A 102,444-nucleotide genomic window follows, 5' to 3' on the forward strand; every position below is an offset into this window, starting at 1 on the left:
TCACATTAACATGCTGTGTCATCCATGTTAATGTACAATATGGATTAGTGCAGCTTTAAGAAAAGGTCTGTAATGGTAAGGATGTGTTGGGTCCAGTTTACACAGGTCACAGTCATATATACATATATATATATATATATATAAAGCTAATAAAAGTTGGTTTGAAAAGGTCCTGGATCTTTACATTCAGCCTCAGCCTTTGACACATCCGCAGCATTCTTTTAAATGGTCTCGAGAACTGGGTCAGTCGCCGAATGTGCCCTTATCAGCCCCAAACACTCAAGACGTTACAGGGGAGGGATGTTCACGCGAGCCTTAGTCATCGTGCGTCGCTGAAATGGGACGTTTTTTGGAGTCGCAGTCGCTTTTCTCGCCGCACGAGCCGATATTATCGCTCAGTGGACACAATGATGATTCATGTTCACGGCTACAGCGGTGGTGAACATAATATTACCTCAAAAACACATGACACTCCTCGTCTGGAGTCTGCAAACAACACAGTGGATGAATAGGGATTTGTTTATGTTTTAATAAACTCACTTGTCCCTTTGCAAAAAAAAAAAAAAGAGATGGGCTGCAAAGTGGGACCACATGAGAGGACAGAGACCCACATTTTAAAGGTCCCACATTGTGCTCATTTCCAGCTCTATGTTGTTATTCTGGGGCTCCACTAGAGCGGCTTTGCGTGAGTCACAGTTGAAAAAAAGTCCTTATGTATCTTCTCCTGGCCCTTTCTGCAGCCCCCCAGTCCCCCCCCCCCCCCCCCCCCTCTGTCTGAAACAAGCCGTTTGAGACAAACTGAACCACCTCCAAAAGCACCCAGAGCTGCTTTATAATCGAACAAGACATCTCGGACGTCTCACTTTCTACAATATGGGACCTTTGAGGCCTATTGGTGAGTAGGAAAGTAAATAAAGCTGAAAGTTGCAAAGTGCTTCACACAACCTGTTTTTACATCCAGTGCCAACGTTTCTTTTTCTGCAGCGTCTATGCATTCCAACCAAGGGTTCGAGTTAGGCAACTAAAACACTGTAAAGGCTAGCAAAACACTGCACCAGATGTTCTGCTGATAAAAAAAAAAAAAAGATCTCACTTGGTCTGATCCCAGTACATGCTGTCCCGGTCTCCATCTGTTGCTACGTGATTCATCCGGCTCCCAGGCCAGTCCCTGTTGTTGAACCTCCCCTGTCAGTGCCCCCCCCCCCCCCCCCCCCCCCCGCCATCCTCCCTGTCTCCCAGCAGTGTACTCAGCAGGCACACTGGGAAACAGCTGCATTTTTTGGGGGGGTAAAAATAAAGCAAGAAAGAAGGAAGTGTAGGGGGGGGGGGGGGGTCTCTGCATGTGGGAATAGCAGTTTTTTGTTTTTTTTTGTTTGTTTTTTTTAAAGTTGGTGTTTTGCCAAAGCCCCATCACGATGAGGTTATGTTTATCTGACAAAACTATTCTGGGACTTGCATTTTCCTGGTTTCCTGTGGTTCAGCGACGGCTCTTAAATTTAGAAACGAGTGGATGGTGCCACATGAAACGGAGGCCTTTTTTGCCCCCCCCCCCCTGCGTATAGGAACCTAATGGTTGATAGACGTAAACTCACCATTACAGAACAGAGAAGCTAAGTTCCTCCAGGGACCACAAACCAGGTTTTTTTCCCCCCCTATCAGTTCTGGGTTTATGGGGATGGGGAGGGGGCCACGGTGGTAACTACGAGGTGAAGTTATTCCTAAACAATCCACTTCCTGTCTGCAGGCCAGCCACCATTTGGTGCGTGAGTCCAGGGCATTGCAGTGTAATAGAGTGTACATGTTTGGTCTCAATTTTACTTCTACAGGCCAAATCACAAATTTGCCAAAGACAGCTTTACAATCTGTGCGGCATGGGACACCTTGGATTCGGATAAGGAACAGAGCAACAGAGGACCTGGTTCAACAGCCTTGCAGCAGCGTTCTGGACCATTTGGAGACCATTTGGAGACCATCCAGAGACCGCTGGACAAAGACGAAGCACGCGGACTGAATACACCCAGGTGGGTAACTCACGAGGGGCAGGTGAAACCGATCAGGTAAATCAGTCATAATGTCATAGCATCAGCTAGCAGTACCTGTGCTTGCCGGTGAAAAGTGGCACCTGTCCGTTACAATGCGGCAACATACCAATAATGAGCAGTGGCACATACCAGTAAGAACCACCGTGAACCAGAGGGAGGGGTAAGTGTGTCTCCTGAGAGGACAAGGCGTTCAAACTCAAACTGAACGCGGGACAATCACTTGCTTGCGCGGTAATGAGATCCCCGCTGGTGTATCTATGCCCCCGCAGCTCCATCTGTGACCCTTGCAAATATAGCCTGGCTAAGCCAAACACCTGCGCGCTGTCCGTCAGAAGCCCAGCAAGGCGCGGGGAGGGGGGGGGGGGGGCAGCAAGAGCACGCGCCACAGTGTTATTAAGGTCACAGAACATCATGCCGTCCCTACAGCCGTGAGAGCTTCCAGCACAGTCACATGTATGACCTTTGTGCAGACACCGTGCCGTATTATTGTGTTATACAAGTAACTTTTTTTTTTTTTATGTATGGACAAGTATCATCAAACGTTTTCAAATACTTTACTGAGGTCAGTTCTCTGTGGGTTCGTCACTTTTCACCATCAATGGACAGTCATTTGATCCATTGTTACCATAAAAACATGGATTAGTGCAGCTTTAAGTAGCTTTGTTTGCCTAACTTGAACCATTCCTTAACTATACTGTAGTTGTTCCACACGGATATCAATGGTTTGATCACTGATATCAATTACAAACAGTCATTGTCATTGGCCAGTTCCGTGCAAGCTAACCCTGATTGGCTGCTTGATTCGGACCTGGTCCAGTTTTTTTCAAAAGGCCAAACACAAAGGGGGACGGGTGCTCACAGACACACTTGGGGGTGTACTTTTTTTTTTTTTTAAGGAGCCCTTCAAATAGATATTATCAGCGACATGCAGCGGTCAAAATGAGTCATTTCAACCAAAATTATAATTCAATAATATTCCCTACTGTGGCTTTAAAGTTAGCCCAGCAGTAGCAGGAGGCTAACGGTCGTGCTGGTCAACTGGTGTTGACCTGTGTGACCTGATGAGCTTGGAGGTTTTTTTTTTTCTTTTTCTTTTTTGGCGGCCCAGAGGCAGTGCCGGGGGACAACAGCTGGCCCGAGGTATTTTGACACCGCGTTCGACCCAGCTCCGAGGATACTTGCGTGTCTGGTGACCGGCCGTCACAAGGCTGTGGACTGCTGACTGGAGGAAGAGGACAATAGCAGCCCTCGACGGTGACTCAGCCCCGAAAACACACACAACTAATATTGCGCCGTTTCTGTTTACTGATTATAACGACTTCAAAGCAACAAGACTGGAGTTTTTTCCCGGTTGTTGGTCAAGAAATAGCTCCAATGACGGCTCTTTGAAGGGAGCCGGGTCTTACGGCATACTTTACTGAAATGAAATGCAACCCTGCGTGCGGTTGTTGGTAACTTTTGGTTGATATTGCGCTCACATTGTACATTTTTCAAAATAAAAGCTGAGTTCTATCAAAATAACAGCGAACTGACTCATACAGAAACCTTGGGGCCGGCTATTGTTATTCCAGCATCGGAGGATTGGTTGGTTACTGAATGTCATACATGAGGCCAAGGCCAGTGAGTGTGTGTGTGTGAGTGTGTGTGTGTGTGTGTGTGTGTGTGTGTTGCCAGGGAGGGGCGAGGGCTGGCGGTGCAAGGCACAAGCCGAGATTCATGGTGGCTCCCTCCCATCGTCCTCTGTGCCTTGTACAAACACAACCATAGTAGGAGAACACACAGCGGGGGCCTCTGTTACGGAGCAGTCTGCGCCTTCAGTTGGACGTTCCCGAAGCTCAGAACCAGTGGAGAAGGGTGGAGAAGGGTGGAGAAGTGTCCTCGAGTGATGAAAGTGGTGAAAATGAAAAAAAAAAGAACTAAAATCTGAGGTTACATTAGCGTCTACTAGCGTAACACCACCGGCGGTGGAGTTACGGCGGTGGGTCATGATGTTATCTTTCGCGTTCTCTTCCAAGTGAGTTAATCGTCTGGGGGTTTGCTTGCTTGGGCACAAACCTGGTGCAATAAAGAATTGATGGCTATAGTGCTGCCTCTCAGTCTTCCCCACAGACCTGCACCGCAGCTGTACTTTAAGTCAGTTGCGACACCTAGTGGTCAGCCCTGTACCTGCTACCTGTTCATTTAAAAAAGGGTCCCATATGGGGCTCATTTCAGCTCTATGTTTTTATTCTGGGACTCCACTAGAGCAGCTTTGGGGATTAGCATCCCTGCACTGGGTGGGTGTGGGTGTACGTGGAGGAGATGACCTCCTGGGGGCGTGGCTGACTGTATAGTTGTGACATCACAACCTCAGGGAAGTCCCGACGGCTCGTGTCTGAATACGGGCTGTGTTGCGTTTCTCCGTGGACTGAGCGTTTTGATGCTTTCCCAGTATTTATACAGCACCCAGACCTGCTTTATGACCAAACAAGACATGGACGTCTCACTTTCTACAACATGGGACCTTTAAGCTACTTCAATCACAACATTTTAACATCAAAGACACAGTTGAAAAAGTGAAAGTTTAGCAAACTGTCAGGTTTGCATTACCAGTCAACATGCCACAAAACTACAATGTGCTCTGTGGATTATCCAGAGTAACCAGGACACATTCTATTCGAAGTGATTTCCCTCTTAGTAAGGCACAGTACGAAAATGATTGGGGTGGTGAGGGGGGCTGAACCTTATGTTTCACCTTTTCAGCCTGTTTTAGCTCATTTTAGCTCGCGTCCCATCACTTTGTGGGTTTACATTGTTCTGATTCTGTCTCAACACTCACATCAGCCTTGTTTCCAGCAGCAGTTAAACGAGGCATTCAATGCACATACAAATCCAGAACATCATTTGGAACATATTTGACTCCATCGAACGTGATAATATTGACTATTTGAACACTTAAGAGTTGTAAGCGAGACGTTGAGGGGTTGTGGACAGCTTGGTGTCCAGCTGTGAGGGTCAGGTGGGAGTTGAGGCTCTGGCTCTGTGGAGGTCTGCAACAGCGGGCCGGTCCGAGCAGGGACTCGGCTCTAATGGAGTGGAGGAGATGGTGCAGATGGACTGGGAGTACTGGGGCTCCTCCTCACAGTTGTCCTCGCTCAGTGTCAGTTCATTGAGACGGACACCTTCCAGCTCTGCATAGTGCGGACCACAGAAGAGCCTGATCACCGCACAGACCTGGGGAACCTGCTGGGCAGCATCCTTAAGGGTGATGATCGCCACCAGGCCCACCAGCAGGTAACCTGCGGAAAGAGGAGAACGGAGAATAGAGGCCTTTTCAGTTTCAAAACGAATGTCCAGTCTGTCAACACGCATGTTTGGAGTCACATTAAAAAGTCTTTCAAATTATTTAAATGAGGGGTTTTTTTTGGGCACAGCACCACCCACAAAGTACAGGGACACTCATCCACCCGCTCAGTCTGTCTGAGTTACTGGAGCGCTCTGCTCAGGAACTACTCTTCAAGTGTTTGGATGTGGTTCAGTTTGTCTAAAACGGCTTGTTTCAGACGGGGGGGGGGGGGGGACTGAGGTACATAAGGACTTTATTTGACTGTGAATCATGCAAAGCTGCTCTAGAGGAGCCCCAGAATAAAAATATAGAACTGGAAATGAGCACCATATATGTCTCAAGCCTGATTCTTACCCATCGTTCCACTTACATGTGGTGAGGAGGTTAAGGGTCTCCTTGGCCGTTGGGCCCCAGGTTCTCCCCAGGGCGTTTCCTCCTTGGCCGACGGTGCTCAGGGTGACAAAGCAGAAGAAAAGAGCGTCCAGGAGGCTCCAGTCGGGCTCCACCGCACAGACCAGGAGGGCGGGGAGGAGGAAAAGGAAAAAGAGGACGAGCGCCGAGAGGAGGCCGGCGTGCACCAGGGCGGCCCGGGTGTAGGGCAAACCCCAGCGAGCCTGCAGGTGGCGGACAGGAGCGTGGGTGACGACGGGGAGGAGGCGGTTGGAGAGGAGGGTGAGGAGGAACAGGGTGAGGGGGATCCCCAGGGTGCAGTAGAAGATACAGAAGAGCTTGGCCTCGTCGGACTTTGGGGTGTACGAGTCGGAACCTGGGGAAGAAGAGAAGGAGGAGGTCTGCAGGGAGGACGGTACCACTGAGGAGTTTTGACAAACACATGAAACCTTTTCAGCGACTTGTTCCGTTTGTTTTTGTCTGTTTCCAAAGTCAAGACGGATCGGTCGCACTCAGCTCAGTCCAGATTTGGTGCTTAAACGATTAGTAGCCCGCGAGGCTGTCGTGTCTGGTGGGATAAAGGGCGAAGCGGGATGTGGCCCATGCCGCACAAACACACACCCACTTCACGAGACATCAGTAACCAGAGCACATTCCGTCAATGCGTCACACCGCATCACAATCCATCACTTTTTTTCAAGACGACACGAGGCCAGGGGCCAGTTAATAAACAGACATTAATGAGCCTCACAGGCCTTTCTGCCAGAAAGCCTTTCTAGTTAGTTAAGTTTTCTGGTTAACGTTATGAAACGTTCGCAGTCTGGTTAGGTTTAGGAAAAGATCAGGGTTAGGGTTAAAATAGGGACAGGACATGAACCGCTGTCTCCTGGGTCAAAGTCCTGTCTTTCTGTCAGAAAGGCTTTCTGTCAGAAAGGCTTGAACGTAAACTTCTCCCACGTGGCCAGGTCAGCAGGTCAGGTGTACATGAACTATTTGAATCAAGTGTCACCCCTTCAGCGCACGGCACAGATCGCCGACAGGCCAATATGCAACTTCCCAAGTAACAGCCGAGGGACCTTATTGAACAAAGAAACTGGTTGAAATGATTTATCAAGCAAAAATACCAAAAATCTGCCTGATCCAGGTTCACCAATGAGGATTTGCTGCTTTATATGTTTGTAAGGTGAATATAAAGACGCAATTTGGAGAGGTCACCTTTTGTTTGCGATCAATAATGGAAATATTCACTGCAGCCCTATTTAAAATGTCTTGACTGCATCTTACCCACAGTGGTGAGGGTGACAATGACAAAGTAGAGCGACGCCGTGAAGTCGTAGTGCCTCTCCTCGGCATCAGACTTCAGGACGGCCACGTCGGCGCGGTGAGCGGCGAGCGCTCTCCCCAGCAGCTCGCTCAGCCCGCCCTCCGGCACGCAGGGGTTCTCCCGCAGGAAGGAGCGCCGCAGCTCCTCCACCTCGGCTCTCAGCTCCGCCTCCACCGGCTTCTCCGCGGCGGTGAACACCAGGCCTCCCAGCGCGACGAAGAGCAGGTAGCAGAGAAGCAGGCAGGCAAACGCATTCGCCCGGCAGAGCGCTCCCAGTGAGGACGCGAGCTGGGCCATCGTTGTTTCTCTGACAGACTGCAACCAGATCCCGAGAGCCAGCAAGGTTTTAAATATTTTAGAAAGGCAGGGCGGCTCACCGACGCACAGGCCCAGTCAGAGACACGAGACCAGTTGAAAACTACAACAGATCAGGTTTTTATTCAACGAAAACAGCAGCTCAGATGTCTCTTCTTTTTTTTTTTTTTTTGGACAAATCTATGGCAGGACTGCATCCTGGTCCATTCGCTCACACTCAAGACTCAAGCTTTGACACTCAAGACCATATCCTGTCCCTCCCGCGTGTGTGGGGCCCTGTTTATCCAGCTTCAGCAGAGACCACCAAATGATACAAGGGGGTTAAAAAGGTCAAAGTTGCTCGGCACTCGTTCACTGTAGAATTCACCCAAAGTGGTTGATCCTTCATTAATCTTTTAAATCATGTCGCAAAAATATTTGAATATTGTGATGGCCGACACCTTTGTGACTGTACCATGGATATATACACCATACAGAATGGGGGGCTTAATAGACAAATACAACGGGGGGGGGGGGGGGGGGGGCTACTGTTACGTCGGCAGCAATAATCCATATTTCCATAACAATGTAACAAATGACAATATGCAACCAATGTGACAGTTGTGAGCTCCCCTCGGCTTTACGGAGCTTGAGCTTTGATGTTACACAGCTTGTTTCTGCTGCCCCCAAGTGGCTAAAAGAAATATATCAATCAGTAATTTCAGGTTTACGAAAACAAGCAAATAAAGGAAACATGTTCACCACTTTGACATACAACATATAACATCAGATTCAGAAAGGAAAACAGAATTTAACAACACATACTTGACAAAGAAACTTAAGAGACTAATATGTCGACCACTTGTCACAGCTAAAAGAAATTCAGTTTTAACATCCCGATGGCACGTCACGGCGCATTACTGGCTACTAACAGCTAACATTAGCCTCTCACCAAGTGCCAGCGTGTTCAGCAATCTTAAATGGGATGTCAAAGTTGCGTCATTTTCCCAAAATAGAACCTCTAAATACCCACAAGATGTCAAAACTGCGTGGACTGTGTTTTAACTGTTGTGGCGCACACCGGCGTCACTTCATATTCAATTTGCATGAACTTACAGCATCTTTCTAATACGTCAAATACAACATTGAAACATGAAACATTCCAGGCGCAGTGTGTGAGTGTGTGTGTGTGTGTGTGTGTGAGATGGTGGAGTGGTGCCTGTGCATTGCTGTCCAGTGTCTTCTGTGATACTGTCGCTGGGGGGCGCCAAAAATGCATTCAAATACTACACATAGTGGCTTTAAATCAGCTCAAACTGACCATAGAGACTTTTGTTGGTCCATATGATGTTCTCCACCTTGATAACAAACTGAAAACTTGTGAATTTCAACTTTAGACCAAGTATTGGCAGCTTAAGCCAAAAAAATACGAATATGAAGTCTGTTACAGTCTGTTGTAGTCATTTCTGAGCCCCTCTTCTCTACAGAGGCAGATGAAGGGAGTAATGGGAGCACGACCATCGGCGCACAGGTTTGCCCACCCTGCCGATGACGGGCAGTTTGTGGGCGTAGGCACGTGGCGGGGCGGCAGAAAGGGGCGGAGTCGGGGCAAAAGTGGTCTGGAAGGGACGGCGGCCTTGGCACCGACGACCCATCTGCCGCCCGCCGATGAGGAAGGAGAACGCCGTCGGCCCCGTCTGAGGAGAGGTGAAGCGAGCTTTGGGGAAAACGTCCCGAGACAGACCCGCTGAGCGCTGGCCCGAGCGCGATGAGGAAGATCTGGAGCGCTGCACCGAGGAGGAGGAGGAGGAGGAAGAGGAGGAGCGGGCCAGGGACCTGAAGTAGGAAAGAAAGCCAGCAACATTCAGTACCGCATAACCCAACCCAATAGCTTAGTTTTCAAAAAGGGGTTTGATTTGTTTACCTTCCTGATCCGGTAGCCGCCAGGCTGGGCGGGGGCGGATCGGTGCGAGGACTCCCATCCTGCCTGGGGCTGATGTTGAGGTTGGCAGTCAGCTGTGGCATCTTTCGGGTGGTGTCGGGGTTGGAGGCCGGGCCAGGGGGCTCCTTCCTGGCATCGCCGGGCTGGGATGGGGCGCAGGGAGGGTAGCTGCCAAACCCAGGCCCCGTACTGAACCTGACAGCCAGGCTGTCTCCAAAGAAGGAGTAGAGCTCACAGTACATGGCAGGGAGAGAGACCGGGGTCCACTCCTCCCAGGGACAGCCGGCCCCGCCTGCCTGAAGGTGGCTGGCGATTCCCAGGGCGGCCTCCGACAGAGGCTCTGGAGGGGGGCTGAGGCCAGGGGAGCTCACCCTGTAACCCATAGCGCCCACCGCAGAGCCTGGCTGACCGCTGGAGCCTCCCTCGGCTGGCTGGGTCAGAGACAGAGCCTTCATCTTTAGCAGCCGCTCCACTGCCACCTGCAGGACAGATGGGAGAACTGAGCTCAACTGTTCAGCTCTTCATAACATGGCTACCACGTACCGGGCCTCTAATAAAGCATTTCAAAAATGAAGAAAGGTTGCAGGTTGCAATCAGGTTGATTGGTTTGGCACTAACACACTGGTGACCATGGGTCACAGGTACACATTGCTCTGTTTTAAGAGGTCACAAACCAAGAAGGTTGAGAACCACTTGCTCAGATACCAGAGGGCTGCAAGTCCTGTAAAACACAAACCCAATAAAACCCAAACTACACATGGTGCTCATGGTATATGTAGAAATGAGATCATGAACAAACTGGCCCAGGCTTATCATCCAGGCTGTATGAAGGCGTGTTGCCACCGCAGTACTGACCAGGATGGCTCCGTAGACCTTGTGTCCGTCTGCTTTGACCTGGGCATTGGAAACCGAGTAGTCGTCCAACACAGCCTGCAGGTTGGCCCAGTAGGCGGGAAGGTGTGGAAAGAGCACTCTCTCAACGGCCTGTCGACGACAACAGCAAGAGATTACTGCGGAGTCCTGAGAGGAGAGCGCTTGGACAGCCAGCACGCGGGAAGTGGACCCGTCAGTGGCGAAATGGGTTCTGGCCTTGTGAGTGGCAAGGGGGCCTCGACAGCGCCACCTAGTACATTTCAAAGAAGAAGCCCCCATATGTAACTCTCACCTAGATGTACAAAATTTGGTAGGCACGTGAAATATACCCAGACTCTTGGTACCAAGCCCTACAGGAAGTCAGCCATTTTGAATTTCGTTTTTTGACCTTCACAATGTTAAACTGACCTCCGTGATAAGACCTGAAGACATCTATGTGGCCAATATTGGGTCACACTCATAGCGCCACCTGCTGGTAAAAAAAAGAAATGTACACGTGCTATATTTTTCCGAACTCCTCTTTAAACCGAGGTGAACCAAGTCCAGCTCAAACTGGCATATCGTAAAAGACCTTCACGCTGCCAATAGTGTGGCTGCTTTCTCATACGTCGGTGGACCAATTTCGTGGGTCTTCAGACCGCAGTGGAAACGCAGACAACAACGGTCTGAAGGAACCTTTTAGTTCCTTGAAAAGTAGCACCTGGGACTAAACGTTTCGGGTACTTTGGGTGGAAACGCGCCTTTACAAAACACAGAGATTGCCATGGTTTACAGATGGAGGCAGTGATCACACCTTCCATCCCAGAGCGTGAAGTCCCACCACGGCTCCATAGTGGGAGCAGAGCGGTCTCACTGGGTCGGACAGAACCTTTTGGAGCGACAGCAGGATCTGATGGTAGAGACCGCTCACCAGGTCCCCATGAGTCCTAGAGCAAGAAAAAAAAAAGGAGAGTACATGTTGGACATTCATCAAGCGGACTGAAACACGATTCATGAATGTTAATGTTGTCCTCTGTTCAGCTTCCTTAACTGCCCCCGCCCCAAAAAAAAAAGTCCAACAGAGACCAGAAACTCAAGCTAGCTTTGGACCAAACACCTATTTGGTGATATGACGGAAACATTTTGGCCTTATGTTTGAAATTCAGGAATCAGCCAGTGAGCCTCATCCAGCCGCAACCAATCTTCAGATCTCTCGTTTTGTCCAACCAACAGTCGAAAACCCAAAGACGGCCCGTTTACTATCACGTGACAAAGACAAAGCAGCAAATCCTCACAGCTGAGATACTGGAACTTGGTCAAATCTGGGATTTATGCTTAAAAAAAAAATGACCAAAATAATAATTACCGATACATTTTCTGTTGATCAACTAACGTTCCAGGTCTAGTCTCAGCCACCTCAGACAGGATGCACTTAAACTTAAACCCTGACAAGGGTACATTTCACAGGTGAAACATGCTGAATCGTCGTCATCATTTGGCCTGAAAAGAGTCCAATTTAAAGATACTGCATGTGTTGTAAAATATGAGTCATCTGCTAGTTTAACACTAATGTCTTGGGTTTCATATTAATCATAATAAACCCTGCTTGCACAGGTACGGTACTAATGTGGTAATATGATGCCATATCATTTGAACCCCGTGAATGAACTGGGTCTAAGTGTTTGCTCACCAGAAGATGTGGCTGAGCAGCAGGGCTGCGTAGTCCCGGAGGGTCCAGTGGTCATTGAGCGGGTTGATGGAGGCGGCCAGCGGCTCCAGGATGCAGTACATGACACTGGAGACCAGGCTGCGCACGTATGAGCCCAGGTACAGGTAGGGGTTCTGGACCAGGCTCTTCACCATGTGGAGAAGCCTGTTGAGCTGCTCCAGGTCGTGGCTCACCGACTTCACCTGGACAGAAACGGCCACACGATCAAGTTTCCAGTTTGTTTGGTTTTGCTTGGTTTTGTTACAGATCGCCAAGCAGCATTTTAAATTTTAAGACAATAAAGAAGTCTAAGAAAAAACATTTTTAAAACGTTACTGTGAATCCTGAGAACACACATCTCAAAGCCAATAAATAGGACATTTTGTACAGTCACAGCTTGTTTGTTGGACAAACCGACCCCGCTGATGACATAGACGAAGTACGGCAGGAGGGCAGCGATCTTGGAGTTGGACTGAAGGTCCAGCAGAGCCACCTGCGACACACAGGGAGGAAACATTTCAGGGTGCAACACACCGTTTAGCCAACACGGAACCCCTGCCTGTGTCCCCGCAGCAGTCTACCTTCATGAGTTGGGGGTCCTCTCCCAGGATGGCCCGCGTGATCTGCTGGTAGTACTTCAACAGGTCGTCTGACAGAGACTGCACCGCTGTGGGAACTGTGGCGAGTCAACAAGTCAGGTCGGAAAAACACTGGCGCACTCAGTCAAGAGGCGGCGGTCAACGTTACAAAGACAGGCATCACTCGTTTAAAAATCTTTACGTCTTTCGGATACGATCAAGGCGCAACATGTCGGCACATCAGAGGGTTTGTAAGTTCAAATGTTCAATATCACAAGCGAGGGACGCCGCCATGTTAGCTCAGAGTGCAGAATTAGCTGTTAGCATGCAGTGATCTGGTCAGAGGCCTGGATTTTAATACGGTGGTGGATAGTTTTGCATGCATGCACGACTACTCGTGCAGCATGCTTTTGCAATATATATCTGATTATAAAAGTCCATGTTTTGTGTTGTACACAGCCTGCCAGTGACTCAGCTGTGTGAGGATATTACATCCTCCATTCCTTTGTCAATGTCGGGCAGTCAAAAGTTGGAAAAAGTCCTGCTTAATCATAATATGGCTGAGTCTTACCGGTCCCCTGAGGCTCCAGGTTGCCCTTCCCATCCAGGTAAGACACATTCACTGCCGGGGAAAGAAACGGGAGAAAGTGTTAGTAAAACACACCACCTGAGTCAGGACCTTTCACGGCCACAAGGATACTTCCGGCAGTGGTTTGTGACAAGTGCGGTCGGGTCGTACCTCGCACCATGGTCTCCGCGCAGCCCTTGGGAATGTTGGTGGCCAGAGCCAACTCCACCAGGTTGATGTCCCGATCCTCGACGAAGAAAAGCTCCCCTTCTTTCACTGAACGGAAGGGAAGAGCATCCTGGGCCCCGCAGCCACAAACAGCCTGGTGATCACACAGAGATAAAAAAAAAAAAAAGAAAAAAAGAAGCTGAGGGCGAAGTGACGACTGTAGCGTGTTCATGTCGTAGCAGATGGACCGGCGATGTGAGCGTTACCAGCATTCTCACCTCCACGTTGCTCCAGCGCAAAGCTCTGTTGAAGTCCTCCACTGTCAGCTTCCTCCTCTTGGCATGTCTCATGAACTGAGAACTGCTCTGCGCGGGTCCAAAACACACCATCAATACTGCATGTCTACAGAACTAACTGGCACTACAAACATATTGCATATCCATTCAGAAATAAATGTTGTGGCAGAGACTTGTGTGTAATGTAAACAGCCGGTGAGGCCTTTAAAAGTGATACTCCACCCAAAATATCTTCTATGAAACAACAGCTCGTCGCGTCTAAAAAGATTTCATGCTCCCGTCCACGGTACTGACCTGCGTGGCCTCCCTGAGCCGGTAACACACGTCCTCGGCCAGCAGAGCGGCCACATCGTCGCCGAGCTCCACGCCTGCGCTCTCGGCCATGAGTTTGACGGACTCCCGGGAAACCTCGGCGAAGCGGCGCTCCTCCCGGTCCGCCATGCTCACGGCGACCACTCAGAAACTGGCAAGGGGAAGGCACCTGACGTTAACACTTGCTACCTATAGCCGTCTATCAGGCTTTTTTTTTTTTAGGTTTTCTTAAAGAAGAGGACGGCGCGGAGGGCGACAGACATTTCTGAACTTCGGGGGCTCCGTACAACAACGCTCCTCCAGCCGGTGTCCTAAAGTTTAGGTTTAGAGGGTTTTGTTAAGATTGAGTCGTGCTTGGTGAATGAACTGTATCCCGAATTTACAAAAACGCATTCCCGATTCGTTGCAGGTCTTGACTTCGGGTCTGTCCGTTACGCATTAGTGACAATAAGCCAATCATTTTTCAATTACCTTATTTTCCAATGGGATTTGTTATACATGTCTCTCTGGGCCAGCGCGGACTTGCTCTCCAGCATGCTAACAAAATGACATCTGGGTTCCGTCTATCAGCTGGAACAAACAATTGTCTCAAAAAGTGACTACAGTGACAATTACTGCTTAAGTTATTGTAATGCAAACGACACTGTTTTGTGTATAAACGTCCGTTACTGTATAATGCAGATAAAAAATAAAATAAGAGTGTGAAGCAAACGAATAACGTTAACTTACTAGCCGAGTCTTACCGTTACCGGATGTGGCTAGCTAACTAGAGTCACATAAGATGCTAATAGCTAGCTGTCTAAGAGTTGCAGAGAAAATGCAACGCGAAATCTTTAACATTTTAACAAGAATGTACCTGCTTAGGTAGAACGGCGGAAGGCTGAGTATTATTAAGAGTCAGGAGGAAAGTTTACATCAGCGTAGCTATTCTCCACACCAGGCGCTCCATAAACAGTGGCAAGTTACAGAGGATAAGATTTCACATCCGTCAAACCCTTCAAAATAAGACAAGTATTATAATTACGCGCAACTTCCGGTTTAGTTCTGGCTAACTGACAGGGATGTGTTGACGTTTTCGCTTCACCTAAAAAGTATTTTATATCCTTCAGGAGAACTCCCGAGACAAAAGTTCACCTTTGGTCACAGACAACTGCAGATCGCTTATTTTTAACATTTAGAATCATAATGGAGGATAACAAACTGAATTTCTGCTTAAAACTTCACCTATTTTAGGTGAGTGTTTTATCCATAAAAGCAAATGTACCAAGACAACCCTTGTGTTTTTTTTAATGAAAGAACTAGCACTATACAGCAAAGAGATCAATGCCTTAGAGACCCCTGACCCATTTTATTTTGACGATGCGTCACTTGCCATGTAATTTCTACTTCAATAAAAAAACTTGACATTTATACTAGTGACGTGCCAGGTGAAGGTCAGCAATTGGTCAATTGAAGAGCAGCAGGAGACACCGATTGGTTAATTTAATACCAGACGGCCCTCTTGAATAAAAGAGACGTTAAGGGTCTACTTTAAACATAATGAAGTGCATTCAGTCACTTTTTACTACATTCATACTTTCGTTCATGTCTGTGTGACCTTGATGCACAAGCAAACCTTACAAGTTCCAAGTATTATGTGTAAAAACCCATTTATATGAAACCACGACAAAGGTTGGAGATTAAAATTAGTTTATTCACGCTGTGGTCAGACATTTCATTTTAGGAACTTCATTAATAAAGTATTTACAATAGTTAAAAGAATTAAATTACACTCATAGCTAGACCTATAGTGACTCAGGACACCACTGACCACTGGTCCAGAACTATTCCAGACTGTCTGATCTACAACTGAACAGTTCAAGGCCCGCTTGACCTGCTGACATAAGCTCTCAAGTCAAACAACCTCAATTTAAAAAATAATTAATGCCCCAGGTGTGTGGGTTAAAAAAAAAAGAAAAAAGAAAAATCATAACAGTACATTTAGTTGAGCTGTGGTGTTCAGTGCTGATGCTGGTTCCATCTATGACCACATCCAGTTAGAGTGCCCTGTTGTCCCAGATCTCCTGGGCCTTGCTGCTCTCCAGCTGCTGCAGGTGGAGGGCCAGCGGCAGCAGCAGGTCGCTTAGGTGCTGACTGGAGAAGGTGAAGGCGTTGTGGGCCGTGGCCTCCGCAGGCGGGGTGGCGAGAGGGGAGGATGACGGAGGAGATGATGAGGTTGAAGAGTTGGGCGAGGGGGAGGCGAAAGGTGAGGTGGGGGAAGGTAAACCTGAGCTGCCAGGGAACGGCGGAGGGCAGAGGGACCCTCCTTGGGTTTGGTCGGAGGCTTTGATCTTGCTGGGGAGGCCGTGCTGGAAGCGGCAGCGCGTGCCGTACAGGCAGAAACCGAAGGAGCTGAAGGTGCGGCACAGAGCTCCACGCGGCTTCCACTCCTTGCTCTGTGGTTGGAGCTGTGGGCTGGGAACGGGCGGGGTCTTCTCCTCGGCAACGTCCGGCGACTCCGGGCCGCTGCCGACGTCACCCTCCACGTGCAGGAAGTTGCAGCGGGTGCCAAAGGGACAAACGCCAAAGGAGCGGAAGGTGCGACAGGGGACATTCCTGCGGCGGCGCAGGGCGGGGCGCTGCTCGGTGGGGCTGTGGACGAACAGGCAGCGGCTGCCGTAGTAGCAGTAGCCGGTTGTATGGTAGCTGCGACACAGCTCCGTCTTGTACTTTGGGTGCCGGAAGGGAACATGGAGCTCATGGAGGCCGTGGGCGAACTGGCAGCGCTCGGCGTACTTGCAGAAGCCGGTAGTCGAGTAACTGGTGCAGAGCTCCGTCTTGTAGCGGGTGGAGCAGACCCAGGGGATGAGGGGCGGGGAGGAGGACTCTACCAGTGGGAGCAGGGCCTTAGCCAGGGATAGTCCTCCACCACCACCTCCACCATCTCCATCCGACTCCTCATTGGACAGCAGGTTGTCCACCAGCTCCTCATCTTGGTAGGAAGGCAGGAACAAGTCATCACTACTGGTCTGGAAAACAAAAAGGTTCAGAGTTCAGCTTTTACGCATCGAGTTGTAGAAGTTTCACTTCAGTCTTCCTGAAAAAGCATTTTCTGCCCATACGGAGTTCAATGGGTGTCTGGAACTATAGTCACATTTCAGCAGCTTCATTTTAGGAGACCACCATTTATTTATTTATTTTTTTTAAAGCATTCAGCTACACCTTCTTTGACCGTAATGGCCACCATTTTATTTGAGTGTTATATCTTGCTGGGGTTTCCCCATCCATTCTTTAAGATTCAGTTGAATTGCTAAATAAAAATTTAATTATAACATAAATTTACCTCTAATCTCTGCTGTGTAAAATTTGGTCTAGCCAGGAAAACCTGACATTTTGAAGTGGTTTTGGTCAGTCAGAAAACATCATAAATATTAAATATTAAAATCTAAAGTGACTGAAAAGGCAGCAAATGTCAGTGTTTAAGAGGGCATTTACAACAGTACCTTTGATGAAGTTAATTATTTTAAATAAGTTAATGCAACTTAATCACCATACCGAGTAGAGCTACCCATGTGATGTGATGTTACTTGTAACATTATTTCGCATACAGTGTAACAAACACTAGCTAAAAAGGGAAGTGCGCACTTATGTTCTAAAAACTAATTTAAAGAGAAAGAGTAGGGCTCACCTCAAACATGGCCGCAAACAGATGGAGGGTTGCTCGTAATGATTCGGGAGGTCAGCCCTGGCAGGGAACCGGTCTGAATAAGAGAACACGGCCGGTTGAGTTACTGTAAAAAAACAAAATAAAAATAAAAAAACTGTACAAAAACAGCCGTGAGTTTGTAGAATGGCGTGGACACACGCGCTGCTGCGGCTTCGTCACGGCGTCACGAGCACGGAGGGACTGCTCTCCGCTTGTCTTTTAAACCGGCTCGCGCTTCCCGCCTCCCAGTTTAAATGAGCATCAGGTGTGCTCGAGCGCAACGTCAGGAAGCGACCAATCACGTCCACGTGAGGGGAACGCGCTGCGCTAAAAAAAAAAAAAAAAAAATCTGCGTCACGGTACATCAGAGCCCATGTATTAGCATAATAGCAGTGTGTTTGTATTAAATAATGCTAAAACACAGGGTTGTACGTGTACTCAATGTATACGATGTAATAATATAGCTTTATTCGCGTCCTTTCATTGTGTTTATTTATTGACAGAATATATCCCTTGCTGTCCTTTACGGCGAGATGGCTAATTTGCTATCGGCTAGCGGATGCTTATCAAAGGGCTCAATCAACATCCTGGCGCATAAGCGAACACGCTGTTAGGAGGTCATTACGGATTTGTCCAAATCAACACCTCAGTCGGAAGCGGCTGAAACGACCCTTCTAATTAAAAGCCGTCTGATGAGAACGCAGCCGAGCAGAGACAGACAAAGGCTTCCTTTCCCTAAACTAATCTTTGTTTAAGCGTCGTTTTGAGCAGGCCCAGGGCAGGAGTCCTTCAATGGGCTTCCAGTGGGAACACGCCAGATTAACTCCAGGGACTCACTTAACAGAGTTTTTCTTTTTTTATTTATCTATTTTTTTTTTTTTTTTAGTTAATTTTTTTTTTTATTGTGTTGCAAATTTTAAATCACAGTGGATGTAATTAAGCTTTATTAAGACAGGCAAAATACATCTCTACACATTGATAAAGTACAAACATAAAACACAAAATAACTGATAAGTCACCACCTTTATTTATTTGTTTATTTGTTTGTTTGTTTATCTTGGCAAAGCAGTTCAAGCTAGCGTCAAGTTTAAAAGAGACTTGGACTCTAGCTTGCTCCCCTGAGGGTATTTATTTTTTTCCCCCCCAACAGCTTTAAAGCCACAACTAGAAGAGCACCCTCAATGTTTTTAGCTAACATTGAGATAATGTCAATTATCATCATTAACAATTATTATATAAATATAATTTACAGGATAATTTAGTCCATTTTGTCGTAAAACAAACAAAAAAATGGGTCTAAATATTATTGGAAGTCATATTAAGTTAATGTTGGAATATGTTGCACATTATTTACAAATGAATACTGTTTTACTGCTAAGATATGGTATCAAGCAAGGCCATTCTCAAAGCTTAATTCCACAAACATTTCAACTTCGCCTTGCGAAAACCTTCTCAAATGCCTCAAAACAAAAGCAGTTGTACAAGAACTTTGCCTAAATTATAAAGTAAAAAGTTAGCCTATAATTTGCAGCATTATCATTTATTTTAGGAAAGAACAGACAAGACAAAAGGATCTGACTAACTTTTGTTGCCGACTTTCCGTAATAGGCGGTTCTCGATACTCGGCGCAAAAGAAGCATTTCATTTGGCGCCAAAAGACGTACCGAAGTGGCGCACAGCTGGAGGGACACAGTTGAGAAAGAGCCCGTGACTGACCACGAAGAAAAAAAAAATCTTTATTTCTTTTCTTATCAAGATACATTAAAGGATACAGAGACATTGGAATAAAAAACACTTGAGAAAAAAGTTTCAATTGTAGCATGTTTGTCTCTCCATCATACAAAAATCAGCACCCTGTCCCTTTTGAATGTCGCCCCTGGTTCAAATGACCACCCCACCCACCCTATGAAGGAGAGCATTGTTTTCACATATACAGTAGCCTATTAGAGCCATCTCCACCATACTGGAGCAGAATTACACACTTTAAGATGTAAAAAAAGTTTAAAATATGCCAGTTTTCCACTTTTCTTTACACAGATTAGTATTTGCTACAAACTCGACACTTCAATTTCTTTTTGTTTTTGAGAAATATTACAAAGCCCACATTGGGACCAAAATTGCTTATAAAACCAGTGTAGCCCCTCGCTGCTGTGGGGGATTCACAGGCTGAGGGTTACAGAGGAATTATAATGATCCAATTAACAACTTACTTTTAGTACTCGCCCTTTCATAAATGGTACAAAGAGGGGGAACTAAAATAAACACAAGCAAAAGTTGAGACAGCGGAAGATTTCTTTCACATTGTTGTCATACCCAATCACAATCCATCTGCTCTGCAACGTCAGACGTTTACAGAAGAGGATTAAGGCCATCTGATAATAAGAAAAAAAAGAAAAAAAAGCGTTATGAATGAATCAATATTTGGAAGAAAACTACGACTTTAATCCCACTCTTTTTGCAATTTTTAACATTATTTTCAGAACTTTTTTTTTTATGTGTGTGGCCCCAATTGTCTTCCGTACATTTACATAATCGCTGCACATTATTAAACAGACTTTTATCAACCGACAAGTAACATAATTGCGTCAGTTTCATTCAAACCAACCAAACAGTACATTGTCAGAAATGCCGTGGCTTTAGTCTAACATTACTTCCGGGTTAAAAGCGTCCACTCACAATGGACGTCGACCTTTTTTCTTCTTCTTTTCTTTTCGCACATTATGGCTTCATTTTGGACTTTTGCAGACTCAAAACGTAGTACCTCAAAGCCAAATGTATTCTCTCGCCATGGCAAGTCACATAGTAACTTGTGCAAATCCATGGTAAGCACAATCATTTGAATTTCCTCAAACACTACATATGATCCGTCCCACGCTGTAAACCTGCTGACTCCTTTGAGCAACGATCCCGCCCCCACCCCCCCCCACCCCACCCCACCCTCTTGAATCCAGATTGCCTGATTTTAAACGTTTTGGGGGTGAGGTCAAGAGAACAGGAACCAGGGTACTTCTCTCTTCAAACCGGCTAAAAGTGGCTATAAAAAGCGTGGCAATCAACTGACGGGAGACGAAAGACAAATGTGGCTCGACTGCCAACAGCAGCCCTCGTACAGTTCCTTAAAAAAAAAAAAAAAAAAAAAAAAAAATTACTACTGTGACGTAGTAGAGGTGAAGGTGGAGACGGTACGGAGGGTTATTGATGACAAAACTATCAAGTGAGCACAAAACAGATTTAAGCAGTTACATCAGGATTAGTGCGTCGCATATCGGGATTCTGTGAACACTAAAAATCCAGATTTTGGTGCGCTCTCATACTTCCACCTGTTTGGGATCGATTCTGAAAGCGAGATATCAACAATTTAACCTCACACGCGTGGCTTTTATGAGCATATTTACTTCCAATCGACTTCCACATTTTGATGACTGATTACTCGTTTAAGTCATTTAAGTCAGAGTAAACAGAGTATCCGGGTTTTGGATTATTGGTCAAAACAAGCGACTTGAAAATGGAGAATTGCTAATTTTTTTTAAATCAATTAATTAAGAAGACAATTAGTTCCAGCCCCAAACCTGAAACGATAACTTAGAAAGCTTTGTTTAACAGCTGTGGCACTTTTTAAATTTTGTACGAGTGACACAACCCGCCAAAAACCAAAGCAATCAAGCTTTGACACCAGTGGGCAAACAAACCGTTTAAATCATAATGAATTAGTCGCGTTGATTGCGCTTGATTCCGTCCTCACTTCAGATTTGTTCTGTATTTGCACACCTGGGTCACCTCGCACTCTTTCACACTGCTCGAGTTGGGTTTTTTTTTTGCGCTCACTCAATAATATTTTTTTTTGTCACCGAAGGGCTTCCGTAAGACGGAGGACGTTGAGAGGCGCAGGTGGGATTAAAGCCTCTCGGGAAGGACTTGACCCTGTCATGGGGTTCCATTAACTCCCGTGACGGGCTTGTGTTTGGCTCCGGACTGAAGACAAGTTACAGACTCGGGAGAGAAAAGCAAAAATGGCGGTAGATGGATCATACACACACACACACACACACACACACACTGAGGGCAGCACACGAGCACCGTCAATGAGCTACAATTAACAGCCAGTCACACGTTTTCCCTGCTGGAATAGAGTAGAGGAGCGTATGCTGTCCCTCACAGTCTCCCATTTCCATCCTCTCCACCACCCCCCCCCCCACCCCCTAACCGCCCCAAATTCTCCTCACATACTGTGGGCGTCACCCCATCAATGAAGCAAATATTTACACAAAAATAGAGACGTGGAGGAAAAACAAAGTGTGCTTTATCACCATTGTTCCAGGATGAGGGAGATATCTTGATTTTAAATTACACATTTAAACACAGGCGGCATTGAAAAGGGGAGCAAAATAACTCAGGAATTCTGGAATAAAATACTACAAGGCCCAAAAGTGTTGTGTGAGCGTCAGTGTCTTGGTGTGTGTGTGTGTTTAATGAATGTGATGGAAATGTACAGTCATCTAAGTGCTTGTGTGTGTGTTTATGTGTGTGTGTGTGTGTGTGTGTGTGTGTGTGTGTTGGACACAACCTTTGGGAAGTAACAGAGGACTAAAGAAAAATGGCGCTGAAAAAGAGGGGAAATAAAAGACTACTGGTATGGCGTACTGTGCTGCCTGTTACGTGACGGCCTGAGCACAGACCCTCTCCAACTCCCACCTGACCCCCCACCCCCCATGTCCTGTTAAAAGACCCCCCACCCCCCACCCCACCCCGACCTCCGTCCATCCCCTTCAGTCCTCCAGGACGATGGGTTCGCTGGTGCTGGAGGGGAGCAGGGGCATGGCCAGGGAGCGCGGGGGCGGCGGCAGCTTGATCCGGACCAGGAGGTGAGGTTTCCTCGCTGCCCGGCGCATCTCTGACTGGGTCAGGTGTTTCCTCAGAGCCCTGGTTGAAAGAGAGCACCGGGGTGTCACTGTGATACATGTCTCTTCAGCCACTGTGACGGCTGTAACTTTGACGCTCGAGACCTCAGAGCGTCTTACAACCTGACAATAACAGAAGTCGACGTACGGCAGCTTGGATGTGCCAGAAAACAGAGAAGAAATATACAGAATAAAAAAATAATAATAATGATAACACAGAACAATACAGTATCGCATCCCAAGACCATCTCAGGTGATGCTGGTATGTAGCTGTTGTACAACATCAGCGCGTTTTGAACTTGAACTACGGCATTTAAAAATACACCCTTTTCTTTTTCTTTTTTTTTTTTCCTTCTTTACTTTTGTGTCAATTCCAATTCAAAACCCTTGATGACAATAGTGTGTTCAGTATCAAAGTTGTTTACGCACAAAGAGCTGAAATATGACACAAAGAAAATAAAACATACGAGTGCAAGCTGTATTTGAAGTAGTAATAGTGTGGCGTTTGTTGGCGCTTCCTGCGGCCCCTGCACCCGTAACAACTTGTCCCACGTGAACAGGGATTGGTGGTGCTGCATGATCCGGGCCGTGGAGGTCTGAGATAGGCCTACAGTCCGTCTGTTGGAACGGCTAAGACGGCGAAACCTACCTGGTGTCCTTTGTAGCCACAAACACCACGGGGTTGGGTGCCTCCCCCTGGCTGACCTTCTGCCGCTTGATGACCGACTGAGAGGTGGTCCTCATTCCTGAAGTATACGGCCTCCCGTTGGCTGGGTAGGGCACCCCTGTAGCCTGTGAGCCCAATGAAAAAAGCAAACAAACGGAATGAGCGTGGAGCAGCCTCAGGTCAGGGGCACGTGGGGGAAGATGCGCCGGTTTCTTTTTCGGCTGTCTGTGTAACGGCATCCAACGCGGATGAGGGCTCTTGGGGGTCACGACAAATCAAAAATAACTCACGCTGGGCTGTCTGGTGGCCTAGTGTTTAGGATGCATACCATGTAGCTGCAACATTTCTTTTTCTTGCATGTCATAACCCCCTTGCTCTTAAAAAGGTCCCATATCGTGCTCATTTCAGCTCTATATTTATATGATGGGACTCCACTAGAGCAGCTTTGCATGATTCACAGTTCGGAAAAAAGTCCTTAAAGGTGACCTGCTGACATCACAACCTTACAGGAAGTCCCAAAGACTCGTTTAAAAAGGCACAGTGTCCTTTCACAGCATCTATACAGCACCCGGACCTGCTTTATAATCAAACGAGACATGGACGTCTCACTTTCTACGATATGGGACCTTTAACACTGTAAGCTGTCCCAAAATAAAAAGACGTTTAGCAAGTACCATTTGTTTGAATTACACGGCTAAGTTGAGGAAAAGAATGGGAACCCTGATGGTAACTACCACGACGCATAGAACCAGCTGCTGCCAAACTCAACTCAGTGTTGTACTGCAGACTGATGCTGGATTTATGACACACAGACATCTCCGTGGACCGAAGCAGAGACGGGTGTTATGGGTAACCGTAGGCCACAGAGGCTTGCGAAGGAGCTGAGGCACGTACCTCCCAACACACTGAACACCGTGTGTGTGTGTGTGTGTGTGTGTGTGTGGGTGGAATACATACGCTGTCGAAGCCTCTCTTCCCCAGCAGGCTTTGGCCCACGCGGGGCTGGCTAGCCTGGTTCCTGTTGATGGGTGTTGGGGGTCCTCTGGATGCCTTCAGTTTCAGAGGAGCGGAGATGGCTGCAGAGACACAACAACAACAACAACTCCTCAACAACCGATCGTACCGGAGAGAGAGAGAGAGAGAGAGGACAGATGAGGCACGCGTAGCCGAGACATGACGGTCGCGTGACGTGGTCTCACCTAAATCCTTCACTATGGTGGCCAGTGACTGCCGAGGCACCAGCTTGCTCTTTGCGGGGGTTTTCGTGGCTTTGGGCAGCCGGATCATACCTGAAGGAGCAGACAAAAACCTTAACTTGTTAACAACATGCATTGCTCGGGAGTATCGTGGATGTGTGTGTGTGTGTGTGTGTGTGTGTGTGTGTGTGTGCGCGCACACGTACACTCGGCCTTGACGGCGTTGGCATTGATGGAGGCGTAGGGCCGCCGCGCCGCGCGCCGAGGCTGCAGGATGTCCTCGCACACCCGCCGGGCGATGCGCGTCAGCTTGGTGGTCTGCAGGATGAACGTCTGCCGGTTCTTGGCCAGCAGCTTGGCTCGGCCCTCGTTGCGGGTGAACGGCGACATGCCCTGGACCTCCTGGCGCGTCATGTGACCGCGGGGGCCTGACTCCTGGACGGAGGGGGAGGAGGGACACCATGAGGGGCCCGCGACTCAACCACGAGAACCCTTGCTGATTTCTGACTGATATGAAAGAGTTAAGGGGAGACTTACAGAGCCAGCTCTTGCAGCGCCCTCTAGCTGTGTGGGGGTCTTCAGGCCTCCATACTTCTTCCAGTAGATCCAGCAGGAGGCGCACAGCCTGCACTGCATGTTGGGAGGCCCCCAGGCGTACCACTGAGGAGACTGGGCCGCTGGGTTGGTGAGGGGGGAGTCAGTATTAAAAAAAAACAAAAGGGCATCTCAACAGGCTTTTACTACTTCTGGACTAAAGACATCACACCCAGTGATAGCCCCCCCCCCCCCCTTACAGTGTCTACTTACTGTGGCAGCTCTCGCAGCTGAGTCCTTTCTGATAGCCCGCTGCCCCGTTCATACCGGGCTTGCTGCCTGGCACCATGATCTGGTTAGGGTTGGGTTTAGTGCTGGTGAGGGGGAGGGGGAGGGGAGGAGAGCGCGGAGCGTTATTCTGACAGCAGTTCTGAGTCCAGGAGGGGACCGTGTGCAGCAGTTTACAGTTAATACTCACTAGGTGGGGATGTACACCTGCTTCAGCTTGCTGTCGGCCTCTGCTGCCTTTAGTCGTTTCTGACAAAAGGAGAACAGCGAGTGAGAACTGAGGCTCGTGAGGAGCCTGACAGAAACATTTATTCATAACTTACTGTCGACCCACCTGTTGGATGTAGCGGTCGGTAGTCTTCCACATGTAGTAGAACTGGACCACACTGGCTAGAGACTTCCAGGGCAGCTGGGGGAGAGGGAGAAAACGTCAGGACCGTTTAATTCAATTCCACGCCGCACTCAATTTCACAGCTACGTTTAAAATGTGTGCATCATCGATGTGCTTCTGCGTGTATACTGTGGGAGGCGGCAGAGGAGGGGGGGGGGGGCTTACGAAGTCCTGGCGGATGTCGTTGAAGTCTTTGCCGTATTTCTCCAGGGCCTCCTCAAAGAGCATGGCCTCGGAGGCGCTCCACTCCTCCATCTCGTCGCGGCAGAGCACCGGGCCCCCCTGAGGAACCAGGGTGGACATGGCTTTGGCCAGGTCGTAGTTGTTCTTCTGCAACGTGTCCATGGCGTGGAACTGAGAGCGGAGAGAGGGCAGATTGGAAAATTGAGAGGAAGGTACCACGAGTATCACGGGGGGGAGGGGGGGGCTATATTGTACGGTTACGCGGACACCAATATATCTGTCTTATAAATTATTCATATTTATTTATGACATAAAAACAAATAGTTTTCCTTTGGGAACGTCACTTATATGTTATTGCAACACTCAGAATGCTTACAATCGCAACATCATCGTATCGTGACTTCAGTATCGTGATATCATATCGGGTGGGGGGGGGGTCTCTGGTGATTCCCACCCCTAGTCATAATGGGGCCTTTCAGCGACACCAGGTTTCTTATAATCTGACCAACAGTTGGATGATGTGTGCTATTAGGTAAGATGAAACCTGTGCCAATAAAGACGGGGAAACTAAGTTTAATCACCTGATGCATCGCCATCTAATAATTGGATTATTATTACACCCATCGAGTGTGACGGGCTATGAGGCTCCCTCCCTTTATCCCCCCCCCATGGTGCCGATAGGAGCCTCCAAATGTGAGGGCACAGAATATATACAAATGTAGCCTGATATACCTGAAGATTTGGGGTTATTTTTTTATGATTGGTATGTGCTGCGATAGGCTGATGTGACAAAACTTTGGTAATATCAATATAGTATGCAACACACACACACACACTGTCAGTCGTCTCACCAGTGTGATGTCTCTAGAGGCTGCAGCTGCGCTCATGTGGAGGCTGGGCTGGCGGATGGAGCTGCTGCAGTCCAGGGCCCGAGCAAACGTCCCCACGGCTCTGAAACAAAACAGATGCTGGTTGCTAACACCGATCGGCCCGTTCCTACATTTCATGAGGAAAAATGCGAGTGCTGGAAATGTGTGTAGCGCTGGAGGTTCACCAAGCGGCCACTAGATGGCGCGTTTGGCTCATGGACCCGGCATGAGCGATTCCCTCCAAAAGCAAACTTACAATAGATAGCTTTAAAAAAAACAAAAACAAACTGTGCTGCACCACCAACCACTACAGTCGTATCATCATTCTGTGTACATTCCCTAAATTGAAATGAATATCAACTACACGATGATACTGCATCACTGATATTCTGCTGACCTCGCCCTGCTAACACTTTTACAATCTCATCCTCCTGCGAGCAACAGATGCTACATGTACCAACCATGAAATAATATTTATTATCCCACGAGAGATTGTCACACTTGTTGCCAATTCATGCATTTCCTCTAGGAAAGCTGTCCTGCTGGATGGCAGAGTTGGACGTTGTCATGGCAACAGGACCTAATGATGACGGTGGTGGTGATGGTGGTGCAACTGGGCGACAGATGGCGCGGGAACGTTACCTCGCCACCACCAGGAACTGGTCGATCTGAGGGTCTTTGAGGTGGTTGATGGGGTCCCACACCTTGGTCTCCAGCTTCTCCTGGACCCGGTTGTCTGATTCACCTGAGACGAAGAGGGACTGGCTTCAACATAGGAAGGCAAACGCTTCACTGTTCATTCTTCATTTCCACTTTATCACAGACAGAAACAACTCAGGTGGCGACTGAATTCAGGAAACATTTGTTTGCCTGGTGCAGTATCCCGCTTTTAGTGTGCTGCTCACCCTCAGCAAGCTTGTCAGGGATCTCTGCCTGGTACTTGGAGCCCACCCGGATCTCGCCCTGGTCCGCCAACAGGGTCTTCTGAACAGGGTCGAACACCAACGAGTAGAAGAAACAGTCCTGGACAGAACACACAGCGAAAGATTACAGCTGCCTGCATTCAGAGTGTCTTTCTGTTTGTGAAAAGGATCAGGTGTGTGTGTGTGTGTGTGTGGGGGGGGGTCTTACCTCTTTGTCCAGGTAGCCGGCCAAGACGTCCGTTTCATTGAGGAGGGTGACGTTACATTTCCCCCTGGGGAGGCAAGAGAGGAGCATTCAGAGACCAGGGAGTCGAACGTGTTCAGCCAGAGTAATAAACTACTATTATGTTCATTTGCATCACCTTGTGTAATATTTTCAGTGGGAGATGTATAAATATCTATGGTTCATTTGTTATTCTTAACACGTCTTACTTCCAACTTGATCATGAATATGGAAATAACAAAGTGAATAATGTGGACATCTGTTGCTGGGGCGGCTGCTTTGAGTTTTAAGACAGCGGTGGTGTTGGGATGAGAAGGTGACCGTCACCCTTTGATATCTTTGTCACATGCCTGCATGGTTAAGTCTAACATGTGGGAACAGGATGGGCAACCACTCTGATGGTCTGGGGCGGCCTGAGGACCATTTACTCGGCAGTTCGGTCCCCGCTGTGCGCGACAGGCGCCCGGGTCCAAACTAGGCCGCGGCTCCGTCGGTAGCTCCCGCGAGTGAACCACGTACCGTATGTGAGTAGCGGGTAGAGATTCAAACTGTCGAGACAGGAAGAGTTCTCTGTGTTTGAGCTGGTGTTTCTGTTGTTCGGACAGTGTCGGCTGCTTCGACTCCTCTTCAAATTCTCCTGCAGCACAAAAAAAAAAAAAAAAACACACAGCGGCATCAGCACTGACATCGCACACTGTCACAAACTGGGGGGGGGGGGGGGGGGGGCATACAGAGACCCATACAATCCTGCTGGCTGGATCTGCAACCTATGGGTCAGGACCACCACTACGCCCCCCCCCCCCCTCTCAAATAAAACATTTGCGGCTGCAGTTTGTGCATTGGCAGGAGGTTGGATGAAGATATCCGGGTTACCACACACACACACACACACACACACACACCTTTCATAGAGAGGCCCCCTGGTGGCCACAAGACGTACAACCTGCCACGGTGGACATTTCAGTTTCCGTTTTTTCTTTTTGTCCTCGCTTGAAATCAGTCTTGTAACGGGTCACAACCTTATTTTCCAGTGTGTGGACCGAATTGTTGTCAATTGTGGGCCTGTCTTCTACCGGGCGTTTGTTCGAAAATGCAAGGGGCTGCTTGCGTTGGCAGTTGCTTCGGGTACAAAATATAACCCACAGGGTGCGTTCTAAGTACTGGATCTGTGAATTTGGGTATTTCATTCACAAGAAAGAAAAACAACACCACACACATTCTTCTCTGGTTGTCGCGTCCATGAGCGTTTCTAAATAGACTTTCCAGAAAATGTACTATATCACAACACACATCAATATTGTTACATGTTATTATTATACAATGTCATACATAATGGATCTGGACTTGATTTGATTGGCAAGCGCCAGTAATGCAGCAACGTGGCCTTTTTTTGAGGGAGACCTCTGCATCACCAAACACGGCCTTCTGCCTCAGGCCGCTACGTTCACAGACTTCTAAGTGATGGCCGCGTACTGTTTTTGTCCTCCGAGTTAATTCCTTACTTGCCTTTATTGCTTTTTTATTGCAGCAGTTAATATATTTTGTTAATCCTCTTGCAAAGGGTTTCCGAAGGTCATCAAAACGTTCAGGTTAGAGAAAATTGGTCCCCGGCGCTCGACGGCGTGATCTCCATCTTGAATTGAGACTTCTGCAAGAAGTGAATGTAAACGGCGTGCTTGACAATGCACAGGCCCACAGACGGTTTATTCACGGACTTACTGTAAAACAATGTGACTGTTTCACATTACCAAACCCATGTGACATGTGGAACCCAATGTTTCCAGCCAGTGAGAGCTATGAAAAAAAAATGAAGCCATAGGCAGCTGTGTGTGTGTGTGTGTGTGTGTGTGTGTGTGTGTTCGGCCACTAGATTGCGCATTCCTAATTTCAGGCGGATGAGTAATTTGTTGCAAGCTGGAGGGGAGGGACTATATCGCTCCATCTCCGTGGACTCCGCCCCTGCACTCAGCCACAGGAAACCCTGTCAGTGAGGGCATGGGAGGGAGAGAGAGAGAGAGAGAGACAGTGTGCAAGAGGGACGGTACCTTAAGCCACACCCCTTTTCTGTTAACCTCTCAACCCCCCCCCTCCCTCCCCCCTTGTCCGGCTAGTCCCTGCCAGACAAAGTAGGAAACCCTGTGTACCAAACCTGAGGCGCCCATCCCCCCCTCCCACCCAACATGTATCCCCAACTCCCTACACACACACACACACACACACACACACACACACACACACACACACACACACACACACACACACACAATCACGCGCACACACACGCAAGAAGAAACCACATACACGCAGACACGTCAGGCACTTAAGCGCACACAGTAACACACTCCTACAGACACACACATTTCCTTCGCTCTGACAAAGACACAAGGCAAGTCAGAATTAACCCGTTGCGCGCTGTGGTCCTCGGGGACAGATCAAGGGCCTTTTGTTCCGCACAAAGAATTGATGTGTGTGTGTGTGTGTGTGTGTGTGTGTGTGTGTGTGTGTGTAGAAGGAGGAGGAAGAGGAGGGGAGCAGTGATGAGAAGAAGAAAAAAAGAAAAAAAAAAAGAAAAAAGAAGTGAGGTAGATAAAGCAAGGTTTAGTACAAATGAGCAGCAGCAGCAGAGAGAAGGCGCGGGTACACTTCTTCATCACTGTTACAGGAGCACAACGGGCCGGATCAAGCCAGACCTGGACAGGCTGGGCTCAGCTAGACTAGACTAACACACATCACCTTGTGCCTGACGGGGTTGGACAGACTTTGGACAAACTGTATTTACAAAACACTTAGCTTTTCCAAAAACACTCATCAGGGTGGAAAATCCAAAAACGCCGGCGTTGCTGAGTTAGTGTGGCCCAGATATGGTCGGGGCTGTGCAGCACTGAAGTTGAGAGCACAACTTTCTGTTGCATCAATGCCGTGTTGAGCGAGCAAGTTCATTCTCAGCGATGGTAACAAAAAAAAAAAAATCTTCCACATTCATTAAACATAATAACAACGCGTAACAACACTCACATGTCAGCTGTGATGCACAGTTTAGCGTTCGAAACAGGACAAAGACGAAGAGAGTCAGCCGCGTTCCTGTTGTTTCGGTGTTTATGTGATGTCTAGTGTGGATGTACTGCTCGTTGTCACATGTTGCTTTTAGAATTCCTCCCGGAGGCTGTGCGCAAACCACCGCCTGTATATAAAGATGGCCGACGCGTCTCTACCTCCTCCCACTGTATAAAAATAAAGCCAAACTCTCCCGGATGCGGCCCGCTGCACGTTCTAGGTACATGACATGAACAAGACTGTCCCAACGAAAGCTAAAATGACGGCTGCTGTGACTCTCCGGAGTTGTAAGTTCCTGCCTGGGAGAATTATAAAACTCTGTGCAGTGCTACGTCTGATAAAGATCGTTATTATTTATGATTGTCACAGCTGATCGGCTTCATCGGGACAGTGCGAGTGTGGTTTGATCGACAGCGCTGGCGATATAAAGCTAACAACCCCACAAGTGTCATCGCTTTTTGATTCAAATATTGCTCAACGCTGATTGGTGGACCGAAGTATGTGTGACATGAACCCACAGAGCCCTTCCCACTTCAACACCAGTGAGAAGAGATGTTAAATATGTTAAAAGCACGAATACAAAAAAAAAAAAGATGTGTCGGGTTAGACGGCTCTGTCTCTTTTAAAGAGTAAAAACCTTTACAAAGAGTGTGTCAAGGCTGCCAGCAGACACAACACATAATGAAATTACCATCATTGCTTCTTAGTCAAATCACAGACTTGTCCACACATGACAAGTGAACCGACACTTAGCGTCTGTGCTGAGCGCAATGGAAAAAAAAAAAAAAAACAGCATTAATGCATCCGTTTTTAAGTGTGTGTGTGTGTGTGTGTAGAGTCTTTGTCTGGAGCACTGCGGGCCCAGGAGGCGGGTGGGGGGGGTGGGGGTGGGGGGGCTGGTGCTGGTGTCGTGGTGTGGGGGTAATGACTGAATCTGATCAGGCTTCAGTAGTTTGCATGCCATTAGCGCCACCCCACTACCTCCGCGTTCCCCCACCCCACCCCACCTCCTTGGCTCTCTGATCACACACACTCATGGGCTGGATCAAGGTGTGGCTGGAGGGGGCAGGCACCACGTACTGAGACAATACGATTGAAAGATGTTGTTAGACGTCATTATCATTATGTCATGTTATTTTGTAATGAACTTAAGTCACGTTCTACAGACGCCTCTTTTTGTTGAAGAGTTCAAACAAAAAGAACCTTTGAACTTGTCCGTCTTATCTTCCTTATTTAAAGATTAAAAAAAAAACACAACAAAATCTCTTCATTTCCGCTGATGAAAAAAGGAGAAGAAAAATGACATTTGGACGGCTTTGGTCAATCATGTAATTAGGGCTGCAACTAACGATTTTCATCACCGATTAACCTGCAGGTTAGTCTATAAAATGTCAAAAGAAATTTGTGAAAAATGTTTATCGCAATCTCCCAGAGCCCAAAGTGACGCCCTTCAAAGGCTCTTCATTTTCGATCATAAACGTCAAAGTTTTGACACTTTTGCTTGTAAAAAACGGCCGATTTATTGATTATCAAAACAGTCGGCAACAAATTTGGTAAGATGTTGAACAACGCTGCGCTACTTTTTAACGTACATTAATGTAATTAGTTATTTAGTGTAACATTGTGTGTTGTGGGCATCTCACAACAAGGGGGTTGCATGGGGGGGGGGGTTTAGCCAAACTTAGGGTCGTCAGTCAGATCCACAGACTGCATATAAAGATGGATGACGTGACAGCTCCCCAAAAATGAAGCCAAAACATCTCAATCGCCCCCCCCCCGGTGGCTGGCTGCAGTATAGGTCATAAGCCCCGCCCCCCTCCATGTTAGCAGATGAGGCATGGGCCAAACGAAAAAAATAAAAAATAAAAATCAAAGCACATGCTGAGGTTTGTTCAAGAGTTCATTTTTCTGATGAGTTTAGTTTTAATTAGTTATTTGTTACCATAAAAACGGGGTGAAAGGTCATGATTGACAGCTGTGACTGACTGTGGTGTGCATGGGCGGGACCTCGATACTGTTGGTGGCTTTCTTTGACTAAGACGGGACTAAAATGTCCAGAGCTTTAATGGACTGCAAGTAGAAAGGATGTGGCTGACTAAATATGACCAAAACTAACATGGACTTTCGATCTCAGGACTAACACTAAGACTACATCTAAAAATAGCTGACACAAAGCCATGTGACCACACAGTGTGTTCACACTTAAGGCAGGCCGCATGTCTGTGTGGATTTCAGATCTAACAGTAGTTATAATCGCTTCACATGTAGCCTTCTTCAATACATATTGATTTACATAAAAATGTTATGACCGCAACTTAATACCCAACATGTTTGTAATAAACAAATAAACACAGCCGTCCCATTAACCATTCTTTTTCTAAACTAGCATTCAGCGCCGAGCCCTAGACAAAAGCCACGGTCTTGCTTTAACCCCTAGAAGTGGGCCTGGGTGCAATTTACAACATAAAAGCTGAAGAGGTGCTTCGAGGCTTTTATGCGGAGCACAATGAGGAAGCAGGTTCATTAAAGGCAGCGAGCCGTATCATACCTGCTCTCACACTGTAGGAGACAAAGAGGGGGAGCCGAGAGGAGGTTTGGTCGCTACTCACTTGCGTTGCTGTCGGCCAGGGTGTTGAGGTTGCCTGAGATGTCTCGCCTCCTGAACAGACACACCACCTTCGCCTCCACGTTCCCATTGGCTGTCTGTGGGGAGCAGAGTCAGAGGTTACAAGTCAGCGTTATAACCCCCTGTCCGAAATTGAAAAAAAAAAAAAAAAAAGACGACACCCGAGCTTTTGTAAGCCATGTTGTAACCACGTTGCCATGGTTTCACCTCACTGCTCACGCCGAGGGTCAATCAGAGGCACCGACCGAGAGTTCAGTATCGTCTGACTCGTGCTGTTCCCGATCCCGCTTTTGCTTTTCAGTTCGGATTCTTGGCATACAGAATTATTTGAGCGAGCCAAAACAAATTACAGGTAAAAAAAACAAAAAGCTGTAAATCAGGTTTGTTGCGCGTAAATGATAATTAATTAATTGATAATTAAAGTAGTCAGACGATCAGACAGTTTAAAGGTAGTTTGAAGGTTTTTCTTCTTAGCAACACTGCCATGTTACTAGATCTCAACTCTTAACTTGGTGAGTACGATAATATTACAGCTGATGATGGCCGAAAGAAGCCTCCGTCGCCACCGCCTTAAAATGATATCATGATTCAAAGGTATCTTGGTATTTTTTGAGATAGCCATCTTTATAGCAATATGCTAAAGAAACTTTTTTTTTTATACACACACACACACACACACACACACCTACTGACGTTAAAATACGAGGCTAACTTTAAACCAACTTCAACTCCATGCGGACCATATTGGGTGTCCAGCAGGTGTTATCAAACCACTTCCACAATACTGGAGTTGCTCTGTGTTTTGGGGAAAACCCCAATAGAGGTGCTGCAGGAATGAGTCCTAAAACCCGGACACGAGTTCGCGTTTTTACACTTCCAGTTCCCTCGTCTATAGCCTAACGTTCGCTTTTTACTTCTGGTCCATTTCTGCTTCAGAAATCATACAAGTGGTGTTCATTAGTGAAGATTATCATAAACTTTTGTTCCCCGCAGAGCTTATTTTCTGCAATAATCCAAAGTCCCATGGAAAAAAATCCCATTGGCTTTTAGTCGAGGTGAACCAGGGCGATGCTAACTTCCGGGGTTTGCCTACAAAAATGCGTCATCCCTGCTATTCCTCCACAGGTAATATCATGACATGACAATTTTTTCCCCATCACATCCTAAGATTTATGCTGGTATTATCGTGAAAGCTATGATAGTAGTACTTCAGGTCTGAAAGGTGCTGAGGGGGGGGGGGGTTTCATTCTCCCTGGATTGACTGTGATCATAAGAGGAGTGAAAGCAGCACACGCACACGCACACACACACACACACACACACACACACACACACACACACACACACACAGTGCTTCCCTGCACATTCCAGGCCGGAGCTGGAGAGCTGGCTGCTCGCGCTCTCTTACTATCCATTCATTGTGCTCAGCAGCCATTAGCACTCAGGACGATGCAGTCCTCCTGGTGCTCAGCACAAGCCCTTCAATGTAAGAGTGTTACATAAATGAGCTTAATCCTTTGACTGGGAAACAAGCCTGTGTCATTTGCTGCTGCTGCTGCTGCCGTTATATAAGTGGCTCCTGTACCAGTGTCCTGTCATTACAGTAGCAACGGTTTGTCAACAGTGCCTAAGAAAGACAGAGGGATATAGTGTGTGTGTGTGTGTGTGTGTGTGTGTGTGTGTGTTTCCAGCATGTTGACTTGAAGATTGAGGTGTCCTAACATATGATTTATGGAAAAAAAAAAAAAAAACACACCAGCCAGGTATATGAGCTGAGAAAGCACAGCCTGGTTAGGGTATATAGAACAATACAACCCTGCCAAGTATTACAGAAACAACGTAATGGAAACATATATGGCTGAAGGAAGAAAGAGAGAGAGAGACAACCGACCTTGTTGAGTTCTTCTATTCTGCGGATCAGGTAGGGGTTGCTGGAGGAGTTCTCAAAGTACACGTAATCTAGAAGAAAGAAAAAAAAAAAAACAGCAGAAAAATGATTATTACATGTCGTGATTACGGGGGAATAACGACCATACTTCAGAAAATAAATACTAATATTCTCCTATGATACATTTGACAGCAAGGCAGTCAGGTTGAACCGCCAACACATTTGTTATTGAGTCTCAGCAGCTCTGCACCAGTTCTGTGGCTGTAATGGCAGCGGTGAAAAGATTTTTTTTGTTTTTTTTGGCTAACCTGGCGGGGACGGGAACCTGTTCTCAACCCGACGTGCGGCTCTAATTGGAGGCCGGCCCGCACAGGCGCCGAAGACGCTGTTGAGGAGAGCCGGACCCTGCCGGCTCGGTAGGTGGACGGGTGGAACGTGAGCTCCGGGAGAGCTCTCTATCCTGGTCGCGGACTCGGCGTCGCGCGGTATGACCAACAGGTTTGGTATGCCTTAGTACCCGCCGGAACACGATTTTGAAAATAAGCCCATGTCACATGAGGCTGTAGACGCCAACCCAGCAGGAGGGACGCTCTGCAGTGCGCTAGGATTTTATAAAACATCTGATGTTTGGGTTCATGCTCGTCATTGTGGAGGATGAGCTGCGCCACCGTGTTTCTCTGCAGTGGTTTAAATGGCACCCGACTGGAGAATTAGCGCCACCAGCTTCACATAACAGGGGTGGTTGGAAACACGCATTCATTCGCATTTTCTGGGTTTGAATTTTGGGCTACAGTTGAACGTAAACCTGACTATTAACACACTGGTGGCATGTGTCACAAGTAAAAAAAAAAAAACACCAGCGTCCATTGTCTTCTGTGCCAGCCTGCAGACATCTTGACGCATCGGGAATGCCACTGTCCCACTTCCCCAGCAGCAAAGCGCATCATCACTGAAGTAGCAAGAAATGTTTGCTGCATTCTTTGTTACAACGGGAAAAAAAAAAAACATGTCCTGTACTCCATGGTTTGTTGATAATGGTTTTTCAGTAATGTTTTCCAAAGGTTTTTATTCAGCCACTCTGTTTATAGATTCAGATGACTATAAACCTAAAGATCACACTTTTACAGGTGTTCATATTGTCTGACGTGAGGTGGTGGGTGGCCCCCATCTACGAGCGGGCTGCAGAAGGTCAGCTATGGGGTTGCACGGCGTGGTAACACCTTCTGACGCACTGGTAACCGAGGGACATACAAATCGAGGTTAACATCTGTTAGGGAGCGAATGAAATACATCCTCAGCAGCAAATCCTCACATTTGGGGGGGGGGGGGGGGGGTGTACACAGAGATCATAGAGAAAAGTACTCGGACTATGCCCATAATGCCACAAAGCATCCGGCAGCCTAGTTGGATCAAATCTAGCAGCTTGAGCTGCGATTCTCTTGTATTAGCCGGTCAGGTTCGGGCTCTGGTGTGAATGAGGTGCAGTCGGCCACGCGTCCGAAACTTCTCCAAGTCATGCCAAAAAAAAACAAACAAACAAACAAAAAAAAAGGCCAAGAGCAGCGTGACGGTCAGACGAGCAAAACAGTCTGCAGTGCGAGAAACAGCTCCAAACACTGGCCCCAGTTCAGTCAAAAAGAAAACGGATCAAATTCGGGATAAAGCAGGTAGTGGCGGCTAAATGCCTTCCCTATGCCTTACGTTTACAATGGAGAGACATAAGAGACACTGTGACGCCTGCTGTGCTGAGGAGATAACGCAGTGCACCCATTCATTCGCATATTGATGACTATTGCAGGACAGGAACATTTAACACCAGGCGGTTTAAACCCACTTCTTAATTATAAACATTGTTGACCAAAATGTCAACTGGGGTTGAGTGATAAGGCAAAAAAAATAAATATATATATATATATATATATATATCTCACAAATTTAATAAATGTTCACTGAGAGAATGCATGGGTGCAAAGGTCAATCTCAGTATTAGATAATTGATTATATAATAACTGAAAACTGCATTTATGCTGAAATCCTTTTGTTTACCCGGCAATTTGACCACAATGCCCTTGCACGAATACAACTCCCTTCAAAACAGGCTCACATTCGCCGCGTAACGCTTTAATGTAACACTGCATTTGTAATTGTAATCTTATTTGGTGCACATTAGTCAGTGATTTATGCAAGCAGTTGACTCAACTGGTTCTTCATTTAAAAAAGGCGGTCAGTGTACTTTGTAAAACAGGTTGTAATTAATGGATTGTTTTTATTATTATTTTTTTTTTTATAAAATATGTTCAGATTTAATGATAATATGGGCTCACAATATCAGCTGTTGACAGCTTTAAGGGAGCCTTTAAACTCCGTATTGATCAAACCTGCCAGTCATTTATCATTCATCGCACCGCCGCGGCGCTGCCTTGTAGTGTTTGATGCAGTTCTGCGCAGCAGTGTGGCTTCACGTCAAGCTCCATCTGGTCCTCCCACGAGCAGGGACGGAGAGCCTCGGGAGGATATCAGTGGGTTTTGATGCATCACCACAAGCCGAGATGGAAGGATTCAGACTGGGATGAGGATTTCTTGCTCTACTTAGCGCAGTGATGGGGAGCCCGACCAGAGACGCATCACCTTCTTGTTCACAGTGCGGGAACACAACGGCGTCACATTACATAACACTGGCTGAAGCACCAAAAGGGGGTCTGCACGCTCATGTGCCTGACATGACTGATTCTGTCTCCAAAAAGACACAGTGATGCTGGAAGGACGGAATTATTATTTTATATCCCCAGCCCTCCGTCTCTTCTTCTGGCCCAGAGGGACAAATTAAAGAATAATCCTGTTCCACCAGAACAGAGGCCAGCTCAGTGTATCAATGAGAGAGAGTGGGGGCTGATGGATCAATGATCCAGGGCTTCAGAGGGTTCACACTGTGCACCCTTTAGGATGGGAGAAAAACAAAACAAAACAAAACCCACACACCTCAGCTAAACTTGACGTTCAGCATAATCACATCACCTGTGAAAAGGGATCCGCAGGTTTTATGTTAATGTAAGTATCAGTGGGTAGGGAAGGAAAAAAAAAAAAAAGCGATCTAAAAAAAGAAAGTGTCTGCTGAGGAGCTGCTGAGGCAGCCGTGAGTGTTTGTTGTGGATGTATGCGGTTGGAGTGGCGCAGTGTGCCGGGTGCTCGAGGGTGAATGAAGAGGAGGAAGCCCTTTGACTAATCTCTGGGGAAGATAATGATCTTACATGCAGGCTGAACACTGTGTGCTTCTGGAGGACTGGCGATACAGGCGCTCGCTCATACAGGGCTGCCCGCGCCAGCAGAAATCCTCGCTGAGCGCAAAACGAACGTGCTTCCTACATGCGAACTCATCCCGACAGGTTCAAGTGGAGCGGCGTTGCCAGTGATGCTTACATTATAAAATACATGCGTTTCTTTATTGTACACTGTAACACCTTATTTGCCACATCACACTGTATTCCTTGCTGTGGAAAAAAAAAAATCACACTGTGCACACATGATCCAACTTTGCCTGAGTGACCTGATGGCTCTGCATGGCCTCCAAACAACAGAATGGATCTCGTGCAAAGTTCCCCCAGGATGCCCCTTTGACTGTGCAAGACAGACACGAGCCCTTCATGGAATGAGGGACAGCTCTGAGCAGCAGGCCTCTAAATCTATTCTTGTAATGCGTGCACTGGACTGCAAAACCACATAAACCAAACCAAAATACACTTAAAACTAAGGAAGAATCCAACAGACCCTAATCCTGGGAAATCCTGTTGCGACACTAGGAAAGTTAAAAGGTGCAATGCCGAAGTTACCCATCTACATTAGCGTTTAATGTTGGCTTACCATGAACAGCCATGCAGAGACTCTGCATCACACTGCATCATTGTAAAACTTACAAATTACTGTTAAATTCTGGAAACAAATAACTCAACAAGACTAAAAACCACACCAAGCTGTCATGACCAACGTTCAGTACCTGCTAGTTTTCAAAACCCTGTTCTAAAAGACACCAGTCGGTCAGTTTTCACATGAAATATGTAGCCCTAAAACATGGTATGTGGGTCTGTAACTGAGGTAAGTAAATAATTCCACGTTCCAAATTATTATTGGATACATTATTGTCAACGTATACCGAGTTGTATGCTTGCAGCAGGGCACCATATTTGGTGGCCTCTAACGCCATCGCATACACTAATACTTGATCATCTACATATATTACTGCAGGAATTTCCATTACATCAGAGTTTATTTTTAGAACATGGTTTGGGGCATCTGACATTAGTTTGCATAATTGGTCGATGGCAAAAAATACAAAAAGAAAAAACAGCAAACAGTTTCCTCATGTGGCACAGGCCTGTTACTGTGACAGCACTGCTTGAATGAAGATAATTCCTCCATTAAGCCCGTAAATGTAGGCAACATTTCATCTTTCAGGATGCTCCGCTGATCTGCTGTGCAATTAATTGCAGGGATAAAAACTAACAATTACTTTCATTGATTGATTGATTAAATCTGCCGATTACTCTCTCCATCGACTGTTTGATCTATAAAGCATCAGAAAACTGTGAAAATGCCCATCACGATGCCATAAAATGTCATGTTCTGCCCAGCCCACAGTTCAAACCCCACAGACATTCAAATTCAAGAGACGCAAGACAAGAAGGGCAACAAATTCTCACATTTGAGAAGCTGGAACCATCAAATGTTTGGCTGTTTTGCCTAAAAAATTTAAATTAATCAAAACTAATTAATAAATAAATAATAATAAATAAACGTTTCAGTATAGCAACCATCAACAGGCATTTTCTTGCTGGTGATGAACCAAAACGTAGCTCTTTAGTAAATCTGCCACTAGTGTTGACACTTTGCAGGAGCTGACTTTGCTACTTTGACTCATCACTCAGCGCCTGTATGCACACAGATCACGTTTTCCTCAAAAAGACGGCCTATAATCCAAACTGCACAGGTCTTTCCGGGGCGCTTCATAGATTAGGAAATTAAAAGGACTGCTGAAGTAATTAACACAGATTGAGGTGTACGAGCTGTGCGCCTCCTCCAGCTACAGCTGCCCAGAAAGTACTTCTCTGCGTCCCTTACACAAACATAATTTCATGGGCCTCGTTCATCTTGAACTGGAAAGGCCACAAAGCAAAAAAACAGCCACACCGAAGGACACTTCCCGTTGTGGCAACAACAAACACAGACACACACACACACACACACTGGTTCGTGAAGCCACATAAGAGAAGGCGCTGACGTTACTTTACAGCAAAAGAAACCGTAACACGGCGGGGGGGGGGTTATTAGAATAGGGAGGGGTCAATGTGAACACAAATCAGTAACACAACACAGAATACCACCTGAAATGGCCTTTTTTTTATTCATTTATTTTTTTTAACCATCACAGGACAGTGAAATTATCCAACAAAACCCCGATTTAATAAAACAATTTCAGAGTTTAAGTTGTCCCATGCAGATCGAGCCATACATATATACATGCATTACACCTTGACTGAAGAACTGGGGAACAATTGATACTTCATAAAAGCCCAATAGCAACCCAGTCTAGCAGTCTGCCACGAACAGGGAGGATGTGCTCTTGCTGTCTGCTGTGGATATGAGAGTTCCAGACTCGTTCCAGCACCACACCAACCAGTGTACACACACTGACACGTGATGCACAAGGCAAAGAGCAATGCAACCTTATGGCGAACAGGTCCGCGTTGGAGTGTGGCATTATAACGCGGCAGGGTGGCGTTCAATCGGCATGACCCAAATATCCTGCCGACTCTTGTGTGACCTTACGCAGCGACGAGCCTCTGCCACGCCGTCTCACTGTCCATTCAGCCATCTCTGGCCGCCACAATAAAATAATAATAATAATAAAGAAAAACAGACTCAAAGAAGGCACACCAAGCCCTGACGTCGTAGTTAATGCTTAAGAGACAACGAACGTCAGCCACAAGCACTGATAAGACGAGGCGACAGGTTAACAGCCACAGAGAAGCACGGGTACACTTGACCATGTCGAAGGGTCGATGAAACTCGGAGGGGTTGTGGGGGGGGGTGCAGCTAGCCGTCCCTACCTGCGTTTCGCTTCTCTCCACAATAATGGTGACGTTTGGAAACCCGGTGTTAGCAAAAAAATCTTCCTTAATTTCACGGTTTTACACACACACAAACACTGAAAGTTAAATGTCCGCCATGCATCATGATTCTATTTAGCTGAGATGCTACGGTTTCCATACAGTGGCAAAGTAGAGGTACATAATGAAAGGAGAAGTCTCACTGAGTGTTACCTAACTTAGTTCAGCTTTATTAGGAATTACACCCTACCTAGCGTGTTTCTCTCGCCGGTGTACCGTAGTGTAGTTACGTTATCTAATGGTGAACAACATACGACGAGGGGTAGTTACTCTTAGTGCATTAACCACGTATCGGCTAGTAAGTTCTCTCAACAAGGAATCGCACCGGCTAACACATACCACACACGGTACGCAGCGCTAAGCTAACAAAACTTAGCAATCAAAGTTAGCCAGCACGGCTAATGCTATCCGCTGCATATGAAGTGATATGGCGGAGGTGATACTGAAATTAACCCGCCCCGCCGACAAAGCTAGCCGGCCAGCATTAGCAAGCTACCACATACGTTGCTAAGAATTGGTTGGATGCTGACCTCTCAACAGCTAGCTCGCTAAAGCTAACTAGCGTTGTGTTCCCTTGCAGGACGTTACCATATGTGCAGGCTCCACGTTAGAAAATGTGACAAATTACGGTTGCTTCGCTTACTCGCAAACTACTGAAGTACAATTCGGCAAACTCTAGCATCCGCCAGGCTGCATTTATTTCAAATTAAAAACCAACTTTTGGAACCGGTTCGCCCTGCTCGACAGCCACCCGCCGTGGTGTAACGTATTTTGGTGGAGGAAAATAGCCGGGATATCACGCCAATGTGTTGTAAAAGTTGATGCTTTCTATAAATGGATACCACTCGGTGTGTTATATCCACGCCGATTGCAGACGCGTTTCTGGGTATTTGCAACTGAGTAGAAACTAGCTGTGAAGTCAAAATTTTGGAGTTTTCTTTTTTAATTTGCCGATTGGCTAAGTCGCATTACATTGTTGGGTGTTTTAATAGGGTTGACGTTCTTCCATGCAAGAGTGGACTCACGTACGGACGCTAGGAAAAAAAAGCTAGCATTAGTTAGCGGCTAACCGAACAGACAGCTAGCGGCTAGCTAACCACCTTCTGTCGAAACGAACAATCACGTTGTGGGGGGTGTCTTAAAAATGTAAAACATTCCTTACCTCCCACTCGGTACATGTTGGCCGCCATTCTCTCGTAACCTTTATCAAAAGCAGTCCCAGGGTATTCCCTGCTTGGGTAGAAAAAGGTCGATGGGGATCTATATTATTCCTTCATTTATCGTAGACACCCCCGCCGCGAAACAAAGCCGGCTCCGGGCACAACAAGCCGAGCCGTGGCGGGCAAAAAGTTGAAAGTTTCCGTTAGTAATGTTCCGGAGGTTATCCCCAAAAAATTAAAGTCTTTGTTTTCGGTCCCTCGGACGACCTTCCTCTCCTCTTCCTCTCTCACTCACTCATTCACACACAGCTAGCCTGTCTCTTACTCCACTCTTCCTCCCATCCTCCGCTCCCAGCTTCATCCTCCTCTTCTTCACCTCCGCTCAGTTCAACACACACACACACACACACTCTCGCACGCAGAAAGCACACACTCACTGGCCCCCTTCGCTCGTGCGCAAATCGTCATCTTCGGAGATTGTCGACAATCTCCGGCATCTCACAATTAACTTTTTCTCTCGCCCTGGTTTCATAAACAACCTGTTTACAAGATGAAATAGGAACTCGCGCGCGCAGGGCTAGAGGTGTGTAACGTCACGTATTTTATCGTGGCCCAAAAGGGATTCTCGCGTGCTTTTCGGAGAGCAAGAGGTGGTGCGAAAAATAATTGGTAAAAGAAGAAATGAGGGTTTACGTGCAAATACAGTTTCCACATGTCACACGAGTGCACAGAGTAAAGAAAGCGAAGCGGCTGTCAGAACTAGACAAAGACGGAAATTGGGAATGTGGCACGCGCAGCAGAGGCAAAGAAAGCACGCCTCCTTCAAAATAAAATCCTAAAAAGTATTGTTGTACGCAATAGGTTGCAAGTACTAACGCGGGGTCACCGATTTCACAGGGACAGAGATGCGTGTGGAGCAAAGCGAGGCTATGCCCCCCCCCTCCCCCTAGCACTCCTTGTGACCTGGTAGTCTCAGGATGCTTGTCAGAGGTCTCCAGGATGGAAGCCTTTTACTGCCAAGAAAAAAAAAAGAAAATGAAATGTTTGGAATGACAAAAATAAACCTGCTCATTAGTTACGGAGTCAATGTTAGACAGAATCATGACTCAGTACATAAAAGATTTCGAAATGGTATGTCACGTTATGGTTGTAAGTAGTTATTTTAATCTGTCAAGAGTCAGAATCAAAAAAAATAACCCACATTATGACTTAGTATCGCATAACGTTTGCTTGAAGAGTCAAGATTTTTCCTATTAATATTTTTTTTTTTATGATATCAGAAAGGCATGTGGGCATTAATACGGCAGGATAGTGTAAAGATTTTGTGTGATAGTGCCATTTTGTTGGGTTGAATTATTATTATTTTTTTTGTTTCGTCATGTTTTGTCTATTTATTTTTTTTTTTTTTTGTGCAATTGCTTACAGACCATAACATAAAAAGACCACAACTTTAAATGTCCATCGTTTTGACTTGCTGTCTCATCATTAGGTCAAACTTTCGAGGTAAAACTAACATCTCGCGAGAAAAAGGCAACAATTTAGACAATATAAACAGGAAAAACTGAAGAAAATAGAAACTATTTTGTGTCACGGAAATGTTATTTCCGTTCCCTTCCCTTCCCCATAACTCAGCTCTCACCCATCACATTTATCTTGTGACTCCTTGGAGGGGCTACCTTAGGAAAGTAACTAAGTACATTTACTCAAGGGTTGCACTTATATACAATTTTGGGTAAATTTAGCACCATCTCAACCAGCTACACCCTTGAAAATGATGCTCTCATGTTAATGCATCAGTAATAATAATCCAATAGTAGAATATGTATTAAACTGTAACAGTGTCCATTCCACATTATGAGTAGTTTTACGTTTTGATACTTTACATATTTTATTCATAATACGTTTAATTTTTAGTTCATGACTTTTACTTTAAAGTATTTCTACATTGTGGTATTGCCACTTTACTGTAGTAAAGGATCCGAGTACTTCTTCAACCACTGCTGAAGGTCTGAAAGCGCTGACTTACTTACCTGTTATCTTCTCCTATGGCAATACATTCATCAGCAGAGTTTGCAAGTAGGTTTCATTAACTGAACTGAATTGGAAGACCAAGATCATACTGCACTTGTGGGGTTCAATCTGGGACGCTCTGGTCCGGGACGGGCAGTGTTGGGACGCTCGCGCACAATTCCTGGAGCGGCACTGCCCACTAGTGGCACTTAACACACAATACACTTTCCAGTCTTCAGTTATTTATTGGGAGCTTGACAGATACAACATCACAGTTTTCCCAATGTCCTCTTAAATATATACAACTGTACTAAAGTAATCATTTTCAAGTGCACTGATCTACTGTTAGAGAAATTAATTAGTCAGAGTTGATTTCATTGGAACAGGTTTGTCACAGTCTGCCTAACGCAAGCATGAAAACAGCTTCAATATTAGCTGAAATGTCAACCAAACTGCTAAAATATATAAAATGTGTAAAAACATTATGGAAAAAAAAAAGTCTTATAGGCCAGATGCGTACGCCACGACGCAGCACCTTGGTGAGACGGACGAAAACACAGGAATGTTCGCTGAAACCAAAGTCTTAGCCACCGCAGAAGTCGCGTCGTGTACCACCAAGCACGCGCGACCAACTTTGAATGGTCTCCTCGCCACGCATCGACAGAACGACAAAGCTTCTGTGTTCGGGGGAAGAATCACGCCGTCCAGTTTCACAAGGATTTACATGATTATGGAGGTTGTGTAAGTGTAAATGTAATATGAAACGTTCCTCCAGGAGAGAGATTCCTCTGCATGTCCTGCGCGAAAGCCACGCAGCGGCGGCGCCGCAGAGGTCCGGCCGAGCCCGTAACTGTTCAGCTGTCCAACGACTAACATGCCTCCCTGGCTGTGTATAAACAGACCCCCCCCCCCCTCCCCCCCGTCACAGTTAAGAACACGTCCGTCTTAGCCGGTGGCAGGTTCTGGGGAGCTGGTGGAGGTGGAGGTGGACGAGGCCGAGGCCGAGGCCAGCCTCTCCCTGCCGTCGCCCACCACCCCGCCTCCCATCACCCTCCACTGGAGGATGCAGGTGTCCTTCCCGCCCATCGAGAGGAGGTGGGAGTCGCTGTGGGTGAAGCAGACGTTGGTGACGTGGCTGCCGTGGCCCTCGTACCTGTGGCTCGGTGCCTGGAGAGGAAAGAAAGAGTCCACTTTGTTAACCCCAGTAGGGAAGGGGGGGGGGGGGGTTCAAAATAAACCATTGGGATGTATTGCATGATTTTTCTTAAATAATGGAGGTTGTGAATATAATGGGAGACGGTGCAGAAGACAGTTTGTCTGAGGTGTCTGTGATTAAAAAATGATAATTGACACAAATCTGAAAAGCCATTTTGCATGAACTTTTACGACGGTCCCTAACTTCAGTCTGTCTTAGGGGGATTTTTTTTTTTTATCCAGTTAGGGTTCACGTGTGTCAACCCAAAACAGGTGTTTCTTCTTTGTGTTACAAAAGCGGTTGAACAATATCTGCTCTGAATGTAAAGGTAAAGGTGTACCTCCAGAGTAAGTGTGATCTATATATATATATACGAGCGGTACCTTGGGTTTAGGGCAGGGGTACTGGAAGAGATGGACTTTGCAGAAGTCGTCGGCCACGGCCACCACCCTCTCACTGTGAGAGCGACACAGGGCGTTGATGTCTGTGCCGTCGGAGCCCTCCAGCCACACACCTGACAACAGCACAGGGACGCAGTCATCGGTCTGATCACAGCGACACATGGGGGGGGGTGGGTGGGGTGGGGGATGGAAATGTTCTGTTTCTCACCCATGACGTGGAAGCCCAGCACGCAGGTGTAAGAGGCCCATTCTCTGTCTTTACTCTCGAAGCGATTCCTCAACAGCTTGCACCCTGCTGCGATGTCCCCTGTCAAAAAACACATTCGTCTCCACAGTGAATGGAGATGTACAACAACAACAACAACAACAACAACCAAAAAAAAAAGAAAAAAAGAAGATACCTGTTCACTTACAGTAAAGGATCTCGTAGTCGCCTGAATTAGACATAATGTACTTTCCATCTTTGGACCAATCCAGGTGAGTTATGAAGCTGGAGTGGCCCTGATTGGACAGATGAGCAGAGGCGGTGTCACATGAGGCAATCAGTGTGGGAGGATAAGGCTGGAGTTACTCTGGATTGTTTCTTATAGTCAACTTATCTCACGCGCAGACAACGCCTCTGACTCCTCCAAGCCCATTGGCTCCTTACTGGAGCTCCGATTTGGTCTGTTTTTTGTTTTTTTGTTGTTGTTGTTGTTGTGTAAAGCTTCGGGCTAAATGTAATTTGTCCGCAATATAAATCAAATGCGGTGTTTGCATGTAATAGGAGGTTAGATTCATTCTGAGGGGTCCAAAGTATACATGTCACGAAGACCGGCGTTGAGTGTGGTCTGGTCTAGATGTGAATGTTGCTGAAATGTGTCATCCCGCATTCACCGTTTTGTATTTAAATTTTGAATTTTGAATTTGTTTACTTATTTATGTTTTTTTTTGTTTTTTTTAACTCATGTTATTCGTTTTTTTTTTCCCCCCGACAAAGGTGTGTGGGGAGGTAGGAGGGTGTATCGCCTTCTTCAGTTCTTATTGGACTGCTAAATGACATCCTTTGTGTCCGATTGTCCGCTTTAATATGAAAATATGAAAGGAAGCATTCAAAAAAAGTATCAAGAAGTGTCTCTCTTTCTTTTTCTGACTTTCTGTCAAACACCTGCATGCATGTCATGTGTAGCCAAATAGCCAGACGATGTCCAGTGGGAAGGCGCTGCATTAGCGTGGGGTCTTGGGTCGGTTTAAGGTCTCAAATTTGGCAGGACCAGACATAAATCTCTCATTTTTATTTTTTTTTTTTTAAAAGAAAGGCTCAGTAATTTCCTAAAACACCTAAAATACCACTGTATTTCTTCGCAAACGTTACCCAAACAGGAGGAAGTGGTGCGTTTGTAGGGGACTATTTTTAGCGGCGGATTAATCCACATTTGGCGCTCTTGTGTTTCTGTTGTTTTTGGACAACAGTGGAGCTCTGCGGCACAGAGGAAGAAGATACATCAGGCTTTGGACACACACAGACTTCAGTTTAGTAGATACATTCATAGTTGGTGGGATTCGCTGACTATAAGATAAAATATGGAATATCACCAGACTTTGTTCAAGAGGAAGAACCCAGTAGGCAGCATTAGCAGAGGCAAAAACACAAAAAATCCAAGGACCAAATGGGCACTTTTTAGACATGGATCTGATGTATGACTCACATTACATTTCCCGAAGCGGGTGTAACGCCGGCCGCTCTCGGTCACACTGTAGATGTAGATGAAGTTGTCGTGCGATCCGACGGCTAAAAAGCTGCCGTCTGACAACACAAGAGGACAGTCACACAGTTAAAAAAAAAACGAAAAACCTCCCGCCTTTTCCTGCAAAGCTTGCGCTCTCTACAGGCGGACAGTCTGAGAGGGGCGAGACAAGAGGACGCCGGCGTGGCGAAGCCTGACCTGGCGAGTATCTCATGACGGACAGCTGCTCGTTCCCGTCCGTGGACTCGGAGACCACCTCTCGGGTCTGCAGGTCGAGGGCCATCCACCTGTCAGTGTTGCAGGGGGGGAATGGGGGAGGCAGACAGGTAGAGGTCCGTCAGCGGCTGACTTCTTGCAATGAACTTTATTTATGCAGGGAGAGGTGCTCTTTATTGCTCCGTCTGTGACTCACATATATGTAACAGCACAGGCTGCATACTTTCTCCTCTGTAAATGTAAACTACATTTATTGCATTACATGAATAGCGCAACATTCTTGGGAAATACGCTCATTTCCTTATATAAATTCCTAATATATGTGCTTTTTAGCCTCTTTCAGCCCATTGGTTTGGTTGACAGGAGGCTGCTGTCAGCTCTGATGAAGCCGCTGCACACCACAAGTTAGCGGGCTAGCTGGCGGACATAGCGGAGCATTTAGCCGCTAAAGAGCCAGATTTTGGTTGTTTGAGCCCAAATAACATTTGAGGTTGTTGTGGGAGCCACTTCCGGTCTTGATGCTAAGCTAGGCTAACCACGTCCTGGCTCCGGCTCTGCACTGAAAACACCGACATGAGATTGATACGCGTCTGATCAGCTCACTCTTAGAAAAGAAAGTAATTCCCAAAATGTTGAACTATTCCTTTAAAATGTTATCATATACTGCATATATTGATTTTTTTATACTGAATTATTTTTTTTTTATGATTGTCTTACTCTTATTTTTTTGTGTAATGTTGGTGGGACTTTGTGCTGCGTTACCTTCCCGTGCTGAGGCCGACTGAAACCACTGATCCATTGGGGCAGAAGCCAGCACACAGCCCATAGTCCTGTCAGAGACACAACGGTGTGTGTGTGTGTTTGTGTGTGTGTCAGCACTGGAACGAGCATCAGCGTGTTTTATTCAAATGTGACGTCAGCGGAGAAATATCGCCGCTGTACATAATAACTCAAGGCAAGTCCTGGATCCGCGTTCGCCTACCTCCAGGGTGATGCACCAGTCCAGCTTGTGTTCCTCTGTGTTCCACAAACACACTTGCCTGTCGTGGCCACAGGTGAGGAAGATGTTCTGAGAGGGGTGCGTGGCCAGCCCCCACATCTCATCGACATGGCCCTGAGACACAAACACACGGTGAACCAACAAAACCAATTTTCATCATGTACCATCATATACAGTGTACACAGTAACCAACGCATGGGAGTCTTATTCTGAAAATATTACCCTTGGCTTTTATTATTATTATTATTATTATTATTATGGCAGCTTCAATCCAAGAGTATTCAATCCTAAAATACCTGCAGGTAATAAGCATCAAAAAAAACTTGACAATGCTAACTACATTATTGGCGTACCTGCACTATGGCCACAAATCCGTCTGAGAAGGTGCCTCTGAGGATGGCATTACGGGTCGTACCAACTAATAGCTCCTCCCCGTCCACATCTGCAATGGTACGGACTGCCCCGTATTTTTCTGGAATCTGGACATAAAAAACAAAAAAACAAAAAATAAAAATCACGTTAACCAACAAGCCTTTCCCCTCTTGATGGAATGTCACTTCACAGACCCCCCCCCCCCCCCCCCCCCCCCCCCCCCCCAACACACACACACACAGTTGTGGTTCACCTCACACTCTCTCTCAGGTGCCAGGTCAGCGCTCCAGCGGATGATCTTGCGGTCTTTCCCCCCTCCGCTGAGCAGAGCGCCGCCCTGCAGGGTGCACAGGGTGAACACACTGCCCTCGTGGGCTCTGGTCTGCCGCATGATCTGGAAGGTCTCTGCGGGGGAGACAAATGGTATCAGTGCGTATGGAGACACGCCAGGGCCAAAGCTTTTGTCAATTTGAACTAAATTCTAAATGAAAAGCTAAGAAAAACAAATTATAATGTCACTAACACACAATGTAAACATGAGCATGAAAACATCATTGTGATTCCGACCGCACTGACCTTTGGCTCCTTTACCGAGCGTTTTGACATCGGCAGCTGATTTTCCCCAAGTCAGGATGTTTCCCTCGGAGTCTCCGGTCAGAACGTCTCCCGTCAGACTGAACACGAAGCACTGGATGAACTTGGGCTTCTTGTATTTCTTAAAAGACAAAGGAGTTATTCAAATCTATGTTGGTGAGTCCACTTTAAATCAGATTGACACCCCACGTTGTTCCGTTTCTCTTTGGGACTTTCCATATCTCCATATAGGTCACTCTCAGTTTTCAGTTATTTTCATTTATGCTCCTTACTTCCCCTTTTTTGGCCCACACTGAGGAAGCTGCAAACTTACTACCCAGACAGTAAGGGAACTGACGTGAATAGAAAGATACAGAAAATTGGCAAAACATTTATTTATTTTTTTTTTTAAATAAACAGACGGCGTATGAACCCCAAGCGTGTCTTACTCCAAAGATGCCCTGTTTCTTGGTGAACTGTCCCGCGCTGAGCGTCCAGAAGTAGACGTGGGATTTACCGCAGGTGATGATGTTGGTGCTGTCGCTGGGGTTAAACTCCACAGCGAACACAGCCTCGTTGGTGCTCTAAAAAACAACACACACACGCAGACACGTAATTTGCACAATTGCGATGTTAAGCGACGAGTCAGAAAAAGCGCACTCCCCGATTTTGTCACGGTGCCCCCGAATTCCCTCACAACACTAGTGATTGATGTTTTTAAAGCGCACATTGTGGCGTTGTTTGAGTTGACATGGTTAGCAAAAAGTCGCACACCCAGCGGATGTGGAGCCACGTTAGCATTCATTTGGAATCGCGTTTGGGTTCAGCGGGTTCATCATATACAGAGCTTCCACACTGAAAACAGCTGCCTGCTGCTGCTGGAAACCAGCTGTCACGTCATCACTTTATTATTATTATTATTATTATTATTATTTCACACAATCATTTGAGTCCTTCTTCATACAAAATATTGATTGGTGTGGCTTTAAGAACGTCACGCTAATCAATATCTTTATATGAGCGCATTGTTTTGGTTTTCGCAGCCTGCAAACTCAGCCTCCTTCCCACCAGCAGCAGCAGCAGGCAGCAACGAAGCCCCGGTGAACCCGCTGGAAACCACCCGTTCAGGGCCAAGCGACACACGCGATGTTGTGCCCCCGCAGCTCGTACCGCTGCTAAGAAAAGTGAGAAGAGTTTGCGCAACTCTCTTCTAAAGAAACCAGAAACCCCAAAGAGAACGATGGAGAATTTCCTTCTTGTGATGTTTTTTTGTATTTGTTTTTGCCACCAGGCACAGGAACACTAAATGGAAACACCGTCCCGTGCATACAGCATGTACAGAAAGCACAGAAGCATCGTTTCTACACAAAAAGCTCCATTCATGGCTGTGCTGTCAAGGGGCATATGGACTATTCCACTGCTGTGGAGATGGCGGGGGGGGGGGGGGGGGGGGGGGGGGGGGTATAATTATCTTGTTCCTGTTGAACTCGCATGTTTATACAGTGTGGGTCAGTGTTAGCCTGTCCAGCACTGAACCGTGTACACTGGATGCTACGTTCAACAAAACAAAAAAAGTTCTTGCACACGGCCTTTACATACTTGACTTGAGATGATATATAAGTTACACACACACACACACACATACACACACAGCCAGACAAATTCACTGTATAAAATATTTACGCTGTTGCCATGACAGCCGTGCTGAAATTGCTCTCAGGGAAGTTGAGGCATTTTGGGATAAAAGCCCATAAAAGCATAGCAGAGACACCACCCCCCCCCCACCTTAATCTCTCCAAACAGACCTCCTTTATGAAAAGCATCTACACGTTGAGCATGATTCTCGTGCTTTAACTTCGGCTGAAGGATTTCATTGTTTCTGTGTGGGGTTACGAAACCCTGCAGCAGTCACTGATCGTTTTATAAATGTCACATGATGTAAATACCCGGTGGAGGGGGTGGACAGCTTCAGATACCGCAGGGGGGTCTGCGTCACAGAGGACTTATCACGGTCCTCTCACCTTGGTGAAGAAGGCCCGTCAGCGTTTCTGTCATTTCAGGTAGTTCTTATCGCGTTAGACGTTAGATTTTTCTGAAAAGTTTGGTTTTAACGATGCTATAAAAGCGGGGTGTGATGTCACGATTGACAGTGGTGTGCATGGGCGGGACCTCGATACCGCAGCCCCCCTCCCCCGCCACCATCACCACTGCGCAGACTCTGGCTCCAAATGACGTCACCGAGACGGCAGCGGCCCCATCCGGGAGAGTTTATTTTTGTACAGTGGGGAGGAAGTGGAGATGCGTCGGCCATCTTTATATACAGCCTATGGTTTAGCCTAGCTTAGCTCAAAGACTGAAAGCAGGGGGAAACTGCTAGCCTACCGCTGTCAAAATTCTCCAATACTTTTGTTAAAAACGATATCATTTAGCGCATTTAGCACCAGAGGAACTCCACAACAAGCTGCAAACACAACATCAAACATATTACCACCTTTATTTCAAACATGCTAGCCAGTAGTTGCCCATATACCATCATCAACTCCCCTAAAACGACACTTTAGATGTATTCATGCCCATATTATAGCAACGTTTAAAATATTACATGAACTATTATATTGTATCATCTTATTATTGCAACAGCAACAGTCTGTACTGTTACGTTTAGTCTGCTAAGATTAATGCAACGTAAAAACAAACAAAACACAACACGGGGGGGATGTTGACAGTATTTCAGCTTTGAATAAACAAATAATTTGTTGACTGTTTACCTTGACCTCTGCATGCTTGGTCCCCTTGCAGTCCCATACTGAAAGCATGTGCTCATTAGAGTCATCGATCACGCACATGAACGCTCCAGAATCCTGAAAGCAACATCAAAAATAAAGGCCAAAGGTCAAAAATGGCAAACTGGAAGTGACTGGAAGATAATTATTAAATGGAAAAACAATACTTCTGCTGAAAAGAGAAAGACTCTGTTGTGTGCTGATACGTTTTCGGGCTGTGGAAACACAAGCCGGTCTCAAATAAAGGCCTGGTCCTCGCTGCAGTTGGTGTTATTTTGCAATCAACTCACAGCAAAGGAAAAGGCAACTGATCCCACTCCCCTCTGGAAGTTTCCCAGGCCGATCTGCTGCAGGGTGACCAGGGTGGTGGAGTCCCAGATGTGAACACAAGGCTGCAGTGGCTAACACACACACACACACACACACACAAACTTTACTTACATGTATCCTCAACGCGTAGTTAAATCTACCACCACCTATTATTTTGAGCCAAAATTCGACAACTACTTCAAGATCTTTCTTTCTCAATTCAAATGGAGAAAAACACTGTATGTCTGCATGAGGGTTGGGGTCGTTAGGGTCAACCGTCACATCCGTCACCTTGCCGTCTTTATCCACCCCTGCTGTCTGTCCGGACGCCACTCGCACCTTGTCGGGATGGAGGGTGAGGCTGCGGGGAGAACACAAATGATTTCACTAAATAACCAGAAGAGGTTGTTTTTTTTTTGATTTTGAAACGAAACAATGACCACGAGGTTAAAAGTGCTGGAAGGGATTGCAGCCATTTTTTACAGACAGTAACTTAAATTGTAGGGGAGCTGAAGGGATTCAACAAATTAAAATCAACCTAAATAGATGAACTTAAATATACTCATTGTATTTAAAGCTGTGTTGCTTGATTTTCTTTTCAAATCCAATGTGCTGGAGTACTTGACCAAAAAAAGTAAAAAGTGTGTCACTGCCTAAATAAATATGGACTGGCCAAATTGCCTTTTTCGAAGCCATAGTAAGTTCCCCCATTATTCCAGGAATATACGTATTTGCTTTTATTTTTCTATATATATCAAAAAAAGGCACATCTATTCCAGTTCCCATGTGTTCACGCCAAAAACCACGGTACTGGCGAGGTGTTCAATTCCCTTGTCCTTCTGGCCGCCAAAAGCGAAGCCACATTTTATGTGCACTAGTAAAAATTGGCAGATCGAGAACACGCATGCTGTGTGAACATGAAATGCCTTTTAAAATACACTGCAGTTGGTCTGAGATCAGTTTAAAAAATAAATAAAAACGCCGACATAACTGGATCTAGCTCTGCCTCAGCTGTCAGCCAACCCCCCCCCCCCCAAAAAAAAAACCAAGTGTCACTACTTGGTCAGGTTGCTCATGTTCGTGGCTTCACGTTGAGAGCCTGGCAACTCCGTTTGGGATTGATCCGATGAGAAAGCAGGCACTGGATTTCCACATACTCCACTGGAGGCCCGTGCGAACGGTGTTTGGACTGAGGCCTAGCGCGATGCCAGACATCGAGCAGTAGGAAAGTCCCCAGACCTCCGAGACCTGATTTGAACCCGTTTTCTTTTTTTTCTTTTTTTTTAATCTTAGCTGTCAAAAAGACAAAAGACTGTCAAATCACACCTGCTATTTTAGCTGAGTGGTATTTTTGTACGGTTTTGTTGTCAAAGTGGTTTAGGGGCATGAGGTAACATGCCAGCGTGTTAATCGCCAAACCTCAAGTAGTCATATTGGGTTTAGCAGAAAATAACCCTCTTTTGTTGACACCACATGGTTAAAATGGATTTGAAAATGTTCTGACAGGTCTAATGGGTTTTATGTTTAAATATGGCTTTTAGTGCCTATTAATAGACAAGTTTGAACCAAAGATACTTTTTTTCTTTTCATTTTCACGCCCTTTATGTACAGGCTTACGGCATGGTCACCACAAGCTTAAGCTAGGCATGCCATATAATGTTAATACTAATAATTACTATACAGTTCATGTTCGAGGACAGACAGTTCTTATGAAAAAAAAAAAAAAAAGTTTTACACAAATGAAAATCTTTGTTCTTGATAATGATCATTTGCACGGAGCCAGTGAGTTAGCCGTGGGCCACACCTGAGCCCTGTTTACTGGCGCTAGCTTAGCATAAAGACCGGGGGAAACCGCTAGCCTAGCTCTGCCCAAAAACAAGTTTTACCTTGTTTGTTTAATCTGTACGCAAACCGAAACGTAAGTCATAAAACATTTTGTGGTTTAAGAAGAGCATTGCATGCATTTCTTGAAAATGATCAGCGTATCCATCCGCCCTCTCTTTCTATATAGTGAGGATTGCCAGATACAGTAGGCTAGCTCTTTTCCCCCCGTTTCCAGTCTTTAGGTTATGCTAGGCTAAACGCCTCAAGTCCAGCACTTCTCATCTCCACCCCTCCCCCCCCAAAAAAAATCTATGGGTGCAGATGACACACAAATTCTCTCCCACTGACCAGCGGACGCAATCCGTGTGTTTGCTGTAGTGGCGCTGCGTGCGGTTGTTGATGTGGTAAAGCACAACGACACAGGCGATGAAGTACACTGCCTCGCCCGTTGGAAGGAAGTACAGGTTGGCCCGGCAGTCCCGTCCCCGGTAACCATAGCTGGCAGGACAGGGTCAAGGTGACACTTGTGTTAAATCATTATTAGCGACTATTCTGCGCGTGAACATGTGAGTTTATATGAATTTTTCACCGACATGGAATAAATAATGACACATGGCACCCACAGCTTCACGGCTAGCGGTTGATCTGTGGTTGATGACTATTAGAGAGATGCTTTCCAATACAGATAGAGTGGTTCGCATCCAGGAAATGACCACAGCACTGATTCTCTGACTCTTAATGTAACGTAGCCCTCATAAATACGGACAAGTGGTGGAAGGATACACCCAGTCCAGCTCCAGTCTCTCAGCGGGCGGCTCCATCTTCAGGTCTTCATAGTTCTGGATGTTAGAGGGGATGTACATGGTTATCGGCCGGCCTCGGATGAACATTTTGATCGACTGTCCTGGAAGACAAACACAGCGGAGGACAAGTAATGTAGCGGTGACACAAGTGCTGTATCGTAAATGAGCAAACAGTGGCCAGACAGACAGAGTTAGCGACCAGCTGGTGAACATAGCGGAACATTTGGCAGCTAAGGAGCCAGATATTTTTCTTTCCCTATAAGAAAGTGAGTTGTGCTCTCGTTAGGATACATGATTGAATTACGTCGTCCAATAGTTGTGAAGATATTTCAACGTCAACCAAAACTGTCGCCTTATTGGTGGAGCTAGAGGACAAGTCAGGGGATCAACCCAAGTGTTTAAGATTCATGCTCTGGGGACCATGAGTGTCCGTACTGCATTTCGTGGCAATCCATCCGATATTTGTTGACCAACTGGCCTGCATCGCCATCCCAAGAGCCAACGCCACGAGCGTGGCTTAAAAAGTCATCGTAGCAACTATAACAACATTTAACGTTGGGCATTAGGGTCCAGTAACCTTTTTTAGCAATTTCCAGGACATGGGTCAAATGTGAAGTTTAGTTAAAACTGATCACAGTTTTTGCACGAACTGGTTATTTCGGCAACTTGGGGGCAGCAGAACAAGCTGGAAAAAACATTTGACACACATTCACTTGTCAGTCTAGTAGGCGCGCCTGGCTAAAACTAATGCAGTCTAATATAATAACAGTCTGTAATAAATCCTCCCTCAAAGTCCAATATTCACTCTCAGTGTGTTTATTATTCTGGTCGGCAGCCAACAGACTACGGCAGAAAACTGTGTGTGTGTGTGTGTGTGTGTGTGTGTGTGACTCGTGCAACGCTTAATGGGATGTTGCTGGAAGTGAGCAGCTAAAGATGCAACGTGACATAATAGCAGGTGTACCTTGGCCATAGGTTCCTCTTCTGGACCCGGGGGATCCTGCGTGAGAATGAAAGCATGAGGTTAGCCAGACAAATAAACACCGAGATCCTCTGAGCTTTAAGCCACAGCTGATTCCAGCCTCGGCTGACCTCACTTTGACTTTAGGAATCCCCCAAGGATCTATTCCCAGTTTATACGGGTTAGATCTATGAGCTTTGAGTTTCAAGCTGGGTTATATTTTCCTTTTCCGTTTCTTCTGGGGACTACAAACCCGACTGTTCCGTTCTTTTATGGAGACTGGAGGGTGGAGGCAAGGCTGAGCAGACTGGAGTATGAATGCTCAGTCTCGAGAGTCTTTAACTATCTGTCTGTCTGTCTGAGCATGATAATGGCTGTTAAAAAGGCCAGAGAGGCGCACCTTGAGAGGAGTCTCACCAAGGCAGGAACTTCATTGTAGCACGAGGAAAGGAAACAGGAAGGAATAAATCAAAGCCGAGCAGGAAAAGAAAAACTCATTCCTGTTGTAGGACCTGCCACTTTAGTTTGATCCAGTAAAAGGGTTACCAGATAAGGTAGAAATGAGGCTTCCCGGTAAAAAAAATACATTTTTTTTGATGAATGAATCCATGGAAGGAATGAAGGTTTAAAAAATGCAGTACCAACCGTCCAACGCAGGGCTGGGTATCACTTAAATCTTTCCTGCTAGTTTTAGTAGCGCCAAAACAATGCCGGAGTTTCAGTGCCGATACCGAAACAATACTTTTTTTCTATGCCGTACTTTGAGGAACAACAAAACACTCTTTTCATTTGAAGCAAACTTCTCAAATGTTAAATGCTTTTTAAGTGAAACAAAAAAAAAAAAAAAAAAAAACACCGTTTAGAGACATATTTGTAGAAATAGCGTCCAAAAGGCTGGAATCCCTGCATGGGCGAAAGATGAGCTGTTAACTTTAGTGAATTGCTACTGACTGGAGAATGTCATGCTGACTAGCCTATGAATGTTGATATAAGCCCCCCCCCCCCCCCTTTCGGGAGGGCAATCGGGACATATAACATTCGGGAGAGCCCATCATGCAGTTTGCATTCTATTCGTAAAGTAAGAGCTAGTCAGCCTAGCTTGCTAATGTTAGCACTGATGTGTTATTTCAACCCCTGCTGAGCAATTCCTGCACAAAGTGCTGCTTTCCCACATTATAGAAAGGGGAGGGGAGGGGGGTGGTAGCTAGCATTAGCTGTTTCTCTTTCATGGGTCCAGATTAGCGTAGCATGGGGGTGCTAAAATCTCAGATGGGGCTACTAAAGAACCAGAACCAAAGAACCAAAAATGTGACCAAACAACTACACAAGTCCACAAATACATTCAAAAATTTTATATTTCTTTGTTTCTAGCCATATTTGGCCCACATAAAGTACCGTCTAAAATTGAAATTGTGATCCAAATCAACTGTCTGATCAAAGAATGTGAGAGGTTTTTGATATTCTGTGCTACGGACCAAAACAGTACAGTTGAGTCTCCATAGACATTTGTCCTATGCCCCCCTCCACTGTCAGGAATCTTAAAAAAAAAAAGAGTCAAGCATAACCATTACTCAAACAAACAATGAGTTCATGATGATCCAGAACGAGAGGCAACGTGAAAGAGAGCAGGGGAAGGACATGAAAAATGTTTTTTTGGCTCTGCAGAGCCGGAACATCCATCATCCTGTCAGGCGAGCTGAAGTGGCACGGCAGCTCGGCTAACCACAGCGAATGTGATTCCAGGCGGTGCCGTGTTCAGTTTAAACGGGGGGGGGGGGGGGTGAACCTGTTCAAAGGCTAAGTTAAGTCATAAAGATAGCCTCTAAATGCAGACGGTAGCTTTCAGTTTGATGTCAAGCTGAAGGGAAGCAGTTTTATGTCGACAGTTAACGAGGCAGGTTTCCCCCGAGGGAGAAGTTTGAAATGTACGGGCTCCCTACAACTTCCTGTAATCACTTATTAGTTACTAATACACTTTATACCGTTATCACTGCAGTTGAAGACCATTCATACACGTGACACGGCCATTGGTAGCACAGATGTACTGAATTTTTCATACCGATGTGAATTCAATGTACTGTGCTTGTCATAATGCCTCAAAATGACCCATGAGCCCTCTTGCAAAGAAAAAGTTGAATTCACGAGCAATAAAATCACACCGTCGCTCAATTCAATCCACTCAGGGTCTTCACCGCTACAGCGTCACCTGGTCTGGTATGGACAGCTTACGGTGGCTAATGTTAGCTAATGTTAGCAAGCACGTTTGCGCTTCGATTCCACTTGTATGCACAGTTTTCTTTCAATTTGTAGGAAACGAAAACCACTCGACTACACCTGACATGCGCGCAATCGGTTTGAAAGAACTCTGACAAGACGCCCGTTTGTGAAGTACGTAATAAATGCGACGTTAGCGCTCATTCGAGGTGCCTCGGTGAGAAGCTAACGCATGACTTCCTGCTTCTGCGGGAAGTTGCCTTTTCTTTTTGAAGAACTTTACGTTTATTCACGCGTCAAAGCGGTTTGGTGTCGTGATCATTTGTTTGGCGCAGCTCGCTCGTTTTTTTCTCCGTTTAACGCTAACAAAGAGAACAACAATGCAAGCCACTGCCTGTCGCCACTTCTGTTAAGCCACAGCGGTTGCCAAGTCAAAGTTTTCCACCCACCAGCTTTGGCTTGTAGGATTCTTCTTTTGCTAAACTTTCAAACAATGTGAGAGAGTGAGAGAGTGTTGTGCCGTCTTGCAGGAATGAGGCCTAAAAACAGGGCTAACTGCAACCAGACTGGGTGGACATCATTAAACAGCTAAGCTAACCACAAGTGCGGTTGGTCGGGAAATGCATTCATTCTTGCACAAATGACTACATGTGTGAGCCAGTGAGAAAAAGAGTGCAGCTCAACTCAGGCCTTCGCCAAACACTTAAGTCAGGGCGGACGAAAAACGTGGGAAAAGCCCCCGATTTGTAACAAAATGACGGCGTTTCAAGACCCATGCACCGTGACTGTAGTCGCTCCTCTGAGGATTATACTTGTGCTGCGCAACAGACAGCATTCATTGGAAAAACAAACAAAAAAAGTGCACTGCACTCCTGATAACGCTGTCAATCAAAGGGCCCTGTTTTCGTGTCTGGCTAGGGACACGCTCTGGCACCACACCGAGGGAAAAACTGCCAAGTACAATTTTTGCATTATTAGGATGAAACAATATCGCAGTGACGCAAGAGTACTGTTCTAGTTATGGTAACCCTGAACCTAGAAACATAAGGAAGCCGGGTTATTCAGCTGTTTGTTGATGTGACAGGAACAGCAGTGTCTTTGTTCCCATCCATACCTGAGAAATCTCGGCTGTTTTTTCACTGAATTACCTGAACAGCTGCGGATGAACCTAGTTTTGCAGTCACCAGCAATGGAGGATGACGGTGACAATACAGTTCGCCACCGTCTACACAACAGCGCCACATAACAGGACGGGGCGAAGGCTTACCCAGGCCTTTGAAACCAGGATATGAAGTGAACGAGTAACTGGGATACTGCGAAAACCTAATCACAGCCGGGACAGTCGGGGACATAAAACACACTCATTATGATAAGTCCCATTACAACACAAGTTACTGCACAACCGGAGGCGTTGCAAGGTGGGTGCAAGATTCCAAACCCTGTACCGTGTGCACACTGTGCAGTACGTAGTTGTTGCCAGGTTTGACTGACGCCAAACAGCCCAATCGCCATAAAGGTATAAAGGGATTTTTATCCGTCCAATAAAAACATATGAAATAATAACTGAAGTCTTAAATGAGGAAGGATGGTATTTTGTTTAAAATAAGACACACAGGTTTGTCGCAAATGTGGATGGATGGATATATTTTCATGTGGCCTTGATTGTGCTTTACACAGACTTGAAACGCCTCAGCTTCATCAGGACTGTGTGGGTGTGGTTTAATCGGATTTAACCCGCCAACATTTTCATTCAAATGTTTTGCCAAATCCCGATCGGTGCGCCGACGTACGTGACGTTATCCCTTTCCAACGGAGCCCGGCCCCACTTCAGATCAGCGGGAAACAACCGCAACAGTTTGAACTTGGCAGGAGACGTGCGTTCATGTATGCCAACATTCGTACTGAGAGGCTGAAGGTTTTCAGGGCCTTTGAGCACTATATGTGGCGTTAAAACAAAAAGGTTCAATACCAAGTAGAAGAAAATGACAAGATGCTTGGTTTTCACCTTCAGGAAGCCTTTAAGTGAAGTGGAGAAAAACAGGGATGTCAATCTCAGTTTCAGGCTTAAAGACGAGACAGAGAAGTTTAAAAGATACATCACCTGCACTGGCGATCAGCTCCTTCGCCCGGCTGTGGAGACAAGAAAGCAACTGTGTGAGACAGATATACTGCACCGCTTCATATAAATTAGTGGCTTTTTTCCATCAGCCCCTCACTACAGAATCGCATACTGTGTTACTGCGAGGATTTCATGGGAATGGAATTTTATGACAATTCACAAGGGCCATAGATGTTCCAGCAAGTGTCTCTTTGATGAGATATGCGGGGCTGCGGCGGCGGCTGTAGGAAAAAGTGAGCTGCGTGACTGTGTGGTGACAGCTGTGAGTGATGGCAAGCGTGGCTCACTTCTCCAGGCTCGGGGAGCGGGTGAGGAGGTTGGCCGAGGACGCCGCCTTCTTGTCCAGACGTTTCCGCTGCCTCTCCGGGTTCCCCAGCTTCTCGCTGTTCCTCCGAACCCTGGGACACCGGGGGAGGACAGAAAGCAGATTCAGCTTCCAAGAGGAAACACTGTCAAAAATATCCATAAACTGCCAATGTGACTATATACACATGGACACGCAGAAACATGCATGTTTGTCTTACAGTACTTGGAATCTTTTATTGATTTCATTCCCAACCTTCCCAAAGGATAAATCTGGTTTAATACAACTTCGGGTCTTATTCGGGCCTGGACTCACCAAAGTAACTGACCTTTAGCTAAGCCGTGCCCTCATTAGTTACTGTTGCTACGCCTACGTCTGGGTCCAGGTTTCCAATGTAGCACATACGCAGTTTCCAATGACTTACCGCTGTGGTACTTTTAAAAAAAACAAAACAATGGTCCTTGATTTCAGGCAGACGTAGACAAAAGCAGCTTCTTATTTGCAGCTGGAGATTTGATCAGCCATAGCTAACTAGCTAATTACTCAAACTAAAACACTAAAGACTAAACAGGTCAAGGTCCAAGGCAAAAGTTAGCATCCTCACCAATTGATGATCCACGTAGAAACCATGTAAATAGAAGAGTAGCATTACAGGGTAGCCCTTGTACTATATTACACTATTCTAAGAAAACATAGCACTGCTCAGATGTGTACTCTAGAAATAGATTATGCTTGCTTAGATGGGCAACACAAAATGTTAGGTTTATTATTGTTAGTATTAGTATATAGTTAGTAAAGATAAGCTTAGGTTTCCGCTATAGGCTTGGCGTCAGGTGTGCTAACGTTTTTGGCTTACTTTAGAGCAGACAAGCACACAAGTAACATGAGCAGTCAGATGATCGGGTTGTAAAACAAGCCAACTAATCGCATTTCTTGCCCCCATCAAACTTTTCATCTTTGTTCCCGGATCTCAGCGACCCGCTCGACTCAACTTGTAATAAACTGGGATTACCCTGAAACCCCTGACCTAAACTTATATTCGTTCTTTTACAGGCCCTAAACCCAAAATCCCAATCCTAAACGGGCAGTTTGTAGAGGAGAAGGTCGGTGAAAATAACCTAATTTCAAAAGGCTGTGCTCATGCCGAGGGCGTCGAGCTGAACTCGACGAGAACAGATGACCGAGAACACACAGTTGTAAACCATAATTCATCTCTTAATGTTTTCGGAGGATTTCTTTTGCGACGCACGCCTGTTTCCTGGTGACATGCCATTTGTACCAGAACATCACCAGAGGAAGTGTTACGGGACTAAAAAAAAAACATTGCCGTCTATCATCTATCATTTGCCTCAGATCTAGGAAGTGAAACTCAGCTGGCAACCGCCCACTCCTCCCACATCTCCGTACTACTGATGTTAAAATGTGTAAAGTGTTGAATGTAGAGGCGTAGAAGGGTGAGCACGGGGTACAACTTTCCCCAGTACCTCAGGTTTCCATGGAGGGGCATAATCGAGCTGAGCTGAGGGGACTAGAGCTTATGTTACCCATCCCCGGCGAGACCCTTTTACCAGCCACAACAAGGAAGGAGCACAAAAGAACGCATGCATAAACAAGCGCATACACAAGTAAACAAAAGGCAATCAGTTGAGTTCACAGTGGAGAACAAATCACAGCATGCAAGAGATCGTTGATTTGTTTGAGGAAGACAATGTTAAAGGTCCGATTAAAGTTTTGAGTAGAACCGCACCGAAAGACAGTTTGTGTGTTTCTGCAAAACCCAGTTGTTCAGATCCTTAGTGGCAGTGTCAACCGCACATCTGTGTCATCTTAAAGAACCATCAACTTTAATACTTTGCGGCTATAGTGATGTCGTAACAGAGCTCCAGAGGTTCTTTTGATGGATATTAACTCTGATGCGTGCTGTTTGGACAGATACACCATTTCAAAACATTTTCTGTCAGGCTACATCTGCGCCGACTTGCAAACCCCCTGACCTTCCTTGATCAGTCGGAGTGTATACACACTGTCGTCCTAACCCTGCTCCTGCCCCTTCTTGTACATTGTGCCGTGTTCAATTGCCCTCGCATCACATTTTCCACTGGGCTCAAATCTCTGTGTGCCGTTAAGCTAATCTTGGATATGTCACTCAGTGTGGACGAGTGCCGCTATTATGTCCTGCTGCAGCTTTATGCTAGCCTCGCCCCCTGCTCAAACACATGGAAAGTAGAAGAAAGTACATGGAGCCTGGAGCGAACATGACGATAGAACATGTCATCCTACCGCAGGTTCCTTCTCTAACACGCCATAAACACACCTGGCAAGCTGACGCTGATTGTTTCATACGGGGGGTTGGGGGGGTTTGCAGTGCAGCTGGGGTTTGCAGTCACACAAGTCAGAAAAGTTTGATTCGTCCTTAAAAGCCATGCAATCACTCGTGAGAGAGAAAGGTGATTATGAAGCCAGCAGTGGTGAGAGGGAGGATGCAAGATCACGCACAGCGGTTTCTTCTCTCCTTCCTGGATGGGGCACAGGGGCCCGGAGCGGGAGCTGAGATTCTGGTCTGAGATTCTGACCGAGGCCGAGACAGAGCCCGGCTCCTCAGGAGAGCAGCTTCCATCCTGGAAGTCCTCCCTCTGGAGGCCTCTGATCGTGGTGGGCTGAATGGGCTCCTCCACTGACGATGTCCAGCTCAACTCCTTTTCCTGCTCCCCTCCTCCTTCTTCATCTTCCTCCTGCTCCTCATCCTCCTCTTCCAAGCCAGGGACGCGGTGGAGTTTGGCCCGCGTCCCCTCGACCACAGGCTCCCCTGGTGGGAGGGCGTCCTCCAGCTGCAGGCTCTGGACCCGCCTGGGGAGAGGAGGGACCCTGTCCTGCCCAGTGTCTTGCCCTGGGAAGGTGGCATCTGTCTGGGTCGACCTGTCCAGTGTTGCTGCTCTTGGTCTTGGCTTAATGGACACTGGGCTTCCTATGTGGCCATTCGCATTGGTCACGATGCTGTCTGACAGTTGGCTAGAGATAGTTCAAAGAGTCATACAGGCAAATTACACAGACATCACATGAACACAACCAGGCTTCTGAATGTACTAGCATGCCTCTGATGCAGCAAGTAATATGGCTATAATATGGCCCATCATTATCACCATCAACCCCCCTGTCCTTCTAAGCCCTCGGCGTGTATGTCCAGTACCTGGTAGCAGGACGGATCCCGTCGATGGCCGAGCTGGAGGACAGTTTTCTGCTGCTGATGCAACCATCTGAGCCACACACTTGGTTCAGCACTCGTGCAGCACCCGGGTTCACTGAGTGGAATGAAAGTTGATTATTAGCTGGAGGAGAGGTTCACCACTATCGACATTGTCGATAGGAATTTGGGTTTGGTGAGCTCATGCAATATATACCTTTGCCCTCACATTGTCTTATAGACAGGAATAATAACAACACATTAAGGATTAAGGAGTTCTTATAGCCTCTGGGTAGGTGCTGTTGCAGAACCTGGCTATCCTAGTTCTGATACTTTTTAGTCTTTTAAAAGAAGGGAGGAAGTTAAAAAGATGGTTAGCAGGGCAGAATATTGTATCTGTTTTTCCATCGTCTAATGGTGTAGAGTTCAGCGAGGGATGGTAGCTCCCGGCCTGTGATTTCTGATGCAGTGCATCATTTTGTCCAGTTGTCTCTCTTGCACCGTGTCGTTTCCACACCACACGGTTATTCCAAAAGGTGAGGACGCATCTCGAGCCCAGCATGATATAAATTGCATTATACCTTGATATGGAGCTTTTATGGCTAGGTTTTAACCAGTACAGACAAATATAAGAAGTGCCTGAAACAGGGCTTTTCCTTTCTATGTTCAGCTAAGCTAAACAACAATAGCGCCTCACTGTTGAAATGATTTTGAAGAAAATCTTCTGATGGGGCTCCACTAACACAATCAGACTGAGTACATACAAGGAAATGAAACCGCAGCGAAAACACTGGGCAATGCTCTACCTCCCAGTATACCACGGGGGTATAGAGTATGCTGTACATATATAACGTGTTGACGATCACTCACCCACAATGAGCTGCTGTTTCAGTAACGGTAAGAGCTGATCATGGAGGCGGATCCTGCGCAGGGCATCAGCAAGTGAGGATTTCAGCAGCGTGATCTCATCCTCCTGAGCCTGCAGACGCACCTCCATCACGGAGGCTCGGTCTGGGAACTCGGCGCTGCTGTCTGCCGACACGTCATCTACAGAAGGGACCAGAAAGGTATTTCATAAAGATTGGCTCAGAAAAGCAGGGCTTTCTTTCTTACTAAGATAATTAGCATTTTCTAGATACAAAGGTTCTGTGTCAGTTGGGTTTTGCTACTTAATAATGTCATTCTATTTACATGACATCTTGCATTTTGACATTTTTATGAGCTTTAATTGAATTAAAGTCGAGATGAAACTGCATCGTTGAAAAGTGGGCGCGCCGTAACCGACGTACCATGCTGTTGCTAGCTCGCTAACTGATGAATGTTAGCTCTGCGCCGCTAAAAGTTGAAGATCGATTCATGGGTGGATGTCATGGTAGTATTGGTATTATCTTCCCTGCAAATGAGGCTTTTCTATGTGGGACAGAAGAAAAATAAGGAAGTAGAAACAAATCTTGCAGCACCTTAATACTCCTTAATACACCACAGCCTAAAGCAAAATACATATACTTTCTTTCACTGCAGATGGAACTGACAAAGATGCGTTCACAATAAATCAGTACTGAGAGACAGCTGCGGAGGAACCTTGAAGTCTGGCGGGTAGAAGAGCCAGTGAGGAAGATGGTAAACAACACAAAACAAAAACAAAAGATTGTGAAGCACTTTGCAACAAAAAGGTAAAAACACAAACTTGGCCTTCAGTTTAATCTCATAAACGAACACAGTCCCGGGTTGTGTTTGAACAGGTGTTTGTTGTAGAATCATGACAATAAGTTGGAACAAGACAATGTAAGTACATTTCTTTGCTTTTATCCTTGGATGAGAGTATGAAATCAACCAAATTTGTAGCTGACACAAAAAGACCCCGGCAACCTTTCCGATAAACACTAACCTTTGCAGACATTTTCCACCACTCTGTCCTTTTTGTTTTGGCTGTTCAGGAAGCCAAGTCATTTGTGTCAACCCAAGTGATGGAAACACAATTACACATGCACCCCCCCCCCACCCCCACCCCCAATATTTTGAAGGATTGTGTCAAATTTGCCTGACATCTGGATGGAAAGAGAAAAGGAAACAGGACCTGAATATATGCTGATAATTTGGTAATAGATGACTACAACTACAACAAAACTGTTCTGGTTCGTGAAGTAATTCCAGTGTCATTCCTGTGTTTGTGTGTGTGTGTGTGTGTGAGGACCATTTTCAGTTTGTATGCCAACCAATGCATTATGTCGGTCATGGTCCTCACATGTACAGAAAAACACACTTGTGTGTGTGTGTGTGTGTGTGTGTGTGTGTGTGTTTTCTGGCATGCTGTACATTTTGAGAGGGGATTACAGATGTTTAGAGCATTGAGTGTCCAAAGCCTCTCAAAGACCCTATTGTGTGTTGAGTTCTGGTGCTTGTGTGAGTGTGGGAGAGTGCATATGAAGGACATAGCTGGTTCTGGTTCAGAAAGTGTGTGTGTGTATGTGAATGTGTGGAATGCCTCCTTCTGTTCTTGTGTCACAGGATGGAACAAAGCTGTGCGCAGCGAGCATCGGGAGGATATTTTCCCTGCTCCAGCTCAGCTCAGCTGTGTCGGTAGTGTTCATCATTACGCAGCCACTCAATTCTCGCTCAGCCATTTTAAGTGTTGTTTTTTTTTTTTTGCACTGCAGCCCAATAAAGCCCAAGTGTTAATTGACCAAGACTTTCTGAGGAAATGGTCTGCCCGCTCAGTAATGAGTAGGTAAGAGGTCCTCAGGCGCCACTCCTCTCTGCACAAATCCTTTAAAAAGGCCGGTCGACTCAATTTTAGCAAAGGCTAAGAGTTGAGGTCCACAACCTGGAATTACTCTGTGCCAGTAATTGTAGTCTACAGCTCCATTTCCGCGTAGATCTAAAGTCTCTGCCCATTCAAATGCAATATTCTCTAGCAATTTTCCTCCTCAGGACTAACTTTGTTCAAATCTTTACCAACAGCCCGAGTGGGAACATTGCCAGGTAAAGCACAGGTTATGTTGATCATCATAGTCGGGAGGTCCTTTATTTACCTCAGCTGCAGGGAGAACCAGGACTTGATTTGAAACACGCTTTCTATTTTCCCCTGTTTTATCATATTTTATTTTTTATCAAATGAAGCTTCCTGCACAGATGTTTTAGTAGGCTTTTAATCTGCATGAAGCATTTGTTCTCTCGAGATAACACCACTGAAATGTGGCACGCTAAAGCTGACTCAGTATTGTCAGTTGTACAGCAATGTCTATCTAAAGTTTGCTCACATTGGCTAACGTTAGCGACCGACGGCTACTGGTCATATCAGACCAAGTAAGGCTGTCGCTGCAAAAGCTGTATTGAATTGAGAAAGGGTGCGTTTTATTTATTCATTTCATGAGTGTAACTTTTCAATCGAACAAGGAGGAATGTGTTATTTCGGCTTTAAAAAAAATGTTTCGCAATTCTTATGTAATAATAGCTATTTGTATGTTATGTTATGTTGATGGCACGTAAAAGACCTGGATGGTATTCAGCGCGCGCGCACACTCAAATTATTTTGTAGTTCACCTTCAGCGAAGCGTGTGGACACACTCCGGATTTCAAACGTAATTTAGCTTTGCGAGACGAAAGTATTTTGTCAGAACTTCTTACGCCGTCATCCCGAGGCTAAGGGTCAGATGCTCAATCAGAACTAGGTCGTGCAACGCGGAAATGGAAATTAAAAGTGTTTATAGTTGTTCAACCTGCCAGACTGCACTAAAGGCATTCTTTCATTTCAAGTATTCTTCAACAGACTATAGTACAAAACAACAAAGCCTGTGTTACACAGTCTTGCTTTAAAGTTTCACACGTTCACAAAGGTCAGCCTAGTTCTAGGAGATGACTTGTACTTCGGTGTCCTAGGTCAAGACCAAAGCAAAGGCTATGCTATGTATATTCAGTTCTTATCCATTTAGAGTTCACGTTTCTCCATTATAAACACACCAAAAGTGTAAAAAAAAAAAAACACAAAGCCATGTGGCCTGGCAGTGAATCAAAACAAAGTTCATTCTGGTAGCAGAGACTGATGTGTCACTTAACTGCACTCATGGGTTTTACGAGGTGGTCTGACCAGAAATGAGTTTGCCAAAGAAACGACGTTCGGTGTGACTGCAACAGGACAGAACAGAAACAGTGGAAGGACTTGACCACAACACCGCTGCATGATAACCCATAACCACATCATAAAGTTAGTCCGTGTCGTGCAGCCACCAACAAGACCCCGTGGGCCGACGTCCAAGATCAAATCTTCACGTTTCCTTCGCGCTCTGAACATGACTCATCACTGCAAAACCAATGACTTTCCAAGAAGGCGCGCAAACCCTGGCCTGCACTTGGCAGAAGTTCAACCTCCACTGCTTCACTGGGAGATCTGAGATCAGCCTGTTATTTCAATTCAGTGTTTCTGACGACAGGTAAATGACGTTCCCGTTCAGCTCTGTCTCAACTTGTCTCTTCCATGGCAGTTAGTGATTTCTGCTGACAAACGCTGCAGCTCATAAAATACACGGATGAAGCATTATATTGTCTGACATTTGGCTGGGGGCCCAAAAGTGAACAATCCACCAACTGCAGTAAACGGACCGGAAAACACATCACTGCTTTGGAGTTTTAACGCCTCCATGAAACAAACATGAACAGCATTACTTGTTTGAAAAGAAGTGGAAAATAGTGAAAATGTAGATTGATTTTCTTATTGTTTTTCTGTTGTCACAAGCCAGCCCCACATAGCCACTGCTACACGCTTTCTCTCGCCACCATCGCATACCTTGCAAGCCTTTGATACTCCGATACCCAGCACTCCTTAAAAGATGGCAGCAGGAAGTGCTCGTCAAACATCTGATATAGATACAGAGGACGCTCCATCTGCGCTGTAATCAGCAGTGTGGCAGCGCTACGGGTTTCCTGTGAAATGTGGGAAACTATGTGGGAACTATGAAAAAGTTACTGACCAGACTTTAAATTGTGCATTGTCCATAAGTATTCTGCCCCCGGAAGTTAGCATCGCCCTGGTTCCCTCGAATAAAAGCCAGTGGGATTTTTGGATTATTGCAGAAAAATATATGCTACTTTATGCTACTTAAACGTTTTGTTCAGCAGGATAATCTTCAGTAACGAACACCACTTTTAGGATTTTTGAAGTGGTAATGGAATCGCCAGAAGTAAAAAGCTAACGTTCACATTAGCACGGTCGCATTACTTCAACGTCACCACCACCAAGACTAACTTTTAAGAGAATATAGATAGATATCGATATATAGATGGATAGATATAACTAGTATAGACACAACGAGGCTCTAAAGGCCGAGGTGAGTAGATGACTTTCCGCGTTAACGTCCACTAATGTTAGCCACTTGTTAGCAACCACCTTTTTTAAGACGTGCAAAGCCTTCAAGTGGGGGGTATCCACTGATGTGTTTTATGCCGTAGAACAAAACGTTGAAATCTCTTCAGCTTGTGTTCACCACAGGCCTTATTTCAGGCATCTAACCAAAAACCCGTTCAAGAAACCTGTTGACTTCCAGAGTTGGGAACCGGAAGTGTAAAAATGCAAACTTATTTCCGGGTTTTAGGACTCATTCCTTCAGTACTCTGTAACGTGGGTTTGAATATCCTCCTTTAATTTCTGGTGAATCCTTTTTGGAATCTTATTGGGCATAAAAATGGCCATATTTAAAGACAATAGCCTATGTATCGGTGCATAATATCTGCAATTAAAAACCTGATGTATCCTGTATATCTATAAATCCCTCAGTAAATCAGTCCAAACCGAAAGTAAACATTTGAAAAACAGACTTTTGTAAATAGATCCAGACGCCCACACACTTGCCCACACAGCTTGCCCGGAGCTGGTAGCCCGCTCCCTGCGTGGTGACTGTCAACATCTGGAGATGTTGGCGCCTTTGCCAACCGAATGATGTAAAAGCAGCCAGAGGCTTCGCGGGCGCTTTTTGGCCCGTCAGGATTATGATTCACCGTGGCCTTTAAAAAAAAAAAAGAGACGTTTTCCTTTGGTGTAACAGTTTCACTGCAAGAGGCATTTCATCATCGGCGCTGTTGCGAAACAGCCTGGAGCCGATCCAGCTCTGCAGCGGAGGAAATGTTCCTTCAACACACAGGTCTGCTTGGAAACCCTGCGTGCTGCTTATCCTTTAGAATAACAATGCGTGCGGAGTGGAACACAGCAGACCTCTCTATATCGGCGGGATGTTCAGCGCGATATGGAGCCATGAAAGCCGTTTTCACCGCTAATCTCAAAGTGCCACGATTCTCATTATCCTGTCATCACACAGATATGGGCCGCATTTATCAAACTTCTCAGAATTTACACTTAGGTGCAAAGACCTTATCCGCCGATAAGACGCACGAATCAAGCGGCTTACTCCTACTAACAGCAAAGTACAGTTAAAGTACACGTTAACATTTGAGAGCAAAGGCCCCGTTGTTAATGTTTGTTGGTGTTTTTCCCTGCAAGAGGTTTTAAAAATGTTCATTGTATTTGCGCGAAATGAACAATCTAATATATTTATTACATATTTATACAAAATAGGGGGTTAGAGAATAGGAAATATGCTGAAATGGAAACTCTGCTGATGGTATGCAGACCATGAGGATACACGGAGAATGATGCACCTCTGACCAATTACAGTGCTTAACAAATTTATTAGACCACCTGTCATAAAAATGAGAAAACACAAATATTTTAGAAATCTGTCAAATACTTGTTTCAAACTAAAAATTGTGTTGTTATTTATTAGGCAAATAACAAACTGGAACAACTAAATAGTCCTTATTCACATATATTAACCAGAAATCTTAATATTTTGTACGACCTCCTTTGGCCCTGATAACAGCTTGCGTTCTTTGCAACCACAAAACAAATGTTTCTGTTCAGGAGTGCAAGTAAATAACTGTAATTTGGCATCTCAATCAATAATAATAATGTGCTTTACTATTTTTTTCTGCTTTTTTTGTAAAACAGGAAATTTAATTATTATATATAATAATTATATTTTAGCATTAAAGAGATCATTTGGATTAAAGAGCTCGGCTTGCACATACTGGTGGATTAACCATTACAGAAACATCAAATATTTTGGTCATCAGCAATACTGTTCATTTAGGGCAGCGGGGGCAAACACCTTACACTGGGTGGTGGTCTAATACATTTGTTAAGCACTGTATATTGCGTCTCAGAGGATGTGTTCACCTCCGTTTCTGTACTGCGGAGACCAAAGAGCACTTTTAAGTCGTGAGATTCTTCAGTTCGGACTTCCCAATGAACAGTATCTGCCAAAATCATTTTTCTAAGTAAGGGAGTGGATACTTTGGCCCTGGGGACGTGACAAGATGATGAAATGAAACCTGCTAGAATACCTTGCGGAGTGAGAGCAGCTCCAAAACCCATTCTTCTGACCTGACCTGATGTCTCCACAGACTTCCCTTTAGAGGGGTTCACGCTTCCTCCCTGGTCTGTCAGAGTAAAAGCCCGCACAGAAAACCTCGGGCCGGCGGCCAGCGCAGGAAAAAAGGGAAGCGTTTGATGAAGTGACACAAGCAACTCATTGGGAATTTCCAGTGAGACCACACACACGCACGCACGTACGCACACACACACACACACACACACACACTGTCCTGTAGCAGTAGCTTTCAACGTTAGCTAATATATGGAGCAGACCGGAAAACTGCATTTAGTGCATGTGGGCCGGTCACTTTGGATCTGGCCAACACACACACACACACACACACACACACACACACACACACACACACACACACACACTTAACACGGTCGGGATTGGGGCTGATAGTGAGTCAACCGATGCATGTATCAGAATGCTGTAGCTGCAGCTCAGGGTCAGGTCAGGACTGGGTGTGGGGACAACAAGATTGCTGTCGCTTAAAATCCAAACTATATTTATACTATATTATATTATATACTAGGCACTAATAGGGCGCGTCACAAACAAATAATCGCCGATAGAGGCTGAGTAATGGAATCACCTCAGTCGCTCACATGGTGCATTCAGCCCTAATGTCCACAGCACTAATTCCATTCGTACAGAGCTGCTGCTCTCAGTCTCTCTTGCAAACACAAACACTGTTTTCACTCGCCAGCTCAAACTCGACGCTGCCTGCTGATTTTTTTTGTGTGTGTGTGTGTGTGTGTGTGTGTGTACCAGGAAAGGAAAAAGATTATGCCAAATATACAGCTTTTAATGTGAAACATTTGTGCAGGAAGTGTTGGGTTTCATTTGCAGTAAACTGTTAAAAACACTGATAAAAAAAAAAAAAAAACGGGTGTTTGTTTTGCGAGCTGCTTGATCCATATACCTAAGGTCCTGGTTCAAAAATATCAGAAATTATCATTTTGATATCACGATGAAATGAATGAAAGATCCAGTGCAGAAAGGATCGAATTATATCTCAGCTGATGCGATCAGTTAGAATCTGATCAGACCGGCTCTGAAACATCTCTGTGTAATATGCTGTGGAAATGCACATTATCCTGGATCTATGTCATTATTAATATTATTTATTATTCAAAACCGTGATGGCCGTCAACAAAATGGTCCAATACATAACCTCCCGTAACCCCCCCCATTTTTACGCTGTCAAACTTTTTGACACATCCAAGATGTTGTGTATTTTCTTACCAAGCTAGCCGGCTAACGACAGCAGCTTCATGTTTCCAAAACTATTCCTTTGAACGACAGATACCATGTTCACCCACACACACAACAGGATTGTCAAATCCCACAAACCGGGTGTGTGTTGGATTCACGGGGATCTTGATCTTGTGGAAGGCCCCGGGTTCTGAACACGGGGGCCTTTTCGCAGAACCTGGCCGGAGCTTTAATAGCCGTCCTAAACCCTCCTCACTAAAACACTACCTGATGATAAACAATTAAAACATTCCAAGCCTCTTTTTGTGAGGAACGGAAAAAAAAAAAAAAAAGGGCTGAGAGAAGCAGAAACACATGCTGAAAGCTCGTTCCCGCCGCGGGCCTCCTGCCTCCTGCCTCCTTCTTCTGAGGGGCATCAAAGACCCGGCGTCGTTAGCAAATAAACAGGTTTCCCCTCTTGGAACCCAGATGGGCCTCGTTCAACTGCAACACCCGAGACAGTGATGGATGGACGCGTTACTGTTGAAGCTTTATTGTCGGCAAAGCTCCAGAACTCCAGAAATCCTGGTCTCGCGCTGCACTCGCAGCCCAGTCTTTAGGCCTGACCTGCAAGTTGTTTTTATTTGACATTTCTGTTTCGACGCTGAGGGGGGCGCTGGTGGCCTCGGGGGTTTAAGGTGCTTGCCACGCAATGCCAAATTCCCTACTGTCGCCTATCTATTCTGATCAGGTGTCTTTGGCCCTGGTCCCCATATTTAATATTGGGTGTCACTGAGATTAAAGGCCCTGAAAATATATTTTCTCATTCAGCTTCTTACTAATGTAACTCTTCTTTTCACCAAAATAGGTAAGATTCCCTTCCAAAGTTTGCTGTTTCGGTGTCGCCTCTTGTCCCCCGTGTGAACTCGCTATATTATGTGCCTTATCATATCGGTCGTGTTAAAAATAGCACTCATTTTCCCCACCTCGTCAAATGCTAGCGTGACAAATGTCGCATGTGGCTGTGGGATTTTCAACTCTATAGCAGTTCCACGCTGCAGAAGGTGGACTGGACTCTTATGAAATGGTACCATGAACAGCAGCAGCGGTGATCGGGGGTGGAGCCGTGGTGCGAGGTCCCGCCCATACACCCACCCGACCCAATCGTGAGCACACCGCAGTCAATCACAGCTGTCAATCATGACCTTTCACCCCCCCCCCCTTTTTTATAGCATCAAATAACTAATTAAAACCAAACAGATCCGAAAAAAGAACACATAAGAACTACATTATGCCCATCCGCTAACATGGAGGGGGGCGGGGCTTATGACCTATACTGCAGCCAGCCACCAGGGGGGGCGATCGACACGTTTTGGCTTCACTTTCGGGGAGCTGTCACGTCGTCCATCTTTACATACAGTCTATGGTGTGAACAAGTAAAGTAGCTCTGTGGGTGCACTGATGTGCTCTGTGAAGAAGCCCGGACTCTTCCAGTTTTGGGAGGACTGACACCTGAGATGCTCTGTTGGCAAGCGACACAACCGGAACATGTTCTGCCATCAGACTCCAGTTGTATAGCATCCGGAAATATCTGGACTCGGCATCACACTGTCACACACACATCTGCTAGATTCTCTACACGAGGGTAAACCAAACAGGATGTTGGGAGTTTTCCCTCGAAACGGCGCTGTTTATTGCTGAATTTGTTCTACTAGGAAACGATGCGCGCACCCGTATCAAACCCTGACATATTTTGTCTTCTTGGCTCTTATAAACACTTCATGGCAGTGGTTTTGGTCCCAATAGTAATTATTAGCCCATTAGTGATAACCTTGAGGCTTAGGGCCTTTATTATTTCAGTGTGTATTGTGCTTACATGGGGCTTATTTCTAAACAAACTTGTGCTTAATCAAATCACGACCACAAGCTAATAACTGAGTGCAAAAGGCAAAGCATACAATCCCTGCACACAATAGTCTCATATAAAATCAAGATACCTCACCTGAGAGTTCTCAGTATTTGTGTTTCTCTCTCTCTGCTCCTCTTACTGGGGAAAAAAAAAAAAAAGGGTGATGTCATGCATCTCTGCGCCAATCAGCATTCAGTGGCGAACTGAACCAGGTCAGGTCGCAGGTTTTTGAGGGGACTCATTGGGCGCCAATAGCTTTGTGACAAAAATGATGGATTTACGGACCAGGACTCGAAGGAAAATGAATCTGAAAAGGCATGTTTTGCTGGTGAATCACACGTCCTACAAGCGGAGCGCGAGGCCCCAGAGAGTTCGGTGGCGCTCAGACGAGAAGCCACAAGGGTCCAATGATCCTGAGTGGAGGAATTTGATTCCGACGCTGGGAGTACAAATCCTCCGTTTGATTCTGAGAGGCTCGGGGTCATTCCAGGTCTTGTGGGAGGGTTGGCTGCCTGACGAGCTGCACAGCCACACACTCTTGGACTGATCGGGGAGTCTTTTGTCAGAGTACTCGCAGAGCTGCACACGGCTCCTTTCTTCGGTTGATGTACGAGTTCACCAAAAAAAAAAAAAAAAAAAAACTTCCCTTGATTAGAGCCAGACGTAGAGTGGAAGCAGCAGATGTAATTAAACTAGCATGCGTTCATTTTTATTTACAGTAAATCTGTTTGTCAGCCGGGTCAAAGCCCCAAAGCGCCAAAAAAAATGAAATCTTTATTTAATGTGTGCTAAAATATCAACATCAGCCTTCAAAAAAAACAAAATGTATCTCCTGTCGCAGTTGGTTGTCACTCACATGCAACATAATCTCACGGCATCCGCCCACTCATTCTCTCTACCTCTCACCCAAGGGTGCTGCATAATGACCTCAACCACCTACGGACGCCGCTTCTCCCCGAGCGCGCCGCTCTCTGCCGTTTCGTTTGCTCCCCTACTTCTTTGATTTCGACGCCTCGCCTGCCGCTCGACATCCTGCACGCCCCCGCCCCGGCAGTCTGAGGTCCCGTCTGAGAAGTGAAACAGAGAGCAGCATTTTTCGAAGGCTACGGCTGCCATTTCCCTGTGTCAGATGCATATTGAATCTACGTTTAGGAAAATAAGTACTGGATCGGGCTCTGCATGGGCAGACATCCAATATTAAAAAGGACTCGGACCGGGATTGAGGCCTCGGGGGGGACTTGCCAAAGAGCGAAACTAAAATCACTGATCCGTGTTTGTGTTTTTTTTTATTCCTATCTTTCAGAAGTTCGGCTCTCAAGTGCCAAAGTGTGGTTTATTTTTGTTTATACTGCGCTCCCACTGTGCATTTTCCAAAATAAAGGTTAACCAATCAACTAAAAGAAGGTAGAGGGTGCAGGGGCCCTTATCTATCATTTCATAAGCGAGAGATTTAAGCATTCATCTGACAGGGGGGAGGGGGCTAAGCTTAAGTCCACAATGAGTTTGTTTTTGCTCTTTCTGATTTATGTGTCTGGAGGCAGCCGAGAGGTTTGATTGGAACTTCATGCAGAACGAGAGACGAGGGCTGGGTATCACTAGTGCTGATAGCAAAATGGTACGTTTGTCAAACACAAACATGGCTTTCAACAAAGAAACGTAGACAATTGGCAACATTTTGCTTGAAGTCTGGAAGTATCAACTTAAAGCTACAGTGAGGAATATTAGTGAATTATAATTTTGGTTGAAATAACTCATTTTGACCATCGCATGTTGCTAACAAAATCTAATTGAAGGGCTCCTTTTAAAAAAAGAAGTGTGTCTGTGAGCACCCGCCCCCTTTTTCTGTTCAGTCTTTTAAAAGAAACTGGTCTGAATCAAACAACCAATCAGGGGTTAGCTAGCGCGTAACTGGCCAATCGCATCGACTCTGTGCAAACAAGGGCGTTCTACAGGAGGTTCCGCCTTCTGGATTGTGGAGTGTGAATCAGAACGGTTGGAGGGGAGGAATCAAAACACAGAACCCCCTGACTACCCTGATTGGTTGTTTGATTCAGGCCTGGTCCAGTTTTTTTAAAACGACCAAATACAAAAAAGGGGGCGGGTGCTCACAGACACGCATTTTCAATTAAATATTGTTGGTGACGTGCAGTGGTCAAAACTAGTTATTTCAACGGAAATGATAACTCAATAATATTGCCTATTGTAGCTTTAACTGATCAAATAATAACTAAACAAAACTATGAATCTGAGCAGACATGCGATGCCAGCTTTCCCTACTCGTTCGTTTTTGACACTCAGTGCTACAGACACATTTCCGTCAGTGCCAAGAGGGTTCAACACCCAGCCCTGCCAGCCAGACACAGTGACTGTCTGCCTCCAGACTCCAGCGAAAAACAACATGCCTGCTCCTCTGAAAAGAAGCAGTATTACAACATTCTGGGAAAAACACTGAAATAGCTGCCTTCTGCTGATGCAACTTCCTGCTGATCTCTCTGCACAACTTGCACTAATGTCCCAAACACGTTTGTTATGCACACTGAGAGAAAAAAAAAGAAAGAGAAAAAAAAGGGACAACATTTAAAAGGATAATTCTGGTTTTCCCATCAATCATTGCTGTGTGGGAATACAAAAGGCATCGCTGCAAAACTCCAACAAGGCAAGAGACATGAACAGACAGGCTGTAATCAAAGCTGTGTCACACTGAAACGATCCTAAACGTATTATCCACTTGACTTTTGAGTGCGCTGCTGATGGAGGGACGCTGCAAAACCTTCTGATGAACGGCAGACGGTGGTGAAAAAGTGCTAAACGTTAAATGTTAAAACATTCTGCTCACTCTCTGTGAGGTTTAATTGGCAGTGGCGTTCCAAAGTTGCAGTTTGACTGACGTTTGGCACATACAGGGCATCATTTCATTTCAGTACAAAACCATAAACCACACACTGGTTTCTTGTATACTCACTGCAAAAACACTATACTCTAGTTACAATTACTATATATAGAAAATATAGTCATCTGCGTATTATGGAGTGGGAACACTGCCCATACAGTTTTGGCATGTTGTGTTAGCTGATCATTTTTGTATTCAGAGGAAATTATATATATATATATATAAGTGTGAATGCACTACTCACTCTAAACCGTACACGCAGGAATTAGTACAGTATATGTATAAGTATTAGTATGCATCTGGGACGACTTCATTGTCGTTCTTTTCTGGGAAAAAAGCTCTCTGGCTCACAGGAAGTGATGCGTTTTAGCTTCCTGTTTGTTTGCAATTAGTCTTGCGTAGCCAGACCTATTTCTGCTAGAGCCATAACGATTGCTCGATTAATCAATTGTTAGATTGAAAGAAAATCAGTTGCCAGCTACTTTGATAATCGATTTATCGTTTCAGTCGTTTATCAAGCAAACAATGTCAAACATTTGCTGGCTCCAGCTTCTTAAATGTGAGGATCTGATGCTTTCTGTGACAGTAAATGAAGATTCTTTGGGTTTTGGACAGGAGAAGCAATTTGAAGGTGTCTGTGGGAAATTGTGATGAGCATTTTTTCACAATTTTTTGGACATTTTACAGGCTAAACAATCAATCGTTTTTTATTTCTTATCTTTTTATATCTTATTTTTGTACATACTCTTATTTCTAAATTTATGCTACTTTCTACTCTTGAATGGGAGAACCGGTACTGTATAATTTCCCCCCAGGGATCAATAAAGTATTTCTGATTCTGATCTTGAAGTTCAAACTTGAAGAGCAGAGCATCTGAGGACAAATGTGTCTTAGTCCATACTTGCTACACACCTGTTATCCCATCGTGCCCTTACTATATTTATGTCCATTACAGGCCACCATAGACCGTCCAAACACCTGACAATGCTGTCACAATTTATTCCGTCACCAAAATTGGTTGATAATAGTAATATTTAACCTCCTAAGACCCAAGCTCTATCTTAATTTCTCTTTGCTATTTGGGCTTATTGGGACCTGATGAGTATAAAAACTAAGCATCATCTGTTGACGTGATGTGGTTCCGCATACGGGGACAATTTTGAATTTCCATATAAGCAGAATTAAGTATTATGGTATAACCCAAAATGTGATGTCCACACATGTGGATGCCAGGTCTTAGGAGGTTAAATTAAAAATTAAAAGTACATATGGACTATGTCTGCCTGAGTATCCACTACAACTAGAGATGTACCAGTATACGAACCCAGTATGAGTATCAGCTAACATTAGCTTTACAAAACATAAACAAGTGTTGGAAAATTGATATATATTTTTCGTTTACCATTTTGTAGTAAGGTATGCTCATTTTACAAAATTCTGTTGTCCAAATTAATGATTCCAAGCTGATTGTAATTAAAATCTAAAAGTTTAGATTGCATGTGTTTTGTCTGATGTAACACATACAGTAACAGTGGAACACAATTCACTGCATGAAAAAAAATCATTTTATATATAATGTTGCATACTTTTACCATATTGTGATACTGCATATATCGATATCTTATCTATAAAAGTAATCTTATTATTGTATTAACATTCTGACATTGATTTCAGCAACCCAGCCCTACATAAATGCTTTTGTTTTAAAGGTTCTATATTGTAGAGAGTGAGACCTCCATGTCTTGTATGATTATAAAGCAGGTCTGGGTGCTGTATAAATACTGGGAAAGCATCAAAACACTCAGTCCACGGAGAAATGAAACACAGCCCGTATTCAGAAACTGCGCCTTTAAACGAGCCATCGGGACTTCATGTAAGGTTGTGATGTCACAGCTACACAGTCGCAGCACCACCCACCAAGTACAGGGATGCTCCTCCACCCGCTCAGTCTGTCTGAGTTATTGGAGTGCTCTGCTCAGGAACTACTCTTCAGGTGTTTGGAGGTGGTTCAGTTTGTCTAAAACGGCTTGTTTCAGACTGAGGGGGGGAACTGAGGGGCTGCAGAAAGGGCCAGGAGAAGATACATAAGGACTTCTTGCCACTATGCCAAACTGCATATCATACACATACAGTATACTGGTCAATATGGGTGGAGAAGGATATTGGATATCGGTGTCTGCTCGTTATCAGTGCATCCCTGACCACGACAGTGAGCTGTTCACATCATCTGACCCACGATATGGTGCAAGGCAGTCAGCTGACGGTGAGACACGAGCAGGAGCAGACGTGTAACAGCTGAGCACTATCGGTGCACCCACTTCAGCTTTTCAAAGTGATCCGATCGCCCTCATTATGAAGCACTGGGACAAGATAATTACCACTGAGGACAGAGGCCTTCATTGAGAAGAGTGGCGGCCTCACACAGCCCTGTATTTCTGCATGTCAGGTCCCTGCAGCACTCAGCCACAGCAGCCTTGCCCACAGATGCTGGCGAGCGTCCCCACGTGATATTTACTGTTCCCCAGTGCCTTCCCGCCCCCACCGTTTTACAAGACAAGTAAACACAACATCAGCACAGATGTGCAACAAAGCCCCGCCAGTTCACGTTGGTCACAACAGAAGAAGAAGAAGTCAAAATTTGACTTGACAACGCGTGCCGAAATACAGACAGCTGTGTGAACACAACGCTAAACCACCAGGAAGAACCGACACTCGCCAGCAGCAGTCAACTGAACTACCCCAGATGTGCAGTGGCACTCCAAGATATGCGGAAGGTCCCACACACCTACACAGTTACCAGTGTGCTGCTGTCATTTTGCAACGCAACAAGTAATGCCCTCCATCCCTGTTTGAAAAATGAAAAGTACACGGGGCGTTGCTTAACGGTAAATGTATAGCCGAATATAGACCGCGTCCAACGTTCACGGGCTATTTCTTTCATTCGGTGTAGTCCAAGAGCCCCACAAGCACCACGAAACTGCCCTGAAATTACAACATTTTGTAGGAGCCCGCCTGTTTTCCCCACTATGCTCCTCCACCAAAATATACCAAGGAATGCGGCGGCTAGCGCTCAAAAACTCAATAATCAAATTAAACGCTGCCTCATGAGAGATGTACACGTGAAACAAATATGTACAGTACGCCGAACGAACCAGAAAAGTTTACAGTTTTGTAAAATGCCCGGACTCGTGTTGTGCGACGTATGTACGTTTGCCGAAAAGCAAAACAACAGTTGTTGCCAATTTTTGAAAAGTAGTTTGGCAAAGTATTTCCTCCATAACGATGTGAGCGGCACATCCGAGCACACAGTCAAGACAAGTTTCCACAAAGCCAACGCTGTCAGTAAAAACCACTAAACGTGAGCACAAAATGCTATTTTCGTTGCTTTACTCACCCAAACTGTTTGTAGAGGAATCCATAATCCGAAGTTTAAATTGTGTGAAGTTTCTCTAAGGGTAAAGCCCGGACTGAGGTGTGTTTTCCATGCTGAGAGAGGAGTGTCAGAAGTCACACACTGGGGACTTGTGTCAAATTGCCAGGTTTAGCAACAAGTATTCCGGAAACGTGGGGCGTTTTCCTGTAAATAAAGCGCTAATATTTATTAAACTTACTTCATATACATTCATAAATGATTTGGAAATTAAATTATAGTATGAAATCATTAGAATTTCTTGGCTAGAATTACGAAATTAAACAATAGACACGTCGCTTGTTGAGTGACTGAAAGTGTATACCGGAAGCCCTGCGCCTCATTGTGGCTAGCTTGATGCTATTCACGGGGGGAGCCGCATGCAGAGATGCGTTAAGAATGTAAAAAAAAAAAAAAAAAAAAGTGCGTCTGTTAACTCTCTCCGGTTACGGTGCCTCGGTAAGGAGTATCTCGGTGTAGTGTGCCAGAAGAATGCAGTATGAAACCTGCAAAACGACCTTTTCGGGCTACACCTCAGCGCCTGTCAAATAAAAGCTAGCAGGCTGCATTTGTTTGGAAGGCTTTCGTCACCACCGCGTGGCAGGGCCTTGTAGTGCACGCGCATCTTAATTGTCAGCGACAACCCCAAACCCTGCATGTGTAACACGTGTGGGCATGTATAATACACATTTTCATAGAAATGGCCTTCCATACGACTGGTTAAATATGAATTTTATGTTTTAGTCAGCTTCCACTTCCGCTTAAATACGTGTATTTAAAAAAAAAAAAAAAAAAAAAAAAAAAGCCTCGTGCGCATTTGCTCCACAATATCTATTACACTAAAACGGGCGCCGAAGCAGCTTTAACACGGGGTCAGTTTGAGAGTAATGTACAAAACAATTCAATACCCAAAAACGTGTATTTACTGACTGCACAGAACCGGGGAACCAAACCAAGAACCGGAACAATTATTTGCGCTGCCGTTTTCTGTTGTGTGTTTAGGGGAAGCGAATGCGTGTGGGACCAGGATGCGCAACCGGCTTTTCAACATGGAGGCGTCCACGGAGGGTGTTATTTGAAGGAGACTAATTTCTTCGTACGTTCGTCAGCACACATGATGGGTATTGGGTAAGGGATGTGTAGTTATGTATGTTAGTCTGACATGTACATAAGCCGTGTATTACGGAATATCAATTCTTAATAATAATTTGCCGGACGCTTTGCCGTAATACACCGCCTCTTATATGCGAAACGTCATGCAAAAAGGTGTACGTTTTAGGTTTTCTTAGCTCTTGGCAAATATTTATACGCGATAGAAGTTGACTGAAGAGCGTTTATGAATAAAACAGAACCACTCTTGAGGTCGGCTTACACAAACTCATTAAACATTCATTTTTACTTCGTTTATTTAAATAAAAAAATTCAACTGTTCTTTCAAAACAAAATATGTCTTGCTGGGGTGTTGACGGTGTTGGAGTAAAATGGACTTACCAGAGTGCCTTGAGTGCCACATGACATCTCCAGCTTTATGAAAGGATTTAAGCATTTCTGAGTACTGTCCATGTCATGTTCATTGTCCCCCTGCAGTCCTGTTTCCAGAAGGTCAGTGTGATGGCTCTACCATGAAGTGTGCCCGCAGCCTGCTCCAGCTGCAGTGTCTCAGACTGGTGGGGCAGTCAGCCGGTTCTGCTGCCCAGTATGGCGCTCTGCTCCAGTCAGCCTCCTCCTCCGGTCTGCCCAACTCGCCACGTAACACTCAGCACCAGGTAAACTTCAGTCTCTACGCCCACAGAGACGCCAGACTTTCTTCTTGCCAACAAATCCCATATGCGGATCCAGACCAAGGTTCAACTGATGCTACAAACAAGCCACGCTGTTGCACTGGGTGCACATGTTTCCTTCATTACCATGAACACACACACTGCAGTTTATTTGGACTCAATCCCACATACACCGTCCTGCTGCCCCAAATACTACCCAGAGCACCCAGATTTGCTCCTGTTTGAGTGAGGTTTGTTCAAAATAGAAAATAATTGTAATTGAATTGAAAGATTTATGACTCAGAAGGAACCAATGGGCTTGGTGCTGGGAGCCATAGCCAGGGTTAGGGAAGTCTGGACTAACATGCTGCGGTCGTCAGGGTCCTATCATGGGATTTGTTGACAATAGCGATCACTTCTTAAGTCACCAAGTACTAGAGTCTGACCAAGACTAGCAGTGACAGTAAATGTAAGTACAGAAAGATACTGTATGTTTGAGGTCATGTAGAAACGGTGTCTTCATTACAGAGTTTGGCCACCAGAGAGCACTGACAAGTTGATTTTTACACTGCAAAATGACCAGCCCAGAACTAATCTTGGTCATAATTCTTTAAAAAAATAAATAAAAAAAAGATAATATGAGGGAGCTATACCAGTATTATTGTGGACACATCTTTTAATAGCCCACCAAATGGCTGCAACATGATGGGGGAAAAAAATAAATAAATGCATGCTATCTTCTCATTTTCTATCCTTTTCGTAAACCACGTTTGAAAGGAACTTGTTGGGAGAATCTTATTAGAGCTGCAATGCTTAGTCGATTTTGTAGTTCTCTTTAGATACGCTCTCCGATTTTGTTCTAGCACCAAACCACACTGTCAAATGTGCACATTTTGAAACTAAACACAGTTCACAGCGAGCACTGTGTTTCTAAAGTGCAAAGCTCAGTACAAACAAAATTGAATTGTCACTTGTAGGTGTTGAGGCGTTTCCACGGCAGCCCGGCGCGTGGCAAGGGCCGGCCTGTGCCCGCGGAGTTCGTCAACGAGGACGACAAGAGGCGGGACAGGTCTCTGGTCACCCATGACGACCTGTTTGAGCGGGTGGCCCAAGAGTCCAAAACCAAGGCCACGTTCAACAAAGTGGTGGAAGTCTTCATCAAGAGAGACGTGAGGCGGCGGGGTCACGTGGAGTTCATCTACGCCGCTCTGAAGAAGATGCCGGAGTTCGGCGTGGCGGGAGACCTGGCCGTCTACAACAAGCTGCTGGACGTTTTTCCCAAAGAGGTGTTCGTGCCCAGGAACTTTATCCAGCGGATGTTCAACCACTATCCCCGACAGCAGGAGTGTGGAGTGCAGTTACTGGAGCAGATGGAGAACTATGGTGGGTGTCTGTGACGCCGTTCAGTCTGGTCGCGGAGTTCCTGGAATGCTTTTTGAATTTAGAGGGGGTTATTCCAGACAGGGAAGGGCGGGGATCTGGATGCATTCTCTCAAGGTGTCAGGGAAATACGTACCTTTCACGCTAATACAGCAGTGTCTGTCTATCTTCAGTGAACATGATTGTGTTTCAGGTGTCATGCCCAACGTGGAGACCAAAGTCCTGCTGGTCCAGATCTTTGGAGAGAAGGGCCACCCCATGAGGAAGTACCAGCGCATCATGTACTGGTTCCCCAAATTCAAACACATAAACCCCTTCCCCATCCCCCAGCATCTGCCTGAGGACCCAGTGGACCTGGCTAGCTTCAGCCTGACTCGCATCGCCAGTGACCTGGACGCGCAAGTCACCGTCTACCAGGTACAACCGTATACTGTTGGATTGGACAGAATTTTGGGAAATAAGCTTATTTGAGATGTTCGATCTCATGTCTGTGTGTTCAGCACAGCGCTTTATGTACAGATTAATTAAACAACATATGAAATGTTCATCAGTGAGCTTTAGAGGTGTTGGTAGGGGAACTTTTGACTAAGTCTTGCTCATTCCTTTCCCCCTGCTTCCAGTCTTTATGCTAAGCTAGGCTAACCACGTCCTGATTCCAGCTCTGCCTTTATTTGTCCAAAATGGTGAACCATTCCTTTAATTTTAAATGCGTTAGCATACAAAAAAAAAAACTACAGCTATCATGAACAACTTCATGGGGGGCTGTAGCTTTTTCCATTCTTTCTTCTAATGTAATCTTTTCAACGTTTTAGCCACAGCCTCTGCTGTCCATTTTTATAGCTCGCTGCCCACCTGGTCTCAGTCTGTCGAGCGGGTGACCCTTCAACCCGCGACAGTCCGGGGCTTGTGGGAAATGGTGGTCGTTAAAGGCCATTTAAAAACATAATAATAATAAAATACAATCTTAACTAAAAAGGTCCACTTACTGTGGTTTTTTCCCCCAGAGCTTTTAACCACATCTCACAGTTTTCCACAGCGCATGGAAAGTCATTTGCAAATTTCAAGTTCCACTTTTACTTTCACTTTTCTCTCCACGGTTCAAAACACACAGAAAATAACCAACTGCTCTACTTTTGTTGTGAACATGACAATGAGCCTGTGTGCCTTTTTTATTTTATTATTATTATTTTTTTTTATTGTCATCACTTTATGAAACCCGTCTGTTTATTTGCTCTTCCCACCAGCTGCCCTGTACAGACATTACAGAGCGCGGAGAGCAGATCACACTCCCACATATAGTAGGTATGGACACCGTTTCCTGTGATTTCCCACCGCTCATGGAAGTCAGGGCGTATAATCTCTTGAGGCGTGGTGGATTGTGATTACAGTTTTTGTGTGCTCCTGTCCGTCCTGCGTCGACGCCAGGTATCCAGAGCCCCAGCCAGATGGAGCAGCTGGCCGAGCACAACCCGAGCAGGCCGGTGTTTGTGGAGGGACCCTTCCCTCTGTGGCTGAGGAAGACGTGCGTGCACTACTACGTCCTCAGAGCCGACCCCACGCCGCCTGACGAGAAGGTGGGAAAACCCTCTGTTGTTATCTGTTGCTAACAAGTAGCGTCAGCTAATTAAGGGAATTACTTGCCAGTTGTTTTTTTTTAATTTAAATAATCAAACTCCATGGCTTCTTGCATTGTAATGAATTCTTTTTTGGGGTATTTGTGAGGGTGGAAAACAGGAAACATTAGAGTGACGATCTAACAGAGATCAGCAGGGTAGCGGCTCACCATCAGCCCCCATATAGGCCGACCGCTGGTTCTTTAGCGGTTCCTGGTTCGGATTTAAGCAGCTGATAACTACACAGACGCGTAACCGTCGGTTCAAACTGGACTGGATTTTGATGAGTTTTAAGTTTTGTCGTTAGTTGTAACCTTTATTTTAGTGGCATCACTACCATAGTTTCAGCATCTAACCAGTTCTACAGGATCTGCTGTTATATGCTGGTTTACCAGTGGGGTGCCACCACGGTAATCATGGCTTGACTGCTGCTGAGTAGCTTTTCCAGTCGGTGAGCGATCCATCTATGAGCTTACATGGTTTGTACTGACTTTAATGAAAGAGGCCTTTCTTAGTTGGAGTTAAGGATCTTTTGTGCAACTTAACTCTTGCCTGATGTTTTTTTTTTTTTTCCTACTGTAAAAGTCACTAAGAAGATCGACTACCATTCTGCGGTGGGTGGGGCGCTGGTGTTGAGGGGGTGTGGTTGTCTAGCCTGACAAACTGGGGTCTGTCGTTAGGAGAGTCCAGTATCCAGTTGCAGAGTGTTTTGGCACCGGCACGATGGAGGTGATTTTTGAGCACGAGGGGAACAGCTGCTTGGGCCAGTGACAGGTTAAAGATCAAGACCTCAGTCAGCTGCCCAGCACAGGCCCTGAGCACGCGTCCAGGGATGCCATCAAGGCCAGCAGCCCTGCGTGCATTAATCCTGCTCGGTGCAGCACGTGTGTCGATGGGGGACAGTGTAAGGGGCTGGTGGCCAGCCTCGATGGCCGCTCCAAAGCATGCATAAAAGCTTTAAAGCGCATCGGGGGAAGGGGGCGTCGCTTGTTGTCAAAGTGCTCCTCAATCCTTAGCTTGTGGCTTGTGCTTGGCCCTCCTGATGCCCCTCTTCAGGTTAGCCCTGGAGGAGCCGTAGGCCTGAGCATCTCCCGATCTGAAAGGGGGTGCAGTAGGCCGACATCTCTGCTCATCCACACTCATGTTTGTCAGTGACTCGAAAAGCTCATACAGCTGTATCTGTGTGCCCCCCCCCACAGGTAGAGGAGCCCTATGATCCAGAGAGGTGTTTGGACTATCCTCTGCAGCTAGACCTGGATTTGGACCGCGACCTCGGGGACGACGAGAGCTTCGATGTGGAAGACTGTAAGATATTATTAAGATGGTGTTCAGGTAGCACCCAAATTAAGGCTGGTCTTTAAAGACCTCGTCAGTTATTGGTTAATTGTCATTGTGCTCATGAGAATAAATATTGAGTATGTAATGCAGCTGTTGTGTGTCTCGTATCCAGTGGACGAGGGTCCAGTCTTTGCCATGTGTATGACCAGCCAGGGAGACCAGGCCACCCTCAACCAGTGGATCTCTGGCCTCCAGCAGAAAAACCCCATCCTGGGTCAGGTCCCCACTCTGTTCCGCCTGGACGCCGGGCCCAAGGAGCTGCAGGGGGCGGCGGAAACTGAGTCAGGCCACCACCAGAGGCCAGACCCGGAGAGACGGCCTGAAGAAGAACCTGAGGTTATGGTGGAAGAAGAGCCCAGAAGAAGCCAGGGGATGAACCAGTGAACAGCAATCAGACTGTGCGGTTAAGACTGACATAAAAATCATGACATAGTGTATATGGCTAATTTAGAAGTATATGTCCATGCTGGGTCGGGGCTGAACTACTGAGAGGTACTGGTTCATTCAACTAAGGAACACACCGACTCAGCAGAACCTGAAATAATGTTCAGTTCGGGTAAGATTCAGGAATCAAATAAATGACATTTAAAAAAAACTGCTTCCTCATTTCCTTGTCTTCTGTCAAAGGTTGCTGAGTCTACATATTAGGTTAAGTAGTGGTTCCCGACCTGGGGGGGGCTGCATGGAATAAGCTAGACTTAGTCAAGCACCTTCAAATGGAGTTTATTTTTTACTTGAAGTCGGAAATCCTGTCACAATCTAGATTACAAGCGTTGCAGTTATTGTACGCTGTGAATGGTCTTGCTCAGCACATATCTTGGTCACAGCCAACCAAATTCAAAAGGAAAAGCCCAACATTTCATGAATTCTGCTTGTGTGCTTTCTCACCGAGAGTTAGACGAGAGGGTTGATGCCACGCTCGTACTTGTGCGCTAAATAGGAAGCTACAGCTAGCTTAGCTTAGCATAAAGACTGGACTCAGATTGTGCCTTTAATTTAAGGTTCCAAAGTATTGGAGTTGTTTCACGTCGCTGGCCAATGATTTCTACACTGAACACGACACTAAACAGATTTCACGCACTCACGTTTCTCGTCTCGTTTACTGGTCATGGTTTGTTGCTGCTCGCCCTGTGGAAACCGTTGTGTAATGTCCTCTGTGGTTCTGGAGGAGCTTCAACAAGTCTGAGGAAAATAACCCTGATGATGTCACAGTGATGTCATCAGGGTGATCTTGGGCTTGGGCCTGTGGACTACAAATGTCTAACAGATATCCTGCGTTGAAGAACTGGGAGGTGTGGAGTTAGAAATGTGGGTGGTAACGCGGAAGGCAGGGTGTGTGCACATATGATGCCATACGTTGCATTATGGGAAATGTAGTATCCAGGGTTTTTGACACTTGATGCCTACAGAAGACTAAAAATCTAGATATCTTGGCATTTGTTGCCTCCATTTTTACCACTTATTCTAAAAAAAGCTGTCTCTTGTGTGTCCCACCACTTTAAAAAGAGCAATACTACATGGTATTCAATTTAAAGGGTTTACGGTATTTAAAGAGGCTATATGAATATTTTCTATTAGAGCCAGATATTTTCCTCAGGAGTTGGTGGAGACCAAAAACAGAGCTGAAAGAGAGAGAAAACTGGACTTCCACTCATCAGGTGACACAAACACGACGACTAATAAATGATAATGTTACTCCACAACCACTGGATGTGTAAATAAGCAACAGTTTCTGCCAACACGTTCACCGAAAGGTGATGATATGTCAATGCTGTGTTCACTTATTGCAGGTTTAACTATTAAATATTAAATTTAAAAAGGTAGGAATCAACCCTAAAGCCAATCCATACACCTTATTTTTTTTTCCAGCGTGCAACCCAGTGATAAAATATCTAAATAAAAAGCCACGGTCTTAAAATCTTAATGGTTCTGTCTGGAGTTTTCAGAAAGCCTGGTGGCCCTGAAGTGAACGGCAGTCGGCATCGCTGCTCGCGCCCGCAAGTCTGTAGGCGCGAGCGAGCCAAAACAAGGAAGTAGCTGATTTGCAATCACATTTCGAATAACACTAACAGTAACTGTAATGTAACGTACTGTAGTGTACCATTATCAGTACTGTTCCCATATTTTATTTGGACCATTGGCTCCGTGACACAAACTGGCTTGGCTAACCCGTTTACAAGTTGCTTCATCAGCTAACGTTACGACGCAACCAACGGCAGGGACGTATAGCTAAGTCACAGCTAGCTGGCTAAACCTAGTGTTTTTTGCAGCCGGATACAGCCCAGACGTGCGAGTGCCGAGCTCGCAACGCTCCACGAACTCTCTAAAGCTTTTTTTTTAGTCATAAATAAACTCACAAAACTACTATTAAAACAGAAAAATACAACGGCGTACCCTCTGAATTCAAGTTCAAATCCACCGGACTAAGACTAGCTTATTGCTATACACGCGAGAAAAAAAAAGCAAATTAAAACTCACCAAAACCGTCTTGGTAAGTCTTTCCACTGTTCCAACAATCACCAACTCCCATTTTTGGTCGAAACAAATGCAAAATCCACCGAGTTACATGAGAAAAGATTGTGGCTGTAACTTTACACAGTGTTCCCCTCTCCAGGTGAGCCCGCTACAGAACACCTGCTCTCAGTCAGCCCAATAAAATGACACCCCTCCAAAAAAAAAACCCACAACCGTATAACGTTAATACACCCCTTTGCTTTGTACTGTTGTATTGTTGTATTGTTGGCTTAAATCGACGCCGTATGTCATAATACATCAGTTATCATCAGGTAGTGTTTTGCTAGCCATATCGTTAGCGAGCGAGCTAATGTTGGCCACCTAGCTGCGACGTAGCTGCTGCATGGATCCAGCGTTATCAGCCAGGTCAGCCCCGGGAGAATTTTGCGACGCTAGCTAGCTAGCTAGCAATTCGCCCGCGTTAGCAAGCAAGCAAGCTACGTGGACTTTGAGTCGGGCTCGGTGTTTTGGTGCGTGCCGGCCGGCGTTGCCGCGGTTACGACAGCCGTTGAAAACAGGAAGGGAGCAAGTTGCGTTCAACAGCTGTCGTAACTACGACAACGGCGGACGCATCCGGCTGAAAGTCGCCATTTAACAGTGACGTTACACTGCGTTCACACATTGGCAATCAAAAAAAAGCGATGAATACATGTAAGTTGTTGCATAATGATACAAATAAATATATTAATAACAATATTAACGTGAGGGGGGGGGGGAGGGGGGGGGCGGGGAAAGATCTCAAAGAACAAGCCCAAAGGTAGAAAAGGTTTATTACTGAAAAGGCATTTCAACATTCCCTTTGAACTAGTAAACAAGTCATCAAGTCAGAAGTACATTCTCAGAGGGTAAAATTGCTTGGTCACTTCCAGCCATTTACACTGTGTTTGTAGCTGTGCAGGCAGTTTCTCCAAGCATGGCTGACCTCCGCAGCTTTGTGCTCAAACAGAAAATTATTTCAGCATTTTACTCTTAATGAAAATCATAGAAAACAAAAAAGCAACAACAACAAAAAAAAAAACATGGGAATGCATTCCAGAGTTCATGTCTGATATACAACTGTTCATCCATTTACTACTCATGCAGGGAAAGCCTTTGGATCGTCAGTACTCACAAATGAGAAACGTCTGTGATGTGGAACTACCTACGGATATGAATAATGCATCATCAGTAATCATTATAGAAGAGGAGATTCAATAAATAATAAATAAAGTTGCTCAAACGATTGTGAGACACCACAGTTAAAAGGAACATTTGGCATCTCATAACCACTTTAGTATTTTTGTGTATTTACAGTGCGGAAAGTTTGATTTCACCCTCACATGGCGAAGCTGATATGAGCTGCAGGAGATGCTTGCAGAGTTGTCGTAAAAATAAAAAATAAAAAAAATTGTAAAAAGTTGTCATCATGATGGTAAAGTTCAGGACTTGGGAGAGAACAGCATGGTGCAGTACCCCACACAGAAACATGTGGAACCGTTCCAGACGCCCACGGAACAATCCAGTAACTAACACGGGTCTGGAACAGTTTTGGACCTGAATGCAAGCCTGCCAGAAGTGCAGAAAAAAAAAAACTCCATACAAAAATGATAGCAAGTATCAGCTCTAACAAATTAGCTCTTGTGCTATGTGTGTGTGTGTGTGTGTGTGGCACAGTTTCTTTCCTTATAGCTGGCTGTTTAAATTGAAATTTACTGTGTAATTTATTGTAACTTATCACCTGTCAGTGCGTCAGTGTGATTCTGACAACAGCTATGGAGACATCCTTCAAAAGCTGACATTTCGTTTGAATGTCTTTAAAACCCATTTTATTCATTCGCCGAATTATTCCAACAGTATTTGAGAGCAGTAATATGTCCCCCAGTTTGCTTATCACTGAATAAGGTAAGGTGGCTGCAGAGGGTGCTAAACCCGCTAATGCAGTGATACTCAACTTGTAGGCCATGGGCCGCATCTGGCCCGCCGACCATTTTCCAATTCACAAAGAAAATAAATTGATTCAGACTTTGATTTTTTTTTTTGCTTTTTGTTAGTAAATGTTCAATAAAGTCGCATATTAGCCTATCAGCGATCTGTGCAGCGCTTTCAAAAAGTTCATGTACACCAGACCTGCTTGGGGCACATGTACCTTCAAGGCTTTCTGACAGAAAGCCTTTCTGACAGAAACACAGGACTTGCACCCAGGAGACAGCTGTTCGTGTTCTGTCCTTATTTTAACCCCAACCATGATCTTTTTCTAATCCTGACCAAGTAGTGTTGGTGCCTGAACCTAACCAAACTGCGACCGTTAGCCACGTGTTAGACAGGCTGTCTGGCAGAAAGGCCTGAGTCCTGTTAATGTTTGTCTATTAACTGACCCCTGGCCTCATGTTATCTTGGAAAAGTGGCAAGTTGAGTATCCCTACTCTCATGTAACTTTACAAATAAGACAATCTTCCTCTTACCAATAAAAAAAAAAAAAATGAAATTCATAAGCAATAAAACACACCCTTGCTCAATTCAATACACGTAGGGTTTTGCTACTACAGCCTTACTTGTTTGGTATGACCAGTAGCTTATGGTGGCTAATGTTAGCAAACAGCTGTACAGCTGCGTAACTGACCTTACTGACTTAATGACTCTTCTCTACACTACGTTTTAGCTAGCCCCATTTGTACCTAACTTGGTGATTCGATCACATACCATCCCTTATGCAAACCTTGGGGGGGGGGGGGGGGGGGGGGGATTCTAAATAGTACTTATACCTGCTATCCAGCAGCAGGTTGTACGTTCAAGGGTATTTTCAAAATCTCCATGATGTCTGATGTCTTGCCGGAATGATGTAATGCAGGCAAACATTTGATCATTCTGGGCAGATTGTGGACATCTGTGGGATCACATAAAGTTTTAGTTTTTTTCCCCCACAGTAGGATACGCGTGCGACTGAATCACGGACTTACGTACGAAGAGCTGAGGTCGCCAATAGACATTTCAATGGTTTTATCGCGAAAAGTCAAATGAGCGGTAAACACAGCCGCCACTCGCACTCAGTCTGGTCACCACCTTTAAAGCGACTGACTCAGGAGTATCTTGGGAAATGCGGTTTTTAGTCTGCTTAGTCTCCATCCCTCGTTTTTAGCTCTGTGCCGAATCACAATCGTCTCGGGCGGCGCTAAGCCCGAGGATGCAGCGACGGTGCCCTTTGCAAAGCGCTAACACACGGATAGCGGAAGGGGAGGAGGAATGGCGGACTTATCCCAACGGCCGACGTCCTGTGAGTCAGACTACTGTCTCTAAAGGAAGCGTTTTACTCCCCTGTCATGGTCTAAATGCGGTTCCAGAGTCTCTCTATCAGATTGGAATTAAAGTCTGTAGCTTTTAGTCGTTGAGGTTTAAAATGGCCAAAATTGAAGAAGGAGAATTGAAGATTTTAGAGGAAGTAGAACAAGAAAATGAAAACTATTACGTTTTATGTATGTCCATTACTGATAAGATAGGTCCAGGATGCCTTTAGCCTAGCTTAGCACAAAGACTGTATTTCCCAGGATCTTGGGCTTCTCCTTTAAACATTTGAAATAGCATCACTAAATCTCAGTTGTGGCAGCTTCAATATATAAAAAAAAAAAAAAGATGTCCGTATTGGACTTTCAGAAACCAACATTACAACCCTGGTAGGAAATGAGGTAAAGCTGCTTTTTTTTTTTTTTTTTTTTTTAGGGTTAATGTTCCCTATACAGCATTCTCTTTCAAGGTGACGAAGGTAAACAAATTGATCAAAATGACAATAAATAGATAAGATAATATAGAAGATAAAGTGGGGGCTTTGTCTCCTGGTCTTCAGTTCGTCTCCTGCAGCCATCGCCTCGGCTGTTCAGTTCCCATGTGCTTCTGCAAAACAAGGCAAAGTCCTGGGTGAGCGAACAGTATACTGAGGATTCTTCTATACAGCCTAACCAGGAGCTAGTTAGAGGGCAGCGCTAGAGGACGGGTTTAAAGCTGCACTAATCAACATTTTTATATCAACAATGGATCAAATGAGTTCTACCCACTGTACACCGCCTGCCCCGGCACCAAACAGGAAACGGACTTTGTGTTTACTTCCTGGTTTACTGTTGTGGGGAAAAAAAAAAAGTGCAGTCATACTGTACCTGCCAGGGCCCCGCTATGCTGCTGGAGCTGGCTTGTGAAGAAGCGTTCCCGCTGGGACACCTGCTCGTCCCAGGCCTCCAGTATTCGCTGCTGCTCCACGGGATCCAGGGTCAGGGTGTCCGGGTGGGCCTCGTCGATGTGGGCCCTCACTCCCTCCAGGCTGTGGGAGTACTGCAGCTCCCCGCACACCATGCACACCAGCAGCTGGTTGAGCGGATCGTAGTCCATGAGGTAGCGGTTCCTCCACACGACGTCCGAGACGGGACCTTCCTCGCCGTTATTATTCTCATAGTCAGCGAACAGAAGCTCGGACTCATCTGAAAGGGCAAGTTGAAAGAGAGAAGGTTTGGTGCCAATTTCCCCACTCTAACGTGCATTCTTTAAGGTTCAAAGTGACATAGCTGATGCTTTACCTTCTAAAGGTGCTGTGTAATCAGGGTACGTAAAGGATCCTGGGTCAGTGTCCACTGAAGTGCTGTGAAGAGTGCGAGAACAGTTACGGTCATTGTCATCCGACATCGGGCTGGCCGCAAAAACAAATGTCGCGGGAGAGAAGAAACATTTCCCACCTCATTAGATGATCGGACTCCTCAGAGGAGCTCACCCACTGACCAGAATCCTAGAGGGATCAGTCAGAGGGAGACAAATCAGGGTTTGAGGAAAGAGACTAGATGTAGAAAACTTTGTTTGTTTCATGTATTAATGGGAGGAAGGTTACGGTTACGGGTGTCTTCTGCTGACATTTTTCGTCTCTTCGGTGGATGTTTATGTCCCACCGAGGTCCAAAAATTGAAAAAGCGCATAGAAACAGGTGGATGGAAACCCACCTAAATGGTTACTTGTTTACCTCTGCTATTAAACATGAGCCATACCCAGATCCTGTGTTTAAACGAACGACAGCCTGGATGCATTCATGAACTAATCTGAGATGTAAGACGCGTCTCTGAGCAAAATCACATCAAGAAAGACAGAAACGACGAGTGAGGCTGGCGGATGAGCTGAGGCAGTGTAGCTAATGGGGGAACTTTCTTTTCGTTTTGAGTCTGTAGTTTGTAATTGGTTTGCATCTCTTTGTAGTCATCTTTGTGGTGGCTTTATGTCTCTTTTGTAGTCATTTTGTGTCTCTGTAGTCTTTGTGGTGGTTTTATGTCTCTTTGTAGTCATTTTGTGTCTCTTTGTGGTCATTTTGTGTCTCTTTGTGATCATTTTAGATCTCTATAGTCTTTGTGGTGGTTTTATGTCTCTTTGTAGTCATTTTGTGTCTCTTTGCAGTCATTTGTGTCTCTTTGCAGTCATTTTGTGTCTCTTTGCAGTCTCTCTGTGGTTGTTTTATGTCTATTTGTAGTACTTTTGCAGCTGCTTGTGGTGATTTTTGGGTCTTTGTAGCCGTTTGACTTTCAAAAAAGAAATGTTAGCAGTCACTTCAAGCAAAAGCTGTGTCTGAATGGGTCCTGGGGCCCCATTCAGTAATCCATTCAGATTAGTAATAGTCAGCCTGTGAAAACTGCGTCTTTTGTGGCTCTAGAGGAACTTTGTCCTCAGGGTTATCTCGGCATGGGCTTGGAGACTACAAGCTTGTAATTTAATGAAGACATTTTATCTAGTATTTTTGGAACTTGACGCGTACTAGTGACGAAAAGTCGTGATGTCTCTTTGAATAAATATTGCTGAATAATAATGACACAACTCTAAAGATGTCGTCAAGTTGACACGGTCTGTGTTTCAGCCACATTCGCCTCATCACGCTCTAACCTGTCCCCGAAAACAACATACTGATTTTTATTTTAAGTGGGTCATCAGCACACAAGGCAACCAGTCTGACATCGCCACCTTTAGGCATTTAGCAGTACAAGAGCATCTGTGTGGGAACAGTGCCTGAGGGCTGCTGAGAGGTCCACCAGTGCTCGTTTTATTTAGCAAGGGACCAAAAATAAATTACAAATAAAGCTTAGGTTTGGTTTCTGTTTAGTTCCCTGTCTCTCCTTCTAACTCAGTGTCAAGGCTCGAGTGTTGGGACATTCATTTTGTTGAGACATCAAGCGTGAATCAAAACGTACAGAATTTGAGAACAGACATGTGAACCAACAAACAGACTCTATCACACCATTATCTTCCAGTTTTTTTTGGTAAGAACGAAACCTAAGAGGTGATTTATTATGACCGATCTGTGTTCTTCGTCATATAATATGGACGTAATGATTAGACAGAGCCTCTAAGCCATAACACTTGTAGGTCTTACTTGTGTTTGTAGGTCCTGGGCGGGCAGGATGGGCCTCCAGTTGTTGGAGGCTCTCCTTGGGGTGATTCCCTTATCCCGAATGGCCTTCCTGGCTCTCTGCTCCTTCTTTTTTATCCTCCAGTACTCTCGCTTCCTCCTCAGAAAATCCTCCTCAGACTCCCCTGGGATGGGCTTCGGTGGAACCATGGTGCTTATAGGTGCCAGCTTGGCGGGAGAGTGTGTCATCTGTGTGGGGCTCTGAAGTTGGCCACAAGGGATTTTTATTGGACTGAGGGGGGGCGTTGGCGCTTGACCAGGGGGTTCAATGGGTTGCAGGTTGATGCTGGACAGCGGGTTGTCTGGGGGCTTCAGAATAGTGAGGGAGGGGGCTGAGTCTACATCTGTGCTTCTAGACAGCCACTTTGGTGGGCCTGGCGTGGCTTGTTGCTGGTTCTCTGGAGCGGACACGATCTGCGAAGGCCCAGCGTTCATATTGGTCCGCTCGCTTCTGCGTGAACAGGAGACACTGGTGACGGGCAGCTTGACCTGGAGTGTGTCAGGTGACTGTTCAGCGTTGCATGCTGTAGGGCTAACGACCAGGACCGTGGGGATACTGGTCACTGCAGTCAGAGAAGCAATGGATAGCTTGGGCTGGAGGGCTGGTTTTGCTGGAGGATTTACACCCTTAACAGTGTTGATAATACCGAGACCTGGAGCCTGAAAGACAACAACAAAACATGAACAAATTCACCCAGCATCACCTGAAAGGCAAATAAATTCAGATAGTGAAAAAAAAAGGGCAAAGGTCTGTCTCTAAATGACTTCTGTGGGTCTTCAGTTTTCAGATAAACTATGAATGCAGTATAATCCGGGTTCATCATCCATCAAGGATCAAAAGATGGTAAAAATGTTCATTGGTGGTACATTTTAAAAGGGTCACCCACCACTATAATACAACATTTAAATGCCTCAGTACATAGAGTGTACGGAGCCCCGAAGGGGACAAGGGCAAAAACATATTCCCTCTACTGTTGAGTGAACACCAGATAGTTTCTGATGCACACCAGAAGCCAAACTGAAAGGTTTTTGCTCATACCTTTACATACTTAGCCAAAATGTAAACCCTTCTTTCAGCTGCTGTTCCACAAATTTCTGTAACTCAATGTTTTGTTTTCTAGCAAGGCTGAGTAGCATACTGTTAGCATTCCACAACAATATATCCTATGAGTCTCAGGGTTGATCATTTTTGTGGCTTAAGGGTTGAGAACACTTGCTTGCTGACGGACATTGCCTTGTTCCTTTTTTTAAAAACAATTATCTTAATCTTGCGTTGCGTCAACATTTCAGCGTCATGCTAGGAACACGGAAAGAGTAGACAACAAAAGTGATTATTAAAGACTATTTCAAACATACACCACGATTCAAGCTCAAAGCTTTTGAGAAAATTTCGGCGTACAAACCGTGCGAACGCCACAAAAACCTCAGTATCGTGCTTCTTTTTAGAAAGAGAGGGGAAACAAATGCTAATGCTAATTTAGCAGAGGCTAGCTGGCAAAGGGGGCAGGATTTAGGCTCTGTATAGCCTTTGATTCTTGCCCCCTCCCCCCGGTTCCCTCACACTGTCTCACTCTACGACCCATCAATCAAATCAATGCCATATGAAGCATGGTCAATATTAGCTACTTGTTACCATATTGGCTATTTGTTACACGGCCGCACAATGTATTGGCATCGACACGTTGCAGATGGTACGAACGATTATTCCCACGTGTCACATCACCTGGGTGTTTCTCTGGGAAAGCCGGCTGCTGCATTCCCCCTGTCTGTCTTTCTTCCCGGCCTTTAACCTGGCCCTTTGCTGCCTCTTCATCAGCTTCCAGTACTCCCTCTTCCTCTGCAGGCTGTTCAAACCACCGTGCTCCGACCCCACGCTGCTGCATCTTTGTACCGATGACGAATCGCTGTTTTGGCATTGTTCTGGGGCCTGCGACTGTTGTTCACAGTGTCGCTGCTGCGGTTGTGGTTGATCCATAGGTAGGTGATGCAGCTTTGGCGGCTCTGGCGAACAGCAGCTCTGATGGCCTGCCTTTTTGGCGCGGAGCCTCTGGGCTCTGCGTGGTGAAGACGGGCTGTAAGAGGCTTCCATGGAGGGGTTCACTATGAAGTTAGAAGGGGTTTGGGATGAGTGCTCGCAGGTGGGATACGGGACGACCTCATTGGAGGTAGGAAGAGGTGGAAGTGTCTCGCTAGTTTGTGATGAGTCCTTGAAATGAGGGCTTAGGGAACCTTCTTGCACCAAGGCATCAGTATCAGGTGGCCAGCTTTTTATCTCCAGCGTCAGGTCAGCAGCAATAGGAGCCACCTCATCCTTTCCAAAAAAGAGCTGAGGTAAATTCGGCGCCATCTCTGGCTCGGAAGCCTCTTCCGTGGACTCTATTTTAATGTCAGCCTGCTCGCTTTTGCACTCCGTCACACTGCTGAGCGATTCCTCCAGGAGTTTCTTCATAGAGGCCACGGCTAGCAGAGTGGTAGCCTGGCTGTCCGCATTCACAGCTGGGTCGGGCTCCGGCTGCTGAAGCAGTGGAGGTGGCGGGGAGGTTGGGGGTTTGATATCTGGACAGATGGCTTGTTCCGGTTGAGAATTTAGGTCAACTGCTGGCTCACACTCGCGCTCTTGTTTTATTTCACTTGCATGTGGTGGAACAGGCACACTGTTGTTGGGGAGAGGTTGTGCCTTTCCTGTGTGTTTGCTAAGCCTTCGGGCAAGTGGTGCAGCGGTTGCTGCTACTTGCTTCTGGGCCTTCCTCCTCTGCTGCAAGACGCCCTGCTTGAGTCGAGCGGCACGAGCCGCCCGCTGCTCGCGTTTCTTTATCCTCCAGTACTCCCGCTTCTTCGCCATCCTCTCCTCCTCTGTCAACTCTGGATCCAGGGAGGGCGCCGACAGCGATGGCGCACCACTTGAGATGGCCATTTTCATGATACAGCCACCGAGGTTCGAACCCTCTGCCGGTCCCCCAGAATCGGCATTTTCAGGGGTTTGGGGATGAGTGAGCGTGAGCTGGCCCACCGTTTGGATGGCTAGTGAGTGGGAGTTAGGAACAGTTGTGCTTTCGAGTTGAGGCCTTGGTTTGATTGACAGTAGTCTCGGAGGCTTGTTGACCGACTGTTGTCCAGCAAGAGGAAAAGAGACTTTCACCTGAGCTGGGCGGAGCGGAGGGGGGGGCTGGTTTACACCAATGGGTGCAATACTTCTCCGTTTAGTATCAGGTTGATGCTGAGGTTTTGTGATTTCTTTACCTTTGTGTGCTGCTGTGCTGTGATCTGTAGGAACCTGGGGAATGTTAATGGTCACCGTCCCGTCCTCTTTGATGAACCCTCCAATGGTCTCAGAGGCGTGGGTAAGGGTGCTTCCTGCCGACTGCGTCAGCGCTCTGGCCCGCCGCATCTCCTCGAGGATCTTCTGGTAGCGCTTCACTCTTCGCATCAGAGAGTCCTTCTCCTTCAGCCGGGCCTTCACCTCCATCGACAGCTTGGCTCGCTGTTCGCGCTTCTTAATGCGCCAGTACTCTCTCCGCTTGGCTATTATCTGCTCAGGTGTGTCGTTGGGGTCGATTTTGGGGATATTTCTGGTACCGAAGACTGAAGCAAGCAACGCTGATTTACATTTTTGGTTTCTTTGACTCATGAAGCTCTTCTGGGCTTCGATGAATCTCTGTCTGGGTGTTTTACATCGCGCGATCCCTCTGGAAACATTAGAAAGATGTACATGACTTGGAAGCTTTCTATGCGACTCCCCTGGCTTTTTCACAGAAATGACATGAGATGCGACGGCTTTCTGCGTTGTCCTATTCCCAGGTGGATTTTGTACTTTTATCCGAGCTGCTTGCAGATTAACTGTAGCTAAACCTGCTGCCCCACTTTGCAGTTTGTCATTTTCCCTTTTGGCGGATGTGAATGGAGTTCTGATTCGAGCGGGACACTGCCTCTGGCCTGCTCCTCTCAAAAACGACTGAGATGGAAGATGCTGAAGAATCGCGCCGCCCCCGAGCCCTGTTTTTTGCCTCTGTAGCGTCGCCTCCGCGCTCTGCATCCTCTCTCTGGCTTTAGCGATCCGAGCCGCCACCTTTGCTCTCTGCTCTCGCTTTTTGATCCGCCAGTGCTCTCGGCGCTTGGCTGCGCTCTCCTCCTCGGACTCCGGGGGAGGCTGGGAGTTGCGAACGCATTTAGCCTTCTGCGGGGTGACCAAGGCACTCTTTGTTCCACTTTGAGGTGTTGTGTTCACCGTCCCGCCCTCCGCGTTAACAGAAGCAGGGTCGCATGGAGGTGACACAAGAATGATACCTGTGGTCACATTGGTGGGTAAGAGTTTGGGCTGAATGTGTAATGCAACGTGAGCCTTATGTAGCATTTTGGGGACGGACGCGCCCTGCATAGACACACATGGCTGAGGTGTTGTTTTAGCGGAGCTGCCATTGGTAATTCTGGTCACTCTGACTGGAGGCACTGAGGAACTGGTGTTCAGCTGGGTTCCACTGGGTGTGGGTGAGGTAACGGCTCTGCTCACAGCACCCCTTGCTGTTAGGCATTTCACTGTGGCTGCGTTGCCCCCAGCAGCTTTGGCTGCGATGGAACGTGATGCCGACAAGCGAGGCAAGACCTTGTTGAGTTTCACCGTCTGAAGCCACTTCTCCTTTCGGCTGTCAGTGGCTTCAACTGAGCTGCCCCCCACTTTGTTTCCACTCTGTGAAGCAGGAGAGACGCTGGCTGTTTTGTATGACTCATCATCACTCTGCAAAGGAGTCGTGAAAGCAGCAAAGGAGCCGGACAAACCGGAATTCACCACTGCAGGGGCATTTAGACGTAGGAGCTTTTCTCCCCGACTGTCTTGTGTCGGCCTCCCCCTCTGCTCCGACAGTCTGGCCCTCTGCTCTCGTTTCTTGGTTCTCCAGTATTCTCTCTTTTGGGCGAGCGTGGCGTCATCATATTCTGAGGCAGGCCGGTAGCGGTGGGACATCGAACCACCTTTACCTTTTGCAGTCGGCATGCTGTCGCCAGCTTGGACAGCCCATCAGCTCTCATCCGACAGTACTGGCTGGCTCTTCCCTCGTCACGCCGATTCAATTCATCCCCTCAGTCCAGAATCCTCACTGCCACTAACTGACATGGCGTCCTCCTATATGACGGCGCGGCGGGTGTGTGTGTTCTGCGGAGCAGCTGCCAGATCTCTCAGACATCACATCGGTATGCAGGTGTCCTGAGGAAACAGAAAACAACTCTTATTTGCATCTTACTTTGTAACAAACATGGTATCATGAGCCAACAGTTCAGTGATCCGAGACTGAGATGTGCCTCTAATGGTTTGCCCACCGCATTTAAAATCTGGGGCTGCAACTAACAATTCTTTTCAGTATCGATTAGTCTGCCAATGATTTCCTCGATCAACGGTTTGGTCTTTAAAACAGTGAAAGTGTGCATGTAGCCGTATTCAAAAGTCTAGTTTTGTTTGACCCACAGTCCAAAGTTTACTACCATAGGAGACTAAGAAAAGAAAAAAACAGAAAATCGATTAATCATTTCAGCTTTCTTACAAACGTAAGAATAACAGAGCCACATCCCAATACAAAATGCAACTGCGACCTCACTGACAAAACCTGAACACTACGAGCTTTGTAAAGGTAGAATACGGGGCAGTGAACAGCTATTGCTCCACTTAAACTCCAGAAACCGCAGCGTGTAAAATAATAATACCAGAGACGCGTCGACAGTTCTTCCCCCTTTGCAAACATACGTAACACGTAACATCACATTTCAGCAAACATGAGCAAACATGGGGGTTATGGCAAGACTTCCCAGATAGTTCACAGGTGAAATGGGAGAAATGGAAAGACTCAGTATTACCTGTGAATCACATTTCAGATGTGATAAACACACATTTCAGAGCATGTGGGGTTTTTTTGGTTTTGGTTTTTTGATGCGATGAATTCACATATCACGTGGTTTTAGGACGTTTCACTTCTGGAAACATTAGTTTCACTTGTGCTTTTTGTTTTCTGGAGGAGGGGAGGGGGTAACTTTTGCCTCCATCAACATAGCCTAGCTACTACACAAAACCTATCTGGACTCGCTC

The 102,444-nt window shown here is 45.9% G+C and overlaps 6 protein-coding genes across 9 annotated transcripts; 1 reads left to right on the forward strand and 5 right to left on the reverse strand.

The window, feature by feature from the left end:
• Positions 1-5,036: 5,036 nt before the first annotated feature.
• kcnk7 (potassium channel, subfamily K, member 7) lies at positions 5,037-7,378 on the reverse strand. Its single transcript, XM_070930253.1, has 3 exons — positions 7,042-7,378; positions 5,738-6,133; positions 5,037-5,320 (listed from the first exon to the last, which is right to left on the reverse strand). The coding sequence occupies exons 1-3, from the start codon at positions 7,376-7,378 to the stop codon at positions 5,037-5,039; spliced, it is 1,017 nt and encodes a 338-aa protein (XP_070786354.1).
• A 114-nt stretch (positions 7,379-7,492) lies between these two features.
• taf6l (TAF6-like RNA polymerase II, p300/CBP-associated factor (PCAF)-associated factor) lies at positions 7,493-14,735 on the reverse strand. The gene is made up of 12 exons (XM_070929837.1): positions 14,656-14,735; positions 13,782-13,950; positions 13,470-13,556; positions 13,195-13,345; positions 13,027-13,077; positions 12,459-12,553; positions 12,296-12,370; positions 11,860-12,080; positions 10,984-11,116; positions 10,173-10,301; positions 9,300-9,796; positions 7,493-9,211 (listed from the first exon to the last, which is right to left on the reverse strand). Exons 2-12 carry the CDS (start codon positions 13,926-13,928, stop codon positions 8,857-8,859), a joined length of 1,941 nt encoding a protein of 646 aa, XP_070785938.1. The 5' UTR covers positions 13,929-13,950; positions 14,656-14,735; the 3' UTR covers positions 7,493-8,856.
• A 1,100-nt stretch (positions 14,736-15,835) lies between these two features.
• cth1 (cysteine three histidine 1) lies at positions 15,836-16,861 on the reverse strand (the record flags this gene model as incomplete). Its single annotated transcript, XM_070930254.1, is given in 1 exon segment — positions 15,836-16,861. A coding segment is annotated over 1 exon segment (1,026 nt), but the record flags the coding sequence as incomplete, so codon positions are not given.
• Positions 16,862-22,244: 5,383 nt separating this feature from the next.
• On the reverse strand, positions 22,245-42,826 carry mta2 (metastasis associated 1 family, member 2). 2 transcript variants are annotated; one of them, XM_070929480.1, is made up of 19 exons: positions 42,548-42,826; positions 35,228-35,295; positions 33,320-33,413; positions 28,176-28,293; positions 27,642-27,705; positions 27,416-27,533; positions 27,153-27,255; positions 26,493-26,592; positions 25,624-25,812; positions 25,402-25,476; positions 25,258-25,316; positions 25,053-25,153; positions 24,783-24,922; positions 24,452-24,680; positions 24,249-24,338; positions 24,003-24,125; positions 23,618-23,626; positions 23,032-23,167; positions 22,245-22,404 (listed from the first exon to the last, which is right to left on the reverse strand). In XM_070929480.1, exons 1-19 carry the CDS (start codon positions 42,573-42,575, stop codon positions 22,251-22,253), a joined length of 1,998 nt encoding a protein of 665 aa, XP_070785581.1. In that variant the 5' UTR covers positions 42,576-42,826; the 3' UTR covers positions 22,245-22,250. The 2 variants fall into 2 exon arrangements, with proteins under 2 accessions (XP_070785581.1, XP_070785580.1); XM_070929479.1 differs by lacking the exon at positions 23,618-23,626 and having other exon boundaries at positions 23,032-23,174; positions 24,007-24,125.
• A 1,954-nt stretch (positions 42,827-44,780) lies between these two features.
• Positions 44,781-81,458, reverse strand: eml3 (EMAP like 3). Of its 2 annotated transcripts, XM_070930143.1 has the most exons (24): positions 81,355-81,458; positions 65,408-65,584; positions 64,544-64,655; positions 63,853-64,365; positions 61,340-61,450; positions 61,035-61,063; positions 56,723-56,758; positions 55,739-55,859; positions 55,304-55,453; positions 53,423-53,492; positions 53,113-53,223; positions 52,808-52,900; positions 50,489-50,623; positions 50,043-50,181; positions 49,720-49,871; positions 49,448-49,573; positions 49,077-49,208; positions 48,857-48,924; positions 48,077-48,165; positions 47,840-47,937; positions 46,565-46,652; positions 46,360-46,458; positions 46,134-46,264; positions 44,781-45,722 (listed from the first exon to the last, which is right to left on the reverse strand). In XM_070930143.1, the coding sequence occupies exons 1-24, from the start codon at positions 81,377-81,379 to the stop codon at positions 45,501-45,503; spliced, it is 3,027 nt and encodes a 1,008-aa protein (XP_070786244.1). In that variant the 5' UTR covers positions 81,380-81,458; the 3' UTR covers positions 44,781-45,500. The 2 variants fall into 2 exon arrangements, 1 of the variants encoding a protein (XP_070786244.1); XR_011599414.1 differs by lacking the exon at positions 44,781-45,722 and having other exon boundaries at positions 46,233-46,264; positions 46,553-46,652.
• Positions 81,459-82,402: 944 nt separating this feature from the next.
• Positions 82,403-88,036, forward strand: ecsit (ECSIT signaling integrator). Of its 2 annotated transcripts, none has more exons than XM_070929860.1 (8): positions 82,403-82,497; positions 82,957-83,135; positions 84,107-84,512; positions 84,703-84,926; positions 85,754-85,811; positions 85,935-86,083; positions 87,322-87,427; positions 87,573-88,036. In XM_070929860.1, exons 2-8 carry the CDS (start codon positions 82,992-82,994, stop codon positions 87,842-87,844), a joined length of 1,359 nt encoding a protein of 452 aa, XP_070785961.1. In that variant the 5' UTR covers positions 82,403-82,497; positions 82,957-82,991; the 3' UTR covers positions 87,845-88,036. The 2 variants fall into 2 exon arrangements, with proteins under 2 accessions (XP_070785961.1, XP_070785962.1); XM_070929861.1 differs by having other exon boundaries at positions 82,425-82,465.
• Positions 88,037-102,444: the final 14,408 nt, after the last annotated feature.

The sequence above is a fragment of the Enoplosus armatus genome, chromosome 23 (assembly GCF_043641665.1).
Source record: "Enoplosus armatus isolate fEnoArm2 chromosome 23, fEnoArm2.hap1, whole genome shotgun sequence".
NCBI lineage: Eukaryota > Metazoa > Chordata > Actinopteri > Centrarchiformes > Enoplosidae > Enoplosus > Enoplosus armatus.

Coding starts and splice junctions, on each gene's coding strand:
- taf6l (XM_070929837.1), bottom strand. CDS start 13,928: ATGGCGGACCGGGAGGAGCGCCGCTTCGCCGAGGTTTCCCGGGAGTCC. Junction 13,078..13,194: donor CGCGGAGACCATGGTGCGAG/GTACGACCCGAC, acceptor TTTCCCCGGCAG/TGAATGTGTCTTACCTGGAT. Junction 11,117..11,859: donor CTGCTCAGCCACATCTTCTG/GTGAGCAAACAC, acceptor TTCTTGCTCTAG/GACTCATGGGGACCTGGTGA.
- kcnk7 (XM_070930253.1), bottom strand. CDS start 7,378: ATGGCCCAGCTCGCGTCCTCACTGGGAGCGCTCTGCCGGGCGAATGCG. Junction 6,134..7,041: donor TGTCACCCTCACCACTGTGG/GTAAGATGCAGT, acceptor CTTCTTCCCCAG/GTTCCGACTCGTACACCCCA. Junction 5,321..5,737: donor CCTTAACCTCCTCACCACAT/GTAAGTGGAACG, acceptor CTCTTTCCGCAG/GTTACCTGCTGGTGGGCCTG.
- eml3 (XM_070930143.1), bottom strand. CDS start 81,379: ATGGATTCCTCTACAAACAGTTTGG. Junction 55,860..56,722: donor AAGAGGAACCTATGGCCAAG/GTACACCTGCTA, acceptor TTTGTCTTCCAG/GACAGTCGATCAAAATGTTC. Junction 50,624..52,807: donor CCAAGCATGCAGAGGTCAAG/GTAAACAGTCAA, acceptor GTTGTTTTTTAG/AGCACCAACGAGGCTGTGTT.
- mta2 (XM_070929480.1), bottom strand. CDS start 42,575: ATGGCGGCCAACATGTACCGAGTGGGAG. Junction 35,296..42,547: donor CAACATGTACCGAGTGGGAG/GTAAGGAATGTT, acceptor TCTTTCTTCTAG/ATTACGTGTACTTTGAGAAC. Junction 27,706..28,175: donor CTACCCGCTACTCACATACG/GTACGTGGTTCA, acceptor TTGCCTCCCCAG/GGGGAAATGTAACGTCACCC.
- ecsit (XM_070929860.1), top strand. CDS start 82,992: ATGAAGTGTGCCCGCAGCCTGCTCCAGCTGCAGTGTCTCAGACTGGTG. Junction 84,927..85,753: donor CGCAAGTCACCGTCTACCAG/GTACAACCGTAT, acceptor TCTTCCCACCAG/CTGCCCTGTACAGACATTAC. Junction 87,428..87,572: donor GAGCTTCGATGTGGAAGACT/GTAAGATATTAT, acceptor TCTCGTATCCAG/TGGACGAGGGTCCAGTCTTT.